Source organism: Ursus arctos, unplaced genomic scaffold, assembly GCF_023065955.2.
Source record: "Ursus arctos isolate Adak ecotype North America unplaced genomic scaffold, UrsArc2.0 scaffold_11, whole genome shotgun sequence".
In the NCBI taxonomy this organism is placed as follows: Eukaryota; Metazoa; Chordata; class Mammalia; order Carnivora; family Ursidae; genus Ursus; species Ursus arctos.
In genome coordinates, this window is record NW_026622775.1 from 19910220 (window position 1) to 20054398 (window position 144179).

The window sequence follows — 144179 nt, forward strand, 5'->3', positions numbered from 1 at the left end:
TCTTGAACATAACTAATTTTACCCATGAAAAAACATTTCTACATCCAGTGCACTAATCACCAGACCATCTGGTGTTGATCTGAGATGAAGAGAGCTTAAAACTTGGCTTAAACACCTCCAAAGTGTGGGAATTTGATTGGAGCCTCTCAAGTGTTTGCTAATACTCCCCTCAAAACATATATATTCCTTATTTGGTTCTTTTACATTTTAACCACATTTCACCCACACACACACATACATACAACACTGCTTATGCTTGTGTTTTAAATTACAGACAATAAAACATATTATTTTTTAATTCCCTAGAAATTTCTTCTTCTAAACTGACATCTTGAGAGTTTACCAGCCTGTTTCAGTTTGGTAGTTCCACTACTACATAGATCTTCAAATTCCTGACTTCTATTTAGACAGTATCCATGTGTCTATTTCAGTCAACATTCAAACAACTATTCTATCAGATATTAGTATTAGATACTATCAAAATGCATGGTCTGCTCTTCCTTCTGTCTCCTAATGCCAGTATATTTATTATTTAACATCATTGAGATCTGTAGTCTCTGGCCCCATTTTCTACCTTCTCTAAGACAGTAGGAAGTGATGGAGCCTGTAGAAGCTAGAAAGCAATAACCCAAACTGAACATACTCAAAATTAAAACTGTTGAAAACACTATCCATATTTTGTCCCCAGGCCCCTCTACCGTACTATGGATCTCTCATTCAAACTGCCCTAGCAAGCACAAATGATGTCAGTTCAATGGGCATATACTCTCTTAAACTTCCTCCTCTTTTTGAGTTCTCTGACTCTACTCTTTTATAGATATCTACTGTCTTCTATCATCATTCTTCTCAGTTTACTTTGGGAGTTCTAATTTCTCTATTTACCCTAAGCACTCACATTGCCTATGATTTGTCTTAAGTCCAAGTCTTGGTCTTCATTCTTTTGATAAACTCATCAATTACTATCTATCCCCTGAAAATTCCTGTATCTCTATCTCCAGGCTGACTTCCTCCCTTAGTTCTAAACCTATGCCACCTATCAATTGATTTGACTCTCCACTCAGATATCTTACTGACAACTCATACTTATGAACAAGGCTGAACACAACATCTGTCTCCGTCATAGTACTCCACCACTACAAACCCAGCATCTTCCCTTCTACTTCCTATTTCTGAAATTGAAATTACCATTCTCTAATTACCACCCAAATTACCACCCAAATCAGAACCACAGCTTTCATTCTAAGTACAATATATTTTCCTCATTCCTCATTTACAATTGATAAATAATTCTTCTCAAGTTACCTGCTAAATGTGTTTTAGTTCTGCCTTCTTCTATTCTTACCAAAGCTTTAAGATTTCCTCATTTCTTATCTGGATTACTACAATGTCTCCTAAGTAGTTTCCCTGTTTCTTTGGATGTCTTCCCCCTCCAGTCCTTCCTACATATACATGATAGTGACCTAAAATGTAAATTAAATGAAGTCAAAGCTCAGCTTACAGTGATTTAATGGATACTAGAGCTTTCCTGATAAAATTCCAAATTCCTTAGAATGTGTATGAAGTATTTCATGAACCAACCACATGACCCTTCAATCACATCTTTCCCCTAAGACACTGATTTCCTTGAATAAAGTAAAACATGTCATATTCTCTACACCCTATTCAGATGCTACTATACATACATCATTTCCATTTTTCCTACTTCTACTCTGCTTAATTCCATTACAATTTCACCATTTAGCTCAGATTTCACCTTCTTCAAGAGGTTTTCCCTCACTTTCCTAATGGATTCAGAGATCATCTAAAAAATGCAGTCCATGTTTCAGATCTTACTGAATTGTTGGTTTATTTGTCTACCTTTCCCATTAGACTCCTTAAGGAATGGCACTGATGTCTCACAGGGTTAAACACAGTGCTTGAAATTAGAGTGCAATACATAGTTGCCTGCTAAGTGATTGCCATACATCCAGAGAGATAAAGAGGACTTCTCAGTTCCTTACTGTTCAGCATCCTGACAATGGGCCCACAAAGAGGTCTGATCAGTCTCTTTATTTAATACATGTCCTTTAAGGATTTGGCTCCATAAAAGTGACATTTACTATAATTTTGCCTCTACTGATTATTTAATACATCTACATTTTGTAACTGACTGATTTAAAGTAGTATTGAATGGAGTGATTCATTGAGTTAACCCACAAGTATAAGCCAGTAACTTCATGAAAATATCCTTATTGGGTTCCCATCTCAAAGGTCCCTAAATTAAATGACTTGGCTAACTCTGTCAATTTCCAATGAGATCTTTAATGTCAAAGTTTGTGAGTGATTGCTCAGCTAAAAAGCAATAATAGTTATCATTACTTGAGTATTTACTGAGTTTTATGTAACGTGTATTACATAACATAGTTCTCAGCATTTGTCAATGTCTAGAGACACTTTTGGTTGTCACAATTGTGGGAGAGGTGCAACTGGAATCTAGTAGGTAGACACCAGGAATGTTGCTGAACATCCTACAATGAATATAGGATAGCCCCCACAACGATCTGCACAATGAAGAATTATTCAGCCCCAAATATTAATAGTGCTGAGGTTGAGAAATCCTATTTAGCTCATAGCAACCTTGTATGATAAGATGGTATTAATGCCAGGTTACAAATGAGAAAAATAAGACTCTGAGAATTAAGTATTCAAGACTACTTAGTTAATAAGTACTGTGACTAGAATTTGAACCCATGTCTGTGGAACCCTAAACACATACTTTCTTCAGTACAGTAAGATATCTCCACCAAAATATTAATAACTATGATTTTTAAAATATGGTAACTACCTCACATGTGATTTATGAGTATTGTACAATTATATCTTCCAAAATAAAATACAGAAAAGTTAAAAGTAGTTGCAGGTCAATTCTTTACAGATGACTGTGAGAAATATGTGGACTCACATCTTTTTTTTTAAATTATAATTGGAGATGATATGGTAGTTCTGTGTTTCTAGTTAGTTTTGTTTATTTCTCAATTACATAACTCAATAATAAAGTTGTTAATCTGTGCAGCCTAAGGTTATTTAAGTTGATATACGTTTACATGCATTACCACTAATTTTCAAAACAACCTTTCAAGGTAGGTGTTATTTTCTCCGTATTACAAATAAGAAAACAATATTAGGTTCCAGTAAACTCAATTACTCATTGGAAAGGCTTGGAGAACAAGATGTTAAAAACAGCTTCTATAAGTTTTAAGTGACCAGTAATTGACAAAGAACTTTCTAAAAAACTCAAATAATCCAGATCTATTTCTTAATGAGAACCTATTCATTCTTTGATAGTCATGCCAGCTTTCTCTACACAAGTATTTTTTTTTTTTTTTTAGTTTCAGAGGCAGTTTAGTGATTCATCAGTTGCATATAACAGCCAGTGCTCATTACATCAAGTGCCCTCCTTAATGTCCATCAACCAGTTTTACTCCATCACCCCACCCACCAACCCTCCAGCAACCCTGTTTGTTTCCGATAGTTAAGAGTGTCTTATGGTTTGTCTCCCTCTCTGATTTCATCTTATTTTATTTTTCCCTCTCTTCCCTTATGATCATCTGTTTTGTTTCTTAAATTCTACATATGAGTGAAATTATGTAGTATTTGTCTTTCTCTGATTGACTTATTTCGTTTATAGCCCAATACCCTCTAGTTCCATCTATATCATTGCAAATGGTAAGATTTCATTTTTTTTGATGGCTGAGTAATATTCTTTTTAGCATGACCAGTTATAAGCTTCCTTTTTATAGCTTTCCTCCACTATATTTGAGAAATTGTTCAATGGCAAATCATTGATTAGTCCATGGTTTAAACATGCATAATGTTCCCTATGAATTAGCAGAATTTCTATAACTAAGGTTAATAGTACTATTGTAATCAGTACTAGCTATGAATCCCAATATTCAGTATTTACTAAATATACTTTCCTGTTCATACTTTGTCATCGTTCCATTAAAGGAAATAATAAACTAACCTCATGTTTAATAAACACAATACATATGGAACTTCCTAGGATACATGTATTCACTACAAGCTGAGAGAAAATAGAAATTACATAACACTAATTTCTACAGTTAGATGTTTTTTCTTACAAACGCATTTCTCATAATTCGACTCTATTTAGTGAGTTACATAATTAAAACAATAAGTTGAGTCACATGCATGTTTATACACACCATGGTGTGCATTATCTCCACGTTTCCTGGAACAGCACATGTTTAATTCATCATAAAGATAACATACACATATATAAACACACATAAACAAACACATATATTATTATATATATAGCATGTATATGTGTTTTCTATGATAAATTAAAGAAAAGAAATAAAAGCAGTACTCAACCAGTAATTTTTTAAGTATTTGCTTTCAAGCTAGAAAGGAGAATTTTACCTTACATCACCCAGTTCTGAAAATCCAAGGATAAAGCTCAAAACAACAATAGAAAAGTTAATAACAAAGAACATACAAGAATATCTTAAAATGTTGCTCTTTTTAACCCTAAGAATTCTTTAAAAACATAAAGTTTGAGGGTTGGACTCTCTCCTTGATCCATTTATATCTCTCCTGTGCCATCTAGCGTTTTTAGGCAATTACTATGAATCCAGAGTCTAGAATAACCTGTTAACAGTTAGCTGACCACTCAGCTTATCTGCAAAATCAGCCACAGGCAAACAAAAAGTAACTTAAATTTGGGCTGCAAAAGAGTGGTTTTATTGGGTTATGAAAAAATTGCAAATGAATAGGACTTTAATAGCAAAGGAGAAAGCTTTAAAGTTAAGTTTAGGAACTGTGGCTAACAGATGTGTAGAAAATAATGCACAACAGAGCTATTGAGTCTCATTAGACTCACATACAGTATAATAGAAGTAGAATTTTAATCTGAGGCCACACATCTATATGGAAGAAAGTAATAGGAAAAGGACAGAATGAAACAGAACTATCCTTCCTTATTCATGGGCAAACATTTTTGCCTCTCTTGGTCTGGCTACTATACAGATTTGGTCATAATACCCACTATTAGAAGTGGCTGCCGTGGGTACTTCATCCTCTCAGAGTAAAATCCTACTTTACAACTTTTATCTAAATGTGCCATTAAAAACATAAGTTCTCTGCATGGAGCCAGGTAGAGATCTTTTCCTTCAAGTTCTTGGATTTTAATTCTTTCTTAGTAGGATAGTATACCATCAGACATAAATTGCTTAATATAGCAATATATAGAAATATTTCTAAATTTATGCCTAAAACTCCTGATTCAAGACACAAATCAAATAACTGAACTCTGTTTAGATAATGGGCTGGGGCGCCTGGGTGGCTCAGTCGTTAAGCGTCTGCCCTTGGCTCAGGGCATGATCCCAGAGTCCTGGGATCCAGCCCCACATCAGGCTCCTCTGCTGCGAGCCTGCTTCTTCCTCTCCCACTCCCCCTGCCTGTGTTCCCTCTCTCACTGGCTGTCTCTTTGTCAAATAAATAAACAAATAAATAATCTTTAAAAAAAAAAAAGGATAATGGGCTGAATAAAATAAAACCTAATGAATTCACTCCATCTTGAATCAATTTAGTATTGTAAACAAAAATAAGCCCTGTAATGTCCAGGTCTAATTAAAACATACTCAACCAAAATTAATTGATAGTTCCCCCAAAAGGTGAATGTATGCTGCTGTTTCTCATCTGAATTCCACTTTAGGTGTTTTTTTAATTTTACAGGAATCTTTATTGTAGAAAAAGATGGGGAAAATGTTCGTATCTACTTTTGTTCCCTGGCCTTTTGAGAAAGTAGAGTCGAGGATCATGACTAGCCATTAGTAGGAGGAAAGGGGAAGTTAGTTATTACAAGTCAGCAATACAGTTTGCAGAATAAAACCAGGCCTGACAGTGATTTTTAAACTCTTTCCAACCTTGACGGTCAATAATTACATTGATGAATTATCAGTGTGATAACAGGTATTATTTGTAAAGCTTAAATGTGCCAAGTGCTATACTCACCTCTTTCTTTACATTTTGTCACCAATCCTCACAAGCACTGTTAGGAAACCGAAGCTTAACTAAAAAAGTTCATGTAACTTGCCCAAGGTCACAATAGCTCATAATGACAGGGCCAAATTCATTCTTAACTGTCTGACACTGGGTTCGTACTCTGAACCACTCCCTCCCCAGTGTTGGAGACTTGGAAGAAAGTCTGCCAGCCAAAACCCTGGATTTGCATTTCTTAGGCTGGTGCCTTTTCAATCTTACAGAAAATATCTCCATAAAAGAAAATGCTAAAATCGTTATCATAATTTAATACCATTCTTCTAAGACGCAAAGGAACACCTTACTTTGGGTCATCCCAGTGTGCTTTCTAGTCTGCCACTGTCTTGAGATCTCTTTCTGTCAACAACTTTGTGATAACAAGCAAAAAGTCATCATGATGACTGCATCTCAAATCAAACTCAAACTTTTCAGCAGCATGAATTCTCCCTGCTATCCAGTAAGGTCTAAGACTCACAAAAGGGCAGTCTAAGCAAATTCATATATAAGGCTACCCAGGAGATAATTCCAAGGCACTAAGTATATAATGCTAGGATAAATTGTAAGCAAATTTCACCTTGGTAGATTGTTCTAAGTTTAAAATATTAAACCCTTTCAAGTATCACTTGTCTTCACCACTCTTTGTTAGTTCAGTAGCACTCAAGGCCAATGCTTAGAACTGCTCTCCTACCTTTCATCCTAAATCCAAAACTGAGCAACTTACTAAAATAACATTTTTCACCTCTAGAGGAACAGAGCCTTTCCCTAGTTGGGTCCCCAATCTGTCAGCTTTGGATTCCGATAAAGATTATTCTTCAAACAGATATGAGTGTTCAATAAAATTCTACCCCTAGAAATCCTGTTTTATTTCTTGGTTGTTCCCCACCCATCTGTGATTTTTACCTGCTCCTTTTCTTCCCTACATGCCTAAGCACATGAGCCATAGCTAGAGGACCAGTCTTCCTTGAACAGCTGGTCACTATATGCCTTTCACTATATTCCTCTCTCAGAGATGCTGCTATGGACTGTACTGTGTCCCCCTAAAATTCATATGTTGGAGCTCTAACCCCAGTGTGATAGTATTTGGAGTTGAGACCTTTGGGAGATAATCTGATTTAGATGAGGCAATGAGGGTGGGGTCCTCATATGATTAGGGCCCTTATAAGAAGAGACATCAGAGAACTTCCTGCCTCTCTCTTTCTGCCATGTGAGGACACAGCAAGAAGGCAGAGCTGCAAGCCTTTCGGCAAGCCAGAAACAGAATCCTCACCAGAATTCGACTATACTGGCACTCTGATCTTGGACTTCCAGCCTCCAGAACTGTGAGAAACTAAGTTTCTGTTGTATAAGCCACCTAATCTGTGGTATTTTGTTATGACAGCCCATGCTAATACAGATGCATAATAAGAGTCATATTATCCAACAATGTGCATTTTTAAATAATTAAGATCTGGTTTTATATACTATTAGATAAGCCACTGCCACTATTTGAGGTCAACTGTTAGCCCACAGTAATTTGGTAAGGAGGAAAGTTTTGCTGCAAATAGGAATGACTGGAAAGACCACAACAAAGAGGTCACATAAATATCAGTCCATCAATGCAAACAGAATAGGTATAGGAAAAAGTCAAAAGCTAAAACCAAAGATGCAAGAAAGAAAGGATGATCAAGTAAGTGAAGTCATTATTGATTATTAGTACTGAAAGTGAAGTTTACAGACTTTTGCTTCTTTTAATAGTCAACTGATCTGTCATCCAGCATTCTGAGTAAAGGCTTACTGTTAACATTATAAACCTAGGCAAGCCATCAAGAAAGACTCAATTATGACCTCCTAAGGACCTGAATTTTTCATCTGAAGATTAATGGAATAAACTGAGGAATTACTGACTTGAGTTTCACAGACTTCTGTGAGATTCATACATGGAATTCAAAGAACTATTTATGTTTTGAAATTTTAATAAAATCTATATATGTTTTTAATAAAAACTATATACATTTAGTAAAAACTATATATAGATATATGTACTCTTCTATTGCACACCATACACACACACACACACACACACACACACACACACACATATTCCATATATTCATTATTATTCCTAGAAGAGAATCTGGACTTTTCTTAAAAAAAAAAAAAAAAAAAAGATGTACACCTGAAACTAATATAACACTGTATGTTAACTATACTGGAATTAAAAACTTAATTTAAAAGGGGGGGGCAGTTTCTTTATACCAAAACATTTTAAAACAAAGATAGAGAACTAGACAGTGGTATTACTATAGATACTGGATTTAAGGGGGAAATTGCCAAAGCAACCCTCCCCCCTCCCCAATGATATGCAGAACAAGACTCCAATCCCAAATGAGAGGAACCAAAACAGGCAAAATAAGGACATGGAGCTCCTGAAACCTCTGAATGGAAAGTCTAAACAATATTCTCAGAAGCAGAGACCAAGAGGAAGACCAGTCCCTATAACTAGGCCAATGTGATTTAAAGGAAGGATGAATTATAGCTAAGGAGTAGCACAGAACGCAGGGTTCACCCCTCGGAACCAAGTTCTAGCCTGAGGAGATTCTTAGGAGCTCAACATCCACAAAGCTACTGCAGACTTAATGTCTATAATGATATAAAAACTCAATTCCCCTCCAGATTCTTAGAAGCTACTATTATCCTTGATAAACTACCTGCCTAGGACAGTGGGAATGAGTGAGCCTACAGGTAGAGGCTATAAGGACTTGTGGTAGAGGGGTGAGGCAAGCATAAGAAATGAGGTAGAGCTAACACAACAGACGTGAAACCTTCGAGGCCTGAACCTCAAGTGTCCGTGATTTGTTCTAGCATTTTCTAAGAAAAAAACATCCTACGTGGTATATTTCAAGCTCATCCATTTCCCTAGACCTTTACCATTTAGATCTAGCAGTAAATTCCAGGTCTTAAAAGGTAAATCTCAGTACAGCTGATCAATGAGGTAGTAACTCTAAAAGTAGTTTAATTAGTAGTATGTCAAACAGTCTTTTCCACCTATTGGTAGAAAAGAACAGAATTTAAATTATAACTAAACCACCATTCAATTCCAAACAAAAGGAATATCTTTAATTCCAAAGGGACAAAAGAAGGAAAAAATATCCAGTATGCAGTTTTATGATTGAATTCTCACAATTTTCTGCTATTAACAATTTCACTTTATAGATGGTCTTCATTACCCTAGATATAAAGGGTAGCAGCAAAGAACACAAAGCTTTATTTTGAGTATAACCCAAAGCCCATTAGTTTAAAAGTGTCAATGTTTTATGGCTTTAAGAAACTGTATAAATTGCACTTGTTTGTGTAAGTTCATTTTCAAATGTGTGAACACAAATGTCTATTGTCGATGAGGAGAGTTCATGCTGAGCTACAAGTGACTCGCACAATTGAGCTCTAAGCTAAGCAGCAGCCTCTGCCAAGCTAGCCATTTTAGTAAGTGGTCCTGAATTTGATACAGGGGCAAATAATTTTTTATTGTTTTCCCAGGGGGAGAAAGCTCTTTTCACAGAGTGCAGACCAGTAATGATATTTTTTATTCTTGCTGACTTTGCTTTTCTCCTTTTTTACACAAAAGAATCTTAGCCTGTAATTTTTAACTTCCTTTTGTTAACACTGTGCAAAAGACCTACTAACCTGTGTCCTTAAAGCCCTGCCTTATTTTTTGTTCCAGATACCATTAAGATCTTTCTCTACTCACTGCTCAGCAATTTCCCCTTTCTAAAGCAGCACAGTAATTCATTGTTTGTATTCCCAGAGAACTCCACAGCGAGACCAGCTCCCACAATTTCAGTTTATTCCTTGGAATTAGTGTGGTTAATTTCCTCTGTCTCCTTAGTCATTTAGTGTCTTTCAAAACTATGTGAGATACAATATAGCCTCAGAGAAGTTATTCATATTGGTGAATAAATCTTTTGAGTACATCTCCCATTAAAAATTAATAACTAGCACTAAGGATATTTATCATAGAATCATTCTTTATCTTGAGTGTGATGGTGATCACCCAAACCTGCACTTGTAATAAAACTAAATAAAATTAAATACACATACATAGACAAACATACAAATGAATCCATTTAAGACTGAGGAATCTAAATAAAGCTGATGGATTAGATCAATGTCAATTTCCTGGTTATGGTATTATATTATAGTTAAACAAGATGCTACCAGTGGGGGAAACTGGGTGAAGGGTATATGGATCTCTCTATGTTATTTCTCATAACTGCATGTGAATCTCAAAATAAAAAGTTATTAAAAAATGATTAATAAATTGTACATCTGGGGTATTTTTAATTTCATCACTCTAAAGAAAAGTTATTTCCAAAATATTTAAAAGACAATGAAAAAACATGCCATACAGCCAGTAACAATCACCTTTGCTCTGTCCCTCCCTGACGCATGATTATGAATCACCAGTAAGAGGGGGCCAAAGCTCCTCAGCAGAGCCAGTATATGTCATTTTAATTTTCTGATTTAAAAAAGGTAACCCGGTTTTGATTTAAAAAGGTAACCTGCCTGAGTTTGGCTGTAGCAGGATCTCCAGTTGGCTTCTGAGTTTTCCAAGGTACACTCACCAGTCATTCTAATTTCAGTTGTGTATTCAGACATGCCATATCACAGCCATGATGGAAGGAGATCCAATGTTAGTGTCACAGACTCTGCTCATAAACACAAACTGTCACAGAAAAACATCTTAGAAGTGGATATCTTCCTAAGATATTAATAGAGAGATCTCCTTTAAGGTTTCTCTTGCATTTTTCCAAAACTAACTCCTATGGCATGTATCATATGAACAGGAGAAATGGGTAAGTTGAACTAGAAAAATGAAGTTGTCATCTAAATTTTCTAGCACTGCTGTTAGACTGCAGTTTAATACTGTGAAATGAAATTGCTTTAAAAAAATTTATATCCTACTTTCTGCTATCTTGTCTCTATAGTATGTAAAGCTCTGCAAATTAACAGACACAATCTCATTTCATCTTCATATCTGAAACATAAGGAAGCTTAGTTTCCTTAAAAGTAATCTCCCCTCCCACAAATCTCAACACCTTTCAAAAGCAGGGTTGTGAAGGTTTGGCTTCAAACTTCTGAACTGATGTTAATCAGACCTACTCAATCAGAACTGTCTAAGAATTGAAAAAAAAAAATTGCAGGCTATGTCTAAATCTTTTACAAAATCATGCATGCCAGAAAACATCACAGAGCTACAAATCCAAGCAAAATAATCAGCACTTGCAGCTGCAAGAGAGCTAGCAATTTCATCAAAGGCAGTTCATAGATAATGTGATCCAAATAGACACCTACAGAGACTATCAATTCTGATATGGGAAGAAGAAGAATCAAGCTGCAATATGGCTATTCATTTTCTTCAATAGAGTCTATTTTCAAACACCATTTTCCTCCAATTGTTCAAAGTAGCCCTTATGATTCCAGAAATAATGATTAATAATAAACTGAGTCCTCAGAACCAGCCTCAGGCTTCTCCAGTGATAACCCACAAGTAATGACCCTCTTACCCACCTACCTTAGAGTTGTGTGTAAAAGTAACAGCCACAACACTACCTGAAACATTATAAATGTCCAGGATAAAAAGTATCAGCCTAATAAATCCTCTATAATATGAACTAAAGAGAGGGAAAGTTACAAATTATTGGAAAGCCTAAAATACAGGCTACCTGAAAATAAATTAAGTATTATTACTTTTATTCATATAAAATTTACATTTACATTTTAGTTTACACTTACATGTACATGTACATATGTTACGGAAAAGTATATATACAGGCAATATGAAAAATCCTTAGCCAATTCCTAGCAACCTTTTTGTCATGATTCTAAATTGCTTAGGCATTGTATCGAATGCCTGATTTAACACTGAGGAACATGCAAAAACCAAAAGCATAATCTGTTTAATAACTGTGTAGAGGTAATTTTACATTACCATAACTTCTTATTCTGTTCACTTCCCTTATGTCAATAGAAAGCCTGCGTGAATAAACAAGGGGACTATTTGCAAGGAAAAAATGAAAACATGTTGTTCCTTTAAATAGTTTTAATATTTCTGCAATTTTGTTTACACTAGTAGTTTGGGAAACTGTTTCTTTAACAGGGCTTCCTCCTCCAGAGGAAGACTATTTCCACTACCCATCCCTCAAAAATTTCAAATCATCATAAAATCTCAACAACTGGTTCTAATTATAGCCTAAGCAAGACAATAATGCTGATTTTCCCTTCATTTTCATCACCTGAGGCATTAAAAGAAATCACTTGATTTCCTACCCCCATTTCCTGAAGACGTTCAGCAGCTATGCATGCTTTTTTTTTAATATTTTTTTTATTATGTTAGTCACCATACAGTACATCCCTGGTTTTTGATGTAAAGTTCAATGATTCATTAGTTGCGTATAACACCCAGTGCACCATGCAATACGTGCCCTCCTTAGCACCCATCACCAGCCTATCCCATTCCCTTACCCCCCTCCCCTCTGAAGCCCTCAGTTTGTTTCTTGAAAGAAAGGGGGGGTAATCAGAAGGGGGAATGAAGCATGAGAGACTATGGACTAGCAGCTATGCATTCTAATACCAAGGTCCAAGTCAGTGAAAACTGGCTCATCTCCAGGCTCTTCTAGAAAGATGTGCAAAAAGGTGTGGTCAACATCTGCCCACAAGATGGCTTGTTTGGAAAGGGTTAAAGGCAGGCTATCACTCCTGCCACTGTTCCCAGCATTTGCATCAGTCATAGGAAGTGATGTCACACACCTGCAATGCACATGCAAACTGTAAACACTTCACCAACATTGAATTTGAGTCTCCCATCCAAAATCATGCCCAGCTGCCTCATGCTGAGTTCCTTGACTGCCAAATTTGCCAGACTGCATAGCATTGAGAAAATGGATAGTCTTATGCTAACAACAGTTAAGTAGGTTCAAGTTTTATATTACCAAGCTGTGTATACTTATGTTTTTTACTGATTACTTCTTGTTGATTGTACAATAACATAGGTGGAATTGGAAGAAATATTAAAGACTGTGCAACACAACACCCTCATTTTAAAAACAATTAAATCACACCTCTACTATAGCTTTTACTAATTGTCCCCATATCCTTATTTTCCATCAGACTCAAGGGCAGGGACCAAGATTTAAAGTACTTTTCCACCCCTAGAGCTTAATACCCAGCAAATATTGCTAGAGCTTAATACCTAGCAAATGGACAGACAAATGGAATGGACAAATGGGTAGCTTCTTTGAAAATCATTTCACAGAGATATCCTAGATGGCCTGAAACAGGACACTTGGGCAATTCACTCAATTTTTGTAAAACTGAGCTAGCTTATCCAGAAAATGGGAATAATAATAGTATCTTCCTCAAAGAATTGTCATCCTGAGACAATGCTTTTCAAAAGTTCCATACAAAGCCAAGCACATAATAAGGATTCCATAAATAATAGCTTGTTATTTCGATAATGTAGTAGTTTATCACCCTCCATTTATCATTGTTATTATCACTCACCAACCTCTTGGTTCATCCCATGTAGGTATCAAGGTATCAAAACTTTAACCTCTGTCTTCTGTTTCCCTTTCCCTAAATCCACCATCAGTCGGGAGTGACATCAACATCCACGTGAACACCTCATCATGCCCTATCTTCACACTTACTGATCTTTTCATCTTCAATGACTTGCACTTTTTTCTTTTAGCTTTATATGTCCCATGACCATACACAAACATTTTCTCTGGAACCAGTCTATTTGGATACAATGCTAGCTCCATCAGGAGTTTCAGCTTTGTAATGAGCTATTAACTTTTTTAGGTTCTCTAAAGACCTCATTTTCTAAATGGGATGATAAATGTACTTACCTTGCAGTGCTTAGTATATAGCAATCCTCAATTTTTCTTACCCAAACTATACCATCTTTGAAATATTAAACCCCAATACCAATATATAATGTCTGGATACTTAAGTTATTCCAACTCCTTTACTACTATAAATAACCACAACAGAAATCATAGGCTGAAAATGAATTAGAAATAAAAAGAAAAAAAAAGTAGGAAAATAGAGAAGTACTTAAAGATAATAAGCATTTCAAAATATAATCACTGGGCACCCAAAGAATAACTATGATGATAATAGTACACATTTATTGGTAATACATGTAATATACTTAGAGTAATATCTGGCTCAAAGTTCACTAAAATAGGTATATTATGTGAATTATGAGTGCTTACTATGTATAAGCACAATTCTAAGTACTTTCCATGATGTGTTTTGCACATACAGATGAGAAACTCAGTAACTTACCCAAGTTACAAGTTTAGTAATGTTACAGAGCTGGGATTCAAACCCACAAACTCAAGGCCATACTGACAGTTCGACCATACGTGGTGGAGCTGAGATGTCATCAGTCAGTCTGATAGCACAGCCTGTGCTCTTAATCACATTGCCTCTCCCTACATTACTAACACCCCAGAATATAGTGACAGTAGCTGAAAATATACATATATACACACATACATTTGTTCAATTAAATTTTCATATCAAACTATTTCACTACAACCAATTTGCTTTTTGGCTAAGGTTTATACCATTTTCAGCCCCAAGAGCCCTGTCCTTCAGGGCCAGTGTTAATCCCTCATATGTGGGGCCCTGCCAGGTTTTCCTTGGCTTGCACAGATGCAGACCTGGCCCTCAGTCTCAGCAGGTCTTTCCTGCCCTCCAGAATTCTTCACTTCACTGATGGATGAAGACTGTACCCAGACATAGTTGAGTGAATACAACAACAAGTGTTTTTCTGGGTGCCATTCTGCCTCGACTGAGTCAGCTCATTTTCAATACAGAGATTAGTCTGGTGACAACTATGCAAGAACAAATTTTCCCGCCCCCATGGGGGTAGAGACCTGGGCTATACACAGTCCAGCTTGTAGATGATCAACTTCAAAGGCATTCCTTCTACAGTTTCTATACAGCCGTGGACCCCAAGTACATCTTTTCTATGGCCATCTGGCACTCATTTTTTAGGTTTACCTCCTGAGTTCTCACCAGGGCCACAAAGTAAAGGAAGTCATAATTCTTCTCTGGCCACCACACTTCTTTAAGTGGAGTCACCTGATAGTTCTATACCTGCTCTCAGAACAAAGTAACAGTTTCCTGCCCAGGGTTAAAAGTCTATTAACTGAGGTGTATGTTAGGCTCTGGAGTGAGAGGTCAGGTAATATATGAGAGGAGAGGCAGAAATTCAGTAGTGCTATTTGTAGTCTTCTTATTGAACATATCACCATTCTTTATCAACTTTTTCTTCTATTTCAGCACAATGCCATTATACAGGGGAGATGACTACTTAAGCAAAACATTTCTTTTTGTTTAAACCCCTTTCTTGATGTTTTGCCTGACAATTATAATTATTGATCATAAAGAAAAAAAGATACTTCTCTCTATAACAGAATACTACCATCTACAGGTAAAAGAAAAGAAAAACAGATTCGGTTTTAAATTTCTAAGTGTGCTGTTGAAAATGGCATCAAAGAGATTTAAAATATTGGCATGAATTACTGAATGAAAATTGTCTTTAGATATGTAAGGATGTGCCCCAATTTCTTCACAAATAAAAAGGATTATCAGCACATAAGCTTTGTTAGCAACAAAATGTTATGAGAAACTAAATCACTTTATCACTGACACCCACACCTTATACTTCCTCACCTCACTTCATTCTTCTCCTAAATCTCTTACCCCTTGTATACATGTTTCTCCTCTGTGTTTGAGGCAGTTTAGGATGCTTACCTGAAGTAGGACTCCAATGACAATTACAAAAGCAATAAAAGTAAAGAAAACAAAGTAATAAATATATATATTTTCAAGGTAGCACAGACCCTGTAAGTATAGATACTCTTTCTTTCCCACAATAATGTATCGAATTTTTGTCATAGTGTATTTTTTCTTTATTAAAAGATGAATTTTTGTCATTAACTAGCTCAGTATTTTAGAGCAATTCTCTCAACCTTTTTGATTTTTGGTTCTCTCAGCTGCAAAATAAGACAACTGTTCTACCTGATCTCAAAAATCTCCCAACTCTCTGAGAGACCTTCAATAAATTTATCTTGATTTCACCTTAGTTCAACTTGATTCAAAATCTTTTTGCATTATTGAAAATCAAGTGGCAAATCAAACTGATCAAGACTTTCATCACATTGCACAAAAGGAGACCTAGAGGATACTAAAACATCAAATTCTTTTTTCAGAAAAATTTTCGCTTCACGGCAAATGATTGCTAATAGTTAAAATAACAACAACAACAAAACTGGAATCTGCCAGCTCCCATTTTTTCAGTGTTTGAGGAGATACCAAGTTATCACTACCAAACTTGAAACTCAGCTCCACCCACCAATATTACAAGCCTGCCCAGAGGCCTTTGAAATACACACACACACACACACACACACACACACACACTACACAGTCCTGCCCTGTCCCTAAACAAATAGAAACTTTTATTCTATTTTTACTTCTTTTATTCCATCCTGCTTAACAGAACATGGCACCAAAAATCATACATCAACATCGACTCCTGACAATGCTTGTTATATTCCAGCCGAAGGCACACATTCAGATAAAGAACATTTCACAAATTCCCTGAGCTAAATGTTCTCCTTTTGGCTCTTCTACCATAGTCATTATTACTAATTCTTCTCGGTCCACAGATCTGGTAGAGTGCAATACAAAACCACAGAAATGTCGAAAACAAGTGCTGGAAATAAGGACTGTAAAGTCCCAACTGCACATATGAAAGAAAAAACATGTGCATAAAATTGTTTCCAAGGACTTAAAATATATTTATCCTGAATTTATAATATTTGGATTCCAGAAGAATTAAAGACTGAGTTAAAATAATGCATCAATTAGAGAGTAAAAATGCATCATTTTTGGCTCAGTCTGTCATCTGTAGTGAATCACATTTTTTTTTAGTTTAACCCAATTTAAGCACAAAAATTAAATAGCTCAGAAAAGCAGAAGACAGTCTCCTGCTTAATCTCCTGAATAGTCTCCTGACTCCTTAACTATTATTAGGACACACAGCCTCCTTTAACTCCACACAATTTTCCTAAAAATTTTCAAAAAGTTAATAATCCTATTCAACTTTTACCTGTGAAAAGTTGTTTTAAATATCACAATTTCTAAAATAGTATCTTATAAACTGAAATTGATAAGAATTAACATTTATATTAATATGCAACCAATAGCCAGGTGCATGTGGTACTCTATATTTTGCTTATATTCTAGAGGTGTAAGAACCTTCACCTATTTAATATTTCATGATCTATGTACTTTTTTACTTTCTCTGCTTCACATCCTCTTTAATTTCATTCAATCTTCACAGCAAAAGGGCAAAGTAAGTACTGTTATTTTCAGTTTATAACTGGAGAAAAAAGCAACTGAGGATAAAGGAGGTTAAGTAACTTACTCAAAGTCTCGCTACTGCTATGTGATAGGATTAGTAACCAAATATAAGCCAATAGGACTACAGAAAACAATAGATAACACTGACAAAACAATAAGTCACCTAAGAATCCCCACTAAGTATGGAACGCATCCATTTAGACAGAATGCCCAGTGGCAAGGCTTCTTTCACAGGATAGGTTATTAAATGCCCCCTATGAAGTTTCAGACTGAAAACAAATCTAAGCAAAGAATATAAGCCATCAACAACAACCTTGCCTTCCAAAGGAATTTGTGGTGTACAGCAAATCTTAAAACTTTCATCCATAAATCTAACATTGGATGTCTCTCAAAACTTTATTCTCAATATTTAAAATTTTTTTCCAAAATCCTAAATTTCACTCAATCTGAAGTTTGGAGATAAGATGACATACCTTTCAGGACACCCAGGTGGCTCAGGTGGTTAAGCGTCTACTTTCGGCTCAGGTCCCGATCCCAGGGTGTTTGGATCGAGGTCCCCACTGGGTTCCTTGCTCAGTGGGGAGGCTGCTTCTCCCTTTGCCTGCTGATCCCCCTACACACTCTCATTCTCTGACAAAAAAAAAAAAAAAAATAAGATGACACACTTTTCTTAACATCCCACCCTTCGTTCTTTTTTTTCCTATCTTCATAATGCCTAGTTTTACATTGTTTTATATATACTAACCATTCAATATTAAGATTTTAAAAAACAGAAAATATTGCTGAGTTTAAAGATTTCATTATATGGTGTGGGCAGGGAAGAAAAAAAAAACAAAAAACAAAAAAACAAACACAACCTTCAAGAATAATTATATTTACAAGATCCTCTGTAAGCAGCAATATTAACTACTAATTATTGCCTATTATATGCCAGGCACATGGCAAGTACTTCATGTTTCTGATCTCATTTTATTCCAGCTGCAAGCTTTCAAGCTATTATCACAAACAAATTTAAAGAAAAAAGAACAGCTTCAGAAGAGTTAATAACTTGATCAAACTGATACAACTAGCTAGTGACAGGACAGAGTCTCTAACTCAAGTCTTTCTGACTTGTAGATTTTATTTATTTAGTCTGCCAAAGTCAGACAGGCTTAGGTTCAAATCCCAGTTCTCTTTTGCAGAGCTCAAATTGGAAAGGCAATAAATTAACTCAAAAAGGTTTGCTGTAGATGAGAATGAATGTGGCCTGTTGAGAGACACCCTGAAAATTCCCACCTGCTGGAGCAGAGGCTTTTATTGGAAGGCACTTGTCCATTCTAAGGCACAAAGAGGTTGAGAGAAGATGGCACCAAATTGGATGAGTTCCGACTTAGGAAAACATATTTCCTTCATTACCCTTCAACATAGCACTTACATAATTTTCAGAAAGAGACAGTTAATGCACTCTGTGCAAACTACACTAATAAAGAATTTCTGAAAAAACAGGTTACACATTTCATTCAGAGATTGGGCCTCTTCCTTTAATTCTCTCCACTGTTTCTCCATCTAGCAGCTACAGCATCCCCCATAGAGTAAAACTATCATCATCAAGTAAAAATGACTGGTGCCCTGCCCTGAAACCCTGACTAATCAGAACTGTATGTGCAGAGGATCTATGTTTGTCCTAGTGGGTGACCACAGTGACCTTTCACATCTGTGGATTTGGTAATACATCTTGGGTTGGGCCATACTGGAAAGTATGTTCAATGTCTCCAGCCAAGAACTAATTTATTTGATTCAGAATGTCAATACAGTCTCCTCTTCATTACATTTTTTTATATTCTCTTCCTAAGATGTTATTATTAAGTTACCTGCAATACATATGTACCTATGTGTCTTTTTCCAAAGACCTGACCCAGATCTTTGGCAGTATCTTCTCAAGAGTGGGCTGGGAGTAGAATAACAGGGCACTGCTGTCAGATTCCATGTTCATTGGCAGGGACAGGTAGAAAAGTTTCCATAACACCTACACAGATGATGATTCAAACTAGTTATTATTCCTTCACTTTCCAAAAAGTATTCTATTTTCCACTTTGAATTTACTGGGGGTTTTTGGTTTTTTTTATTTTACATATGAATAGTAGTTTCAAAGAGATAAATCTTTGTTAGTATAAACCACTGCACTCTCTACTTCTCATTCTCAAACCCAGCCCTATTCATCTTAAAATAGTTGTTGCCTGTACTGAGGAAAGTGCCATTGGATCTACCTAGACCTCCCTGCCCATATGGCAACTTATACCTAAGCTGACTTAAACAATTACTTAAAATAAGTTAGCTTTATTTTTTAGGGATCCAAACATTCCTCTCACCAAACAAATAAATCTCAGCTTTATCCCTGCATCAGAATAAATCCATAAATGGAAGAAAATATTAGTGTCATTATGAAAAAAGAAGAGGAACAAAACAGACTTCCTCATCTAGCCTAGCACAATACAGGCATGTTTCAGAGCTACCCTCTCAGGTTTTTGCGAGTAAAACTTTATATATATATATATATATATCAATTTCATGTGGCCACAAAAGATAAAGCCAAAGATGACTAAAAAGGATCAATTGGCCTAAAGTTGAAAAAAGGACCCCAAATAGCTCCAATCTATACCTGGGTGCCACAGAGCTTGTGTATTCATTTTCTTACTTAAAATGGAAGAGGAAAATGGATAGAAAGAATTTAGTTACATAAGACTATTATGAGAATAAATGCTCAAAGAATATTCCACCGCATGACTTGGAAGATGTGCCCGGAGCATTAATGCAAAGTTAAAATGGCAAAGATGACTGGCTGATTACCTAAGTCTGTATTACGTTTCTAGGAACTGTCACACCCCGTCAGAGGGTTTGCTAGTTACACTAAAATCAGGGCCCAAAAGCTGCTTGAACTATGGCATGACCTACTGTAATTTTGTGACTTAAGGAAGAAATATACCCTAATCAAAACAAAACAAACAAGCAAACAAAAAACAGCTACCCCAACATATTTCAAAAGATATCTTGCCCATCTTAGAATCGCTCACCAGAATTTGGAAAAAGGATTATCTATACAAAACTGTGAACAAGAATAGAATAAATAAGACTTATGTGTGTCTCTCATGAGAAACCTCAGATTCTGAAACAGCAGATTATTATTCATATTATTTTTTGTTTTAAGGGTCTCCCTTTAATAAGTTTAAGAAGGCTACATGAGATACATAAGACAATTTAATATTACCACTTACTTAGTCACTAATGACCAATGACTTTCTCTTTAACTTATGATCTTCAATATAGTACATTTTGTAATATCCCTTCCCATACTTGGTCAATGTTGGCTGTGACTACCTGTATATCTTATATATGATTATAATGATTATATCTCAATCTTTGATTAGGGTGGGTCATTCCACACTCTAGAATTCTCATTTAGCATCCTACATACTAACTATAAAATATTTTTCTAAAAATATTAAGTTCTTCCCTGTCTTATTATCTCCATCTTCTTTGCACACACAGGACAATCTCAAAAAAACTCAAACAGTTTCTTGTTGATATTTCTGGTGGAAAATGAACCTCAAGATAGAAAATCCAGTTTTAATACTACTAATAATAGTTTGTTTTTACAGAACAGCTTTTTTCCAAATTGTTTCACATGCTCCCTCTTTTATTATTTCTTTTACCATCAACATAAAGCATAATGTTTAAGATCTCAGGTTTTGGAGTTACTGGTTTTGAATCCCAGATTTCCCATGCATTAGCTGTTTGACCTTAGAAATTTCTTAACCTCTGTGAGCCTTAGTTTTTCATCTGAAAACTGAGCCTAACAATATAGTACCTAGGGGCGCCTGGGTGGCTCTGTCAGTTAATCGTCTGCCTTTGGGTCAGGTCATGATCCCAGGGTCCTGGGATGGAGGCCTGCATCAGGCTCCCTGCTCAGCAGAGAGCCTGCTTCTCCCTCTTCTCCCCGCTTGTGCTCTCTCTCTCTCACTATCTCTGTCTGCCTCTCTCTAATAAATAAATAAAATCTTTAAAAATATATATAGTACCTACATCACAGGTTGTTGGGAAGATTAAATAAGAAAATGGATATAAGCAAAGAGGCTGGTCATAGAAATGTTTAGTGTTAGCTAAGAGATATTTTCTAAGATGAATACATCATGTGTGTCATAACTAAAGAAATGTTTAATATGCAGTATGACAGGTCTCATCAAGAAAGTCAGACCCAAGATACCAAAAAATAAATAAATAAAAGGCCAGCATAACCACAAGCTCAAATGAGTAAGCAACAGATAGCAGTCCTAGCAGTGCAGTGGGTTAGGTAGCAAATGACAGACCGAGCTCCAAGACAGAAAAGGTGCAGAGTTTCACCTCAGAGAGGGACAGCTTCAAGCAGCAGGGACCTAGTTTCATTAACCAGAGTTCAGGTTTAGCATCGATTCTGACCATGCTCAAGAAAATTTATGGAATCTCAAGCAACTATTGTATTATAGGGCTTTGTTTGGGAAACAAAGCACAGCATCAGATTGTGTCTACCTAAATGAAGGACTTGATGCTACTTGACTAGTTAGCCGACTCATAAGAATCTCCTTGGCAAGGGCCACAATTGGCACAGAGATTGGAGATGAGATTGGACCTGCAGGAAAGGTGTGAAGTAGTCACAGTTGCCAAAGGTAGAAGGCAAGTAGATCATTATTCCATAAACACTTAAAATTGAATCCCCACTGCCAAAAAGTAACAGTAATAAAATACAACATTGCCTGAGGGATTTTTACTAGTCTCCCTTCTCAAAATACTATCACTATCCTACCTGATCTCCATTATTGAACATACATTTTAGAGTTGATTCTTGCACTCTATCTGCCCCTCTGAGACATGCTTTTGGACTGTTGCTTGCTAATCTGTATCAACGGACTTGGAAATTGAATCATGCTTCATCTCTGCACCAATCCCTCAGAGACTGCCCTCTTACTTTTTGTCTCTGACTCTCAGGACCTCGATTTGGCTGCAGGCACAGATTCTAACTCAACTGGGAGGAAAGGTAAAAAGGTATCAAGGAAAGGGCATTGGATTTGGAGGCAGAAAAACTGGACTGGAGTCCAAGCTGTGCCATTAATGAGCAGTGTAGCTTTGGATGATAACAACTAATAGCAGCTGAGCTCTTAATAATTAAATAACATTTAATTTTGACAAAACCCCGAATCAAATTATATTATTACCTCCACTTTATAGTTAAAGAGACTGAGGCACAGAGAGGTTAAATATGTTCCCCAAAGTAACAAGGCTAGGAGGTTATCAGAATTACTCAATCTCAGGCAGTTCTGCTGCATTGTTTTACCATCGCTTAACTCCTTTTGCAGATAGAAACACTTCCAAAGCCAACCTTCATGAGGTGAGGGATTATAAGCCTAAAACACTGCAAAGGAGTAGAAGCGAAAATACGATAGAGATTCTGTGCGTTATGCAAATACAAAGCATTCCTCTTTATTACCGTGTTCTCTGTATGGTTTTCTCAGTATTTTTGCTGCCCAGAAATCATAGCTCTGATTCTTTTTCTACCTTTAAAGAAATATATTCTTTGCAATTAAACTTTACCTATTTTCAGGACACCTGGGTGGCTCAGTCAGTTAAGGGTCTGCCTTTGGCTCAGGTCATAATCCCAGGGTCCTGGGATCTAGTCCCACAATGGGCTCCTTGATCAACGAGGAGCCTGCTTCTCCCTCTACCTTGTGTGCTGCGCTCCGCGCGCACTCTCTCTCTGTCTCTCTCTGACAAATAAATAAAATCTTTAAAAAAATTTTTTAACCTATTTTCCTCCCAAGTCACTGGCTGTGTCTGATTCTCCCTACACTTTCTGAGGAAGATTCCTAATTATATGGTCATTTGAAAACAGCAATTTGTTATAATGGAACAACCCATACAACATCTCTGCTTTATCCTATTCTTCAATTTTTCCAGACCCCTAAAGCTTTCCTTTGATGTATTAAGCCTTATGTTGATAATTGTTCTTATCATATAAGCCTTCAACCTCCTTTGGCATTTCTCCAGCTGTACATCCCTGCTTTCCAACACTAGGTCTTCAGACTGCAATCTTCACTGCTTTATCTTCCTCATTCCATTGTTCCCACTGGTTGATTTTTTTCTGTTTTTGAAACTTTTCACTCCAGTGAATCATTCCCTTCCCAGTAGTTTTTAAAAATAGAACAGGATTGAAAATTACTAGTGTAGAGAGATTCCCTACAGGTGCTATTCCTGTTGAGATGAGTTCTATGCAATTTGATGGTTCTCAAAATTACAAATTAGCCAGTGGTGACTAATGGGCCCCAAAATGGAGTGACTATACTCCTGGGAAGAGAAATATTAGAGAAGACAAGCCCAAACAGTTTACAGGGGAAATGGGATGTTCAGGGGCATAAACTGGGGCTAACAGTCATAAATTACACCACTGTCAGCAGAAGCCAAAAAAATACCCAAAGACAGAACCACTTACTCTGCTGGTTAGGCTCAGACATAACCTAGGCAAATCAATAAGAACTGGCACTAGGTCAATCTTCTTCACCTTCTCCTAAAGAGTTCTCCAAATACTTTTATTACCCTAACCTATACTTTATGTTTTTAATATGATTATGTTATTCTTTTTTTGATATATTTAGGAACTTGTTGACAATTGCTACAGGTTTATCTGGACGTTTTTTTATTTTAAACACTAACTCCTTTTCTCCCATTATTAGCATATGAAAATATCTGAACAACTAAATTCCACCTGTATTATGACCATTCTTTTCCTGCTTTATACTTCCTTTCATTTAAATTTTTCCTTTTCTGACAGGGAACTTCAGAGCATTCACAGAATGACAGGATGATATCAGCTCCGTCATTTTAATTCTTCCTCTCCCCTCCCCACCAGCATAGGAATGTTGTTACGATTTGTTAGGGTCCTTTTAAAAATTAAATAAAGTTTTTAATAAAATATAACTAACCTAGCACTATAAATGTACAAAAATCCTCGGTATAAATATGACTGGATTATCACAATGTTATTACTTCTAGCTCACTACCCAGGGAAAAAAATTTCCCAGCACCCTGGAAGTCTCACCTCTTCCCAATTACCACCCTGCCCTTCTCTTCAAGGAAATCTGTCCTGACTTCTAATATCATAAATTAGTAGTGAATGCTATTGAACTCTATGTGGCTTCTTTTATATAGTCTTTTCAGAATTGCTCCTTTCATCCACATTATGTTTTTGAGCTTTATCCATGTTGATACCTATAGCAGTAGTTTATCACTTTTAATGTTATATGCTACTCCACTCCATGAATATACTGCCATTTATTTATCCATTCTGGACATCTGGGTTGTTTCCAAGGTTTGCTATCATGAATATTTGCTATGGAAAATCTTGTCTTTTGATGTACATGTGTCCACAATTCCATTAAATATATACCTAGCAGGGGAATTGCTAGGTCATAGGAATGTGTCTTAAATTTTAATAGATACTTCCAGTTTCCTCCAAAATTACACTAACAACAACAAAAGTTCCAGTTGCTCTACAACCTCACTAAGTATTGACAGTTTTATGGATGTTTATTTCTTTGTTGTTTGCCATTCAGCTAGGTGTTAGAGGTATCTCATTAAGGTCTGAATTTGCATTTCTCTGTTTATTAAAAGAGTTGAACATCTTTTCATATGTTCTTTGACCAATTGGATACCTTATCTGTGAAGTCCTTGCTCATTATCTTGCCCGTTTTTCTACTCAATTGTCTGATTTTCTTCATGATTCATGAGAGTGCTTTATATATTCTTTGTCAACTATATGTATAGCAAATATCTATCCTTTTGTCAGTTATATGTATAACGACCTTTGTCAAACATATTTCAATTATCTTCTTCCACTCTGAGCTTGCTTTTTCACTTCTTACTGATATCTTTTAATGAACAGATGTTCTTAATTTAATGTAGCCCAATCTACCAATCTTTTTCCTTTATGACTAGATCTTTTGTTTCCTATTTAAGAAAATTTTGCCTAATCTAAAATGATAAATAAATGTCTTTGCTATCTTCTTGTAGCTTTATTATTTTACTTTTTGGATCAACCAGGCTGATTAGCCTGAAATTGATTTTTTATATAGTTTAAGAATCAAATTTGTTTTCTTTTCCATATGGGTATCCAACTGACCTGACATCGCTTAATGAAGAATTGCCTTTTCCCCACTCCTCTGCAGGGACAACTTTGTCGTGAATCAAGTACGGTCTGTTTCTGGTCTCTCAGTTTTATTCCATTGAATTATTAGTCTATCCTAGCACCAATATCACCAAGTCTTGTGGTATTATCTTTTTTTTTGAGATTTTATTTAATTAGTTAGTTAGTTGAAGAGAGAGAGTGTGCACGCAGGAGGAGGACCAGAGAGAGAGGGAGACTTTATGCTGAGCTCAGAGCCTAACCTGGTGCTCCATCTCACGACTTTGAGATCATGACATGAGTAGAAATCAACAGTTGGACCCTTAAGCAACTGAGACACCCAGGTGTCCCTTGTGGTATTATCTTATAGAGTAAGTGAAAAACATTTTTTTCCTTTTCTCTGAAATTTCTTAACTCTTCATAGCTCTTTTTGGAATCAAATTGTCAATGTTTACCCAATGTGGTAAAATTGATTACAATGACTTGTAAAGTTTTTTATGTTTTTTCAACAGGCACATAATTTCTTCAAAGCATGTCTCAAAAAAAGCTTTTTACTATATACAACCAAATATTCATCCAGCCCCTTTCTGTTAAGCATAGCTCACAGAGCACCCATTTGTAAATCTTTAGCTCAAAAACCCTTACTGGCTCTCTGCAGGTTCCCATGTTGCATTCTCTCTGCTTACCTCTAAAACCAGATCCCTAGAGAAATCAGGATTGGCATGTGATGATGCTGTTGTCCTTTAGTTTCTAATTCTTTCCCTTTTCCCTATTGTAAAATATATTTGGTTGAAATTCCTGACTTCATTTTGTTGATTATTTCACCTTTCTCCCATATGTCAGTGAAAACAGCAGCCAAGAAATTGTTTAGACAAACCTCAAAAGTCTTTCTGAACTCAGAAATGAGAACATCAGAACCAGAATCATTTCCCCTCTTCAACAACATGATTGTGCTACTACTCACTTCTTTAACTAAGATGCCTGCTGTTAGATCACTTTTATCTTTAGCCTTTGACTAAAACTTTAGCATAAGCCCTTATTCTTTCTCCAAGAGAAGGGGAGAGAAAGATTGGCTTTGGAGGAAGAACAACTTAGGTTCAAATCCAGGTTTGACATTTAGTAGTTGTGCTTAGAGCAAATAGTTTGATGAAAAAATGGCATGAAATAATATATTTTAAGTTTTTTTTATTATAATAATATTTTTTTATTATGTTAGTCACCATACAGTACATCCCTGGTTTTTGATATAAAGTTCGATGATTCATTAGTTGCATATAACACCCAGTGCACCATGCAATACTTGCCCTCCTTACTACCCATCACCAGTCTATCCCATTCCTCCACCCCCCTCCCCTCTGAAGTCCTCAGTTTGTTTCTCAGGGTCCATAGTCTCTCATGCTTCATTCCCCCTTCTGATTACCCCCCCTTTCTTTATCCCTTTCTTCTCCTACCGATCTTCCTAGTTCTTATGTTCCATAGATGAGAGAAATCATATGATAATTGTCTTTCTCTTATTGACTTATTTCACTTAGCATTATATTATTTTAAGTTTTTAAAACAATGCCTGGTGCTTAGGAGTTTCTTGTCAACTGCTGCCTTTTCATTCTTCCATTTCATCACAATTCTTTCCTAAAACATGTTTTATAGAAATTATTTTCTTTGTCTTTGGATGATATAATTAAAGTTCTGTCTTCATTCTTAATCCTAACATGCTGCTCACTTCTTTTCTACTGACAGCTATAAAATCTCAATACATAAAGCTTTTATTATTGCTTAATAATCTTGTTCTTCTCTAATATTCTTAGCTCTAATTATGCCTTTTATCATTTGTTTATAAATTTTCTATATCTTTATTTTAAACTTTGTTATTTCCATTAATAACCTCTGTTACTTTTCTTGCAGTTGGATATAATTGTTTTTTTGTTTTTTGGTTTTTTTAAAGATTTTATTTATTCATTCGACAGAGAGAGAGAGACAGGCAGCGAGAGAGAGAACACAAGCAGAGGGAGTGGGAAAGGAAGAAGCAGGCTCCCAGCGGAGGAGCCTGACGTGGGGCTCGATCCCAGAACGCCGGGATCACGCCCTGAGCCAAAGGCAGACGCTTAACGACTGAGCCACCCAGGCGCCCCGGGTATCATTGTTAATTCTTACGTTTGAGGCATTTTATACATCTGGTATCTGAGATCAGTCAACTCCCTCTGGCTCTGCAACCTTGTTTATTAGTTACCTCCATTACTGTCCCTTCTGGACTTCCCACTAGCCACCTCTGCATTGTCTTGTCACCTCTACAATGCTGTGGCATCTTCACCTCACCCACCTCACCTCACCCACTGAAGCTACAGATTGACAGGAGTTATTCTAATTGAAGATGATTTAGGGAGAATGTGTCTCTTCCTCTTCAGTGTAACATCTCATCAATGCAACCCACTTAATGCTGCACTGAACATTCGTATCATAAACAGATTTTAGTGAAAACAGCTCTTTTCATTTTTTTCTGCATCCAGAAATGTATCTCTGTAAAGGGTTACCAAAACACATAAAAGAACTACCCCCGTCCCCACTCCAATGACTGAGATATGGTTGGGTTAGCTTATCTGGCTGACTGCTTCCCTCAGGATGGGTTCTTTTCAAAAAGAATTCTAAATTCCCCTTATAAAGAAACACCTGGCAGGCAAATCCCACCAGGTTCTTCCCAAAGAAGCTCAGACATGTCTAAATTAGCTACCATCAAGAATGAACTCCAGCTAGGACCCCTACTGTACTGTCAAGTATACAAAAAAACTGCCCTTCTACACTGTATTTATACACATTAAGTCTAGGAATGTGGCTTCTTGTTTCTTATTCCTAAAATACAGTTGGATTCCCCTCCCAATACTACCTTTATTATAATATATGGGGAAGGTGACTCGACCTTTAATAATTTTTTCCTTTCACATTTCATCTGGAGTCATACACATGTACTTATCTGATCTTCTCTCTTCACCAGAATATAAATCTTCCAAACATGATTGCGTTTTTAAGACACCCATATTGTGGTCTGAATAAAGAAAATTCCTACCCTGTAAGAATTTCCTCCCTTACTGACCAGCAAAAATAGCCACAAATCCAGGTCTTTCATGCACAATATATTTTCCCTTTGGTACTCAGTCTTATTCCTTGCACCAAGTCACACCCCCATGTCTCTCGCCTCAAATCCCCAAGGTCTCTTAAGGTGTTCTGTGTTCTTAAAGAACAGAATCACAGCCTGCTCAGATCATGGAGTACCACAGAGATGAGGAAGTTCAAAAGCTTCAGAATACACATAAGAAAATTGAGACAAAAAGTTTAAGAAACTTGGCCCAAATCATACAGATAGAAACACCTTCACCAGTACCATTTTATCTTATTTATCTTTTGATGTGTAGGAACAATATCACATCCTTTAAAAAAAAAATTGTTGCTGTCACAGCAGAGTTAATTTTTTCTTTTTTTGGCAAAATTTTGCATCCTTGAGTACATTCATTCCTCTTATTATCATTTGGTTTTTGTTCAGGACATGGTTAAATCAAGCACTTTATAAGGCAAATCTCACACCCCCAATATAACGTAAGCCATTACAAAGCCAAATACCAAGGAGCCTTAAGGAACCGTGGGGTACACAAATATTTCTTCCACCTGGCCCCATTCTATCTGGCTAGGATTCTAAGGCAGTGATAAAGGAAGTGGGTCTTTCTTGTTCTTCTGTTAGGTTGGGACTAGGGATCCAAGCTGATGGATGAAGACCCAAAATGCTTCTCATCTCTCCCTATAACTTAAGAGGGAGCACTGAAATCTACAATCCCTATTAATTATCTTACTTTATGAACTGAGTAATAGTTCCACTAAAAACTATTTAGAATTAACCATTTTACTATTTTCCTCCTTTATTCACATGGCCATAGATTTTTTATAATAAGACCTGGCTGTCTTAATAACACCTTACACCTATTAAGACAATTTCTTAAATATATTTATTACAATGAGAGTAACACTCATTCTTCTCCTTTAATTTATAGTTAGGAACTTGATCAAAGCATTGTCATGGTGTTGCTTTGATGGTTAGTGATTGAACTGAGACTAGGAAAATTATCCCAGATTTTCATCCTAACATTTCATTTATTAAAATTATTTTAATTTATCCATTTATCTCAAGCTTATTTATTGCCAATAAACCTATGTTGTCAAGGATTACATGAAAATTCATGCTTATGAAAGGGATTTGTCTACTATTTTCAAACTAAGGCCTTTATTGAGTTTTTGAATCAAGAATCACTGCATGGCATTTTTGATTTGATATAGTTATTAAGTCATTGTTATATATTCTGCCAAGTATTACCTACCTCACTCTTTGTTACAAAGATATATTAAAAAAAATAATAATAATAATAATAAAGATTGGATCATTCTTCTCTACATTGAAGAAAAAACATCAAGGGTGAAGGAAAGAGCAGTACCATGCATTCCAATATTAAATGAGCAGTTTGTTCAAAGCCAAACCTCAGAGTTAAATTTTTTGGTTTATTCTAACAGTATGAAGGAAGTAAGTAAATATTTTTATGTATTTAGTGCCACCAAGATCTTATTTTACATCATACAGTTACAATTACTGCCATTGAATCATGAGTCTCCAGAACAACGTATGGGTTCATTTTAAAGGGCCGTTTTTATCATGCAAAAATTAAACACCTCAATTTCATGCAAGTGAACACAGTTCTCCAAATAGCTCTTCTCTGAGTTCAGTTTCTTTGGGAAATTGGTTACGTGAGATAATACACACAAAGCTAGGCTCACCTAGTAATGCGGGAGCAATTTCTAGTTCATAAAATGCAGATATAAAAAATTACTTATATCTCCTCAAAATCTAGAAATTATCCAATATAAGTGAAGAGGAACAAAGGCCTAACTCATATTAAGTAGCTCTTGGATCAGAAAGATGACATTTTCTACTGGAATGAACTCAAAGTCCAATGTTTAAAAACGATCTCCACTGTAGTTGTTTTGTCATTATGAGCAATTTGCTTAACTTCAGTAATTGGTAGAGAAGTACAGAATTAATCCAAATAAACTAAATAGCTGGCAGTAACCTCAACTGGTAGACGGAATTAATGAAAATACCTATAAGATAATTTGAGAAATAGTGACAATAATAGTAGCCCAGAGTCCAGGAGATGGAAGCACAGGAATACATACGCAAAAAATCTCTAGTAACAAGTTGAAAGTAATAAAAGATGAGTGGTTCTCTAAACTCCTTTGACTTTTGCTATTTTCCATGTGGTTCATAACTAATAGATACCATATTCTCTAGGCCCAGAAGGCTCCACTAGTGAATTCTATCAAATATCTAAGAAAGAAATAATATCAATTATGCACAGATTCTTCAAGGAAAAAAAAAGCAAGGCTTTCTAACTCATTTTAAAAGTCAATATCACCCTGACCAAAACGAGACAAAGATATTATAATAAAACTATTGGCCATTATCCATCATGGTCATAGATGCAAAAATCACAACAAAATACTAGCAAATTAAATCCAGCAACATATAAAACTAATCATATCATAACCAAGTGAAGTTTTTGCTGGTAATGCAAGGGTGGTTCAACATTAGAAATCCAATCAATGTTATTCATCCTATAAACAGACTAAATAAGAAAAGATGGTCTCAATAAAGGCAGAAAAAGTGTTTCTATAAAATACATCACCCACTCATGATAAAAACTCTAAGAAAACTAGGAATAAAGAGAAATTCCTCAACTTGATAAAGGTATCTACATAAAACCTAGAGTTAACATCATCCTTAATAGGAAAAACTGAATGTTTATCCTTAAGATCAAAACAAATAGCACTTGAACAAGTAAACAGCCCTATGTAAATTTTTTAAAATTATCTTCAACCCACCCCTTGCACCATTGTACAAAACAAACAAAAATCCTAGAAGAAAGTATTGAAGAAAATCTAAGCAAACTAGGAGTAAGCAAAACTTCTCAGAACATAAGAGGCATAAATTATAAAAGAAAAAAAACTCAATAAATTGGACTTCATCAAAATTAAAATTGTTTATTCTTCAAAAGATTGTCAAGGAAATGAAAAGACAATATACAAGCTATGAAGAAATATTTGCAAAATATATATCTGAGAAGACCAGTATCCAGAATTTTTTTCAAATCTCTCACAGTTCAATAATAAGAAAGACTACAATTCCAAATCAATACAGAATAGACAAAAGATTTTAACAGACACATCACCAAAGAACATATACAGATGGCAAAGAAACACATGAAAAGATGTTCTGTATCATTAATCATTAGAGAATGGAAAATTAAAACTACAATTTGATACCACTACATAATCCTAGGAGGTAGGTATTACCACTATCCCCGTCTTACATGGACACTGCAGCTCAGAGAATTTAGGTAACTTTGCCTACAGTGACTAAGCAATTTAAGTGGACAAGCCTGGAGCTGAACTCAACCATGTTCCGAACATGTGACCTTAAGCTGCACACTGCCGTGTTATAGGATGTTTACACGTAATCAAGTCCAAAGAATTAACTTGAATTCCGAGTACCAAAGGAGAATCTAAGTTGTTTAAGCAGCTCTCCTGAGGAAGGTCTCCAAGCTTTAGTATGTGGATTTCAAGTCTGTGCTCTGAAAACTGAGGTGGCCTGAGGGTGTCCACTGTATAGGGGAGTGTGGCTGCATCATCAGATGTCTGCTGCCTGATCAAGTATATGCATTTAAAATAAAAATAAAGAATGGCTACCTTTTTTAAATGACAGTATCAGATGCTGGCAAGGATAAAGAGAAACTGGAACTCTTATACTTTGCTGTTATAAATGTAAAATGACACAGCTTTTTAAAAGTTTGCCAGTTTCCCATAAAATTAATCACATACTTACTATATGACTAGAAATCCTGCTGCTAGATATTTAGCCAAGAGCAGTACAAACATATGTCCACCAAAAATCTGTATGCAAATGTTTATAGCCACTTTCTTCATAATTTCCCAAAACTGGAAACAACTCAAATGACCATTATCTGGTAAATAAACTGTGGTATTTCTACATAATGAAATAACATACTACTCATCAATCAAAACAATGAACTACTGATACATGCAACATAGATAAGTATCAAATGTAATATGTGCAGTGAAAGAAGACAAACTCAAAAGGCTACATACTGTATCATTCCATTTATATGATATAATACCATATATTATATGATATGAAAGCAAAAAACCATAGTAACAAAACACATCAGTGGTTGCCAAGGTGCATTGTGGAGTGAGAGGGCTGACTACAAATGGGCAAGAAACAACTTTTAAGAGTGATGGAAATGTTCTGTATGTTGATTGTCGTAGTGGTGACGTGACTAGAGTATTAAAATAAATAATAGGATCTTACCCTATTGCTTAAAATAGGAATGTAAAGTTCATTTTGATGAAAGAAAAGAAAGGAAAAAAAGAACGAGAGAGAAAGGAAGAAAGAGAGTGAGAAAGCAAGCTTTACTTTTCATTGAATTCCAGCTAATAATTATAGAAGAAATAATAGAACTAAAAAATCATGCATTGGCAACCATCTTATAATTGATTCAGACAAAAATCAGCAAAAGATACCAAACCTAATGAAACTTTAATAGATAGAATACTTACACAGACTCAAAATATCCCACAAAATGCTTGCTATATACTAATTATTAATAAGTAAAAAATATTGACAAATAAACTGTAGAGTACAGAAACCAGGTAGATACTAAATTAACATTGCTAGTAATGGCACAAATTGATATTATGTGTTTCCCAATATAAAGCACAGTGAAGAAAACAGCATAACTTCGGTAACTTTCCTGCCCAAAAATGTATATTCTGAATCTAATATGGGGAGACATTAGACAAATTCAAACTGAGAGATATACTACAAAATAATTGCCTTGTACATTTCTAAAATGTCTAGGTCAAAAATCAAAGAAAGGCTGAAGAGCTACTCCAGCCTAAAGGAAAATAAAGAGACATGAAAATGAAATGAAACTCTTAATCTTGAACTGATTCCTCTACCAGAAGTTTTGTTTTTATTACGTTTGTATTTTGGGGTTATAAAGTATTCTTGTATTGATATAAATTTTCTGATTTTGATATATAATATACACTGTGTTATGGAAGAGCGGGATGGAGACAGCTATTCCTGAGATACCTAGGAATAACAGCATCACATCTGCAACATACTCTCAAGTAAAAAAAAATAATACAGATGATAGATGCATACATACAAACATTCATAAATGGATACACAGAACCCACGGACAGATACATAGATAGAAGAGGCAATGTGCTAAAATGTTAACAACTGGGGAATTAGGATGAAGGCTAAACAAGATTTCTTTGTACTACCCTTGCAACTTTTCCCAGTGTTCAAAAGTTTCAAAATAAAAAGTTTAAAACCAAAAACAGCATATCTCCTCTCTACTTTTTTTTTTTTTAAGATTTTGTTTATTTATTTGACAGAGATAGAGACAGCCAGCGAGAAAGGGAACACAAGCAGGGGGAGTGGGAGAGGAAGAAGCAGGCTCATAGCAGAAGAGCCTGATGTGGGGCTCGATCCCATAACGCCGGGATCACGCCCTGAGCCGAAGGCAGATGCTTAACCGCTGCGCCACACAGGCGCCCCTCTCTACTCTTTTTTAATCTTAACTTCCACAAAGATAAAAATGACCAGTTAGAAAAACTCATTACTGTATTTTTCTTTACATTTTCCTATAGTTTTTCAAATTTAAAAAAAGGCACAAAAGCTGCAATATTAGGAAAAACAGTTTTATGAAGGCCATGAAGATTGTACAATAGTGTTTTTTCATTTATATGATGGTTACAGACTCCTTCCTTTAACTTGGTCACAGTTCAGACTTCTAAATACATCCAGCTTTGTGACTTTCTCATAAAATCTATTTATTAAGGTTTCTCTTAAATAAAATGCACCACTGAAGAAAGTCTTTTGACCTGACACAACACAGCATTGGAATAAAAAATACTTTTCTGGTGGAATATTTGAAAACCCACAGTCATTTAGTGATACAAATGTGCATGCTTGAACTAAAAGTATGAGCCTAGTTTGATGAGGTTTGTGGGTATATAATTACCAGTATTAAATTATGTTTTCAACACTGACTTATTGCCATATTTATTATTGCTATTAAAAATGCTGACTGCAACATGTGACATGTTCTTCTTACGATAATATGTGGCTCTTATCTAAAATAAAGCACTCTATTTCCTCTCTTCATGACCCTTTGAATGAGGTCTAATAAACTTCATAGACTTTTTAGTGGTGGAAGAATTTTAGAAGGAAAACTCCAGTACTGATTACCTCTAAAGCTAACATAAGAACACAAGGATGAAATGTTGTTATTTAAAATCCACAGAAGCTGATTAAAGACCAAAAAAAAAAAAAAAAATAGCTTTAGCTATAAAATCCAGAGTATGTTTTTTTGTTTGTTTGTTTGTTTGTTTTTAAAGATTTTATTTATTTATTTGACAGAGATAGAGACAGCCAGCGAGAGGGGGAACACAAGCAGGGGGAGTGGGAGAGGAAGAAGCAGGCTCACAGCGAAGGAGCCCGATGTGGGGCTCGATCCCATAACGCCGGGATCATGCCCTGAGCCGAAGGCAGACGCTTAACCGCTGTGCCACCCAGGCGCCCCCCAGAGTATGCTTTATTCTAAATAACTGGACATACCCATAACCCAACACGATAACACCAACCAAAAGAGAAGAAATTGGGAAAGTTGAGTTGTTTTGAATTTTGTTTCATTTTCCTGTTGTTGTTTAGTTTAAGAATGAAGTACCTATTTAAGAGTGAAATATCTCATACAATAGGCAACAAATACAATAAATAAATAATAACGATTTCTTATGTTCATCATGTCAGAAAGAAATGATCTGTGCTGCTGAAGGTCTTCCTTTAAATTCAGTCACAGTCTCCTGGACAAATGCTGGGTAGATCTTAGGGCTGGGAAGAGTTGTGGATCATATTGAGCATTTCCTAATGCCAGTCAGGGCTGCATCAGGCCCTCTCCCACTGCAATCATCACATTCCCACTGCAATCATCACATTACCATTGCTAAAAAGCCCTTGATAAAGGAAAAGACTGGGGCAGTTTGGGGGGGAGGGGGTTACATTTTAAAATATTCTAATTTTGTTTTAGCTTCCTAAGTAAACCTGTGAAAGAGCAAGTCTATGCCAATCATCTCTTCTCTGCTCTTCATTCCACTAGGGTAAAAAATGTTTAAAGACAAAAGAGGCAACAAGTACTTGAGAAGGCATCAACAACCAACAGGTAGAACAACACCTAGTAGTTTTGAGGAATGAGGAATTAAACATTTTCACAATAAGATCAAAAGATTTGAGTCAATAGAATGTTCCTTAATGGCCAAAACATAATCTTTTTTATTTCCAGTCTAGCCTAAAGCAGGCCTCTATAAGTCCCCAGGCTATACTTCTCCATAAAGGAGGCTTTGCCATCCCACTGCAAACTGAGTTTTCATTCTGGAAAATATGTCTACATTCTAACTGCAAATCAAAAGAAAAGTACAGTCATAACCAAGAGGAACAAAATGTGGCTTACACAAAATTTTTTTAAAATTTTAAACTAATGCCTCATCTCCCAGGATAGCTGTCAGACCATCACTCAATCAATGTTACTGGGCAGTAATTGGCCTCTATGCACAAGGTTTTAAATTAAATCTTGCCTTAAAGGCTGAGATTCAGGAGTACTGCCTAATCTATAAACTGATCCTTTCAAAAATTGTGTGCTCTATTTAAAAACACAATCCAAACCACTGTTTCTAGTTTAACTGTATACAAAGATACTGTGTTAAGGAATAAGATGAAAATTATAGCTTTTAGCAAAATAAGTAAAACAATTAATTTTTGTAATCTGATTTTACTTGGTTTTCTGATAGCATAAGAACACTCTAATAAAAGTTCAAATGCACCAAAATTACCAAAGTTTCTGTATCAGGAGTTTTATTTCTCCATGCTATGATGAGTGATGTGGCCCTTGAAACTTAGATGACACTGTTGTGCTGACCTCAGCCAATTTGGCCTGTACACTCTTAGTTTCTTTTGAGTAGAAAATAACATTTAGGAACGGGGAAAAGAGGTGACTATCTAACACAACTTCATTGGTTCTAACTGAAACAAATTTCAAACCAGATTCTGCCCACGTATAGATATTCATTACATAAGCAGACACAAGAGTTCCTCCAACATGTTGTGCAAACTTGGAGTCCCAGCTCTGTCCTTTCGGGTAACTTGCATGAAATGTTGATTCAGACAGGACTGGCTAAATGATTAACAAAGTCCACAGGAAAATAAAAATGAAGGATCCCTTCTTCAAAAATTATATTTCACAATGGAAACAAGAACATTAAACCAAATGTGAATCCTTTCAAGCACGGAGCCTTACATGAATACACAAGTCACATGGCCATGCAGCCAGTCATGCACTCATCACGGACACAAGAGTTCAGAGAAAAGATTCTCTTACTTTACAATCAAATCAGGAAATCAGAGATTTTCCTACATCAGTGGCTACACAAATATTCATTTGAAATCACACCTGAGGTGCCCTCCCTAACTGTAAAAGCCTCAAATCTCATGGATTTATTATATACTATTAAGATTAGGTATGGGGAGTGTCTTTAAAACATTTAAGCCAACCCACATATACTCAATACATTTTTTAAGACATTAAACATTTTTTTGATAGAGCAAACTAGCCATGTCTTCTGTGTCTTTTTTTTAGTTAACATACAGTGTTATATTAGTTTCAGATGTACAATATAGTGATTCATCAATTCCATACATAACCTGGTCCTCATCATGACAAGTGAGCTCACCTATTTAACCAACCCCCCCACATCCCCCCACATCCTCCTCCCCTCTGGTGACCATCAATTGTTCTCTATAATTAAGAGTCTGTTTCTCGATTTGTCTCTCTCCCTCTTTTTCCCTTTGCTCATTTGTTTTGGTTCCTAAATTCCACATATGAGTGAAATTATATGGTCTTTCTCGGGCTGACTTATCTCACTTAGCATTATACTCTATCTCAATCCATGTTATTGCAAATGGTAAGATTTCATTCTTTTTTGCAGCTGAATAACATTCATGGTGTGTATATGTATGTAAGTTTGTATGTGAATATATATATATATATTCATATATATTCATATATATTCATATATATTATTTATCCAGTCATCAATCAATGGACACTTTGGCTGCTTGCATATCTTGGTTATTGTAAATAATGCTGCTATAAACATAGGGGTACATGTATCCCTTTGAATTACTGTTTTGTATTCTTTGGATAAATACCCAGTAGTGTAATTGCTGGATCATAGTGTAGTTCTATTTTTAACTTCTTGAGGAACCTCCTTACTGTTTTCTACAGTGGCTGCACCAGTTGCATTCCCACCAAAAGTGCACAAGGGTTCCTTTTTCTCTACATCCTCATGGACACCTGTTGCTTCTTGTGTTGATTTTAGCCATTCTGACAGGTGTGATGTGACAGCTCATGGTAGTTTTGATTTGTACTTCACTGATGTTAACTGATGATGAGCATCTTTTCATGTGTTTTCATGACCATCTGGTTGTATTCTTTGAAGAAATCTCTTGTTCGTGTATTTTGCTTATTTTTTAATTGGATTATTTGTTTTGTGGGTGTTGAGTTGTATAAGTTCTTTATATATTTTGGTACTAACCCTTTATTGGATACATTATTTGCAAACATTTTCTCCCATTCCATAGGTTGCCTTTTAGTTTCATTGATTGTTTCCTTCACTGTGCAGATTTTTATTTTGATGTAGTCCCAATAGTTTATTTTTACTTTTGTTTCCCCTGTTTCAGGAGACATATCTTAAAAAGAAAAAAAAAAAAAACATTGCTTCAACTGATGTTGAAGCAGTTACTGCCTATGTTCTCTTCTAGAATTTTTATGGTTTCAGGTCTCACATGTAGGTCTTTAATCCATTTTGAATTTATTTTGCTTTATGATGTAAGAGTGGTCTGGTTTCATTCTTTTGCATGTTTCTGTCCAGGTTTCCCAACATCATTTGTTGAAGAGACTACCTTTTCCCACAGGAAATTCTTTTCTGCTTTGTCAAAAATTAATCGACCATATATTTGAGGGTTTATTTCTGGATTTTATTTTCTGTTCCATTGATCTCTATGTCTATTTTTGTGCCAGTACCATACTGTTTTGATTACTACTGCTTTCTATTATAACTTGAAGTCTGGAATTGTGTTGCCTCCAACTTTGCTTTTCGTTTTCAAGGTTGCTTTGGCTATTTGGGGTCTTTGGCGGTTCCACACAAATTTTACGACTGTTTGTTCTAGTTCTGTGAAAAATGCTGTTAGTATTTTCATAGGGATGGCATTAAATGTACAGATTGCTTTGGGTGATATCAACGTTTTAACAGTATTTGCTCTTCCAATCCATGAGCATGGAATGTCTTTCCATTTCTTTGTGTCCTCTTCAATTGCTTTCATCAGTGTTTTATACTTTTCAGGATAGAGGTCTTTCACCTCTTTGGTTAGGTTTATTCTTAGGTACCTTATTGTTTTGGCACAATTATAAATGGGATTTTCTTAATATCTCTTTCTGCTTCTTCAGTATTGGTACAGAAAAATGCAAGATTTCTGTATGTTGATTTTGTATCCTGAGACTTTATTGAATTTGTTTATCAGTTCTAGCAGTTTTTTTGGTGAAGTCTTTCAGATTTTCTATATATAGAGTATCATGTCATCAACAAATAGTGGAAGTTTTACTTCTACCTTACCAATTTGGATGCCTTTTATTTCTTTTTCTTGTCTGATTGCTGAGGCTATGACTTCCAGTACTATGTTAAATAAAAGTGGTAAGAGTGGACATCTTTATCTTGTTACTGACCTTACAGGGAAAAGCTCTCACTTTTTCTACATTGAAGATGAAATTAACTGTGAGTTTTTCGTATATGGCCCATATTATGTTGAGGTATGTTCACTCTAATACTACTTTGTTGAGGGTTTTTACCATGAATGGATGCTGTATTTTGTCAAATGTTTTTTCTGCATCTATTGAAATGATCATATGGTTCATATCCTTTCTATTATTGGTGTGATGTATCAAGATGATTGATTTCTGAATACTGAACCACCCTTGCAACCCACAAATAAATCCCACTTGATTGTGGCAAATAATTTTTTTTAATGTATTGTCAGATTAGGTTTGCTAGTATTTTGTTAGGATTTTTGTATCTAAGTTCATCAGAGATATTGCTCTATAATTCTCTTTTTTTTGTAGTATCTTTTTCTGGTTTTGTTATCAGGGTAATGTTAGCATCATAGAATGAATTTGATAGTTTTCCTTCTTTTTCTATTTTTTGAAATAATTTGAGAAGAATAGGTATTAACTCTTCTTTAAATATTTGTTAGAATTTGCCTATGAAGCTATCTGGTCCTGGACTTTGGTTTGTTGGGAGTTTTTTGAATACTGATGCAATTTCTTTGCAGGTTATGAATCTGTTCAAATTTTCTATTTCTTTCCATTTCAATTTTGGTAGTTTACATGTTTCTGGGAATTTATCTATTCCTTCCATGTTGTCCAATTTGTTAGTATATAGTTTTTCATAATATTCTCTTATAACTGTTTTTATTTCTGTGGTGTTGGTTGTTATTTCTCCTCTCTCATTTGTGACTTTATTTATTTGGGTCCTTTTTTTTTTTCTTGGTAAGTCTGGCTAGAAGTTTATCAATTTTATTGATTTTTTTTCAAAGAGCTGACTTCTGGTTTCATTGATCTGATCTACTGGATTTTTTTTTTTTTTTTTAGTTTCTATATAATTTCTTTCTGCTTTAATCTTTATTATTTCCTTCCTTCTGTCGGTTTTAGGTTTTGTTTGCTGTTCTTTTTCTAGCTCCTTTAGGTGTAAGGTTAGGTTTTTTATTCGAGATTTTTCTTGCTTCTTGAGGTAGGCCTATATTGCTATACACCTCCTTCTTATAACAATTTTTGGTACATCCCAAAGGTTTTGGACCATTGTGTTTTCATTTTCATTTGTTTCCATATACTTTTTTATTTCTTCTTTTATTTCCTGGCTGATCCATTCATTGTTTAGTAGCATGTTATTTAACCTCCATGTCTTTGTGGTCTTTCATATTTTTTTCTTGTGGTTGACTTCTGGTTTCTTGTGCTGTGGTCAAAAAAGATGCATGATAGGACTTCGATCTTCTCGAATTTGTTGAGGCTTGTATTGTGGGCTAATATGTGATCCCTTCTAGAGAATACTCTGTGTGAACTTGAAAAATATGTGTATTCTGCTGTTTTAGGATGGGATGTTCTGAATATATCTGTTAAGTCCATTTCATCCAGTGTGTCACTCAAAGCCATTGTTTTCTTGTTTATTTTCGGTTTAAACAATCTGTCCATTGATGTAAGTGGAGTGCTAAAGTCCCTTACTATTATCATATTATTATCAATTAGTTCCTTTTTGTTATTAACTGTTGTGTATATTTGGGTGCTCCTATGTTGGGTGCATAAATATTTATTAGACATTCTTGTTGGACTGTCTCCTTTATTATTATATAGTGTCCTTCTTTGTCTCTTGTTACAGTATTTGTTTTAAAGTCTATTTTGTCCAATATAAGTATTGCTACTATGGCTTTCTTTTGACATCCATTTGCAAGATAAATGTTTCTCCATCTTTCATTTTCAATCTGTAGGTCTCTTTAGGTCTAAAATGAGTCTGTTGTGGGCAGCATAGAGGTGGGTCTTGTTTTTTTAATCTATTCTTTCACCTTATGTCTTGACTGGAGCATTCAGTCCATTAACATTAAAAGTAATTATTGAGGGTGGGGGATGGATGAAATAGGTGATGGGAATTAAAGAGTACACTCATCATGATGAGCATAGGTAATGTATACAATTGTTGAATCACCATAATGTGCACCTGAAACTAATAGTATGTTAACTATACTAGAATTAAAATTAAAAGCTTAATAAAAAAGTAATTATTGATAGATATCTATTTATTGCCATTTAATTATTTGTTTTGTGCTTGTTTCTGAAGATTTTCTCTAATCTTATCTTTCTTTCATGGTTTGTTGATTTTCTTTAGTGATACATTTGGATTTCTTTCTCTTTATTCTTTGCATATTTATTAGTGGTTTTTTGATTTGTGGTTACCATTGGATTTGTATATAACCTCTTCTGCATATAGCCATCTATATTAAGTTGATGATCGCTTAAGTTTGAACCCATTCTTTACTTTCTCCTCCCCATATTAAGTATATGTTGTTATATTTTACATCCTTTTGTAAGTTCCTGGACTGATTTTTTACAGAAATGTTCATTTTCACTGCTCTTGTGTTTCTACCTTTCTCTCACTTCCAGTCTCTCCTTTCCACTCAGAAGAGTCCCCTCTAATATTTCTTGCAGGGCTGGTTTAGTGGTCATGAACTCTTTTACTTTTTTTTTTAATATTTTTATTTATTTATTTGAGGCGGGTGGGGGGGTCAGAGGGAGAAGGAGAGAGAATCTCAAGTAGACTCCATGCCAAGTCCAGAGACCAAAGTGGGGCTTGATCTCACAACTGAGATCATGACCTGAGCCAAAAGCAAGAGTCAGCCATTTAACCAACTGAGCCACCCAGGGGCCCTGGTCATGAAATCCTTTAATTTTTATTTGTCTAGGAAACTCTTTACCTCTCCTTCTATTCTGAACGATAGCCTTGCTGGATAGAGTATTCTTGACTGCAGGTTCTTCCCATTCAGCACTTTGAATATATCATGCCACTCTCTTCTGGCTTGCAAAGTTTCTGTTGAAAAAAAATCTCCTGCTAGTCTTATGGGTTTTACCTCATAAGTTACTGTCTTCTTTCATCTTGCTGCTTCTAAAAATTTTTTCTTTATTGCTATATTTTTCCCATTTAATTCCAATATGTCTTGGTGTGGGTCTGCTTTTGTTGATTTTGACAGTTCTCTGGGCAACCTGGATCTGAATATATTTCCTTTCCCAGATTAGGGAAGTTTTCAGCTATTATTTCTTGAAATAAATTTTTCTGCCGCCTTAAAGGGTCTGTAATATGAAGGTTATGACGTTTGATGGAATCACTGAGTTCCTTAAGTCTATTCTCATTTTGCATAATTCTTTTTTTTCTCTCCTTTGTTCAGCTTGATTACGTTCCATTACTCTGTCTTCTAAGTCACTAATTTGTTCCTCTGCTTCGTTCATCCTGCTGTTCATTCCATCAAGAGTGTTTCTCATTTCATTTAATATACCCTTTATTTCTGCTGTTATTCCTTATCTCTGTGTTAAGGGTCCCATTCATGTTGTCCACTCTTTTCTCAAGTCCAGTGAATGTCCTTATGACATTACTTTAATTCTCTATCAGGCATGTTACTTATATCTGTTTTGATTAGATCCCTCACTGTGGCTTTGTCCTGTTCTTTCATTTGGGATAAATTTTTCTTTCTTCTCATTTTGTCTAAGTCTCTATGCCTATTTCTTTGTTTTAGGAAATTCAGCTATGTCTCCTATTTTTGAGGGCCTTATGGTCTTATGAAGAAGAGGTCCTGTAGTGCCCTGCCATGTGGTATCCCCTATTCTGCAGATCCTGGCACTTCCGGAAGTGTCTTCAATGTGTACTGCATGTGCTGAGCTATTGTGTCCTGGCCACTTTATCCTTCAGGCCAGTTGTCTGCAGAGACTCTCTGCCTGTTCTGGGCAGTGTTTGGTCCCTGGCCTGAATGTAGTGTATTTTAACTAGGTGCGCTCTGGTCTATTTGTGTGAAATGAGACCTGTCACCACTTCCACAAGAAACTTAATTCTATTGCTACAGGCCTATTATAAACTTACAAAGTTATGTTCTTAATGTAATATTAAATCATTCTTCCTGAAAAGTCCATAAAATACTTCACAATTCTTTGGCATATGGATAAATCTTTCATAACTTTGAGAGAAACGAAGAAGAATATGTCACAGCACAAAGGAATTAGATTACAATAAAACTCAGTATCTCCCAGGTACCATTTTAAAAGAAACCATGATGCAAAGAAACTAAAAACTGTGGGAACTCTCTCTATGCTTTAATCACCCTTTTAAAATGTGTATTTGGTTAGAAATTCAAAATAGAACCATTTAAAATTAGTAGTATTAAATACGCAGTGAGAACAGGGAAATATCATAAACGTCTTTTAGAGAAATAAACAATTTACAAATGAGCAGAAGAAGCATGTAAAGTGATTATATAGATGATGTTTTCATTCTGAGCAAGTGGCTTAACTGAGGTAAAAAATGGTTGTCTGCAGATGAAAGAAAAACAGAAAAGGGAACTCTTTGTCTCTTGCTGTACATCGTGATCCAGAGTACACATGACTCTACAGAGAGGAATTACTTGATGTTGTTGCTTAACCAAATAATCCTTGCAGAGATGTCCAGAGGCTACACCACAGCTTCCCGTTTTCCTGTTACGAGATTTTCTGATCTGTAAATTCTCCCCAAACTAATTTTGCCTGAATTGACATTGCGTGAGCACTCGTGTTTTGTTTTGTTTTTTTCATTTTAAACTGTACATCTGTCTTTGGATTTTTTGAGGCTTCTTCTTAACCTGCTGGTCTCACATTAAATGCCCCACTATAGGACAGGAACAGAATGTTTCCACTGAGCAGTTTTTCCACTTACTTAATCAGAAGTCCTATGAGGCATAAATCTTAGCAGAATTCAGTGGATTTCATAAAACTCTAAAATTGTATCTCAAATAAAATAATATATATTACATATGTAATATATATTATATAATATATATATTCTACAGAAGCCAGATTATCCATCATGCGACAAAATACAATAACAGTTGACCTTAGAAATAAAAAGAGTCTGAAATGAAATGGTATAGCACTTGGAATGGAAATAATATTTATTGAGTACTACTATGCTAAGCACTCTGCTAGGCACATATCATATATTATCTTTTACTCTTCAAAATAATCCTATGAGATACATGCTAAAAATACTACTATTCCCAATTTACAAATGAGCAAACTGAGACACAGAGAACTTAAGAAAATTGTTGAAGTTACACACCTAGTTTGTGGTAGTTCAAGCTCTAACTTAAACTCAATAGTCTGTCATGCCCCTAACAACTCTGCATACTGTCTGTCTGGGTAGAAAGACCAAGAAATGCAGCTTAAATAGAAGGAGGGCACATATTGCATGGTGCACTGCGTGTTATACGCAAGTAATGAATCACGGAACTTTACATCAAAAACTAGGGTGTACTGTATGGTGACTAACATAATAAAAAATTATTATAAAAAAATAAAATAAATAAATAGAATACACCAAATGGCAACTAATTAAATAAGGGAAAATGGAGAAAGGTCAAATATGACTCAAAAGTTAGGTGATAATAAAAGTGCTATCAACAAATAAAGACACTTTGGGAAATGCTGAATTTAAGTTCCAGCAGAACTACTAAGTAGAGATTTCAAGCAAACATTTATGAATACAGATCCAGAGCTCAGAGGGAGAGACCTCAAATAGATATTTGGGAGTCATCTTCACATAGGTGATGTTTAGAAATGAAAGCAAATAAGACACTCAAAAAACATAAATAACAGAAAAAGAAGAGTGGTTAGAAGATGTACAACCTTAGTGAATGCTTCCATCTAAGTGGCAGAAATAACAGTAGAAACTAGGACAGGCTGACAAGCTGTGTTCAAGTGGAAAGAAAATTTTAGGAGACAGAGGTCAATGCTCCATAATATAGGAAAATGAGAACTGAGATTAATCTACCGTATTTGATATTTAGAAGGTTTATCAAGAACTTTAAGACAGTGGTTTGATTTTAATAGTAAATATTTTTATAAGCAATTTGGATAAAAAAATTGAAAATGTATTGATGAGATCTATAAATGTCATAAGGATAAAAGTTAATATCATCAACTAACTCACCATTGGAAAGAATATTTAATATGCTATAAGGATAAGCCAAAATTAGCATGATGCAATTTAGGTAGGACAAGTAAAATATTGTATATAGTCCAAAAAATAAAGGTGAATTAATTATCAGTAATTCATATAAAAATTACATGAGTGATGGATTTAGTTTAAAATTTCCTTTTATTACAAAGTGAATATAATCACATTATGAAAGATTTATTCAAATAGATTTTTTTCAAAACCTCATATAATCTCATTACACTAACAAGATCAGTATAAGCACTGGTGTGTTTATTCACAATCCTGCAGTCTCCCCTGTGTGTTTTATACAGAGAGGCAATGTAGTGTAGAAACAATTTTATACCCTGTTGTTTTTATTTAATATTGTATCATTAGCAATTTATATACTGTATGGTTATATTAATACCTATATTTTACTATGTAATAGTTTCCCAACTAACTAATGCAATAGAATTTACATTCCCAATCCTCTAATTTTAAACATTAAGTTGTTTTCAATTTTTCATTTTGGATACAGTATTATACTCACTTTATAAAACTGGGATAATTTTAATATTTGCTATTTACCAGCATACTTAATATTTATGTTTATATTTTATATATGTTACCTTTTTATGTTTTATGGTAGGAAGGTTATCTGATTCATTAAATGTTAAACGGAGTCACCTGTAAAACAATATCAATCCAGAGCCTTATTTAGAAAACACTTTTTTTTTTTAGATTTTATTTATTTATTCGACAGAGATAGAGACAGCCAGCAAGAGAGGGAACACAAGCAGGGGGAGTGGGAGAGGAAGAAGCAGGCTCATAGCGGAGGAGCCTGATGTGGGGCTCGCTTCCCCAACGCCGGGATCACGCTCTGAGCCGAAGGCAAACGCTTAACTGCTGTGCCACCCAGGCGCCCCAGAAAACACTTCTTGATAATATTTCTCAGTTTATTCTATATTTGTTTGTCTTGTATTTGAAGTTTCATACTTCCTATTTAAGTTTCAATTTTCATATTTGTCCAGAATTTTTCCCATTTCATTTTGTTTTCCCAGATTTATTAGACTATAATTTTATATTGCAGGAGGTAGTAAACTCTTTCTGTAAAAGGCCAAATAATAAATATTGTGTATATCATCTTATATCATCTCTGTCATAACCACTCACGTCTGCTGTTTTCATATAGAAGCAGCCATAGAGATTACAGAAACAATGGATGTGATTATGTTCCAGTAAAACTTTATTTATGGAAACAAGTTTCAATTTTATATAATTTTCATGTCACAAAATATTATTCTCTTTGTTTTTTTCTACCATTTAGAACTGTAAAGATCAGTTCTTAGCTTATATCCCTTCTGAGCGAGGTTCCAATTGCTGTATTTGACACTTTTCCTTTCACTCAGAAAGAAGCTCAGTGTCTAATGGGCATCTTTAGATTATGGAGAGAACATATATTTGGGATGCTGCTCTGATCCTTTTTCCAAATAAGCCAAGTTTTGAATGGCACGCAGAACAAGATAAAGTACTGCAACTTTTCCAGGATGACACAGAGCTGCTCTGACTTGGATCATATGGTCCAGTGGTCCTTAGAGAGTCTCTGGCAGACAGGAATGTGGTATAGAGCTTTTATCAGGCCCCTATACATACATCACAGTACAGAGCTACTGGATTTTAAGCAAAGCTTTACTATCCTCTGGATTTAGCTGTTCTTTTGGGGGAAAAAAAAAACAGTTTGGGCCATACTATTGGACTTTAATAAGACATTGACTGGCCACAGCCTGCAAAGTTACCATGTGACCTGAGATTCCCATCATGAACTGGATATTCTGTGAATAACCATACCTTAAATTTGGGCCTACACAGCAACATTCACCATCAAATGAAAGTAGAATATGCAAAATTATGCTTAAGCAGATCTTAAATGCACAATAAGTTGCATGAGTCCACAGACCCTATTCTCACTATATTATCTCTTAACTCCTTTCCCTAAAACTACATCGATGTTGACATGGAGAGTACCCCATGACCAACTGCCTAAGAAACAAACATTTGGGCCATATTTAGAGATCATTCTACACGATATGCTGGCCAATACGCCGGACAACTACATCTTAAAAGCCCCACTCTGGAGAGATCATGAAGGCAAACTATAAAGTTGTATCTTCTCAGTAGGCAGAACTTCAATCAGACATGATTATTTGCCTTGCCTGAAAGGAGAGTTTGCCAGACTGACCTCTTCAGGTTCATGGATGGAGGCTGATACTTTTGCTAGATACTTAGAGTTTTTCTGCAACTCCAAAAATACAGAGCACAAAAGGCTGCCTTTTCTATGATGCATTATATCTTCCAGATCACTGTACCCCTCCTGCCTGACATCTTCACCAGTGGCCATGTTTCATTAACTAGAAAGTCATAGAATGGATATAGATAAGGATGCATATTATAGACGTAGAAAGAAAAATTTGTAGGGATGAACAGGGAAGAAGTAAATTGACCTTGCTCATCTTATAGTTTTCATAGTATAGAGAATGTGTTACTGGCTTTCTAACTGAAAGAAGTTTATATCTCTGAAGAATAGGTAAGTTGTGGAAGAAGCACAAAATTACCCTTTTTACAGCTATTTTGTCTCAGGCCTCATTCACTATTTAGCTTATCAAAACTTCTACAGTCTAGAACAAAACTGATCGCTTGTTTTATATCTATGCATTTACAAAATTATTTTGATTTTAAATATGGGAGAAAACAAAGCAAGTAATTCTACACAAACTGCATTTTAGCCCAGAAGTCAAGGATAATTCTTCAATACCAGAGGCTTTACTTAAATAATTTAGCTAAAGAATTTTTTTTATAGATAATAACTTACCTAGTACATTCTAGAAGCTGACAGAACTGAAGGCCATGTGCCTGAGTAGCAGCAGAGGTAAAGGAACATTATACTCAATGAAGAGAAGACCCGACAGTGTGACACCATGATGCAATGGCTGTCTTCAAATATTTAAAAATAGTCAAAAGAGGTAGATCAAAGTATAAAAAGGCAGACCTGAGTAAAACTGGATAAAATTGGAATGTAGGTTGTGATTCAATATAAAAAATTCAGCTGTGCAAAAGAATTATATGAGCAGAAGCTGGATAATCAACTACCATAGGTTTTATGAAAGGGATCCGTACACCGAAGAGATGGTTGATCTTAACAATGTTTTCATTTTAGAAGAAGGACAGTTCCTCTGAACTATAAAAAGGACTATCTTCTCCAACCTGTTAACACCATTTTTTAAAATGACACTTATTGAAAGAAAAGATTTTGTGAACAAAAAAAAAAAATGTCAAATGAAAAATTACAGGGTTTTTTTTGTTAACTAATAGGTAAAAAGGCATTCCCAGAAACTCCTCTAGGTCAAATGATATCTAGAGAAATTTTTCTGTAATACCCACTAAGCCAACTAACATCTAACAAAGCTCAGACTCCTATGGTAGAAGTCAGTCTTACTTGGCAGAGAAAGTCAACACACAAGGTTTGACCATGTTACAGATTAAAGATTTCTCTTAAATCTTGCTTAAACCTGCCCTCTCTATTTCTCTAGTCTTTAAAACACTCCAGGTCTTTTAACCCACTTTTTAATCTTCATTTTCTGACTGGAATGTTTGAGAAGGTTCTGTTCATTCCTCATCCTTTTCAATGGGACTCAGAAGGCAGAAATATTTCTTTTGCCTTGCAGTAGGTTTCACAGAAGCAAGGCTCCATTTGTGATGGCCTACAACTATTGAGTGCTAATTGAGAATAGGTAAGTCTGCCTAATTCTATGCTCCAGTAACAGGAAGGCCCTATTGCCACACTTCCATGTCACTTTAATCTTTGTGAGTTTTATCAAAAAGTAGAAATTCAGTTCTGCTGATGCCATTGTGTCGTTCAACTGATTTATAACTCAAGCGGGGAACCCAAGGATGTCACTTAAACATCCACACAAATTTCAGGACACTTCTGTTTCTTATTCTGCCCCACTTTTTGGCATCATCCTACCACTCTTCATAAGCATTCTATATTAATGCCATTTGACTTCTAATTTCCCAGAAGTACCTTCTTGTTTTAACAAGGAGACCTGTTAATAGGCTATCCCCCCACCCTCAAATTCCTATCCTTTATTAAAAAGCTTGAAGACGGGGAACCTGGGTGGCTCAGTTAGTTAAGCATCTGTCTGCCTTTGGCTCAGGTCATGATCCTGGAGTCTCGGGGTGGAACCCTGCATCAGGCTCCCTGCTCAGCAGGAGTCTGCATCTACGGCTGCCCCTCACCCTGCTTGTGCATGCTTTCTCTCTCCCTCAAATAATTAAATAAAATTAAAAAAAAAAAAAGCTTGAAGACAATTCGAATTTTATTACCTCTTAAAAAACCGTTCTTGATCCAGGGAATAAATGCAATTTTGGTACAAGTGAGCCCTAATGAAAAGCCAACAAAGTCTTATAAAGTGTACATGTCATATCTTAATATGTCAAATCATATATGAGTGATTCAAATTCCACTGAAAAGCTATTATCTAAAAACACTTTACTGATATATTCCAGGACCAGAGTTAAGATGGTGGAGGAGTAGGGGACCCCTTTTTCAGCCGGTCCCCTGAGAAGAGTTGGATAGGGACCAGGCCACGCTGAACATCCATGGAATCAGCCTGAGACACAGGAAGATACATCTGGATCTCTACAAATGAACATCTCCAGCGGTGAGTATTGAGGTACGAAGCAGGGAGCCGTGAAACCATGCAGAGATATCGGAAGATAAATGGAAGGGGGAGGGAGCCCCCGAGTTTGGGCTCCAGGAAGCAGTAGCCACCTGCACGGGGGAGCGGGCGGACTCGCGGACAGCACCCGAGAGAGAGCAGACTGAAACCGTGAGGTGGGAACGCTCGCAACCAGACTTCTCACAGAGCTCTGGTGTGCTCACTGGAACCAGACTGAGACCGGTGACTCCAGGAGCGCGCGGGGGCGGCTGGCAGCTGGCGGTGTTAGAAACACAAAGGACAGAGATGTGCCGGACCTGGAAGTGAGGGCTGGGGCACCGGGTGTGGAGAGCACATCCGGGGATGCTGCAGGGTTGAGCAGCACCAACAGAAACAGAGTTAAAGTGGCGAGAACATCAGTGGAGAACGGTCCGCGATCCCTCTGTTCTGAGACAGAGGCTGAGATTCGGCCACTGCTGCTCTGACTCTCAGAAGAGGCACAGCAAACCACCAGGGAAAGCCGCCAGAGAACAAAAGCCTGGAAATACCTGCTCGCAGTGTGCCCATCCCCATCCCCCGTCACAGGGGACACGGAGCCTCTACCCAAACAGGGTTGCCTGAGTATCAGCGTGGCAGGCCCCTCCCCCAGAAGGCAGGCTGAAAAATCAAGAAGCCCACATCCCTAGATCCCTATAAAACAAGGGCATACGGCCTGGGTCCCGGTCAATAATTTGGGCTCTGGACAACCCCGCAACCTCTCCTCATCAGAATGAGAAGGACAAATCTCCCCCAGCAAAGAAAAGACAATGAGTCTGTGGCCTCTGCCACAGAACTAATGGATATGGATATAACCAAATTATCAGAAATGAAATTCAGAGTAACAATGGTCAAGATGATGTGCAGACTTGAAACAAGTATTAACAAAAATGTGAATGAGAATATAGAATCTCTAAGGGCAGAAATGAGAGTGAATCTCACAGAAATTAAAAATTCTATGAGCCAAATGCAGTCAAAACTAGAGGCTTTGACGGCCAGGGTGAATGAGGCAGAAGAACGTATCAGCAAATTGGAGGATGGGTTAGTAGAAGAGAAAACTAAAATAGAATCTGGACTTAAAAAAATCCACGCTCATGAATGTAGGTTATGGGAGATTACTGACTCAATGAAATGTTCCAATGTCAGAATCATCGGCATCCCTGAGGAGGTGGAGAAAAACAGAGGTCTAGAAGAGATATTTGAACAAATTGTAGCTGAAAACTTCCCTAATCTAGCAAGGGAAACAAACATTATGTCCAAGAGGCAGAGAGGACCCCTTCTGAGCTCAACGACGTCAAAACTACGCCACATCACGTCATAGTGCAATTCGCAAATATCAGATCTAAAGATACAGTATAGAAAGCGGCCAAGGCAAAGAAATTTCTCATGTACCAAGGCAAAGGTATCAGAATTAAGTCAGACCTGTCTACACAGACCTGGAATGAGAGAAACGGGTGGGGGAGCATTTTTAAAGCTTTCAGAGAAAAACATGCAGTCAAGGATCCTTTATCCAGCAAGGCTGTCATTCAGAATTGATGGAGAAATAAAGACCTTCCAGAATCGCCAGTCATTGACCAATTTCATAACCACAAAACCAGCCCTACAGGAGATATTAAGGGGGGTTCTATAAAAGTAAAAAGGGCCCAAGAGTGATACAGAACAGAAAGTCACAATCTATAGAAACAAAGACTTTACTGGCAACATGGCATCATTAAAATCATCTCTCTCAATAATCAGTCTCAATGTAAATGGCCTAAATGCTCCCATAAAGTGCCACAGGGTTGGAGATTGGATAAAAAGACATGACCCATCCATTTGCTGTCTACAAGAGACTCATTTTGAACCTAAAGATACATTCAGACTGAAAGTAAAGGAATGGAATACCATCTTTCACGCCAGTGGACCTCAAAAGAAAGCTGGGGTAGCAATTCTCATATCAGACAGATTGGATTTTTAACTAAAGACTATAGTTAGAGACACAGAAGGGCACTATATCATTCTTAAAGGATGTATCCAACAAGTGGATATGACAATTATAAATATATATGCCCCCAACAGGGGAGCAGCAAGTTACACAAGCCAACTCTTAACTAGAATAAAGAGACATATAGATAAAAATACATTAATAGTAGGGGACCTCAACACTCCACTGTCAGAAATAGACAGAGCACCCATGCAGACAATCGACAAACAAACAAGGGCTTTGAATGCCATACTCGACGAGTTGGACCTCATAGATATATATATAGAACATTACACCCCAGAACCAAAGAATACTCATTCGATTCCAAATCCCATGGAACATTCTCAAGAATAGACCATGTTCTGGGTCACAAAACAGGTCTCAACTGGTACTAAAAGACTGAGATTATTCCCTGCATATTCTCAGACCACAACGCTTTGAAATTGGAACTCAACCACAAGGAAAAATTTGGAAGAAACTCAAACACTTGGAGACTAAAAACCATCCTGCTCAGGAATGACTCAATAAGCCAGGAAATCAAAAATCAATTTAAACAATTTATGCAGACCAACGAGAATGAAAACACAACCGTCCACAACCTATGGGATACTGCAAAGGCAGTCCTAAGGGGAAATACATAGCCATCCAAGCCTCACTCAAAAGAATAGAAAAATCTAAAATGCAGTTTTTATATTCTCACCTCAAGAAGCTGGAACAGCAAGAGAGACAGGCCAAATCCATGCACGAGGAAGGAGCTGGCCAAGATTAGAGCAGAAATCAATGAATTAGAAACCAGGAGTACAGTAGAGCAGATCAACAGAACTAGAAGCTGGTTCTTTGACAGAATCAATAAAATTGACAGACCACTGGCATGACTTATCCAAAAGAATAGAGAAAGGACCCAAATTAATAACATTATGAATGAAAAAGGAGAGGTCACAACCAACACCAATGAAATTGGAAGGATTATTAGAAACTTTTATCAACAGCTTTATGCCAATAAATAAAGCAATCTGGAAGAGATGGAGGGCTTCCTGGAAACCTATAAACTACCAAGACTGAAACAGGAAGAAATTGATTTTTTAAACAGGCCAATTAATTATGAAGAGATTGAATCAGTGATAAACAACCTTCCAAAAAACTGAACTCCAGGCCCGGATGGTTTTCCTGGGGAATTCTGCCAAACATTCAAAGAAGAAATAATACCTATTCTCCTAAAGCTATTTCAAAAAATAGAAACAGAAGGAAAGCTACCAAACTCATTCTATGAGGCCAATATTACCTTCATCCCCAAACCAGGCAAAGACCCCATCAAAAAGGAGAATTACAGACTGACTTCCCTAATGAATACGGACGCCAAAATCCTCAACAAGATCCAGGCTAATAGAATCCAACAGTACATTAAAAGGATTATCCATCATGACCAAGTGGGATTCATCCCTGGGATGCAAGGGTGGTTCAACATTCGCAAATCTATCAGTGTCTTAGATTTTGTCCAGGAGGAAAAATTCAAAAATCATATGATTCTCTCAATAGATGCAGAAAAAGCATTTGACAAAATACAGCATCCTTTCCTGATTAAAACCCTTCAGAGTGTAGGGATAGAGGGTACATTCCTCAATCTCATAAAAACCATCTATGAAAAGCCTACAGCAAATATCATTCTCAATGGGGAAAAGCCGGAAGGCTTTCCCTTAAGATCAGGAACACGACAAGGATGCCCACTCTTGCCACTATTATTCAACATAGTACTAGAAGTCCTTGCAACAGCAATCAGACAACAAAAAGGGATCAAAGGTATCCAAATAGGCAAAGAAGAAGTCAAAATGTCTCTCTTCGTAGATGACATGATACTCTATATGGAAAACCCAAAAGAATCCACTCCCAAACTATTAGAAGTTATAGAACAATTCAGTAATGTGGCGGGATACAAAATCAATGCTCAGAAATCAGTTGCATTTCTATACACGAATAATGAGACTGAAGAAAGAGAAATTAGGGAATCCATCCCATTTACAATAGCACCAAAAACCATACATTACCTTGGAATTAACTTAACCAGAGACGTAAAGGACCTATATTCTAGAAACTATAAATCACTCTTGAAAGACATTGAAGAAGACACAAAAAGATGGAAAAATATTCCGTGCTCATGGATTGGAAGAATTAACATACCTAAAATGTCCTTGCTACCCAGAGCTATCTACACTTTCAATGCTATCCGAATCAAAATACCGATGACATTTTTCAAAGAACTGGAACAAATAGTCCTTAAATTTGTATGGAACCAGAAAAGGCCCCGAATCGCCAAGGAACTGTTGAAAAGGAAAAACAAAGCTGGGGGCATCACCATGCCGGATTTTGAGCTGTACTACAAAGCTGTGATAACAAAGACAGCATGGTACTGGCACAAAAACAGACACATAGACCAATGGAACAGAATAGAGAACCCAGAAATGAACCCTGGGCTCTTTAGGCAAGTAATCTTTGATAAAGCAGGAAAAAACATCCGGTGGAAAAAAAGACAGTCTCTTCAATAAATGGTGCTGGGAAAATTGGGACTGCTACATGCAAAAGAATGAAACTTGACTACTCTCTCACACCATACACAAAGATAAACTCCAAATGGATGAAAGACCTCGATGTGAGACAGGAATCTATCAAAATCCTGGAGGACAACATAGGCAGCAACCTCTACGACATCGGCCAAAGCAACTTTTTTCATGACACATCTCCAAAGGCAAAAGAAACAAAAGATAAAATGAACTTGTGGGACTTCATCAAGATAAAAAGCTTCTGCACAGCCAAGGAAACAGTCAGAAAAACTAAGAGGCAGCCCACGGAACGGGAGAAGATATATGCAAATGATGCTACAGATAAAAGACTGGTATCCAAGATCTACAAAGAACTTCTCAAACTCAATACACGAGAAACAAATAAACAAATCAAAAAATGGGCAGAATATATGAACAGACACTTTTCCAATGATGACATACAAATGGCTAACAGACACATGAAAAATGTTCAAAATCATTAGCCATCAAGGAAATTCAAATCAAAACCACACTAAGATACCACCTTACGCCAGTTAGAATGGCAAAAATAGACAAGGCAAGAAACAACAATTGCTGGAGAGGATGTGGAGAAAGGGGATCCCTCCTACATTGCTGGTGGGAATGCAAGTTGGTACAGCCACTCTGAAAAACAGTGTGGAGGTCCCTTAAAAAGTTAAAAATTGAGCTACCCTATGACCCAGCCATTGCACTACTGGGTATTTACCCCAGATACAGACGTAGTGAAGAGAAGGGCCATATGCACACCAATGTTCATGGCAGCATTGTCCACAATAGCTAAATCGTGGAAGGAGCCGAGATGCCCTTCAACAGATGACTGGATTAAGAAGTTGTGGTCCATATATACAATGGAATATTACTCAGCTATCAGAAAGAACGAGTTCTCAACATTTGCTGCAACATGGACGGCACTGGAGGAGATAATGCTAAGTGAAATAAGTCAAGCAGAGAAAGACAATTATCATATGATTTCTCTCATCTATGGAACATAAGAACGAAGAAGATCGGTGGGGGAAGAAAAGGATAAAGAAAGGGGGGTAATCAGAAGGGGGAATGAAGCATGAGAGACTATGGACTCTGAGAAACAAACTGAGGGCTTCAGATGGGATGGGGTGGGGGAATGGGATAGGCTGGTGATGGGTAGTAAGGAGGGCACGTATTGCATGGTGCACTGGGTGTTATATGCAACTAATGAATCATCGAACTTTACATCAGAAACCAGGGATGTACTGTATGGTGACTAACATAATATAATAAAAATACATAAAATTAAAAAAAGAGTATATTCCAAAAATCAAAAAATAAATAAATATAAATAAATAAAATAAAATAAAAACACTTTACTATACATTTTCTAGATTGAATATACCTATAATTGCCCTCAAAAAGTATATTAACAAGCAAGTCAAATAGTTAAATGTTGAAATATAATTTACAAGATTTAATAAGATGATTTTAGCCAAAATATCCAGAACTACCTGAATCCTGCTCCTGACCACAGCTGTCCTTTGCCATAACATTCCTAAGGAATGTTGGCAAAGGAGAAAGAAAGAGAGAAGAAAAAAAAAAAAAAAAAAGAACACTTTATTGTTAGCTGAGCATTGGTCCCTAAACTCAAGTAAATACTATACGAAGCTTGAATTTTCTGTGTATTATGCTAGAGACCTAAGGGGCCTCTGAGCCTAAGCTGAAACCTGAAGTCTTACCTCTCTCTGGCCAGCCACAAAGAGAAAGAGACCAAGAAAATAAAAAAAGAAAAAAAAAAAGTTACATCTGGAGGAGGCCCTGAGTCTGGTAAAGACCAAGCTGGAGATATACATGAGGAGCCATTTGTCTAGAGATAATACTGCAGATTTTGAAACTAGATGAAATTACCTTGTCAATGAGTGAAATAGGAAAGGAAAGATCAAGATTGAGGCCTAGGAAGATAAGAAAGCACTACCTGTGCTTGGAGCAGCGTCCAGAAGGAGGAAAGTATATGCTATCTTTGAAGCCGAGAGGGAAAGATAATATTTCAAGGAGTATATATGCTATTATTCAAATTCTACTCTTCGGTCAAATAAGATGAGGACCGAGAAAAGCCATTGGGTTTAGCAACATGGAAATCATTGATAACTTTGAATATCCAATGTAAAAAGAAGTCCCAGTTTCACCACTAACTAGCTATGTGACTGTGGGCAATCTCTGAAATAATTCCTAATTCAAAGTGTCATCATGCAGATTAAATGAAACAACATATATTAAACGCTCAACACAGGGCCTGTCATACTGCAAGCTTTAGCTGGTTATTAGTCCTAGAAGAATAAAGACAGGTCAAAGGCAAACCAATATCTCTTGCTCTGATTTCCCACATAGGCACTATGAGATATTCCATAGTTCTTTCTCCACATACGTCAAACTAATACAGTTTCTCAGTTCTTCTGTTCTCTTCTCCTCCCGATATTCCAAAAGTTATCCTCTCCAAAACAGTTATTTATTTGCAAAATTAAAGTTCACAGTATTCCCATGAGGCAAAGCAGCATAATGCTTTCTAAGTAACTCCAGTCACTTTTTAAGCAAATACATTTTGGTACAAGAAAAGAAGCTGCCAAACATCTTATTCACCTGAAACTCAAACCCCAAGGTACTACTGCCATCCTCAGCAGTTTCCAGTTAGTGCTGAATACATGTGCACACAGTAAATATGCATATGCAGCAACAGTGTAGTATGCAGCCTCCAAATTTATTGTACGTAATAAAATTGTGTGCTGAAATGGTCCTATCTGCCCACAATATGTCTATGGCAGAATGTTGGTGACCTAATAAACAACGTTAATTCCCACTTGACATTCTTCATAGTAGTAATCTCTGTGCTGACAGGTGGCTAGTAATTTCAAAAGTAATTACGGAGATACTATCTGCAGATGTTTGGGAATGTACTACAAATTCTTGTAAATGGGTGCCATAGGAATATGTGGAAAATGATGGCTAATATAACTTTTATTATAAAGAGACACATTCTCCTTAAGAACATCTGGAAGACCTTGTGTATGAAAGAATTAGAGGTGGGTAACAGGGACTGTGCAGAGAACCTTGGCATTTCGTAAGTATACATAGCTTCATAATGTCAACAAGACATTGATTTGGTGCAAGGATTCTAAGTTTTCACCCTACATCACCTCCCTCTTGGGCTCAACTTCAGGACAGGAGCCAGATGGATAATCCTCCCTTTTCTTTTTCCAACAAAAGGAACGAACTAGGACAGTATATCAAGTTTATAACTGCTAACAAAAGTCAATGGGTGTGCGTGGATATATTTTCTTCTTGCAAGTGTTCTTATATGAAATGTTCTGCATGTAGCTGGAATGTAACTGTTCATTATTTAGCTTTTCAATTGATGACAGTCTCAAAAAGTGCAAGTATTATTTGTCAGCAGCTGCATTTTGCTAAACAAATTAAAGTAATGCCTATTTATACAAGAAGTTCAGGGTGTGGCCAAAGGCAGCTTCCGACTAGTTCTAATTCTATTTCACATTATTTCCTAAATTATGGAATCTATCAGAATATATCCCTACCATGGTTAAATCTTTCATTATTATAACAACATGATCTGCGTAAGATAAATGGACCAATGCATTATGTGCATAATTTGTCCTCCAGTGATCTCTTGTTTCTTGAACTATCCCTCTTTAAGGCTCATACTTTACTTTTGTAGAGTAAAAAGAGCTTTGTCTATAAAATGCCCTGCAGTCTATTTCTAGGAATCATATATCTGAAATAAAATAAATACGTATTCCCTGCAGTATAGCACTAAAATCTATTTAAAATAGTCATGCTAACAACATTCTTTAGAATTTCAAGTTAAAAATTACTAACTCAAATAGTTTGATCACTCATAAACTGCCAGTTCTTTTTCAGATATCAAATATATAATTTATATTCATATGGAAATTTGTGAAGTACTTTTACAAACCTTTTATTTCAGTTTCACTACAATCCAGTTAAATAGGGAGGATTGATTATTCTGGTTTCATCATTCATGAAACTGAAGCTGCTTTTGCCCTCTTCAACTAGGAGATGATCTCTAGGAAGAAGGTCTTTGTTTACTTGTGTCCTTGGTCACCTAGTAGTTCTAACAACATGAAATATGACGGGTGCTTTGGGTCATATAGTAACCACACTACCTCCAAGAGGGATGGAAACTGAAGGTCAGACATATGGGGAGTCAACCATGGAGCCCCAATAGAACTTTGGAAACTCAAATGAGCATCCTTGGTTAGAAATACTGTGTATATTATCACACATCATTGTTAGGAAAATAATGCTATTCATAATTCCAAGGGGAGTTGAAAACTCTATATTTGGAGCCCTCCTGGGCTCTGTACCATGCCCTTCTTCCCTTGGCTGATTTTAATCTGTATCCTTTTACTATAATAAATCAAAACTGCTGAGTTCAACAACTTTCAGTGAATTCTGAGAATCCTAGCAAATCCTTAAATCTGAAGGAGGCCTTGGGAATCCCCAAACTTGCAACTGGTGTCAGAAGTAAGGGCCATCAAGGAAATACAAGTCAAAATCACAATGAGATACCACCTTACACCAGTTAGAATGGCAAAAATTAACAAAACAGAAAACAACAAATGTTGGCGAGGATGTGGAGAAAGGGGAACCCTCTTACACTGTGGGTGGGAATGCAAGTTGGTACAGCCACTCTGGAAAACAGTATGGAGGTTCCTCAAGATGTTAAAAATAGAACTACCCTATGACCCAGCAATTGCACTATAAGATATTTACCCAAAGACACACAGGTAATGAAAAGAAGGGGCACATGCATCCCAATGTTCATAGCAGCAATGTCCACAATAGTCAAACTGTGGGAAGAGCCGAGATGCCCTTCAACAGATGAATGGATAAAGAGGATGTGGCATATATATATATATATATATATACAATGGAATATTCAGCCATCAGAAAGGATGAATACCCACCATTTGCATCAACATGGATGGAACTGGAGAGGATTATGCGAAGTGAAGTCAAGCAGAGAAAGACAATTATCGTATGGTTTCACTCATATGTGGAACATAAGGAATAGCACGGAGGACCATAGGGGAAGGAAGGGAAAACTGAAGGGAGAGAAATCAGAGAGGGAGATGAACCATGACAGACTATGGAACACAGGAAACAAACTGAGGGTTTTAGAGGGGAGGGGGTGGGGGGAGGGGCTAACAGGGTGATGGGTATTGAGGGGGGCAGGTGTTGTGATGCGCACTGGGTGTTATACGTATCTAATGAGTCACTGAACACTACATCAAAAACTAATGATGTACTATATAGTGGCTAACTGTACATAATTAAAAATTAAAAAAACAAAAACAGGTAATTTCCTCCAAGACAGAGGCTGACAGACTTTTTCCTGCAAAGGGCCAGAAAGTATTTTAGACTTTTCAGGCCATATGGTCTCTCTCACAACCACTCAACTCTGCCATTGTAGTGTACAAGCATATAGACAATATGTATATGAATGGACATGGCTGTCTTCCAATATAACTTTATTTACTAAAAAAAAAAAAAAAGAGTGAGGGCAGTCTTGAGGACTATATTCTCTAACTTCACAGTTGGCTGACTTCTCACCATCATATGAATGTAATATTTCTTCATAGGATCAATTGGTTAGTTCTTACGTTGAAAAGTAATCCATTTTAATTTCATCAGGAAAATCTGGTTTATTATAAAAACAATTTTATGAGAATTAACAAGATTTTGACTCTACAAATATGAAATAGAATCATTCAGATATAGTATATAGTGTTTTCTCTCTCAGTAGCAATCTACTTTCTCTACTATAATAGGAGAAACACAGCTACAATATAATGCCCAATGTCATATGTATAAACAGTTCTTTTCTCTCTGTTACAATAAATAAACCCAACAAGACAATGTGTCATTTCTACTTACAAAGCACTAAATTGGGCATTAAATTCAGAAAATTTTGGGCAATACAAGTCAACCAAATTAAGTAAAAAAGTATCCCCTAAAGACACTGAGAAAACAAAGAAACTGATATCCATGTGTATAACAACTCCAACTTGGAAAGTGCATAAGCCAGTTCATAACGTTTTACATATTACTTGAGCACAAAACTCTGGGATCTATGTGACACACGCACCACTTGAGTCCTTCTTTTCCAATAAGAAGAGGGGAAATAAGATCTTTAATCCCTTAAGAACCTGGGTGCTCTAAACATCTTTGTAAATAGAGTTTCTTGTTACATTGAATATCCTTCTAAGCTTTAGAGTGTGCCAGAAATATAAGCTTTTCTATTGGAAGTAAATTCAAAATGAAAAAACTGGGAGAGATATTTAAATCTCCTGGAAGATACCACTGAGCTTCCTAAAATTTCCTCATGGAGATTTCAATTAAAGGAAAAAACCTTTAAAAAAAATCTCCTTTCCCTATGTCCCAAAATAATTATGATAACAGTAAAGTATCTAGTATTAGTCTCAAAAAAGATTAACTTGAGGCTTAAAATACATCCAACTTACTAGAGATGGTATACTCATCCAAACAAGACTTTTTCATTTAAGTTTCCCTTGTCACCAGAGAACATGTTGTACACATTCCTACAAAAGTTTTGATATTGAGTAAACAATAATATTTTTGAAACGGCATTATTATATCCTAACTGCCTTAAGTCATACAATTTTGATTTTTAAGAGACATAGAATTGATAATATTGTATAACAAGCTATAAAACAGTAGTACTTAAAGAGGAAACATCAAAGTTATATGAGAATCTAAAAGAACCCAAAGAGGCATCAGAAAAAAATAAACCAACACTTAAATGTTGTTTGTTCCCTTTTGAGTTTTAGCTTGTCAACTGATTTTTCTCTTATTCTGAAAATTAAACAGAAAAAAAGCTGCCAAACTGTCTTCAGTATTACCTGGAGCAAATACAAAAGGATGAAACAGGCAACACTCCTTCACTGAAAAAGGGGGGTCTACCTCAGTAGCATTTATACATCCTCGTTGTATAGAGGTTCAAGTCAACCTGCTATAATCACAGCAGAGTTGGGTACAAGATTTTACATTCATGAGCACAAATGTTTCTCTTTATAGGCCTTTTGCTTTACAGGCTCATGAATCTGTGAGAAACAGACTTTATGAGGATTTTCCATGGGAAAATGTTCATGAATCTTAGTAATGGCCCAGTTATCATTTCATCAGCACCACAATGGATTTCATTGTAAGGCCAAGGTTAGTGACTTCCTATTAGAAGTGCAGATAAAGACATTGGCACATAAGACCTTTATGTCTTTGATTAGAAAATCATTTCTCGGGGCGCCAGGGTGGCACAGCGGTTAAGCATCTGCCTTCGGCTCAGGGCGTGATCCCGGCGTTGTGGGATCGAGCCCCACATCAGGCTCCTCCACTATGAGCCTGCTTCTTCCTCTCTCATTCCCCCTGCTTGTGTTCCCTCTCTCGCTGGCTGTCTCTATCTCTGTCAAATAAATAAATAAAATCTTAAAAAAAAAAAAAAAACATTTCTCCCAAATTCTTTCCTCACAAGTTTTTCATCATCTACTCTCTTCTTTTCCCATTTTTTTCTCATGTAGCAAATCCCTGATCTTTGTTCAAGACTCACGTCAAATATCACAACCTCTCTGAAGCTTTCCCTGACAAAACCCTGCCTCTCTCCATGAGGTCATCACACCATCCTTACCATCCTTTAATACCTGGTACCTAGCTCCATTAGCATGTACATCTCTACACTGTAGTTATTTGTTGTTTACCTTTGTAATTTTTGTATCCTCAGCACTTAGTAGAGCCACATAGTAGGCATTCAGTCAATATTTATGGCGTTAATAGATGAACAGATGACAGAAAGAAAAAAGTGCCCTGAAATTATAATTAACTTTATTTATAATAATACCCAGAAAACACTGGTAGACATAAACATTACTATGAATTTCAGATAGAGGAAATTAGGAGTTGGTTCTTTAAAAGAATTAATAAGATTGATAAACCCCTGGCCAGACATACCAAAAAGAAAAGAGAAAGGACCCAAATAAATAAAATCATGAATGAAACAGGAGAGATCACAACCAACACCAAAGAAATACAATTATAAGAACATATTATGAGCAACTATATGCCAACAAATTAGGCAATCTGGAAGAAATGAATACATCACTAGAGATGTATGAACTACCAAAACTGAACCAGGAAGAAATAGAAAACTTGAACAGACCCATAACCAGCAATGGAATTGAAGTAGTAATCAAAAATCTCCCAACAAACAAGAGTCCAGGCCTGGACGGCTTCCCAGGGGAGTTCTTCCAAGCAGTTAAGGAAGAATTAATATCTATTCTTCTGAAGCTGTTTCAAAAAATATAAATGGAAGGAAAACTTCCAAACTCTTTCTATGATGCCAGCATTACCTTGATCCCAAAACCAGACAAAGACCCCACAAAAAAGGAGAATTACAGACCAATATCCCTGATGAACATAGATGCAAAAATTCTCACCAAGACCTTAACCAACAGGATCCAAGAGTACATTATAAGGATTATTCACCACGACCAAGTGGAATTTATTCCTGGGCTGCAAGGGTGATTCAACATTCACAAATCAATCAATGTGATACACTACATTAATAAAAGAAAGGACAAGAACCATATGATCCTCTCAACAGATGCAGAAAAAGCATTTGACAAAGTACAGCATCCTTTCTTGATTAAAACTCTTCACATTGTAGGGATACAGGGAATATACCTCAATATCATAAAAGCCATATACAAAAAGCCCACAGTGAATATCATTCTCAATGGCCAATAGATACATGAAAAAATGCTCACTATCACTTGGCATCAGGGAAATACAAATCAAAACCACAATGAGATACCACCTTATGCCTGTTAGAATGGCTAAAATTAACAAGTCAGGAAATGACAGATGTTGGCAAGGATGCTAAGAAAGGTGAACCCTCTTACACTGTTGGTGAGAATGCAAGTTGGTGCAGCCACTCTGGAAAACAGTATGGAAGTTCCTCAAAAAACTGAAAACAGAGCTACCCTACGACCCACCAATTGCAGTGCTGGGTATTACCCCAAAGATACAGATGTAGTGATCCAAAGGGGCACCTGCACCCCAACATTTATAGCAGCAGTGACCACAACAGCCAGACTATGGAAAGAGCCCAGATGTCTATTGACAGATGAATGGATAAATAGAGGTGGTATGTGTGTGTGTGTGTATATATATATATATATATATATATATATATATATATATACACACACACAATGGAATAGTACTCAGCCATCAAAAAAAATGAAATCTTGCCATTTGCAATGACATGGATGGAACTAGAGGGTATTATGCTAAGGGATATAAGTCAGTCAGAGAAAGACAACTATCATATGATCTCACTTATATGGGGAATTTAAGAAACAAAACAGAAGATCATAGGGGAAGAGAGGAAAAAAACAAGACAAATCAGAGAGGAAGACAAACCATAAGAGACTCTTAATCATAGGAAACAAACTGAGGGTTGCTGGAGGGGAGGGAGGTGGGAGGAATGGGGAAACTGGTTGATACACATTAAGGAGGGCACATGACGTAATGAGCACTGGGTATTATACAAGACTGATGAGTCACTGACTTCTTCTTCTGAAACCAATAATACATTTCATGTTAATTAATTGAATTTAAATTTAAAAAATATGAATTACAAAAATCTTCACGAATCTAAATAAAAAGTAAATAGAATTTCAAGTAGTTTCTGCAGTAGCAAAACCAACAGCAGTATTAAAATTCCTATTTACAATGGAACAAAACTGTCCACATAACAAAGATGTGTTTTTCTTCTACCCTCATGTAGTTCAATATCCATCATCATTTTAATACTTCTGATTGTAATCCAAATGGTACATCTGACTTAATCACTGGAAAACAATATGGCCTGTATATGAAGAGGAAAAAGTAGGTAAATACTCAGTGAGAGTGATCATCTCACACAATAATTCTTACTGAATTCAAGTTTTTGGATCCTTAGATTATGTGAATATTGAAACCACCTCAAAAAAGCAGTCTGGTTTCACAACTCATAGAGTCATTGAACTGTTGACATTTACTGAGAAAGGAGACTAGAAAACAAGGAGTCAAAATGCATACAAATATTTACAAAGCAATTTAAGCTTCCTTTATTTTTCAGATAAAGAAACTGAAGCCCAGAAACACTGAATGGCCTATAGAAGAACACCCTCTCTGTTCACTATAGTTCACATTAATGAAAGACAACCAACATAGCTTGAAAGATCCCCTTAATATTTTTATTCTGTCATCTCCCATCAAAACTCTGAGCATGCAGCATTACAGCTATCACTGTACATCCATATGAGAAGGGCTGAAATCCTTTATACTGGATATAGCAGCTCTCATAACAGAAATCTAACAGGTCCTAATAGGAGTAACTTTCCTCAGGAAGATTTGGAGAGTAATTGAGCTTACAGGATAGTAAGACAAAGTTTGGGTGCTGATAATTATTGTAGTTTTTTTTTTTTTCCAAGCCAGTTCTACTCTTACACTAATACTCGTATGTTTATTCAGCATGATTCTGAATCATTACTACAAACTACACTGTTTGCGCTAACCAGTCATCTCACAAATCAGGCATCTATCATCAGGCTTACTAAACAAGAGTTTTCACTTAGTCAAACCCTCCCATTGAAAAAGCCATTTCTGATAGTGGGTCAGAAACAGGAATGAGTTCTTGGGGCGAGGGGGAGGGTTGTTTGTTAATGACTGCTTAATTTCCTAAAGATTACTTTTCAGTGTCTAGCAATGTGTTTCTTGTATTTGAATATTAATGGAAATTATCTACGGAACTGTCAAAGAAAAATTGCACCATAATAGTTAACCAACTAAGGAAGACTTGTATTCAAGCCTACTGCGAAGGGGAGAGAGATGAAACTCAATTCTGCTGAAACAAAAGGTGGAAGAATATTTAAACCCGGTGGTGAGTTAATGGATAAGCAGTGAAGGACAATAGTGCAAAGGCTAGTCAATATGATTAGACAATTTTTGTTACTAATTGGTATTAATGGAAGTAACATTCCTACCCTCCCACACAGTCTATGAAGTAGGGGTGCTCTGTTCTTGATGATTACATTTAAAGGGATGGTTCCCAGGTCCTTAAGAAAGACATTCCTAAGCTATAAAACTGACAAGAGGCTGGGAGATTTACATCTTAAAAGGGCAGAGAAAGAATTCACAATCACAAATTTTCTAAAGTAAATACTCCAGGGGCACCTGGGTGGCTCAGCTGGTTAAGCATCTGCCTTCAGCTCAGGTGATGATCCCAGAGTCCTGGGATTGAGCCCCGTGTCGGTCCCCCTGCTCAGAGGGGAGCCTGCTTCTCCTTCTGCCATTCCCCCCACTTGTACCTCTGGTTCTATCTTTCTGCCATATAAATAAACAAAATCTTTAAAAAATCTAAAAAATAAAGTAAATGCCCTAAGAAAAGGGAGATCAGGGACCTTTATCCGAAAGAAGCAAGTTTGTTTATGGAGATTCCTCAAGACGTTAAAAATAGAGCTACCCTACGATCCAGCAATTGCACGATAAGGTATTTACCCCAAAGATAGAGAGGTAGTGAAAAGAAGGGGCACATGCATCCCAATGTTCATAGAAGCAATGTCCACAACAGCCAAACTGTGGAAGGAGCCGAAATGTCCTTCAACAGATGAATGGATAAAGAAGATGTGGTTCATATATATACAATGGAATATTACTCAGCCATCAGAAAGGATGAATACCCACCATTTGCATTGACATGGATGGAACTGGAGGGGATTATGCTAAGTGAAGTAAGTCAAGCAGAGAAAGACAATTATCGTATGGTTTCACTCATGTGTGGAACATAAGGAATAGCATGGAGGACCACAGGGGAAGGGAGGGAAAACTGAATGGGAAGAAATCTGACAGGAAGACAAACCATGAGAGACTCTGGACTCCAGGAAACAAACTGAGTGTTACAGAAGGGAGGGGTTGGGGAGATGAGTTAACTGGGTGATGGGTATTAAGGAGGGCACATGTTGTGATGAGCACTGGGTGTTATATGCAACTAATGAATCACTGAACAATACATCAAAAACTAAATGATATACATATGTTGGCTAACTGAACATGAAAGAAAGAAAGAAAGAAAGAAAGAAAGAAAGAAAGAAAGAAAGAAAGAAAGAAAGAGAGTTAGTTAGGCTGGAGTTTAAGCAAGTTGAAGACCATTATGGTGGTCTTGGTCAATACCAGCTAAACTACAAATTCCTGACCCCAGTCATTCTTACTCAAGAGGCCCCAGTGTGAGTGTAGGAGATACCAATTTTTAAAACATTCCAATGATTTTCATGCAAGCTAACAGGTTTTAATTCTTATCAGTTGGTTGGCTTGTTTAGACCATGTCAATACAGAGAAAATATTCAAGCTCAGAAAGATGGTCATGATCAATTGGTGACAACTGCAATAAGCAAAAACGGAAATAAAGAGAGTCTATAGGCATGTTGTGCAATTGCTATCAGCAGTGGGTACTTCCCTGATGGTACAACTCCCATCACTGGCCACTTAACTGTATCATCCAAAAAAAGAAAAAAAAGAAAAAAAGTCAAACCCTGTGAAGTCTATTTCCTGAGTGACTATGTACTCTCAATCGCCCTTGAAACTCCAACTCTGAAGAAGCTACGTGGCTTAAAACAATTTGGATGGCACAGAAAATTTTCCATTTATAAATGAAAATTCAAGAACCTATTACCTAATTGCCATTTGGGGAAGTACAGCGCTCTAGAACATATTAGTACATTCCCTCCAAATGCAAGACAAATCACTGAACCTTGAGCTCACCTACCATTTAAAAAAAGTATAATGCTTGGTGGGTCTCTTTGGATTTTAGAGGTAATATATACCATATTTGAATATACTGCTCAGACCCATTTATCAAGTAACCCCAAAGGCTGTCAGTTGTAAATGGAGCCTAAAGCAATAAAAGGCTTTGCAGCAGGACCAAGCTGCAATACAGCTGGTCACATGGACTTTATGATCCAACAGATCCAATGATATTCCGTGTCTATGCCAAATAGGGATATTGAATAAAGCCTCTAGGCAAGACCCCAAATGAGAATTAAAGCACAGAACCCCCAGATTTTAGAACAAAACCATGCCTTTTTTTTTTAAGTAGGTTCCACACTGGGCGTGGAGCCCAACATGAGGCCTGAACCCACAACCCTGAGAACAAGACCTGAGCTGAGATCAAGAATCAGAAGTTTAGGGGCGCCTGGGTGGCACAGCGGTTGAGCGTCTGCCTTCGGCTCAGGGCATGATCCCGGCATTATGGGATTGAGCCCCAAATCGGGCTCCTCCGCTATGAGCCTGCTTCTTCCTCTCCCACTCCCCCTGCTTGTGTTCCCTCTCTCACTGGCTGTCTCTGTCTCTGTCAAATAAATAAAATCTTTAAAAAAAAAAAAAAAGAATCAGAAGTTTAACCAACTAAGCCACCCAGGTGCCCCCATACCTTCTTCTGTATATAATTATTTTCCCTTTCAAAAATAGCTCCTGGTATATTTCTAACTATGGACCATGTGACCTGAGATGCCAATTGTGAACTGGTTATATGATCCCCCTAAAGCCACAATTTTGGGTGATGGAGCAAACCATCATTAAGTGAAAGTGGCATATAAATGGCAGGGCTTACCTGGAAAGCAGAAATTAGTTGCATGAGCAGGTGACTCAGACTCCTATATAATCTGTTCTTGCTTCACTGTATCCTCTCCCCTAATCCACACTCAACACTTCAAAGGGAATTACTTTTGATCATTTGAGTAAGGAGGAAAAAACCTGGTTTACAAACGGTTCTGCATAACATGCAGTCACAAACTGAAAGTGGAATGCTGAAATTACATACCCATCCAGCAAGGCTCTAAAACACAGTGGTGAGTAATCCTCCCCATGGGTAGCACTTTAAGCAATTCACCTGGTTGTTCACTTCGTATAGAATGAGAAACACAGAAAAACAGACCTAAAGTGATCAGTAGCTAGCTGTTTAGCTGAATGGTCAGGGGATTTGAAGAAGCATCACTAGAAGATTAATGACAAGAAGGTACAGAGAAAGAATAGCTGGAAGGATCTCTCAGAATGGGCCAGAGTGGGGATATCTGTGTCGCGTTTGTGTGCTCACCAGAAAGTATCACAGGCAGAGGGAGCTCTAAAAATCAGGTAGATAGAGGGCTTGTTTTATGGATGGTATTCACCCTCTTCATCCAACCACTGAAGGCTTGCTCAAAAGACCCAAGTAGATTGAGCCTCACTGGCAAGAATGGAGGCTATCAGTGGGCTCAACACCATGAAATTTCACTCTCTAAGGCTTATCTATCTACTAACTGAGAGTACCTAAACTTGCCAATAGCAAAGATAAATGCTGAGTCCCCAACCTGTCACTATTCCCTAAAGGACTCAGTCAGCCTCTGGAGGTGAGTTTAAATATTAGACCCTTTGTATTAGTAGTAGTATGTGATTTGTTCTGACTAGCATAGACACATACTTTAAATATGAACTTAACATCACTAGCACCAACATCATTAGACATATTGAATGCCTTATTTACCATCATGGTACTCATCACAACATTGCTACTGACATGGACTCCTTTCACCACAAGGATGTATGACAATGGGCTTGTGTCCATGAATTCACTGGTTTTAATACCTCATTACCCAGAAGCACCTAGCATGGTAAATTGTGGGAAAACCCACTGAAGTCTGTACTATGGTACCAACCTTAGAAGACAACCCTCTCAAAGGAATGGATTCTGTCCTACAGGATTCATTATATTATTTGAGTTAGCCATTTCTCCCATAGTAAGAATATATGGGTCTGAGAATCAAGGGGAAGAAGTGAGAGTAACTCCTTTACTAATAAATAATTTACCAGCATAATTTTTACTTCTGGACTAGGAAATTTTGAGCTCTACTAGTCTAAGTCTTAGTTTCCAAAATAGAAATGATTCTACTAGGAGAAGCAACATTGATTCTGTTGAATTCAAGCTGAGACTTCTATTGGTTAACTTGGGCTCCTCATGACAGTGAACCAATAGGCAGTGAGATGATAGTTTCTGACCTTTGAGAAAAAATTAGGTTTACAATGGGAACAGGGAAGACTAAACTCAGAAAACTAGAGAATGCTCTCGGACACCTATTAGAAGTTCCATGTCCAGTAGTAAAAGTTTATGGAAAACTACAACAAATCAAAGTAAAACTAGGTCACTGAGAATTCAGACACTTGATCGAATAAAGATTTAGTTCACTCTGCAAGGTAAAGAACACTGACCAGTAGAGGTATTGGTTAAAGTCAAAGAAAGGATGTAAGGGTAGTGGAAGAAGGACATAATAAACACAAATTATGGCCCGGTTATCACTTACAAAAGTTAAAACTGTAGTAGTTGTTTCTTTCTTCTTTCCCATTATGATTTTATATAAGGATTATTTTTGCTGGTTAACTTTCCAGGTAGTTTTTGATCACAGATTATCCAAAGAAGACTAAATTGACTAAATGACTAAATTGAGGAGTAACTAACATCATCCAGTGATGGATACCATGCCTCTGCTCTGAGATGAATGCTGTAATTTTAGGAATACTGATCTCTCTTTGGAGAAAAAGAGAACATCTTCTTTTATATGTAGGTTATTTGCATCTTGTTATACTAGGACATTAAAATTATTGTTGTTGTGTATGGAAGTTCAAATATGGGTAGAAGGTTGTGCATGGATGCTAAGTAGCCAAAGGAGTAGACTACTGCTAGTTATTAAACTACACCTTTACATACTCTGCTCTGTAATGCTGGGATGGGACTTAGCAAACTATATTTCTCCTTTGCCAGCTACTTCTCTATTAATAAAGTTTTACTATTAGATACACTAAATTGGAAGGTAGGAAGAAAAGAAAATGGACTTGCTCTTCTTGCTTTGCTTATTATTCTTCCTGACAGTACCATTCCAGAAAACGCACTGCACCCCTTGCAGCAGAAGTTGGTTCCAACCACAGTTCTTGAATCAGTCTAATCATACCATCTTAAATGTACCAGTATCATGCAGGCAGCAACTTCCCTAAGCATTCTGCATCTTAATTCCACAAGATCCTTCCTTTGAGCTCCTGAGATGACAGCAACAGCTACATACAACTCTCTTCTCAGATGTATGGTTTCTAGGGTTTCGAAGTTCTTGCCTTCTGTGATTAAAAGTTCAGATAACTCCAACTTCTTTCCTTGGTTTCCCCATCCCCAAGGATTATGGCTGCTTCCTATAGTCATTACTTCTGTGTTCTCTCAGTGCCTCCTTTTTGCCTTGTGAGTTAGCCTGTCTTTTGATGAACCAATTTCTGTATTACAGTCTCTCTGTTAAAATAACTAGTGCAGTGTTGTGATGAGCACTGGGTGTTATACACGACTAATAAATCATTGAACACTACATCAAAAACTAATGATGTACTTACTATATGTTGGCTAACTGAACATAATAAAAAACATAAAATAACTAGTTCAGTTTCTGTTTTCTAATCTTGACACACTGGGATATTACATAAAAGATAAAATATATTTTTCTTCCCAAATGTATATGAAAGCATATTTTACAGAAAATGATTCTATCCATTAACATTTTGAGTAAATTTAACAAGTATCTAAAAACAAGTGATTTGGGTTAGATTTAAGAAAAAGTTTTCTCATTTAACTATTTTCCAGTTGCCCAGGTCAAAAATTTTGGAATCACCCCCTCGCTTTTTCATGCCCCACATCTAACACACAAAAAAAATCTTACTGGGGTGCCTAGGTGGCTCAGTTGGTTAAGTGTCTGTTTACCTTCAGCTCAGGTCATGATCTAGGGTTCCTGGGATTGAGCCCTGCATCAGGCTCCTTGCTCAGTGAGGAGTCTGCTTCTCCCACTCCCTCTCCCTCTGCTACTCTCTCTGGTTGTGCTCCCTCTCTCTCTCTCTCTCTCTCTGTGTCAAATAAATAAATAAAATATTTTAGAAGAGAAGAAAAATGAAAAGAAAAGAAGAAAAGAAAAAAAGAAAATCTTATTACTCCTAATGTTTAAATATACTTAAAAGTCTAATCACTTTTACCATTTTCATGGTTACTACCTTGGACAGTCGTTCTCAATCTTGGCTGCACACTGAAATCACTTGGGGAGATTTAAAATTACCAATTCTTGGTCCAACCCCAGATATTTGCATTAGTCAGTCTGGGTTTGATATTTTTTAGAAGCTCCTTAAGAGGAGCCAATGTTGAAAAACACTGACCCTCAATCAAGCTACCATCTCTCTAAATTGTATTACAATAGTCCCTATATTTTCACAGCTTCTATTTTTTCTTTCCTTAACTCTAGAATCCACTCTGCACACTACAGAGAGATTAATGTTTATTAATTTACGTGATGGTTCTCACCACAGAGTAAAATATAATTCTTGACCGTAGCCTACAAACTTTATATGATCTGCCCTCAGTGACCACTTACCACTTTCTACCTCTCTCACCAACCTCCAGCACTAGACTCTTCCAAGTTCCTTGAGCACACCAGTCATGCTCCAGCCTAAGGAACTTTGCACTGTATTTTCCAGGTATCCAAATGATTCTCTCCTCACTTCTTTCAGGTCTCGATTTTAATGTTACCTTTTTTCAGAGAGGCCTTCCTTGAAGACCCTATATAAAGAGCGTCCTATCATTCACTATCTTCTTTATCTTCCTGTACTTTTCTTCTCAGAACTAATCACTGACATTATGTTATACCTTCTGCAATAAAATATAAGTTCCATAAGGTTAGTAACTTTGTTGTATTCACATCTATATTCTCACTGCCTGGCAGTATGCAACACAAAACAGGCACTCAAGAGACTCAATCATGATGGTGACACAGGAGGCTCAAGAGCTCCCTCTTCCACAAATGTACAGAGCAATTTCCTCTGAAAAAGATCCAGAAACTAGGGGGACCTGCCTGGCTCAGTTGGTAGAGCATGACCCTTGATCTCAGGTTTGTGAGGTCAAGCCCCACGCTCAGTGTAGAGATTATATTTAAAATAAAATAATTTTTTAGAAATAAAAACCGAAACTGGCTGAGCAACTCCCACACATCAGACAAATACCCTTATCAAAATACTCATATCAAAATGGGTAGGAAAGGCTAAGACACGTTCTAGCCATAAACCCCACTCCCAACACAGCACTATATAATCAGAAGGAATCCACAATTCCTAGCTTCTCCATGAGAAGCAAAGGGTTCAAACCTTCTATCTAGTGCCCTATATTTTAAGACTACCACTGGAGGGATGGGACCTCAAAACACCTAGGTCTGAAAAACAACAAGGTTTGTGTCCACAAAACCCACAAGACTCTAGAACCTGCACATGAACACTCACTGAGGCTACACCCTAGAGCTCAGAAGAAAGGAAACAGGCAAAATCATCTATCTCCCAGTCTTCCATTGAAAAAGCTTAATTTGGATACTTTAGAAGGGGCTACTTTGGGGCCAGGCTTCTAATTTAGCAGACATATGAGACTAGTTGTGATACTCCCTGAACACTTGGGAAAAGCACCTCTCCCTCCCACTCCCTCCGACCTGCTCCAAGTTACTAGTATCTCCCTGAAAGCAACCTGTTCACATGTCTATGCCCTAGCTTTCAGGGCTGCCACCAAGGGACAGGTCCCTTATCTCCTGGCTCTGGTAGCCAAAGAAGCTTTCATTCATGAGTTCCCCAGCACTGTAGCAAACTAAGAAGCAATTCTGAACCATCTTTCTCCCTTGGGCTCAGCACACAGAAAGGAGGCAAAATCACCTGTCTCCTAGTCTTTCCCTGAAAAAGCCTTATCTGCATACTTTAAAAGCTGCTGCCTAGGGGCCAGGCTTTTAATAAGTAATCATTGGACTTAAACTATATATTAGACTATATGGACTTAACATATATATTCCATCCAACAGCAGCAAAATGCTTTTCAAGTATATATGCGACATTCTCCAGGATAGATCATGTTAGAATACAAAACAACTCATAATAAATTTAAGAAGACTGAAAACCTATCAAGCATCTTTTCTAATCACAATGGTAAGAAACTAGAAATCAATTACAAAAAAACTGGAAAAATCAAATAGTGGAGAGTAAACAACATGTTCTTGAACAACCAGTGGGACAAAGAAGAAATCAAAAGAAAAATTTAAAAATACCTTGAGACAAATGGAAATGGAAATTATAATACCGAAACTTCTGGGATGCAGCAAAGCAATTTTCTAAAAGGAAAGTTCATAGTGATAAATATCTACACGAAGAGAAAAAATCTCAAATAAACAACTTAAATTTACACCTCAAAGAACTAGAAAACAAAGAAGAACAAAATATGCCCAAAGTTAAGAGAAAGAAAGAAATAACAAAGATCAGTGTGGAAATAAATGAATTAGAACTCAAAATGGCAATAGAAAAAAATGAGTAAAACTAAAAGATGGTTTTTTTGAAAAGAGAAATATAATTGACAAACTTTTAGCTAGACTCCCAAGAGAAAAAGAGAAAATATAAATAAAATTCTAAATGAAAGAGGAGACATTAAAACTGATACCACAGAAATAAAAAAGATCATAACAGACTACCATGAACAACTACACACCAACAAACTGGATAACCTAGAAGAAATAGATAAATTCCCAGAAATATATAATCTTCCAAGACTGAATACAGAAGAAATAAAAAATCTGAATAGGTTGATTACTAGTACGCAGGCTGAATCAGTAATCAAAAACCTCCCAACAAAAGTCCAGGACCAAAAAGCTTCACTGGTGATTTCTACTAAACACTGGAAGAACTAATAACAATCCTTTTCACAATCTTACAAAAAATAGAAGAGGAAGGAGTACTTCTAAAATCATTTTTCAAAGACAGTATTACTCAGATACCAAAGCCAGACAAGGAAGCTATAAGCAAAGAAAACTAAAGGCCAATATCTATGATGGACATAAATGCAAAAATCCTCAACAAAATATTAGCAAACCAAATTCAACAATACATTAAAAGGATCATACACCATGATCAAGTGTGACTTATTCCTGGGATGCAAGGATGGTTCAATATATGCAAATAGATTGCATACCACATTAACAGAAAGATAAAAATCACATAACTATGGAAATAGATGCAAAAATAAAATCATTTGACAAAATTCAACATCCTTTCATAGTAAAAACTCAACAAACAGGAAACAGAGAAAAAGCACTTCAACAGAATAAAAGCCATATATGACAAATCCACAATTAACATCATACTCAATGGTGAAAAGCTGACGGGCTTTCCTCTAAGATCACGAATAGGACAAGGACACCCATACTAGGCACTTTTATTCAAATTGGACTAGAAGTCCTAGCCAGAGCAATTAGGCAAGAAAAAGAAATCCAAATCAGAAAGGAAGAAGTAAAATTGTCTCTATCTGCAGATGACATGATATTATATATAGAAAAACCTAAAGACTCCACCAAAAGGTTGTTAGTAAAGTTGAAATTGCAGGATACAAAACCTATGCACAAAAGTTAGTTGCATTCAATACACCGACAATTAACTATTGGAAAGAGGAATTAAGAAACAATCTCATTTACAATAGTATCAAAAAAATACTTAGGAATAACCTCAATGAAGAAGGGAAAAGATGTATACACTGAAAACTATAAGATACTGATGAAAGAAATTGAAGAAGACACAAATAAATGAAGATATCTGTGTTCATGGACTGGAGGAATTGATATTGTTGAAATGTCCACACTATCTGAAGCAATCTATAGATTCAATGCAGAGTATCAAAATTCCAACAGCATTTTTCACAGAAACAGTAAAATGGATTTTAAAAAAAGAAAAGATCCAAATAGCCAAAGCAATACTGAGAAAGAACAAAATTGGAGGCATTACACTTCTTGATTTCAAACTATATTACAAAGCTATTGTAATTGAAACACGATGGTAATGGCATAAGAAAATAGACCTATAGATCAATAGATCAGAATAAACAATCCAGAAATAAACCCACACAAATATGATCAATTCATTTATGACAAAGAAGCCAAGATTATACAATGGGCACTGGACAGTCTCTTCAAGAAATGGTGTTAGCAAAACTGGATAACCACTTGCAAAAAATGAAAACCAAATCTCTACCTCACACCATACATAAAAATCACATCAAGACAGATTAAAGATTTGAATATAAAGCCAGAAACTGCTAAAACCCTTAGAAGAGAACATTCAAGGAAAGCTCCTTGACATCAGTCTTGGCAATGACTTTTTGACACCAAAAGCAAAGGCAACAAAAACAAAAATAAGCAAGTTGAGACTCCATCAAACTAAAAATCTGCACAGCAAAGGAAACAAAAAATGAAGTGAAAAAGCCAAACTACAGAATGGGAGAAAATACTTGCAAAGCTATATCCAATAACAGGTTAATATCTGCAGTATACAAGGAACTCAATAGAAAAAAATAAAAATAAAAACCCATACCAAATAACCCAATGGGCAAAGGACCTAAACAGACATTTCACCAAGGAAGAAAACAGCCAACAGGTACATGAAAAAATGCTCAGCCACAATGAAATATCACCTCACATCATTAGGATGGCTATTATCAGATAGACAAAAGACAATAAATGCTGACAAGGATGTGGAGAAAAGAAATCCTCATACACTTTTGGTAGGAATGTAAACTGGTATGGCCACTGTGGAAAACAATATGGCAGTTCTTCAATAAATTAAAAATAGAACTATCATATGATCTAGCAATTCCACTTCTGAGTATATATCCAAAGGAAGCAAAATGATTATCTCAAAGAGATATCTATACTCTAATGTTTATAGCATCATTCTTCACATTAGCCAAGGTATGGAAACAGATGAATGGATAAAGAAAATGCCATATATATATACCTTTAAAAAAAGGAAATCCTATCATCTGCAATGACATGAATGAACCTGGAGGACATTATGCTTAGTGAAATAAGCCAGAGAGAGAACATACATTCATTCAATCCCAATAGCCCCAAAAGTCTTAACTTATTCCAACATCAACTCTAAAATCCAAAGTCTCATCTACATATGATCTAAATCACATTATGGGTGAAACTCAAGGTATGATTCATCCCAAGGTAAAATTCCACCACAGACATGAGCCTATGAAACCAGGTAAGTTATTCACTTCCAAAATACAATGGTGCAATAAGCAAAGGATAGATATTCCCTTTCCAAAAGGGAAAAATTGGAAAGAAGAAAGGGGTGATGGGTCCCAAGCAAGTTCAAAACCCAGCAAGGCAAATACCATTAGACTTTAAGGCTTGAGAATAATCGTCTTTGGTTCAAAACTCTACCCTCCAGGCCCATGGGAATAACAACATCGAATTCAGGGCTCCACAGGGAAGCTCCACCCCTTTAGCTCTCTGCAAGGCACTTGGTAGAATATCCTGGTCTGCCAAAACTGTAAAGGAAACAGAAGGGAATTCAGCCCTATCCAACGGACATGTAGTAGGAGTGGCAGCTTTGATGATCTCTGAATCACCTTCTGGTCATTCTTTCTTTTTCTTGATTGATAAAGTAGCCGGATAGCTCTATCATCCAGTCATGTAGAATCTAGGAGTCCCCCATCCTTTATTTTGTCCCTTCTCTGTCCCCTTTCAGTTCAAACTGGCAGGGTTTCTGCTTCTATAATTTTGTAATCTCTTTATCAAATGATATTCTAGCTAAGCCCTTGGTGTTCTCTTCAAAACTCTTTCCAAATTTTTTATAATACAGACAAGCTAAGAATTTTCCAAAACTTTAAGTTCTGGTTCCTTTTTACCTAACAATTCCTTCATCGATTCATCCCTCTCCTCTCACATTTTACTATATGCATTCAGGAAAAACCAGACCATAGCTTCAACATTTTGTTTTGGAATACCCTCAGCTAAATACCCAATTTCATGGCTCAAAAGTTCTATTTTCCTTGAAATACTAGAACACAGTTCAGCCAAGTTGTTTGCCACTTTACAACAAGGATTGTCTTTCCCCCAGATTCCAATAATCTGTTCATTTCTATCTGAACCCTCACCAGAATGGCCTTTAATAACCATACATCTACCAACATTCTGTTGACAACAACCTAGACTTTCTCCAGTATGCACCTCAAAACTCTTCGAGCCTCTACCCATCACCAAAGCCATGTCCACATATTTAGGTATTTGTTAACAGCAGCACCCCACTTCACAGTACCAAATTCTTTCTTAGTCAGCTCAGGATGCCATAAATATATACCATAAATATATACCAACTGACTTAAACAACAGAATTTTTTTCATAGTTCTGGAGGCTACAAGTCTAAAATCAAGGTTCCAGTTTCAGTGAGAGTTCTCTTCCTGGCTTGCAGGTGGCTGCCTTCTCTCCATGTACTTACACAGTCTGGCTTTGGTATGCACAGAGAGAGAGAGCTCTGGTGCTTCTTCCTCCACTTATAAAGGCACAAGCCCTATTGGATTAGAGTCTACCTTTATGACTTCATTAAACCTTTATCACCTCCTCACAGGTGATTCTAAACGCTGCCACACTGGGGGTCAGGTCTTCAACATATGAATTTTACAGGGACACACTACAGTCCATAGCAGAACTGAGTATCCATACCCAGGAATCTGCTTTAATTATTGCTTTTTACTCCTAAATTATACTTGTGAAACACTTTGTAGTTTACAAACCGTTTTTACAGGCCTTATCATACTTTATACAATGTGTACTAAGACTTGGACCATAAAAAAGAGAAAATTATTTAGAACACTATAACAAAGAAATCTCTCCCTACTCCATTCCCCTCATGGACTTAGCTTTCTAATATAAGCATGAATAGGATAAAGAAGTGATTTATCTGATGGATTACTTTATCTGTCTGTCCCATGCAACTGCTTCATTATGGTGTCTTAAACTTGTCAAAGAAAAGCCTAATACATTGCAGCAAGCACATTCTTTGCTGACAGTGAGGTAAAGTTTAGCTCCACAGGTCTTGCTATTAATAATTGTGGTATTGCTGCTATTAGATGCAGGTCCAAGAGATATCTAAACCTTTCTTCATCAGCATAAAACTTGGCTGGGCTGATTTTTTATTTCTGTTTTTGTTTTTTGTGGGTGTGTGAGGGAGACTTAACAATTTCATTGCTTTATCAAACAGATCATTAGAAAGGTTTCTGAATTGGGATTTTCTTTTTTTGAACTATTGAGGTACAGATAGCCAGCTGGAATCTATTGATGGTTTCTGTGTATGTAAGTTAGACAGGAAAGAAGGGGGGCTTGAAAGGGGAGATGGAGCATCACAGCCTCAACTTCCATATGTGTTCCACCAAATATAATTGTTTTATTCTGGAGTAACATTTGCAAATGAATGTAAAATTCCCTACAAGACAGAATAGGTCACAGAAACCAATTTCATTGTTCTTATTTTCATTGGCATCTTTATAAAAGGTTAAAATTTTCTTATGATTGCATCCCAAATTTATTCTCATAACAAGGTATTTTTTCACTACTTTAAAAGATAGACCTTAAGACAATTAATGTTGCAGTATTCCATCCATCGCAAAATTCATACTATATATCAAGCAATACCTGTCTCAACCTACACTTCAGATAAAACTAATTATATCTAAGAGTTTTGAAATGTAAGACAAAAAAATATTGTGACCTCAATTATTACCTCCCTCTAAAGGAAATTGATCCATGTTGTTTTCCTCCTTTTTTAAAAACTATTTCAATCATTTTCTCGTGCTATAGCCATGTAGGATCACAAAACTCTGAAACCTCCACATCAGATCAGCTGGAAAAATGAGGAAATCTGGAGAGAGTGAGACCAGAGTTTTGAACACACTAGGCCGTGTGGTTGACACCTCAAGGAAGATGATCAAAAAAAGAAAGTCCAAACAAAATGACCAATGATGTACCATAATCATAGCAAATCGGTCTTAATCCAAGCTAATATCTTTATACATTGGGATCTAGTGTAGCAACTGGGCTATGAAAACAAGAATTTCCAGGCAGTGGCAATACTCTGGGTCAAGTGAATGGGTGGTAGGGTTTTGACTCCAGGTGATCCCTTAAGTGTCTAACAAGCCTTTAGCCATCATTTGATGGTCATGGGGCTTGGAAATCAGGGATCAGGCAAAGGACTTCCCAGGCAGAGTTTCAGACTCTGATAATAATTAAATTCCAATAATTAAGATCCGTATTTTAATTTGTTAAAAGATTTCCTAACTGTCCCAGCTCACAGTAAAGTCACTGTTATGTTTAAAAATTGGTTCCTTAACATGCTCAACATGTACATAGTGCTTTGCAACTTTCAAAAAACTTGTACATAAATTTATTCTACACAACACACCTGAAACAGGAGTGTAACATATTTTCACACCCACTTTATCAAAGAGGAGACTAAGAATTGTGTAGCAGCAGAGCCAGGACCCATGTGAGTCTCTCTAGTGCTTTTCTGGTGTGTTGTACCATGATGCCTTTAAGGAAGCAGATGATGTAAAGCTCCTCCTTCTTGATCTTTTCCATATGTATATAAGAGAATGTGGATAGAAGTAACCCACTGTCTTGGCTGTACACTGGCCCTTGTCATCACCCAGTTCCTCCCTGAAAACCTTAAATATCAGTATTTTACTCAGAAGAAAATCTTCCATCTTATGTTGTTTCACTCCCACTAAACTCACTTGAAATTCACGGGGATCTCAGTCCCTTGAATCATCTCTTTTGTCTTCCCAATTTAACTCTCTCCAAATCTTACACCCTTTATTATTAGCATCCTCACTTTTTTTCATCTCTTTGCCCTCTTGCCACAACTACTCAAGGCCTCTGTCTTGAATCAATCCAATTCTCTACCTCTAAGCCAAGTTTTAGAGAAGCCTGTAGTTGGCAATACGAAAGGTGGTTTTTTTTTTCCTGCTACTTTCCTGTTTTTTGTACTAAGTGTTCTAAACTTTCACTACCATCCTAATGCCCTTACCCCACTTCAGCCGTTTATTTTCTTACGTGATGTTTTTTCTACCTCATCAAGGTCTTCAAACGCAAATTTCCCTTCTCCCAAACTTTTATTATCTTTATAGCATCATTTGTTCATCTTTGCTTTTCTCTCCCTCCTTTGCCTTGAATCTCATTCCCTACTATACTCCTTTAGTTAGCCCCCCTTCACAGTCTCCTTCATTTCCACTATCCTCAATCTAACCCTTAGTGTCAGGTACTTCCCTAAATTGAAAAAAAAAAAAAAAGAGCAATTTTCCCCCCAACTAAAAACAAACTCCGGGTATTTAATCCCCAAAACACTTCACAAACAAATTTCTTGAAAAAGCATTCCACACTTTCCATCTCTACTTCATCTCTTTCCATCTTATATTGTCCATCCACTTCACATAAATTTCTGAACTATCTGTAATGCAACAGATCGCAAGATTAGTCACAAAAGTAAAATGTGTCCATTCGAATACTATTTTTGCTTTACTCTCTCAAGAATCATCTATAATGTAAAACATGCCGTTTTTCAAAGTTTTGCTATATATATGATCATGGGAGGGGAGAGGCTTTGAAAAAATGTATTACTTCCATATTTAATTTGGTCATTTGTAAACTTATTCTCCATTATTCCAATTATACATGAAGTTATTATATTTTCAAAGAACAGTCAATGAAATAAAACCATATGGATTAATCAGGCATTTTTATTAAAGATAGTTTGCATTCTATTAAAATTTCACAAAAAGAAAACATCTTTCATAACCAGAGTATCTTTCTCATGGTTCATTTTTTACCAAGACAGTCAGCTTTTAATGGGAATTTACAGGGTTTTTTTTTTTTTTTTAATGTGTGTGAATGAGTTTTTTCTTACAAACCTAAAAAAAAATTTGTCCTTTATTCAAGCTTTTGGTAATCCTTCCACTCAAGTTTCCAATGTATTGGTTTTACATTGAATGACTGTGAGCAGTTTCAATATTCAGATTTTACTCTTCCATGTCCTAAGTGCCTCTGTCTCTTACTTGCTTGGAGTCTGAGTTTATTTAGACATGGTCTAGCTTCTATCAGGATGTAGGCCAAAAACCTGAGATAATTGCATGACTGCTTCAGGAATATTTTTATAGTTCCACATCCAGTTTAAGACAGAAAAAAGGAGAGTATGTCAGAAGGTTCCATGGGGATATTATTGGTGTGTTCGGGCATGGATATATTATGTGGGAATGGAGGATTTACATTTAATTACAGAGCAATTGTTCGAATGGGGAAAAAATGTTTATTTGAATGTACATAGATTATGCAGTACTGCCCTTATCCTTAAATGCAAAACATGGCTTTCTCTCTCTGTGGTATTTTGGAATTTCACCCTGTCTTGAGGCAAAAAAAAAAAAAAAAAAAAAAAAAAAAAAACAATGCTTAACTGCTTTTATACATGCACAGGAAAGGCTTTCAGGCGCCAGCTGTTTTCCCAATAAGGAATCCCTTCACAGTAAATTGGATCACTTATTGTCATTGTGGTGATGGTGGGGTATCAAAACCAAACAAAACCAGCCATGATGTGGGCTGTTAACACAGGAAGGTGCAGAACCCAAGTGCAGCAAACTCCAGAAAATGAGCTGCTATTCAAATTAACCATGATACTACATAAGAACTATTCCTAGTTTCCAACCTACTGGGATAGACAGAATACATGTTTCTACAATGAAAAGATTCTGAGGAGAGGGAAGATATTTTTTAACAATCAAGAATCACAAAAGAGCTTATTCCTCTCTTCCTAAGGGACACACAGTTAAAACTCTCTATTATTCTGAGGCTGATTATCCAATTGTGGACTCTACTAGCCACTGATTTCTCACTGATTTTCCCTCTGGTTCCTGGTCTTTTGGACAATACCTTGCTCATTAGCAACCTCACCCAAACCTGGGCAGAAAAAAATAAAATCTGCTGAAACACAAACAGTCTATTCTGCTTCTTGTTAGTTCTCATAGAAGAGAATATGGAAACTGTTTATTAAACCAAGGCTTTTGGATTATAAATAGATAATTATCCATATATCTGCAGCTCTCAGTACTATGGATAATTGAGAGTTGGTCACACTACAAGACACTTAGACCACAACATTCTATTTCCTGCTTAGGTTTATCTCTGCTTTCTCCACTCCCTTACACAATAACGCTATTTCCTAAATGTCAGGTTTTGTGTTCATCAAGTCTGAAAACTTCCTTAAAATTATTTCAAAGGCGGTAGTCATCTTCCTCAGCAACTGAAGTAGCAACAAAATACTAGACATCTGCCCAATCATACTACACTTGCCATGCAAGTGAGAAAATAAATAAAATCCTTGAGTTCTGCATTTAAAGTAGACTCCATGTGTCACTTATTTTCTTCACCCAAAACACAGTGAGTGATAGAGTCTGAAAGACAGAAAAAAAATTTAAGCCTGTCAGATCTTTAGAATTTAATAGGCTTTAAGCACTCTGAATTTGATGTGCATGTTTTGAGACTATTAAATTTGATTATTTTCTTATTTGTTACATAGGAGATATATTGGGTTTTAATTTTAATTTTAAACATAAGGAATTCAAAGTAAGTGAAATAAAACTGAAATCTTATCTGTGGACCAGGCTGGAGTTTATATCACATATATTAGACCATTATGCTTCACCATGATGTCTCAATTAAGTAGAATAAAAGAGATCTGAGAGGAATCTAGAATGGTATATAAAGAGAGCAAAAGTTCAATTAAGAAAAAGAAAGAAAAAAATGTTTATGTGAACATGAAAAGCATGGATCTAGAAACTTACTGTATTACTAAAAGTCAGTAGTACTGAACTGACATTATAAGATTACCATGACTCAGACTTAGATGCAACCTCTACTGCCATCCTAGATAACACTGAAGGAAAAAGGACATAAGGATTAGACCAAAATAAAGTGCAAAATGATTATTTGTTCATTCATTCAACAACCATCAATTTAAAACCTAAACACTAGGACTAACGAAGAGGGCTTTCCTCTGCTTGCAAAAAGCTCCAGAAAAATAGTAACAAAATGAAATACAGGTGATACTGAGATGCAAAATGTACACCAGCAATCTCTGAGCTAGAAGGTGGTAACCAGAGGTCTTCAAAACCACTTAATTTACCCAAGAGATTTCAAATATTCCTTCTAAGACTAATAATGGCAAATCTTTATACAATAAAATTTACTTTCTATTTGTTTTATGCCCATTGTAACTTAATCAGTAAAGAGACAATATCATTAGAAAACAGAATTTGTTTAATCTCCAAGACTTTACTGCAACAAGGACAGAGAGCTAAAACTCAGGATGATTAATCTTAAATCCATTTGATTCCTTTCAATAACATTTTATTGTGGGGCGCCTCGGTGGCGCAGTCATTAAGCATCGGCCTTCGGCTCAGGGCGTGATTCCAGCGTTCTGGGATCGAGCCCCACACCAGGCTCCCCCGCTGGGAGCCTGCTTCTTCCTCTCCCACTCCCCCTGCTTGTGTTCCCTCTCTCACTGGCTGTCTCCCTCTGTGTCAAATAAATAAATAAGTAAAATCTTTAAAAAAAATAAATAACATTTTATTGAGCAGCTACTCAAAAAATAACTTATACCAGTTAAATCCCTTAACTAAAGTACTCCTCCTCAAACTACAGTGGTTATGCTCCCAAAAACCTTAGTTGAAGAATTTATAGGATAGGAACCTAAGACCTTATGGGAAGGAACACCTACTCACAACAGAACCTATGAAAATGTTGTTTGGTCTTCTTCTAAAGCTATCATGGTTCTTCCACTCTTGGAAAGATTTGGAGCATCATCATCCCCTACTCAGTCACTTACAGCCTCAAAAATAAAATATTTTTTAATTTAAGGACTTCAGAATATTTATTTAAGATATATTTCACTGAATGGCACATAGTATTACTATTTGACATAAAATACCAAGTGGCAATGCTCTTGGTGCTAAGTAATAAATTTTCATGATTTCTGGGGTAAATGCGAGTGACAATAGAAAGAACTAAATGTTGGCTGATCAATATATTAGCCACTAGCCACGTCACATGAAATGAGGCTAATCCGAATTGACATATGCTTTAAGTATAAAATACACACCACATTTCAAATACTTAGAATGGAAAAAGAATGCAAAAAATAACATTAATAATTTTTATGTTTATTCATGTTGAAGTGTTATTTCTGATATATTGAGTTAAATAAAACATTAATTTAATTAATTTCACTTATTTCCTTTTAGTATTGTTAATATGAGTACTAGGAAACTTAAAATATATATGTGACTTGCATTATTTTTCTACTGAATAGCCCTTGTACAGAGAGGAAGAGGCAAAAGAATGTGGATTCATCCTTTAAGAGACACCCAAGCATTACCCAAGTGACTGTTAACAATTTTGATTTTGAAACTTAGAGTTATTGCCATCCATATCCTCAATCCAAAATTCTTCAATTTATGGAAAATGTTATAAAAATGTAAACCTTTTTTGGAATATGCCCTAATTCACAGCAGGAGAGAAGAATCTCTTAATCCCCAGAACCCCTACAAGAAAGTTAAAATTAGAGAAAAAGAATGAAGAACCTACTCTGATTTAACCCCTTGGATTTTGGCAGCTGGTCATTAGTAATTGTTTTAACACCTAATTTTATACATATTATACAGTATAATAATAGCTCATATTGGTAGAAGAGGTCTAAATCAACTCTTTCTTAAACCATATTCCAAGGGGAGATAGGTAGCAATGATTCAATCTGTTCCCTCAGATGTATATTACATAGACTAACAATGCACAGTCAGCTCTTACATAGGTTTCTAAGAGGTTCTAAATGTATCTTCCCCACTTTGACAATCTGAATTAAACAACATAAGATGATGATTGTCTTTTCTCCATTAAATTGGATTATAACTTCTAAATTAAGTTACAATTTCAAAATAAAACTACAGAAAAGCTGGATCTATCCAAAATACATTGTCAGAGTATCTGCCCAATATCTGAAGACGAGATGAGACCAGAGGTTGCAAACGGCTAATTTCCTGAGCTAAGTCCCACAAAAGACCTGTACAGATATTTTTATAATTTAGAAATAGTTGCCAACATTTAAAAATAACAAAATTTTACCCAAAAAAGTGTTTCCTCATTTTTCCAGTAAAACAAAATCAGAAGGACTGCAAACAACTCTCACACGCATCAGAGTCCCTACTACTTCCCATTGACTCACACTTCATTTTCCTTACCTGCCTGTTCTCTGTGTGCACTTGAGTTTTCAACTCCTGAACTAAGTAGTAAAATTTTGGTAAGTGTACAATAACTATTTATTTCAGTTATTATAGGACACCCAGCACTACTCAGGGGACATAGATACGTGGACTCTCACCAGCCCCTGCACACAAATAATCACACAGAGAAAAAAAATTGAAGGCACATTTTGTTAGGGTGGCTGCTTATATATGAAACAGGATTTGAGTACAAATAATGTATTTGGTAGGTGTGCATTTGGTAGGTGTTGTCTGGTGGCAAACAACAGTAGTAAGTAAGGCAATAAGACAGAGAAAGATGCTAATAACAAAGTGTGTTCACGAGCAGGTTAATACAATGGGTGGCTATGGCCCAGTTGTGCTGAAGACCTCTGCACTTTCCCACATCAGAGTTCTTCCACCCGAGGGACAATGAAGCAGGATATATACCAACTCTTGTCCATAATAAGTTAAGTGTTTGTCTTGGGGATGAGAGGTCCCCAGCACTTCTTGTCCCATTCCCACTGGCATGACCCAATCACATACCCATGGCCAAAGAGAGATTCAGGTAGACAGTTGGACGTGCTTACATCAGGAAATCACCTGGATGTACAAAAACAGAAAATCAGGCAGAGCACTGTATCCTATCACTATTCTTTGATGTGGGATAAGCCACAGTTTCTAAAAATAAAAAAATGTGTAACTATTTTATGTTTGTTTTAGCTTGGCTAGAACTTTTGCTCATCTATTTTCCCCTCTCAATGGAGTTACCTAGATCTTCACTCCTGAGGGATATGAATTCACCAGTTACCAGGCCCCAGTCAGACCATGACTGTGCAATTCCGTGGAAATCACGAAAGCACCAAGAGTAGTGCAGTGAACCTTCTATGTTCCAGGCATACTTCTCTCTTCTATTATATAGTAGTAACCCTATCTCCTCATGATAATCAGTCATTACCCCTGCTAGTATAATATCTCCCTTCTTTGTTTGATGGTCTCCAGCATGAGAAGCCCATAATTACCAGTCAACATTGCAGCTTTAGGTTTATGGAATCTTTACTGTGTCCCCTAGTTGAAGCATACCTAATCAGGTACCAGACCTTCTAATTCAGCAGAGTTTAAAGTTATAGGGACAGAAGCACATACTGCAAATATTGAGAGTTCAGCATTCATTGTTGACAGGTCAGGCATTCAACAGCTGCAGCAGCAGAAAGAATCCTGGTGAGAGGGAGTGGAATGCTACTGGACTCTTGCATATCTTTCATTACTGGTCCTATAAGTACTCCATTGCACAAACAGCATTGGAGTGACAGAACAATCTGGCTGACCTCCACTGCATATAGTCATTCTACACTGGTGAGCGCTGATGTAAAACACAAAGAGCCACACATTTTGTGCCTTGTCCTATAGGTCCACTTGAATGCCTGTACCCTATAATTTTTGGTATTCACAATTCCATCTTGCTCCAGCTAGCCCTCTTAGCAATGAGATAAGCCACTGCCCAGAAGTCAGTTCATATCCTTACTTTATGCTGTTTCTCCCTCCTCAAAAAGTTAATGACCAGGAGTACAGCCCAAATATATACACTCTTAGAAGACTTCCCCTCAGTCCTGTCTTTCAGGACCATCCTTGAAGAGGCTGTCAGGTAACTCTAGTCCCCTTTCAGGTTATTATCAACATGTCAAAGAAATCTAACCATGAGGTAATCCCAGGGATAGGTGTTGGTACAAGAGTAAGTGACATGAAATGTGGCTACCTGCTTGTGTAACCTACTTGTGCCCTCCAGATACTTGTAAATCTGTCCAACCTTATGATTTTGTGGGTCTGATAATACCCAGTTCATGATGTATAACTCACAACAGTAACTTGGTGTCCCAAATTCAGGCATTTTAGTTTCTTTTTAAAAAGTGATAATTATCTGCTAGGCATCATAGCTCTTTCAAGAACCCTAGGAGTCTGTACTACAGCTCTCCTATCCAAATTTTCCAGAGAATCTAAATAACATTTTAATACATGTAACATTTATGTAACATTTTACCCTTTAAACATGATACCTATAGCACCACTAAATCCACTAAGTCATAGTCCAAACTGCAAGGCTGCTTACACCACACTCTGAACTTGCTTCAGAGTCCTCTGTCTCTGAATACCAATTAAACATGATAGCTTTCCAAGACAGTCAGTAATTAGGTTGAGGGAGTATTTCTTATTATGATATACCATGCACTGGTCTTCTTTTTTAGTGGCACAAGTAAACTTTTTAGGAGGTACAAGGTATAATAACTTGCCTTTAACTTGGAAGGAATGTCCTAGTATGCCCAAGAACAATAAATGCATAAAAATTTCATTGATGTTCTGAAAGCCCCTGAATATTTGTAGTGTTGATCATCTACCACCTAGCACACATATGTCTTACCAGACCTTTCAGAGTATTTGCCACTTTGGTTCCGTCCAAATCCAGGTCAGGGAACCAATAGGAAGATTTTACCAACTAGTAAGCAGATCCATCTCAATTATGTTGTCAGGGAATGGATAAATAACCACAGATTGTTCTTTGGATCCATTTGGATAGTCAGATGAACTTGGGCCAGGATTCTATCACCTGTCCTCCATATGTCCCCATTCTAACAAGGGATATAATAATACTTTGGGCCCTTGGGTATTAGTGTCAGCTTGGCCCTATTTCCAACAGTCCTTAAAAAAATCTGATACTTTCTGTGCAGTGAAGTATTTAACCTTGCCTAAAGAGGAATCTCAACTTTGCCCTCATTTTCAGAGAAATAATCTCTAAGCCTTTGAAATGTCGTGCCTGATAAGATGTCTTTGTTTTCTGGGGGCCTTAGATTGTAAGAGTCTAACAAAGTGATTTACATTGAGTGGGGTCTTTGAGTCATGCTGTATTGGCTCAATCTCCAGAGGGCCTGGAGACTGAGATCAGCCATGTGGGTGGTTACGCATGAAACCCCAACAAAGACTGTACATCAGGCTCTCATAAGCTTCCCTGGTTGGCAATATTCCATGTTTATTGTTATACAGCTTTGCCAGGAAGAGTTAACACTGTTCGGAACTGTGGACACAAAGACAGGACACCTGGAACCTCCATGTTTGGAATGCTCCTGGATTCTGCCCTATGATTGTCTTCCCTTGGCTAATTTTAATCTGTGTTTTTTCCTTGTAATAAACCTAACTCTATATTAAAACTCTGTATTTATTTCCCTGTAATAAAACCAGAATTGTGAGTATAAGAGCTTTCATTGGCTCTGTGAGTTCTTCTAGCAAATCACTGAAACTGAAGGTGGTTTATGGAACCCCTGAACTGGCAATTACGGTCAAAAGTAAGGGCCATCTTGTGGACTGTGTTCTAACTCTGTACTCCCTTTTCCCTGGTGTACAATTAATCTACTTAATGGCCACATCTCTTTGAGGAAAAATGTGGGAACACCTACTTTATATTCTGACTCTGACATTATAGGACATTTCCTCAATGGGGCTTAGCGTCCCCTTCAACCAAAAGGCTCTGGGTCTGAAAACTGGGTCAAGTCTGGAACCTGGGTGAGAAAATCTACTTTTCCCACTGAAGTAATTAACATTATTCTTGTGCTAACCTGCAGTTTGCTTGTCTGTTTATTTAATTACACTAGTAAAGCAATCCCCTGTTCGTTGCCCATGTATTTCACTCCTAGGAATAATATGGCATATTTGCCATGTCCAAAGATCCCTGAGGGTCAAGGTCCCCTAACTGTCATCCTAGCCTGTGGCCAGCCCATCATGGTATTTATGCCTACCTTGTCTCTGACAGTTAAATGCCAATACCTGGCCTTTGCCATTCTGGAATCCATTCATCCTCACTAACATTAGAGCTCAGTTCCATAGCAGTATCCCTTATCATCAACCCTGGACTACAGAGAACAGCTCCACTGAGCTTCTTGATGATGCTGGTGGCCCACCTCACTCTCTACTAACATAACCCTCATCACTTCAGTGAAGGAAGTAATCACTAATCCTCACAGAGATCAGTCAGCTGTGGGTCTCCAGTCTTGCATATTAAACCTATTCTAACATGTTGAACTCTCTGGGCCTTTTGTCTCATCCTTAATTCTCTGTCAAGATATCAGACATCTTCTCCATCTTACTGGCTATATGTCATCATTGTTTTCAAGCTTCAAGGAACCATCCTAGAAAAGAATTAGAACCAGTTCCTGGTATCCATGCCAGTATATTAAATCCTGAGTTATAGAAGAGCTCCCCTGTATCAATAAACTCCCCCCATTCAGAATTATACTCTGTTCTTCTTATTCTAGCACCTTGAAGGTTCATTTCCCATGTATGTTCTCCTAGCTCCTGCAGATGCATCTAAGTTAGATCCAGCAGGGGTTTTTTGTTTGTTTGGTTGGTTGGGTTTTGTTTTGTTTTGGGGGTTTTTTTTGTGTTTTTTTTTTTTTTTTTTTTTTTTTTTGCAAATAATCCCTTTTATCTCATAGCACAGTAATGCCTCCCTAGTCAGGCCATGCTAAGATTCTTTTTTTTTTAAAGATTTTATTCATTTATTTGACAGAGATAGAGACAGCCAGCGAGAGAGGGAACACAAGCAGGGAGAGTGGGAGAGGAAGAAGCAGGCTCATAGTGGAAGAGCCTGATGTGGGGCTCGATCCCATAACGCCGGGATCACGCCCTGAGCCGAAGGCAGGCGCTTAAGCACTGTGCCACCCAGGCGCCCCCATGCTAAGATTTTATTCTTATTATTGATCCATGAAATGAGAAGCCATGGGAATAGACAAAAGCATAGCTTGTAAATGACAGCCATCATCTTGCAAAATACCTACCTTACGTTCTCTGTAAATAGTTTATAGGCAACAAAAGATTATTCTTTTCTAACAAGGGAAAGAGAGTAACTTATTCTGGCCCAAGACATAAGGAGAATGTAAGTCATGTAATTTCTCAAGCCCAGCCATCTAGATGTACTAATCCCAGATCTCAGGGTTCTATTCCTTCCCTATCAGGGTCCTTTTCTCAAGTATAGGAGAGTTGCCAGAACTATAAATTCAGCTTCCTTTATAGCTTGTCTATCCTTACAATCAAATCTTGTGCCTGGTTTTTAGCACAATCTGTTTTCTGGCTGCTGGAAATGTGGGTCTCTTAATTTAAAAATTATCATAGAGGGGCACCCGGGTGGCTCAGTCTGTTAAGCACCCAACTCTTGGTTTCAGCCCAGGTCATGATCTCAGGGTCATGGGATTGAGCCCCATCTCAGGCTCTGTGCTCAGTCTGTTTGAGATTCTCTCTCTTGCTCTCTCTCTCTGCCCCTCCCCCAATTCATGCTTCCAAAATAAATAAATAAATCTTCAAAATATTTAAAAAATAGGTAAAAAATAAAAGTTATTATGGAGAATTCTGGCTTTCACATCATATCTGAAGATAATAGTTGGTTGACCAAAGCCTGCTCTATTCTTCCTTTGGGACTTCAATGACCATTAACAATAGCCATCCAACTTAGAATTATCACTGCCCCTATATATTTCAAGTATAGAGTTATTGCATGAGCAGTGCATCCCCACTCCACCTATACTTCATCCCAATCCACCACAACTAACACTATTAAAACTCTGACATTACAGATCATCAAGAGTTCTTGCTAGTACTCTCATCCTCAGTAATGGATCCCTTGCCTCAAACTGGCAGGTTAGTGATCTAATCCCAGTTATGCTTCCTAATACCCCATTTCCATCTAATGCTGGGTTCTTCCAGAAGCAGACCCTGAGAAAAAGGTCTGAATGCAACTAATTTATGTGGGAGATGATTCCTAGAAATATCAATTTGGTGAACACAAACTAAGATAGCCACCTCTGTATGATGACTATTCTTGAGTCTAGGTGGCCTGGGCCTGACTGTCTCTGTTAAGACAATTTTGACTTGAGGACTAGGAGTAGTGCTGTATTATTATCCAATAAAAGCAGACTACACACAAGCTCAGGACACCAGCAAGGTAGGAACACACAAAAATGTTTATCTTCAATAATTCCATCCAGAAAAGAAAAAAGTCTAAAGAAAAAAATCATTTCACTTCCAGTGACCATGTAAGCTTTATGTTTTATTATTTGCTGGTGATTTTTAATTTTAAATAACGAGTATAGGAAGCACAAATCTTCTCAGTGCTTTTCAATGCTAAGATCTAAATACATCTTAAGAGCCACCCTCTGATGGCACACTCTGCCTACTCACTGAAGACAATACATCAGATTCTACCCTACTGGGCTCCTGAATAATCTTCTTCTTAACAATTTTAACACTAACAGTGAGTCAGTTCTTCAGCTGAACTTCAATAAGCTCTCCTCTGAACATCATGACAGCTCCTCCTAGCCTGCTTCTGAGTGCCCACCTGAGGTTCTGGCCTAAAATCCATGCCCTTTTCCTTCCAGAGACACCTTCCTCTTGCCTGACTTTATTTATTCCCCCAAAATGGAAATTCCTGTTTCCTATCTTGCTTTTGGTGAGGGAAACTCATTATCAGAAAAAGAGAAAGAGAGAAGGTATACATATTCCCCAGAGAAAATGTCAGTCAAAAGAATTGTCACATAACTTATTACCTTTCCTCTTCCTGCTCCCAATTTAGAAATCACTTCTAGGGGAAACCACACTTAAGACTAATAATAATAATTTCAGTAAATTATGCAATTTATTGCTAACTATCTATATTTCATCAATGAAAAAATAAATAGGTGACATAATTACCAAGCATTTTCTATCTACCAGGCACCATACTGAGTGCTAGAAATATCACTGCTAGAAATACTATTTTTATCCCCATTTTAGTGTTGAAGAAACTGAGGCTTAAGAGATGGGAAATTGGATCTGTCCAATGGGAATATTTGATTTTACCTACTATGCTGAATTCTATAGATTAAATAAATACTTGTTGAATGAAGGTACAGAAAGAACAAGATAAAATGAGAAGGAAAAAAAAAAGCTGGAGGGGTTCTCTAGAGTGGCTTGCACACATTCCATTCTCCACTTTGGAAAACTCTACTGTAACTTACAAAAGAACTGCTAAATTATTCTCTCTTGCCACCTCGACCTCAAGTACTGCTTGTGAACCTAGGGCTAGAAACAAATGTGTATAAAGAAGAACATACACACATTTCACACTTGTAACAAATTCTAGTTGAGTAAGTAAAACTCAGATTGACTCTATAAAATAGACCTGAAGCCATCATTGCATTGTTCCACCAGTTTCTCTGCTCTCTCAGTTTGAAGACAATGCACCTTCAGCAGGCCTTACCTATGAGCCCAAAATCCCTGCCTCATAGACTAAACATGGTGATTGCCAACCAAAACAAACATCTCTACTGACTACCAATTTCTGCCTGGATAATTTTCATTAAAAACAAAAACAAAAACACTACAAAGCATGCTCTGTCCCCAAAGGAATTCTTTCCTACTCTGCTGTTTCTTCATGTCGAGGAAAGAATCTGATATGTGAAAATAGCTAGTTGTACTCTGACTCAAGTATTTCACAGGGATATCTGCATGACTAAATTTAAGAAGAAAAATACTGAAATTATACAAAAATAAAAAGTTAAAATCCTGCTTCAACTCTATGCTTGAGCCGGTCTTTCAGAAACTTCTAGAGAACAGGCATGCTGTCGCTCTCCAGTCAAGTGAATTTGACAATATTAACAGATACATAATTCCACACCTGATCTCATTTCTCGCCTGGCTTTGATTTTAACTCCACATCCATACTGAAGATTTAAGCTGCTTCCCCAGCTCATAACCAGCTCTTTTCAAGGATAGGTCTCCTCTCTTTCTGTTGCCTGTATTAATGAGGAGCATGAGTTTCAAATCAAACTTCAAAAGAACAATTTTCTTGGAATATTACCTGTGTGGGTTTCTAATGCAACCTTCCTCACAGATTTAGTATCTCTATAGAAAGCAGTTAATCTAGTGGGGAGAAAATCTAGAGTCCTGGAAAAAAAGAGGCCAAGGGAGCCTAAATTGGGGCTACATTTGGTATTTCCCTTGTGCTGGATAGTGGGGGAAGGGAAAACTGAATTCCGGTTATGTTAATACACATATGGGTCTGATTCCAAAGGCAGAAGTATAATCTCACTCACCTTTGGAAAACTACACTAGCGTCTTCAGACTTAGGTTCCCTGATATATAAGGATATGACCCTGTTCAGTATGATCCCACATAACTCATGCAACATGAACCCCTTGTAAATACTCCAAAACCACAACTGATTGGAATTCTCAGGGAAGGAGATGTTCTAGGTCACTGGATTTTTTGGTCAAGTCAGAATTGAATAGAAAAATCCTTCCTATTTCAACCCTCAGGATCAAAAATGTTTATAAATGCATTAGTCTATTTTCATGATTTATTAAATACAGAAGGGGAATGTAATTCAATCTCTATTTCATTATTCAGATATTTACAGTCCCTAAGGTCATACTTCTGGGGATCAGTTACCTTGGTACTCTATGAAGTCACAGGTTAAGAAATAGAGGCAGAACTGCTCTGACATTAGGTTATAGTCTATAAAAGGTTAGTATAAAGTCATCACTGATAAACAATTATCGTCCTTCTATATATTTCTTATAAAATTACAGTTAAAAACTTTTGATTAATGGGTGATTCTGAATAGTTAACAATTTGAATGTTTACACTAGCTTCTGTGTAGCTTTACCTAGGGGGAAAATCGTCCATCTTGATCAGAGAAAGAGCCCATTTCTGACTGGCGACATAGTTCACATAGACTCATGAAACTTACTGAAAAATAAAGTGATACAATATATATTAAATTGAGGGGCACTTGGGTGGCTCAGTCCATTAGGCAGCTGCCTTTGGCTCAGGTCATGATCCCAGGGTCCTGGGATGGAGCCCCACATTGGGCTCCCCCGCTCAGCGGAGAGCCTGCTTCTCCTCTGCCTGCCACTCCCCCTGCTTGTGCTTGCTCTCCACCCCCCCCCATCTCTCTCTGTGTCAAATAAATAAAATCTTTAAAAAAACAATTGAAAGCAACTGAAACATATGCGCAGACCTAAGTTGCTCTTGTTATGTTGCAGTGATTGTTTTGCTGGTTGTTTTGGTAAAGCAAGGCCGCTTTTATTCAGTGAGAGTGCCCTTTAAATTCAAATGCCATCAAAAGTTATTTCTGCTTTAGTTCAAGAGGAACAGTCCTTTCAGTAATCTCAGGAGAAAGTTTTTGTACTCAAATCCTCCTGAGCTGTGCAGCCCTGGAGTAATGAAAGATAAATCCGGCCAAGGTCGCGCGCACCAAGACCAAGAATGAGCAGTAAGACTAACCACAGCAATGGTTACTTTGAGTGCCAGCAGGCACAGAAAGGCCTTACACCAGCAGTTTCTTATGCCCCTGTTCTCCAAAGGTTGTGTTTTTCCTGACAAGAGAGGAGAAGAGGTGAATTTCCTAATTTGTCAATGGCCTTAAGCTTTTTGGGTAAGAAGAGCACTAGTGAACACACAGGATCTCTCTCCTTTCCATAAGCTCCCTATTTGCCAGCAAGCCATGTGTATGACTTCTCATATTTGTATTCTCACCATCAGCAATTATAACTTCACCGATCCTTCGCTGATCCATAGTGCCATGCAGAAGGGCGGGAGGGAAAGGTAGGGGCATAAAAAACTGTAGGAGAAGGAAGGGAAGGAGAAAAAGGGCACTAGGCAAAGAGAAGCCTGTCATACACAAACAACTGATTCATGTCAACAATACTAAACTTAAGCTCATTTTTCTGCATTTCCTACCTATTTTCAGCAGCACTTTGCCAAGTATCAGACCAAAAAGAAACTGTGTTTCCATTTGATTCTTCCCATATGCTACCCACGAAGTCTTTAAAGTAATACCTGCCTTATTGTCTGTATGATACTAACATACGCATGTAACAATCTTCCATTTAGGAGTAAGATGAACAGTAAGTAAATTTTAGTTTCGACCTAAGACTCTAATCTATTTCAATGTGGACCTACCAAGACTAAACTTTCAGCAGGTCAACAAAATGATTCTTCTGTCTAAAAGCTCAAAGTCTTTTTGATTTCCATATCTCATCCAAGTAGTCAACTACTTAAGACTTTATAGACAGAACCTTGGAAAGAGAGGGAACAGAGATGAAGCCAGGAGAGGACTACAGAGTTTTCGACATGTTGTGTATACTAAGAGTGATACCTAAACCACTAAGATTTCCATTCCACTGATACAAACGTATTTCAGATTGTTCCATGGTGCTACTAATCAAAGCCAGCAAATATACCACAAGACAAGCCAAAGGGGGAAATGACCTCCACATCAGTTGTCGAGGGTGGTAAATAGTCAGAATAAACACACAGTTGCTGATGTGTTAATTTCATAATAAGAAAAATATTCAGTTAAATATCAGACACCAGACATAAATTTGTAAAGTATTTGTTAATTACTGTCCTAAAATCAGTTTCAGATATCAACAATCAGATCCCTGAATTCAGTGTACCACTGCTTGTGATCTTTTTTAAACATTTGCTTAGTCAGAAAGGGTTAAATGAAGGGTCTTAAACAGGAGATTTCTTAGGAATAAGAACAACTACTCTTCAGTGATAGGCTTGAAATAAAAAGATGAGCACAGAATCAGCACAACTGAAAAATGTAAACTTTTGTCCTTTGTGAAAAAAAGTAGAGCAGTTGTGGCTAACCGAAAAGAAACTTTTTTAAACTACTTTAAAAATAAAGTTGAAGGGACACCTGGGTGGCTCAGTCAGTTAAGCATCTGCCTTCAGCTCAGATCATGATCCCAGGGTTCTGGGATCAAGTCCCAATCTGGCTCCTTGCTCAGCAGGGAGCCTACTTCTCCCTCTGCCTGCAGCTACCCCTGCTTCTACTCTTGCTCTCTCTCTCTCTGACAAATAAATAAAATCTTTAAAAAAAGAAACAAAAGTAAGATCTATAGAATACCATTTATATAAATATAAAATACACATATACAAATCAATAATAAGCATTTAAAAAGAGTATACATCAAAATAAAAAAAATACACAATGAATGCATTAGAATAGCTACCTGTAGGAATGAAGGAGGCAAAGTAAGAGTGGAGAATGAAGCTAGAATAAATTTTTAAAAAATAAACCTTGTATGGATCAATAATGGCACGTTACTATGAGCCAAGAAATATCAACCTTATGTATCACAGTTCAAAAAATTACAGTCACAATCAATAAAGCTTATATGTAAATGTAACAAGGTAAAACAACTTCAGGGATAATAAGACACAAAATGGTTAATTAGTTCAATATAAAATGCAATCATTCAGGGGGATGATTACTATGCCTGTGGTTTAGGACCCTTAGAAATTTGTTGGGAAAAATCAATAAGAAATGCTACCTATAATCTGCTCCATTTTTCTTCATTTCTTTCATTGATTTTAGTCCCACAATAAGAGACTAAAAGCAAATCTGGGCTTTGATTTCCTCTAGTGCAAGACCATTTCCAGGTATATGTGGAAAGAAGGGTAACAGTATGAGAAAGGTAAACAGTATTTAAACAGTATGAACAAGAAACTAGAAAATGATATTTACTTACTGTTCATCTTACTCCTGAATAGAAGATTGCTACATGCATATGTTGGTGATGAACTGGATGCTAAGGGTGAGGTTGAGGAAGACACACAGATTCTTAATTTTGCAAAGTGGTAGATAAGGACTGAAAAGAGATGGGGCGCCTGGGTGGCACAGCGGTTAAGCGTCTGCCTTCGGCTCAGGGCGTGATCCCGGCGATCTGGGATCGAGCCCCACATCAGGCCCTTCTGCTATGAGCCTGCTTCTTCCTCTCCCACTCCCCCTGCTTGTGTTCCCTCTCTCGCTGGCTGTCTCTATCTCTGTCGAATAAATAAATAAAATCTTTAAAAAAAAAAAAAAAAAAAAAGAAAAGAAAAGAGAAACACTGGTGGAAGAGAGGGTGGTGAGGATTAAACATCTCTGTGTTCAATACTGTAGAGATTTTTATATGGCCATTTCTCACAGCCTTCTCCAACACATACCGGTGTTCTAAAATCAAAGGTCAAGTGAGGTATAGCATTTCTATAAAGACTCAAAGATTCTTCTGATGATCTCGTTTAATCCACGGAAAAAAGAAAGATTTTTTTTTTTAATATCCTTCCTGAATATTTTTCCTCACACTGAGGTTCTGATGAACACAGAGCAGCAGAGAATTTGAGTCCATATTATTTAACCTAATTCTGAAAAGCCAGTCATCCATATTAGACAACCATCTAAGTACTAGGAAGCTTGGCAATTGTGGCATGTTATATTTTCCAAAAATATACCAATATGCATCCTACCCAACATTCTCTCTTATAGTGTCATACTTATAATTCTATACCAAGAAGTGGGATCTATGCTCCCTCACTTTGAACCTGGCAGACCTCTAACTGCTTCAACCAATTGATTATTTTGAAAGGGATACTGAATTCCCAGGCTTAGTCAGGCAAGATATTAGGATCTCATCTCTCTCCATCTCCCTCCTTCCCCTAACCATACCCCCCCCCCCCAATACCTACCTTAGGAGCTCATAGCCAACATTAAAGAAGTCTGGCCATCCTGAAGACAGCATAATCTAAAAATCACATGGAGAGACTATGTAGACAGATGTCTGAGGAGAGAGACCCCACTATTCCAGCTCCACGCTGTTAGAGTTCTTAGTCCTCATAACCTGACATGAGTGAAGAAGCCTTCAAGAGATCCTTGGCCCTAGTCATAATCTTACCACAATGGCATGTGAGACTCAAGCCAAAATTATCTGGCTCTACCACTCCCAAATTATCACAGACACCATCTGAGATTTTTAAAAAATAAATTTTGTCATTTTAAACCACCAAAGTTTGAGGTGATGTGTTATGTAGAAATAGATAAGTGATACTGCAATCTTTCATAAAAGCTGAAGACCTCAACCAGGATGTACCCTTGAATGGATGGGTGCCTCATCAACCTGCAGTGAGAAAATCTATGATTAAGCGTCAGAGCTGGATGATTAAGATTCTCACTTACTTGTTTTTGTTGTTGTTATTTACTATTTTCTCTGTACCAGGCACTATTATTCCAAAAACCCATTGAAAAATGTACTATTTTATTGCCATTTTACATTTAAGGAAACTAAATTAAGTAACTGCTAAGATTCAAAAAACTGTCCACTGGGGGAGCATCTTCCAGTGGTTCAGTCTATTTCCAGACCCATGCTTCTAACCATCATGTTCTACTGCCTTTGGTACTTTTCATAATTGAGCTCAATTATAAACTTTTGGAGGTTATGACAAAGCTGAAGTAGCACCATAAAAATACAAACTTGGCTAAGACTACTGAAAACTATTACCCTAAAAACATTGCTTTGTGCTTTGTGTACACAAGGAAAGCCACCTCTAATGCTCGAATCTTATACACACTCTAATTAGTGAGTGTAAAATGTTAATATACAATGAATCTAAGCAGATTAATATATCATCAGAACAATTACTTGATTCAGAGCTATGGTCATTAAGGCCATTAGGAAGCATATGTGCAAATTGGGATTAGAAGCCATATGACAACTGTGTTAGATTTCATTCTAAAACAAGGTAACAAATACTGAGTGCTGAAGAAATGCTACCATTAACATAAACAATATTATTCTACCTAAAACAAAGGGAATGGAAGAAGAATCAACAAAAAAATTTTTAATTTTTGTCTCAATCCCCAGAAAGCACTATATTTAAATCAACCACTTTAGAACAAAAGTGTTGGCAGGAATTCAACATAGCTCACTTTGTCTCCTGAGACATCATTACAGTGTTTTCTTGAAAAAAAAATCACACTTAAACACATTCTCTCTTACAAACTGTTAAGAAGTATCACTGTATTACTCTTTCATGATGATGATTACTATTTCATGGTCTCAGCATGTGTGTGACTAGTTGTGGGTGGGACTAGAGTGAGAAGTCCTATATGCACCATCATGACCATCCAAAGCATTTTTTACAGGATCTTGTTCTATGGCAACATGGTAGGCACCATATTTTGACTCCCCCACTTCCACACACATAATCTGCCCTAAGTCCATAGAGCATTATTCTAATTCGTAAAATCTGAGAGACTTTTTCTTCTATTTGGCATGAGTCTTTTAAATATGAATTCTAAATGCAGTAAGAAATGTTTGAAGCATAATGTCCTTGAAAATTTTAAATTACATTTCCCCAAAACTCAGTAATATTGTATGCAACACTACTGGTTGAGTCCTGGAATCATCTTTTAAAGATACAACAGTGGAATTAAATTCCTGGCTATATAACCCTAGGCAATGCCAATAGGGAAAAATGGACAGGGTCATTCCCAGCAATGGTGGGATTTGAGAAAAACCAAACAACAAGAAAGAACTAGACAGATAACTACAGTTCATGCCTGCCCCCTTAGAGAAATGATGAAAATTACAAACAGAACAGGATTCTCAACAGTGTTATCCCCGAAATGGCTCTTTGAAATACCATGACCCCTGGGGTGTGGTCACACATCTGTCCCAATTAAAACTAACAGTTCTGTGGGGAAAGCTTCCCAAATATATGCTTCCACAGCTCCTTTGCAGCCTTCCTTAAAGCCCCCACCCCACTTCTACATCTCACTCTTCTCCTTCGTCCCCACCTCACTGGTAGTTTCTGCCTGTAACTTATTTCCAAAGTTCCTCTTCTGTATGTTTACAATGGTCAACTAAAATTCATGTGGAATTGAAGCATGGTGTAAACATTAACATAAAAAATGCCTGGAACATAGGTGAATGCACGTCAAATTCAACATATCTAAAATAAATTCCACGTATTCTCTTTCTCATTCTCTATCCCCAAAATAAACCTCTTGACTGTTCTGTTACTATTAATGACACCACTCTTCTCCTACTCTCTCAAACTAGTAAAATGCAAATAAATTTTTCCTTCCATTCCTATGAGGGACAAAAACAAAGTAAAACCTGTGTCATTAACTTTTCCTTCAAACTTCCTCTTGCATCTGCCCTTTCCTTTCCATTATCACCCCATCCCACTGGTTCAGACATTTATTTTCTCATACCTGAACTATCTCAGGCATCACCTAAGTTGCTACCTAAGGTGGTCTCCCAACCATCAGCCTTTCCGCATCCTAATCAACTCTGCACACACTATAAGAGACTTACCCTCCTCAGTCACGTCATATACTTTGTCTCTCCCCTATTCTAAAACTTTTAATCAGTCTGTATTACCTCCAAATTGAAGTCCAAATTCCTTAACTTGGCATATGAGTCTCCATCTGCCTTCCACTGATCCTTTCATTCACCAAGTACTGGTGAGTAATGGGGAAGGTTGGGCAAACTGGAATTCTCACACACTGCTGGTAGGTATTATGAATTCCTATATGTATAATTGTAAAATTACACAATCATTTAGGAAAATAGTTTGGTTGTTTCTTTAAAAATTGAACATTCTCATACTATCATGATCCAGCCATTCCATTCCTAATTACTTATCCCCCTAAAAATAAGCACAGGTCCACACAAAGATTTATAAGTCAACATTCATAAGTAGCTTTATTTGTAATGGCCAAAAACTGAAAGCAATCTAAAAGCACAACAAAAGGTCAGTGCAAAAACAAATGGCAACATATCCAACCGAAGAAATACAGCTCAGCAATAAAAATAATGAACTACAGATATATACAACATAGAAAAAGCTCAGAATAATTATCCTGATTGATTGAAGCCAGACAAAAACACTTCTATAAAGTTCTTAAAAATGCATAGTAATGTGTAATAACAAACAGCATAACAGTGGTTGCCTAAGAATCAAGAGGTAGGAAGTTAGGAGGACCGGAAGGAAGGAATTACAAAGGTGCTCTAAGAAACTGTGACAGTGATGGGTATATTCATTATCTTGATTGTGGTGATGGTTTCACAGTTGTGTGCATATGCTTAAAACTCATCAAACTGTATATGTTAAGTATTCACTGTATATTATGTATCAATCATACCACAAAAAAAGCTGTTTAAAAAAATTTATCTCTGATCACTCACCCTCTGAAACACATCAATTGAGTCAAACTGGTCAACTAATTAAGAATGCATGGTAAAGCTTCACATATCTGTATTTTACCTGCTACCATCCTTCCAACTAAAATACCCTACTATTTGTCTTTCAGAACACAGCTGAAGTGGGATCTCCTCCATTGAGACTTCCCAGACCACTCCAGCTTGTAGATTTCTTCTTTCCCTGAATTGGCAACTTTCTAATACACTGCAGCCACCATTTGTCAAGCCTAAATACAGCACAGAGTCAAACCTAACTTTGAGTCCTAATTCTCCTGTTTATATCTCTGTGATCCTGGTAATTTACTTAATCTCTCTAAGCCTGTTTCTTCATCTCTTAAACATTTATAATAGTAGCACCCATTTGATAAAATAACAGAATGTAAACTGGTTGGCCTAATACCTAGCACATAGTAAGTAACCAAGCTTTGTTGTCTTAGATTTACTATATATTTCTTTATAATGTTTCTTATATGAAATGTTTTTAGAAGGGGTGGTAGAGTCCTCTGATCTTCCTGATGATGTCTACCAGAAATAATTCCATCTAAGTCCTTTATGCAATAGACAATGATTACTTGGTTTTAATTCCTTTTCCCGATCATACCCTTTTCTCCAATATGGAGGGGAAAAAAGGGAGGAGAGGGGAGATCAGGAAGTTTGGAATTTAAAATACTACCTTGATTATTCCAAATATTATGGTTTTTCTGCTAGACTAAGCTTAAACTGAGTCCAGAATATCCTTAAAAAATAAAATGTACTTTTCATACTCTTAGAACTTGACTTAACTTCAGATAAAAAATAATCACTATCAGGCATTTAATATCTATATGATAAGGTACAAGGAACTCTGTACGAAGCTCAGGGTCACAATTCTAAAAACTGGCTAAGGTACAATTTGAAGCAATGCCTGTCTGATAATGCCATGATACTTCTAACAATTTCATCATTGTTTGTACTTACATCAGTTCTGTTTTAAATAAAATAAAATTCAGATTATAGCCTTTTAATAGCCAATTGTTCATTTATATTAATTGACTTAGATAATGCTACATCTTCACATACAGGGTACTTTCTTCTAGGAAGTAAATCTCAAGATGCTTTGGATTCTTAAAATATTTATTGTTCAGTAGATTTGGTAAAATTTTCCCTTCGATGGAAATTTTTCTTTGGAGAAAGTGAGAGAATACTGAGAGCTGCCATTTTATGATTTCCCTTTGAAACTTAGAGTAACTAGTTTAGTAGCACTGACAATGTCCCTCATTGTCACCTATTTCAGTATCAGAACTATCTGACTTTTGGGGCACCTGGGTAGCTCAGCTGGTTAAGTGTCTGCCTTTGGCTCTGGTCATGATGTTTACTTGGACAGATTCTCTAGTTTTCAACATGATCTCAGGGTCCTGGGATCAAGCCCCATATCAGGCTCCCTGCTGAATGGGGAGTCTGCTTCTCCCTCTCCCTCTGCCCTGCTTGTGCTCTGTCTCTCTCTCTCACCCTCTCTCCCTCTCTCTCAAATAAGTAAAATCCTAAGAAAACAAAACTATCTGACTTTTCTTCCAATGGAGCCATATATATTTAATTAAGCGAGATGACTACCTCCTTTTAAGCATTAGGAAGGTAGATAAAGTAGACAATATCACCGATAGATACCTAATTAATGTTTTAAAAGGTTAGGTCTCAGGCAAAGCTTCACCTCTAGAAAATACAGTACTGGGTGAAATCCGGAACACCAAGGCCACTTTAACTACAAACTACAGTTACAAGTGGAAATGCCATTATGCATAAATTATATATTGGAAATCTCATCATACAGTTGGACCAATAACAGATGATCTTTCCTTTTTTTTATAATAATTTTATTATGTTAGTCACCATACAGTACGTCCCTAGTTTTTGATGTAAGGTTCCATGATTCATTACTTGCATATAACACCCAATGCACCATGCAATACTGCCCTCCTTAATACCCATCACCAGCCTATCCCATTCCCAACCCCCAAGCCCTCAGTTTGTTTCCCAGAGTCCATAGTGTCTCATGGTTCATTCCCCTTCTGTTTACCCCCCCCTTGCTTCTTCCCTTTCTTCTCCTACCGATCTTCCTACTTTTTATGTTCCATAAATGAATGAAACCATATAATAATTGTCTTTCTCTGCTTGACTTATTTCGCTTAGCATATTCTCCTCCAGTCCCATCCATGTTGCAGCAAATGTTGAGAAATCATTCTTTTTGATGGCTGAGTAATATTCCATTGTATATATGTACCATATCTTCTTAATCCAGTCATCTGTTGAAGGGCATCTCAGCTCCTTCCACGATTTATCTATTGTGGACAATGCTGCTATGAACACTGGGGTGCATATGGCTCTTCTCTTCACTACGTCTGTATCTTTGGGGTAAATACCCAGTAGTGCAATGGCTGGGTCATAGGGTAGCTCAATTTTTAACTTTTTAAGGGACCTCCACACTGTTTTCCAGAGTGGCTGTATCAACTTGCATTCCCACCAACAATGTAGGAGGGATCCCCTTTCTCCACATCCTCTCCAACATTTGTTGTTTCCTGCCTTGTCAATTTTTGCCATTCTAACTGGCATAGGGTGGTATCTCAGTGTGGTTTTGATTTGAATTTCCTGATGGCTAATGATTTTGAACATTATTTCATGTGTCTGTTAGCCATTTGTATGTCTTCATTAGAAAAGTGTCAGTCCATATCTTCTGCCCATTTTATGATTTCATTATTTGTTTCTTGCATATTGAGTTTGAGAAGTTCTTTGTAGATCTTGGATACCAGTCTTTTATCTGTAGTGTCATTCGCAAATATCTTCTCCCATTCTGTGGGCTGCCTCTTAGTTTTTTTGACTGTTTCCTTGGCTGTGCAGCAGCTTTTTATCTTGATGAAGTCCCACAAGTTCATTTTTTCTTTTGTTTCTCTTGCCTTTGGGGATGTGTCATGAAAAAAGTTGCTTTGGCCGATGTCGTAGAGGTTGCTGCCTATGTTCTCCTCTAGGATTTTGATGGATTCCTGTCTCACATCGAGGTCTTTCATCCATTTGGAGTTTATCTTTGTGTATGGTGTGAGAGAGTGGTCAAGTTTCATTCTTTTGCATGTAGCTGTCCAATTTTCCCAGCACCATTTATTGAAGAGACTGTCTTTTTTCCACCGGATGTTTTTTTCCTGCTTTATCAAAGATTAGTTGCCCAAAGAGCCGAGGGTCCATTTCTGGGCTCTCTATTCTGTTCCATTGGTCTATGTGTCTGTTTTTGTGCCAGTACCAGGCTGTCTTGGTGATCACAGCTTTGTAGTACAGCTCGAAATCCAGCATTGTGATGCCCCAGCTTTGTTTTTCCTTTTCAACAGTTCCTTGGTGATTCGGGGCCTTTTTTGATTCCATACAAATTTAAGGACTATTTGTTCCAGTTCTTTGAAAAATGTCATCGGTATTTTGATCGGGATAGCATTGAAAGTGTCGATTGCTCTGGGTAGCATGGACATTTTAACTATGTTAATTCTTCGGATCCATGAGCATGGAATATTTTTCCATCTTTTTGTGTCTTCTTCAATGTCTTTCAAGAGTGATTTATAGTTTCTAGAATATAGGTCCTTTACATCTCTGGTTAATTCCAAGATAATGTATGGTTTTTGGTGCTATTGTAAATGGGATGGATTCCCTAATTTCTCTTTCTTCAGTCTCATTATTCGTGTATAGAAATGCAACTGATTTCTGAGCATTGATTTTGTATCTCACCACATTACTGAATTGCTCTATAACTTCTAATAGTTTGGGAGTGGATTCTTTTGGGTTTTCCATATAGAGTATCATGTCATCTGCAAAGAGACACAGTTTGACTACTTCTTTGCTGATTTGGATACCTTTTATCCCTTTTTGTTGTCTGATTGCTGTGCAAGGACTTCTAGTACTATGCTGAATAATAATGGCGAGAGTGGGCATCCTTGTCATGTTCCTGATCTTAAGGGAAAGGCTTACAGCAAATATCATTCTCAATGGGGAAAAGCTGGAAGCCTTTCCCTTAAGATTAGATGATCTTTTCTAAACACTGTTTAAATAATAAGTGTGTAATCCTCTGAAGAGCAATCATTGATGTTTCTAGCTAAGCTGCACTTTAGCAATTAATTCAGAGGCTTATCACATACTTGACCAATGGCATGTGTAACATTAGCCCCATATTGTTATGATTTGTAATAATAATAGCACTGATCAAGTATTAATTATGTAACAAGCACTATTCTAAACACTTTGCTTGGGTTAGCTCATTTTATATTTACAACTCTATGAAAATAAGCACCAATCATGGAAGATAAGGCAAAAAAGTTAAAATAAGTAAGGATACCAATATCATTATTAGTATTGTTAATAATATGCTCAAATATGGACTTAGATCTCACAATACGTTTTAAAAAGTGAATTTCAAATAACTGCCTCATTTGCCACTCAATCTATCCAAGTAAAAGTTCCCACCATGTCTTTAAGACGTAGAAGCTTAGTGTTTTGGGAAAAATAGGAAAAGACTTTCATGAATTCAAAACATAGCTTCCTTCTTAAGAAAGCACATAATTCAAACTTTGTAGCAGTCAAGATACATATATCCTTTGTACTATGTAAATATGAGTACAGTTTTACTATTAGAAAATATAGGGCACCTAACCCTATAAAGCATTAGAACAACCCACAAAGAAGAAAAAGTTTGGACTACTATGACTTTTTGTATGTTCTAAAGAATATTTGTACTTCAAATACTTTTAAAATCATATTAGCTTTATAAAACTCTATTTTCTCCACCCCCAAAACTTCCTTTCCCCCCTCTAAACCAATCAACTCAAGGTCTTTGGGGACTGCCAATTTGGAACATCCTCTAGCCTTGACAATTGGCAGCTGGGATCAATCAGTTCATAAAATCCAACTTGTCAGCTAAAACCAGTCATATTTTTTAAGCAAGACAATCTGTTAAACAGCTTAGGTCATAAATCCATGAAAAACATTTGCAAAAACACATTTTGTGCTTGCTCTTCCTAAGTTCTGAGGCTACAGATGTTACAAAAACCACCATTCTGGAAACTCTCCCAATCATCTATTATCCTTCCCTGAAAATTTGAAGGTATCTTCTGTGCTCCTCAGCTAGCAGTAGATCAGCTTCTGATAGCCATGGGCGGGAATAGATATCCTCAACATGGAAGGAATCCTTGCTTCACCTTGGGCCATTACATAGTAGTTTCTATCTGATGTGCAATTGATCCAGTTTATCATAAGCCAATGTCATCACTGTGCAGTTAGGCTAGCTTCCAGTATTAGCTCTGTCCTAAGAGGAAAAATTTATTATATAGATTTCAAAGCAATTGCAGAGCTTATAATGCTAAGTGATCTTAGGCAAGGCACATCTCAAGCTTCAATCTCTCTCTCAGTAAAATAAGAGTGCTGGAATAACCAAACTCCAAATTTCTTTCCAATTCTATAAACCCATGACTTTACTTCTTACCATCACTTTTATTAAGCAGGAAGCCAAAGATACTCCCTCACCACTGCCAGCTCTTTCGGGTCCAGGATCATAGTGGGTCGGTCCCCACAGAACATCATGCCACAAATAATGATGGCTTAAATGAATACTTCTTCAGGCTTTATTTTACTCAACAAAGTGTAGGCAGGTTTCAAAAGAGATAAAGATTATCAGCACTTCTCAGGGCCGTAATATCTTGACATTTCCTACCATTACTATCTAAATGGCCAAATACACATCAGACAAATGATAGCTCTCCTTGGCCTTACTCCAGGTATACATCAATCACTGATGATGCCTCTTCCCCCAGTCAAGCCAAGACCACTCTCAGAATCCTCAACTCAGTCTTGCAGACAGCCACCACCAATTATTCAAAATTGGCATGAATGAAGAGTACATTTAAAATTGTGACCTAATTAGTACCAATCTAAACCCAAATGCTGTCTATATATCTCTAAATGGATATGTCCCGAGACATACACTCATTCTCTTCCAACAAAGCATCTCCTTTTCTCTCTACATTCTTATTTTTATAAATGGCAAAACCAGTAACCCAACCTTCCAAATGAGGTAATATTTGCCTAATCCTTACATCTAAACAACCAAGTCCTGCAAATTTTTCTTCCTAGGTAACGGTTTCCAAATAACACTTACCTGGCCCAAAACCTTATCATTTTTCTTCAAACATGTGATCAGCTATTTAACTAATTACCTTGTCAATGGTCTTGCAAATATCATATTTCCCTGTCTTAAACATTTAATAAATCCCAGTGTATATGAGCACAACAGCCTCAGGTTATTCAGTCTACTTACATGGCAGCTCAGGGTTTCATAAGCATGAAAAAGCTGCATGGCCTTTTATGACCCACCCAGATAGTATCACCTCTACTATACTCTATTGGACAAAGCAGTCACAAGCCCACCCAGACTTAAGGGACACTTAGTGGAAGGAATGTCAAAGAATTTATAACCACGTTTTAAAACCATGGTACCCACCTCTTTTTTTCACATATTATGATCTAGAAAAACTGAACTAGTAGTTCCCCAATTATGCCATTGCACATGTTGTTTTCCCAGCATGGGATACTGGGATGGTTAATTTTATGTGTCAGCTTGATTGGGCCATAAGATGCCCAGGCAGCTGGTTAAACATTATTTGTGGATGTGTCTATGAAGGTGTTCCCACAAAAGATTAACATTTGAATTAGTAGACTGAGTAAAGCAGATGGCCCTTCCCACTGTAAGTGAGCATCATTCAATCCACTAAGAGCCTAAATAGAACAAAAAGGTAAAGGAAGGTTGAATTAATTCTGCCTGACAACTGGGCTAGGACGCTGATCTTCTCCTGCCCTTGGCACTCTTGGTTCTCAGGCTTTCAGATCCAGAATGGAACCTTTACTATCAGCTCTTCAACTCTCAGCCTTCTAACTACACCACTGGCATTCCTGGGTCTCCAGTTTGCAGATGGCAGATTGTGGGACTTCCCAGACTCCAAAATCATATAAACCAATATAATAAATCTCTTCATATACATCTCCTACTGATTCTGTCTCTGTGGAGAACCACATAATTCTTCACTGGAGAATCACAACCCCTCCCCTCACTGGAAAGCCCCTATTCATTCCCCTGGTATCACCAAAATACTACTTCCACTACGAGAGCTTCACTGACAGCAAGCACCAAGTGATGGGAGAACTCCCTCCGTGCTCCAGTAAGACCTCACCTCCTAGACCAGTGTTTGAGCTCAAGGAAAGAGATGACCCAGGATCTTAATAAGACTCAGACTGACTCAGTAGGTGTAGGATGGAGCCAAAGATTCTGTATTTCTTACAAGCTCCCACGTGATATCCATGTTGTTATACCAACCACACTTTGAGTAGCCAGGGGCCCCTCAAAGAGCCTACTCAAATTGCCAGCTCAGGATAGAGTGCTCCATCCTAGGAGAGGACTGTGGCACAGGGGCAGACTATAAAAAGCATGCATCCAGGAGAAACACCTGAGTGGAATGGGAAAAGTTGTCGCAGGCACATAAGAGCAGGCAGATTGTTAAAAGGCAGGCAAGAGGAAAATTTGGGGTACAAGTCAAAGGAAGGAAATCATAGAAACTAAGTCAAAAGCTAGCAAAGTTTTTAAGTGAAGGATGGGAAGCAGAAAGGGGTAACCCCAGAGCTAATGAAAAGGGAATATGTAAATGTTTTTATTGATGAGAGATGGGTGGGGGATCTATTAGAGCACAAGGCTAAAATTAACATTTTCCAACATATTTGTCTACCCCTCCATTGAGGCAACTGTCTATACACTGGGTTTTTTAAATTTATATATCTATATCTAAACTATACTTACCATTAGCTTCCTGTATTTTTTTTTTGCTTTAGTTTCCTTAAGTATAAAATAAGGGATAATAATAAAATAGTAATGATATCTACCCATAGGAATGTTGAGAAGATTAAAAGAGAATATATGTCAAAGTGTTTCGCCTGGAACACAATCAACTTAGGTCAGTATTATTTGATATTATTACAGAGAGAAAGTATGATGTCTCAAGAGTGTGGGATGAGAATCACACAAAAAGATCAAAAATCCCTACCTCTCCTATTTACTAGCTGTGTGACCTTGAACATGGTTCTTAACTACTCTAAGCTTCAGTTATTTCAACTACAAACTGAAATGCTAACAGTGCCTACTTAATAAGATTATTAAGAGAGTTAGGATTATCATCCCTGATATCGGCAACACACTTTCAGTGAACACTAGTTATGATTGTTAGCAGCAACGGCAGCATGAGACACACAATCTGGTGCAAAGTGAACTTTCCATAAATATTTGTTAATGACTGTATAAATTAACTAATGTAGAAATATTGATCTCAGCAGTTTCACTTTCCTTCAAGAGTTTAAAATATTGTCTTGTACTTAAGGAAAAACTTTTCTTAGGATTTATAAAAAGGGAAGGGGAAATAGAGACCCTGGGTCCCCTCTAACTTCACTTTCGTTTTTTTGTTATATACTAAACTTCCATGTTGTTTCACTTGCAAAATTCTTTCCACCACTAAAGAATAAAACTTATACCATATTTTCCATAACTATGTCTTCTCCTACAAACCATAAAAGAATAGCACAGCATACAATGTCTGGTTGCATACATGCTAATGAGTGTAAATATCCAAACAATAACAAAAATTAAATGACGGCGCTATATCATCACACCTTTCCTCATTCATCTACCACCTGAGAATCTAAGAATGGTGTTGGCTGGGAAAAAACATGACACTGACCAGCCTTGTCAGAATTAGCACAGTGCTACTGTAATGGCAAAAGAATTAATAAGGATAACAGGCCTAGTTCCAATACACATGGTGAAAAACTTCTTGCTGACAGAAAGATACAGGATAGAATTCATCTCAGCATTCCACTGAACATTTAAAGTAAAAACCACAGCTCAGCTGCACCCCAAAGAATCTGAGAATTTGGAAGACTTTTGATTACCCCATTGCACAGTAAGTGTCTGGACTAGAACCCGAGCAGGGCCACATTTTCTCCCAACTAGGGTTTGTTAAAGAAATGTGTTCTGGGTGGTGTGAGGATGTCTTCCTTTATCTCATACTTAAAAACTTCTTGCTGACAGAAAGATACAGGACAGAATTCATCTCAGCATTCCACTGAACATTAAAAGTAAAAACCACAGCTCGGCTGCACCCCAAAGAATCTGAGAATTTGGAAGACATTTGATTACCCCATTGTACAATAAGTGTCTGGACTAGAACCCGAGAAGGGCCACATCTCCCAACTAGGGTTTGTTAAAGAAATGTGTTCTGGGTGTTGTGAGGATGTCTTCCTTTATCTCATATTTACGTTGTTAGACATGGGATAAATTCAAATACATTCTTTTTCATAAGTTCATATGATCTTTCTTCTGTCTTCTATTGAATTTGGGAGTGTTACAAAATTTCAAACTCCAAGAGGAAAATTTTCTACAATTTCTTTCACATGCAATTCAGTTCTCTTCCTTCATATAATTAGCACCAGGCAGACTCTAGACACTCACTCAAGAGAAGTTACGCACGTTCCCATGGCTATGTATTGCAAACATTTCCATCTTAACAAAGATCCTCCCCACTGATTTTTTCCCCCTATGGGTTCAGATACACAGTGTTCTTCATACAGTAATGAACTCTATGGCCTATGCAGATGGAGATAACAGAAATCAAATGATGGAACCAGCCATATTCTGCAGATTACTGAGCAAGAGAAAATAATAATCACCAATAAATTTCAGTCTTATTTTCCCAAGTGATGACCCTGAAAAAATAAAAAACCATCTACCCCACTCGGTAGTAGTTGAGGTTCACTATTTATACACACAAATAGATGAGGATATGTGGGTTATATTAAGAGTTGGTAGTTGACAAGCAGCTGTGGAATATCTCACTTCTGCCTTTCATCAGCCACCCCTTACCAAAAAGCCCTCAAAGACTATGATGAAGGTCAAGAAATCTTTATTACTAACAAGCCCTTTGGTCCCCAAATCCCATTATAAAATTCCAGTGAGATGGCCCACACCTCATTGGAGAACCCAACCTCATTGGAGGATTTAAGTAACGAACCTTCAACACAAAGCCCAGACCCAAATCTCAAATCTACCCATCCAGGGGAAGTAAAGGCCTTTCTTTGTGAAGAATAAAAAGCCAAGAAGAAGAAGTGTCTGAGAATTTTTTCCTAAAATCTAGGGTAGGCTTTTCTATACAGTACACTCTAGACCTTTCTCTGGACTGAAGGAAGAGAAAAAATGCCAAGGAAATTGCTTCCAGGCCTATGTTACTTAGACTCGGGGAAAAGAGAAAGCACCCATTTCCTACAGAAGCTGTAGTTTTGGTCAATACAGAGCCACACTCCCACCACTTCAGTGTGGTCTGTTTGCAACTGAGGTAATCCTTGAAATGAGGACAGAAAGGGCTCTGAGCTCCCTTGGTGGTCAACAGGGCTGACAACATCTATCTGATCAATTATATCCAACTTAATATGGGGAAGAAGGAACAGTTATCTTTATATCCCAATAAAAACCTAATACAAGATGCTGAAAATTATAGAGTCTGAATGAGAGATGTTACTGATACAATTACACTGTGCATTTGATATGAAAGCAAGAAAAAAATAGAACTACTGCCAAATTAATAAAACGATGTGGGTAAAAAGTGGAAATTTATTTAGTATTCATATAATTATTTATAAATGCTTATTCAGTGAATAGCCACTAAAGATCAATTTTCTCTTTTTATTTATTTTTTTAATGTTTTTTTATTATATTATTTTAGTCACCAAACAGTACATCCCTGGTTTCTGATGTAAAGTTCGATGATTCATTAGTTGTGTATAACACCCAGTGCACCATGCAATACTTGCCCTCCTTACTACCCATCACCAGCCTATCCCATTCCCCATCCCCCGTCCCTCTGAAGCCCTCAGTTTGTTTCTGAGTCCATAGTCTCTCATGCTTCATTCCCCCATCTGAATACCCGCCCTTTCTTTATCCCTTTCTTCCCCTACTGATCTTCCTAGTTCTTATGTTCCATAGATGAGAGAAATCATATAATTGTCTTTCTCTGCTTGACTTATTTCACTTAGCATTATCTCCTCCAGTGCCATCCATGTTGCAGCAAATGTTGAGAACTCGTCCTTTCTGATAGCTGAGTAATATTCCATTGTATATATGGACCACAACTTCTTAATCCAGTCACCTGTTGAAGGACATCTCGGCTCCTTCCACGATTGAGCTATTGTGGACAATGCTGCTATGAACATTGGTATGCATATGGCCCTTCTCTTCACTACATCTGTATCTTTGGGGTAAATACCCAGTAGTGCAATGGCTGGGTCATAGGGTAGCTCAATTTTTAACTTTTTAAGGGACCTCCACACTGTTTTCCAGAGTGACTGTACCAACTTGCATTCCCACCAACAATGTAGGAGGGATCCCCTTTCTCCACATCCTCTCCAGCAATTGTTGTTTCTTGCCTTGTCAATTTTTGCCATTCTAACTGGCATAAGGTGGTATCTTAGTGTGGTTTCGATTTGAATTTCCCTGATGGCTAATGATTTTGAACATTTTTTCATGTGTCTGTTAGCCATTTGTATGTCTTCATTGGAAAAGTGTCTGTTCATACCTTCTGCCCATTTTATGGTTTATTTGTTTCTCACGTACTGAATTTGAGAAGTTCTTTGTAGATCTTGGATACCAGTCTTTTATCTGTAGTGTCATTTGCAAATATCTTCTCCCATTCCATGGGCTGCCTCTTAGTTTTTTTGACTGTTTCCTTGGCTGTACAGAAGCTTTTTAACTCGATGAAGTCCCACAAGTTCATCTTTCCTTTTGTTTCTCTTGCCTTTGGAGATGTGTCATGAAAAAAGTTGCTTTGGCCGATGTCGTAGAGGTTGCTGCCTATGTTCTCCTCTAGGATTTTGATGGATTCCTGTCTCACATCGAGGTCTTTCATCCATTTGGAGTTTATTTTTGTGTATGGTGTGAGAGAGTGGTCAAGTTTCATTCTTTTGCATGTAGCTGTCCAATTTTCCCAGCACCATTTATTGAAGAGACTGTCTTTTTTCCACCGGATGTTTTTTTCCTGCTTTATCAAAGATTAGTTGCCCAAAGAGCCGAGGGTCCATTTCTGGGCTCTCTATTCTGTTCCATTGGTCTACGTGTCTGTTTTTGTGCCAGTACCAGGCTGTCTTGGTGATCACAGCTTTGTAGTACAGCTCGAAATCCAGCATTGTGATGCCCCAGCTTTGTTTTTCCTTTTCAACATTTCCTTGGTGATTCGGGGCCTTTTTTGATTCCATACAAATTTAAGGACTATTTGTTCCAGTTCTTTGAAAAATGTCATCGGTATTTTGATCGGGATAGCACTGAAAGTGTCGATTGCTCTGGGTAGCATGGACATTTTAACTATGTTAATTCTTCCAATCCATGAGCATGGAATATTTTTCCATCTTTTTGTGTCTTCTTCAATGTCTTTCAAGAGTGATTTATAGTTTCTAGAATATAGGTCCTTTACGTCTCTGGTTAAGTTAATTCCAAGGTAATGTATGGTTTTTGGTGCTATTGTAAATGGGATGGATTCCCTAATTTCTCTTTCTTCAGTCTCATTATTCGTGTATAGAAATGCAACTGATTTCTGAGCATTGATTTTGTATCCCGCCACATTACTGAATTGCTCTATAACTTCTAATACTTTGGGAGTGGATTCTTTTGGGTTTTCCATATAGAGTATCATGTCATCTACGAAGAGAGACATTTTGACTTCTTCTTTGCCAACGTGGATACCTTTTATCCCTTTTTGTTGTCTGATTGCTGTTGCAAGGACTTCTAGTACTATGTTGAATAATAGTGGCGAGAGTGGGCATCCTTGTCATGTTCCTAATCTTAAGGGAAAGGCTTCCGGCTTTTCCCCATTGAGAATGATATTTGCTGTAGGCTTTTCATAGATGGTTTTTATGAGATTGAGGAATGTACCTGCTATCCCTACACTCTGAAGGGTTTTAATCAGGAAAGGATGCTGTATTTTGTCAAATGCTTTTTCTGCATCTATTGAGAGAATCATATGATTTTTGAATTTTTCTTTCTGGATAAAATCTAAGACACCGATCGATTTGCGAATGTTGAACCACCCTTGCATCCCAGGGATGAATCCCACTTGGTCATGATGGATAATCCTTTTAAGGTAGTGTTGGATTCTATTAGCCTGGATCTTGTTGAGGATTTTGGCGTCCGTATTCATTAGGGAAGTCAGTCTGTAATTCTCCTTTTTGATGGGGTCTTTTCCTGGTTTGGGGATGAAGGTAATATTGGCCTCATAGAATGAGTTTGGTAGCTTTCCTTCTGTTTCTATTTTTTGAAATAGCTTTAGGAGAATAGGTATTATTTCTTCTTTGAATGTTTGGCAGAATTCCCCAGGAAAACCGTCCGGGCGTGGAGTTTTGTTTTTTGGAAGGTTGTTTATCACTGACCCAATCTCATAATTAATTGGCCTGTTTAAAAAATCAATTTCTTCCTGTTTCAGTCTTGGTAGTTTATAGGTTTCCAGGAAGGCCTCCATCTCTTCCAAATTGCTTTATTTATTGGCATAAAGCTGTTGATAAAAGTTTCTAATAATCCTTCCAATTTCATTGGTGTTGGTCGTGACCTCTCCTTTTTCATTCATATTTTTCTTAATTTGGGTCCTTTCTCTATTCTTTTGGATAAGTCTTGCCAGCGGTCTGTCAATTTTATTGATTCTGTCAAAGAACCAGCTTCTAGTTCTGACGATCTGCTCTACTGTACTCCTGATTTCTAATTCATTGATTTCTGCTCTAATCTTAGTCAACTGCTTCCTCGTGCGTGGATTAGGTCTGTCCCTCTGTTGCTGTTCCAGCTTCTTGAGGTGAGAATATAAAAACTGCATTTTAGATTTTTCTATTCTTTTGAGTGAGGCTTGGATGCCTATGTATTTCCCCCTTAGGACTGCCTTTGCAGTATCCCATAGGTTTTGGACAGTTGTGTTTTCATTCTCGTTGGTCTCCATAAATTGTTTAAATTGATTTTTGATTTCCTGGTTTAATGAGTCATTCCTGAGCAGGATGGTTCTTAGTCTTCAAGTGTTTGAGTTTCATCCACATTTATCCTTGTAGTTGATTTCCAATTTCAAAGCGTTGTGGTCTGAGAATATGCAGGGAATAATCTCAGTCTTTTAGTATCGATTGAGACCTGTTTTGTGACCCAGAACATGGTCTATTCTTGAGAATGGTCCATGGGATTTGGAATAGAATGAGTATTCTTTGGTTCTGGGGTGTAGTGTTCTATATATATCTATGAGGTCCAACTCGTCAAGTATGGCATTCAAAGCCCTTATTTCTTTGTCGATTTTCTGCATGGGTGCTCTATTTCTGAGAGTGGAGTGTTGAGGTCCCCTACTATTAACGTATTTTTATCTATATGTCTCTTTATGCTTGTTAAGAGTTGGCTTGTGTAACTTGCTGCTCCCCTGTTGGGGGCATATATATTTATAATTGTCATATCCACTTGTTGGATACATCCTTTAAGAATCATATAGTGCCCTTCTGTGTCTCTAACTATAGTCTTTAGTTAAAAATCCAATCTGTCTGATATGAGAATTGCTACCCTAGCTTTCTTTTGAGGTCCACTGGCATGAAAGATGGTATTCTATCCCTTTACTTTCAGTCTGAATGTATCTTTAGGTTCAAAATGAGTCTCTTGTAGACAGCAAATGGATGGGTCATGTCTTTTTATCCAATCTGCAACCCTGTGGCACTTTATGGGAGCATTTAGGCCATTTACATTGAGACTGATTATTGAGAGAGATGATTTTAATGATGCCATGTTGCCAGTAAAGTCTTTGTTTCTATAGATTGTGACTTTCTGTTCTGTATCACTCTTGGGGCCTTTTTACTTTTATAGAACCCCCCTTAATATCTCCTGTAGGGCTGGTTTCGTGGTTATGAAATTGGTCAATGACTGGCGATTCTGGAAGGTCTTTATTTCTCCATCAATTCTGAATGACAGCCTTGCTGGATAAAGGATCCTTGACTGCATGTTTTTCTCTGAAAGAGCTTTAAAAATGCTCCCCTAACCGTTTCTCTCATTCCAGGTCTGTGTAGACAGGTCTGACTTAATTCTGATACCTTTGCCTTGGTACATGAGAAATTTCTTTGCCTTGGCCACTTTCTATACGGTATCTTTAGATCTGATATTTGCGAAATGCACTATGACATGACGTGGCGTAGTTTTGACGTCGTTGAGCTCAGAAGGGGTCCTCTCTGCCTCTTGGACATAATGTTTGTTTCCCTTGCTAGATTAGGGAAGTTTTCAGCTACAATTTGTTCAAATATCTCTTCTAGACCTCTGTTTTTCTCCACCTCCTCAGGGATGCCGATGATTCTGACATTGGAACATTTCATTGAGTCAGTAATCTCCCATAACCTACATTCATGAGCGTGGATTTTTTTAAGTCCAGATTCTATTTTAGTTTTCTCTTCTACTAACCCATCCTCCAATTTGCTGATACGTTCTTCTGCCTCATTCACCCTGGCCGTCAGAGCCTCTAGTTTTGACTGCATTTGGCTCATAGAATTTTTAATTTCTGCCAGATTCGCTCTCATTTCCGCCCTTAGAGATTCTATATTCTCATTCACATTTTCGTTAATACTTGTTTCAAGTCTACACATCATCTTGACTATTGTTACTCCGAATTCCATTTCTGATAATTTGTTTATATCCATATCCATTAGTTCTGTGGCAGAGGCCACAGACTCATTGTCTTTTCTTTGCTGGGGGAGATTTGTCCCTCTTGTCATTCTGATGAGGAGAGGTTGCGGGGTTGTCCAGAGCCCAAATTATTGACCGGGACCCAGGCCATGCGCCCTTGTTTTACAGGGATCTTAGAGATGTGGGCTTCTTGATTTTTCAGCCTGCCTTCTGGGGGAGGGGCCTGTGGCGCCGATACTCAGGCAACCCTGTTTGGGTAGAGGCTCCGTGTCCCTTGTGAGGGGGGATGGGGATGGGCACACTGTGAGCCGGTATTTCCAGGCTTTTGTTCTCTGGCGGCTTTCCCTGGCGGTTTGCTGTGCCTCTTCTGAGAGTCAAAGCAGCAGTGGCCGAATCTCAGCCTCTGTCTCAGAACAGAGGGATCGCGGACCGTTCTCCACTGATGTTCTGGCCACTTTAACTCTGTTACTGTTGGTGCTGCTCAACCCTGCAGCATCCCCAGATGTGCGCCCCACACCCGGTGTCCCAGCCCTCACTTCCAGGGCCGGCACATCTCTGTCGTTTGTGTTTGTAACACCGCCAGCTGCCAGCAGCCCCTACACGCTCCCGGAGCTCCCGGTCTCAGTCTGGTTCCAATGAGCACACCGGAGCTTCGTTTCAGTCTGGTGCCGCAGGTTCCCCAGCTCACAGTCTCACTCTGCTCTCTCAAGGGTGCCAGGTCCGCAAGTCTGCCCGCTCCCCCGTGCAGGTGGCTGCTGCTTCCCGGCGCCCGAATGCGGCGGCTCCCTCCCCCTTCCATTTATCTTCCGATATCTGTGCGCGGTTTCACAGCTCCCCGCTTTTACCTCAATACTCAGCGCTGGAGATGTTCATTTGTAGAGATCCAGATGTATCTTCCTGCATCTCATGCTGATTCCCTGGATGTTCAGGCTGGTCTGGTACCTATTCAACTCGACTCAGGGGACCGGCTGAAAAAGGGGTCCCCTACTCCTTCCCCATCTTAACTCCTCCTAAAAATTTAAAAGTTAGGGAATCCACACGGGCATAAAATTCCAAAGATTATCAGACAACATGAGGCTTGTGTTACATCCTAAGCTAAAAAGCAATTTTCTATTTTTAACTAAATTATTTTGGAGTTAAGGAATCAAAACCACGATTATTCGATTAATTTTTTCCTTCTAGACAAATAATGCTGAAATAGGATCTAATAACTGGTCTAAATGAACCAAAAGATAAGTAACAAGGTCATAAATGCTGTAGTGAACACCTCCTTCCTGCCCCAATATTCCCACGGGTACTACTAGTTCAACCACAGACTGGGTCTGAGGATAGGCTCATTTTCCACAAATTCCTGTAGAGCTGAGAGGGCTCTTTTGAATCAGATGTGTATCCCTGCAGACACAAAATGGAGCTAGATAGGAAATGTTGGGAATAGAAGAGAATATGTATCCTACGTCCTCACCCAGTGGTGTCTGCCTCAGAAAAAAATAAAATTTCATAGGACAAAATATCCTCCAAAGTTTTTCTTATTACTATATTCTCCAAAACCCCCAAATTATCTTTTTATGAAACTCATTCCTATTGTGAGCAATTAATGGAATACTTCTCCATATATACAATGTCTCTCTCTTATTGGGTAAATGGAAATGTTGCAAATTGCTCATGAGGGTGATCAGTATTACTCACCCATACAGTGTGGTGGAGAGATTTTAGGTTCATGTTTTGTCAACACCACTTCAAACACTGCATTAAAATCCTCGTAAGAACCAGCTCAGTGTACATGTAGTACCACAATGAGTTTCTCCAGAAACTTTCATTAATATTCATCAATCTGGGAAAACATTTTAATGATGGAAGCATGAGTTGTAGAGTCCAAAAACTGGTCACTTAGGCCTCCTCCGTGGCAGAGAACTCTCTAATTATAAATTCCATGAAAAACTACAACTAATTTTTATGGAGCTCTTTCTATGTGCCATTCCTGTTAGAGAGACTTTGTACACATTCTCTCACTGAATCCACACAATAATCCAGTGAATTAGACGCCATTATATCCTCATTTTACAGATGAAAAACCTTAGAAAGATCTGAATTTAAGCCAAAGCACAATGGCTCCAGCTTCAGCATTTAACCATTATTTTACCCTGCATGCATGATAACTTGAAATCTGGAAAAAAAAAAAAAAAAAAGCAAAATCCATTGACTATGTAGGCTGCTCATGCCCCCTGCAATCTAATATTATAAAATTATCAAGTATTATAAAAAAAAGAAAATTTTTTTGCTCTCCTAGCTCTTTTTCAGGGGGATGAGGGACATCATAACCTTAGCTGTGTGGGTCAATTAGCACATCCTTGGAGATTCTATCCACCTGACCAGCAAGAGAAAGATATTTTGTACAGAGTCATTTCCTTCTTGGTATAACAACAATTTGAATCTCTCCTTTAAAGCCCAGTTGCATGGTTCATCTGTTCCAACTGGCTCTTCTCCTGATTCATGGTGGCTATAGGAGGGAGGTGAGGAAATCCACTTGCTGGGGAAAAACCAAGCAATGTTGTATTAATTAAATTTGCATCACTGTTGTAAATATGCCCACGGGCCTGGGTGATGAGTACATTTTATAAATCAAATAAATGAATTATAACTTCTAGAGGTTGCTAAATGTAAAATGTTTGAAGAACAGAAACCGAACAAATCCAAACTTGATATTTAAAACATATACTGAAAACATTAACCTGATTCATAATCTAAATTAAACTCCATTTCTAGATGGCTTTCCATCTTTATGAAATTTTTTATTACAACAGAAGGTAACCACATGAAAGTCATCCTTAATGAACTCAACATTTTTTAACTTTCTGAAATAAAAAGACAAAAAAAAAAAGAGAGAGAAACATAAAAACTGCCATATCTACCATGATTCCCCTGCATGTACCACATTTCAAATGCTAGGCCTTTGCTCTTGTCTTCAGGGACTGGCTTTAAAATTCAGAAATTCTTTCTGTGAAAAAGAAAGAGAAAAAAGGGAGGAAAGAAAGAAGATCAGAAGAGACTGAGGAAAGTAATGGAGTAAAGAAAGAAAGAAAGAAATGAAAGGGAGGATTTCAGATATCTGTAAGAACTGACACACTGGAATTAATACATTATGTGCAAGGTTAAAGGTCACCTAGCCAAGAATGAACTGCTTATGTTTATTATTCAATATACCAAGAAATACAGCATCAATTAAAATTGGGGCAAGTGAAACTGAAATTTACTGCAAACCTTTCAGCACATTATTTTCATTTCCAACTTTTAGTTTAACTTGTTTTTAACATCAATTTCTATAATATAAATATTAATCAGCCCAATGGTATTCTATTAGACACTGTGCACTCACCAGAGCATAGTTAGATTTGTTTTAAAGAAATAAACTCCATTTGTTTTCAAAGTAACAGAAAGCCTTTTAATTGAAACAGAAAGTCTAAAATTGAGAATAATTTGCCCTGAATTTATATTCCTTGAAATCCCTGGGAAATCCAAGAATAAAAAGTGTGTCTCCTTTTCTCCTTGTTTCCCTTGATCTGAAACAAATTACAATAAGTAAAGAAAAGGGAAGGGAAAGGAAAGAAAGAAATGTACGATCTAAAGACGCACACAGCTATCAATCCCCTCATCTTTTAGGGCAAACAAACAGCATTCCACCCCCATCTTTGATCTTAGTAGCTTTGTCTTTTTACTCTAGTGTGGCATAGAGTTAGTATCATTTTATGTGGGTGCCATTACATGAAAAATTTAAGGAAACATTGATGCAAGGACTTATGAGTTTTGCTGGGTGTATTAGTGCCTCAAATTTAATCATCTTGTGAGTCCCCCTAAATTTCTTAAAAATTTACTTAGATTTTTAAAATATTTTTCTCTATTATAACTAAATTATGTGTGCATTATCCTTTTTAGCCACAATGTGATTATATCCTCAAAAACATTTGTCACTCATCCCAATTTCATATTAGTAAAAATACATTATTAGGCATTTGGGAAAATATGGTATGTTAGTTGATGAATGTCAATCATTCTGAAGTCATTTTCCAAATTAAAAATGCCTTCCTCTTGGTTAAAAGAGACCTTTCTTAAATCATACGTGCTGGGGTAAGAGCTGGGGAATAAGGTCTCAGCCTCTTTTGCGTAACATAATATGGCCAGCTGACACAAATGTGTCCCATGAACAAAGGCTCATGACATCTGCTATTCTGGCACCAATCATGAAGGCATCACACCCACCTTCTTCCACATAATTGTCAGCATGCCATTAAACTCTAACTTCTACATTGCTGTTAGAAAGGTTCCCAGAGAACCTCTCTACAGCACAGAGCACTAATATTAGAGACAGGACTTCCATAGAATATTGCAGATTTACTGGAATTCTACAAGAATGTTCCAAACAAAATAAATAAAACTCCAAAAACAGAAGATTTTTAGTTTTCATGATTCGAACGATAAAATTCAGAAAAAAAATATTTCTTAAAATTCTTGAATTGTTTTGGCACAGCCACATTATCTAATATAAAAATTTATAACATGAAACAGAGAAAACAGAATCACTGATTTTTACATAATTGTGAAATATATATTTCAGTTTTACTATTCACTATTACTAGATTTTTTTTCTCTTAAGAAAATAATTTAGTAGGGTGTTGTTTAGGAGTACATTTGTACATGAAAGAAGACTGTAACAATATCCAGAGTGATCAATCATCAATAAACTTTTAAAACTCATGCAGAGCCAAGTGACCACTAGAGAATTTGGTGTGTGTTTACTTCTAACTAGCTTTTATTGAACATACCAAGGCCACAGATTCACAAATGAAAGTAAATACAGAGACCAGAAAAACTTTCTCACTGAAAATTCACAAATTTGTTCAGACAGATCTGGGAAATTATACTGTAAATAAACTAAATGCATGTGACTGATAATAGACCCTGGCTTATGTGTATGAGATTTGTGGTTTTGCCATGCAGATGACTACAATGAAATCTTTTTACTCTGTAATTTTTTATCTCATCTATTTAGTACTCAGGTTGCTCCCCTAAAACCTTTCAGCCTTAGCCTAAGGTTTGGTTTTCAAATCTAGCAGTAAGTTACTATGAGCCTAGCCCAAATATATCTCAAATAATAGACCAACATTTCATTGGGTTTCCTTTGATGTTGCATTGCACTGTGCACGTCTTCTGGCAGAATGGATGAAGGCTATTGATATAAGGTATTCAGTCAAAGACATGTGTTTACAATTATGGCCTTCAAAATAAAGAGAGGATACATAACCATATCCCTGGGGGTATGGAAATTACACCATTAGAGAAGCATGGCCAGAGGCCAATGGTTTGTACTGGTATACCTAATGAACAGTGTATTTCCATCTCCAAATGTGCATTCTATTTATACTAAGATAAAGCTATTTTTTAGATGAACAGAAAAATTAGACATACCTGGCACAGCCACATAACTAAAGCCTTGAGAATATTAAATTGATAGAGCATAATAGTGTCTGGCACAAGGAAAAGCATGCTTAGATGAGAGCATGCTGGAAAAAGGTGCTTGCATATACCACAAGCAAAATTACGCCCTGCTGTGTAGGAGAGAGCACACAGCACAGGATTTGGAAGATGAGGTCTCTACACCACACATTGAATTGTTACCAAATAGCAGCTTCAAAATCAATAAGCAAACTCTTCCAATGACCTGGATAATAGGCAATTTCCAAGTTTCAAGGGCAGAGTGGTAGTGTAAATTCTATGATGTCAAGGCCATGAGAGGAGGGTGGACTCCACATTAGACTCCGAGCTTATAAAATTTGGAAGAAACTTAAGGGCTGCCACATGTCCTGGCTCTTGCTCAAATTCCCTTGCCTGCACTGATTCAGGAGAGAGGGATATGAAAACTCCTCACCACGGGGGTTACCAGCCCAACACCTGATCTATAGGTGCCAATGTTGGTATCCATTGGTGTGTCTTTTCTACTTGTGAAACAGGATGAAGAATGTAAAAGTAACCATACAGGAGACAGACAAACACGAAAATCTGGCAAGTCACCTCAGCTGCACTGAAACACTGATATTTGCCATATGTTACTCATTATACCAGAAAGGGAATGAGAAAATGGTATGAGGAGCAACTCTATAGTTCAGGAAGAAAAGAGGAAGAAGTAAGGGGCAGTGTATTGGAAACAGGTATTTCACAGTGAAAACTGCCTGTTGTAGCTCAGCGCCATGTTTACAACTTTTCAAGGTATCACCTAACAAGCCCATCAAAAGTATACTGTCCTGAATTTCATCATAAAATCGTTATTTATAATTCTTGTCAATGTAAAGCAGGCTCATATGAATCAACAGAAGAATGCCATAGGCCTTCAGTCATAATTACTAATGAATCTCTTCTCATCTTTATTAATCTATCCATTCCTAAAAAGCTGCGTTGGTTCTGAACCAACATCTAACTTCACATTTTGTCAGGGACATAGGAGTTCAAAAAGAGATCAAAAAAGAAAACTAAAGTTTTAAGAAACAAAATAGAAGGTAAATATAGCTTGTAGTCACTTAGTAAATTAGTATAAAATGTTAAGATTCAGAGGCTTAACACTATATTTTAATTCTATGAAGCAAACTGGTATCTTAATATAGCATATACAAGAATAACAACAACAAAAAAATGATTTTCTATACTTTCTCAAAAGGGCTTTGGGACTTCCAAAAAGTACAGGTAACAGCAATACATTCAAAGGCACTTAACCTTGGTAATAAAGATGACTTCCTTACCTTAAGATTTATAAGGCACTGGGATGTTGCCAGTAAGAGCTGTGAAGCCTCCACTGATACACAATTTTATCAATAGGACATAACTCATGAGTTCAAGATTGTCTAGATAACAACATACACTGGGCCAAAAGGAGATACTAGGTATAAAAATGACTTCAAGCTCTAAAATTCCACTAGTGTAAAGTGATAATAGTGTAATTTGCATCACAGTTGTTTTACTTCTCTTAGTCCCTCAAAGGTTAAGTAATTACGGGATTATAGTGCCTTAAACCCGAATCTTCAAAGATCCTTCTAGTCTCCCTCGTTTCAAAGATATGTAATGCTACCTTACTCAATATGTAACTGAAATAAGAAGCTGTGAGCAGAGAAGTCTAAATTTACTCCCACCTCTTACATTCCAAGTTAAATTGATGGGCAGATCTTAAACCATCTTATATTTAAATTTAGTTTGACTCTGTCCCCAGTACTTTCAGATTTGATCTGTTCAGACATTACTGCTGCACAAGACAGGGGCACAGCATCACATAGTTGTATTCCTTGCCTGAATAGGTTTATTAATGTGCTTATTAATGGAATTTTTTTTAAAAGGGGGGGTGCCTGGGTGGCTCAGTTGGTTAAGCATCTGACTCTTGATTTCGGCTCAGGTCATGACCTCAGGGTTGTGAGATCAAGTCTCAAGTCCAGCTCTGCCTTGGGTGTGGAGCCTGCTTAAGATTCTCTCTCCCTCTCCCTCTGACCCTCCCCCTTCGTAAAAAAAATAGAAATCCATGCTTCCTACCAAAACAAAAACGCAGAAGTTAATCTTTTCTCCTCTTAATTGAGCTATTACAGTTATCAAAATAGATTTTGAGATCATTTTTTCTTTGTGGTAATCATCCTAAAAATCCTCAATGTAAGTGCCTTGAAAAAAAAAAAAAAAAAGAATTTGAGGGAAAGAAAAAAAACGTTTTTTGCTTGTTCACCATTAAAAGAAACATACTGATTCAAATTGTTGAAAATGGAATGAAGCAGCTTATTTTTGCTCTGTCATGGAAATAGGTGTTTCTACTTGAAAAGAGGGTCTTAGTGAGTATCTGACCCATTGTTTAGAAGGTAGGTGGGTGAGACTCACCCTCTGGTGATTAGTAGTTGACCAACCTGAGATAATAAACAGATCTATATTGCTGCCTTTTCTAACAGCAGAAGTCATCTGTTTTATAAAGGTCTGAAAAAAAGAGTAGGATCCAATGCAAGGACTCTGATAAAGCCTGGCAGTGAAAAAAGCAGGATCTTCCTGGTCACTAGTCAGTGTGAATCCATTTTATTTACATAAGCCCTCACCAACAGCAGAGGTGTTGGACACAAATGAAATGAATGCCTATTCTTGGATCTCAAAGAATGAACCCCAACTCTCCCTGGGACAGCATCAGGAAGAGCCAGATGTTCATCTTTGCATAGTGAAGGTTTTGGAAATTATGTTCCTAAATCCCACTCTTTTTAAAAATAAAAAAGCAAGAGTCAATTAAACTAAAATATGTGAGGCATTTTATTAACAGATATCAAAAGTTTCCCTTATGTTAAAGACTATTCCAAGATTTCTTCAGTATCCTGACCCTTGAAACTTTGCAGATTCTCAGGATTTGGGTGAAGTGTTGAAAAATGAAACAGAAAAGGGATGAGAGTAGAATCTCCAAGTTAGTGGACAAGAATGGAGCTTCTTTACAGTCACTTCAATCCATCAAGTTTTAGGAAATTTGGGAACTTCAGCAAAGTTAGAAACTTTAGAGAAACTGTGGAAAATTTTATTCCAAAACTGAAAAAAGAAAGGAATATACAGAAAACACAGATAATAGATAACCACATTCACGCACATTTCACTACCCTACATGAACATGGCACCTTATTATAAAACTTACAATGCTACACTGACCTGTATTTAAACAGATGAGCTTCTCAGGCAAGAGACATTTTTTTTCCTTTTTGATATATCCAGAGCCCACATCAGAGTTTACCATAATGCCTGACAAACCACCTTAGTGACACTGGTTAAAAAGAATAATCTCCCTACATGTCTTTTCATTTAGTAAAAACACAATAGGTTTAGGATAAGAAACAACAGCGCTGAAACAACCTAAGTGTCCTCAATAGATGAATGGATAAGAAAGGTATGGCATGGATTATATAGTGGAATTATGCAGCCACAGAAAAGGATGAGATCTTGCCATTTGCAACAATATGGATAGATCTAGAGGGTATTATGTTAAGTGAAATAAGTCAGAGTGAGAAAGAAAAACACCATATTATTTCACTCATATGTAGAATTTTTTTAAAAAATGGCAGATGGGCAAAATGGGAGAAGGGGAGTGGGAAATACAGGCTTCCAGTTATGGAATGATTAAGTCATGGGGGGAAAAAGGCACAGCGTAAGTAATATAGTCAATGATATTGTAACATTGTATAGTGACAGATGGTAGCTACACTTGTGGTGAGCACAGTATAAGGAGCATAGCATAACCTATAGAGAAGCTGAACCACTACGTTGTACACTGGAAAATAATGTAACATTGTACTAAAATTAAAATAGCATTGAATGTCACAGTGCACGAGAGGAATAAAACCACATAATCAAATGCATGATTAACATACATCTTCTAAGGGGAGTTAATGGTAAAACTTTTACAGGAAATTCTATTGATTTTTTTATTTCTAATTCAGTGTCTAGATTTTATTTCCTACAGAAGCATAATCAACAAGAGAAAATTAACTAGAAATTTTGTCAGTTGCATTCGCAGTTAACCTATGACGTATTTACTTTTCATAGGAAGAGCAATGACCTCAGGAAAGAGTACTTAGCCCTTGGAAGAATGGAAATTGGCCTAGCCAAACTTCATAGGAATAATAAAATCTTGATTCACAAAACTTATCCCAACTAAAACCTTCCACCTTCACTTTACAGTTTTCCTGTATGTCTTTGGAGTAACCCGACACTAAGTGCTTACCATGCAGCAGGCATTGTTCTGAGCACTTTACAACATTCATGTATCAGTCCTCACAAGTGAGAAAACTAAGGCACAGAGAAACGGTCTTGTGCAAAGTTACATCATTAGTAAGGGGCAAATCTGGGACTTGGTCCCAGTCAAGTTGGCTCCAGAACCAAGATCTTAATCATCATACTATACAAGCTAGTCCCTTCACTTTTGGTTTGCTGTGCCAGTTAATTTAGGTCGTAAACTCAGCCAGGTCAAAGTTCAAACTCCCCCTCAAGGCTATGCTTCTTTGTTGTGGGTTCTTTCCTCACTTCTCCTCAGCCCTGGAATGATATCTGGGTATTAAGGGAACATTATATAGCATCCTTGCAGTAAAAGAGTGGATTTTCATTTTCTAGATCTGTGTTGGCCTCAACTCTATCACCTCACCCTGCTTGGTCTTTGAGTATTGGCTTCTTATCCCTCTGTTTTCTTCCTGATATAACTAGGTTACCCATTTCCTTAGGATGCGTGCTAGCATCATAATGTCATTCTTGCCATGGCCTCCAGTTGTGATGTCTACCATACTCTGTGTCCTCCAAACTTGAATCTAGGTCTCTTCCAGTCCATCAGAACTCAAACTTTTTTGACTTCCACTAGAACATATGTGAACTTCTGAATCTCCTATTTGCTATTTTGGCTACAGAAAATTGTATTTCAGTTCCTTCAGCTGCTCAAGCCCATCATACTGCCATTCCTGTTATACTATGCCAATCCATGTGACATGAAGCCCTCTAGAGACTTCTTCTCCCCAGCGTTCCATGCAAGAAGTGTTTATTTCCTTTGCTTTAGGATTCAAATATATGTTTGCTGATCCCTGTCCAGTCTCTTAGGTTGTAACACCAAGAGGGGAGAGGGCAGACTACCAGGATGAGGGGAGTCCCTGTGCCTACAAGTCCTTACAACCCACCTGTCTTGTTCTCCTCCCCTTTCCAGAATTACTTTCCCCAGTTCAAGAAGGTCTTTCCTTATTCCTGGATAGAAAACTGCCCTTGTATCATTTCCTATGTCTTCCTCACCATGAGTTTACAGTATTCCAATTATTGTTTTTCAGCTTTGGCTTCTTTTCTCTCAACACATTTTGGCCTTTTCAAATGAAATATTTGGGTTTCTCAATGTTTTTTCACTGGAATTGGCCTCAAAAACCTATTTCAGATGCCAAAAGCTGAAAATTGACTCCTTTGTCCTTGTAGAGGTGTTTCCTTCCCTCTAAAGCCCTGGATGTCTAGGTCTCAAAAGGTAGAAGATACATTAAGAAATACCAGGAATGAAAAATAGCTCATGTAATCATCTTAGTCAGTGAAGGACACTTTTGTTGGGCAGAGATCTTACACCAAGCCATTTAATATGCTTTGACCAACATAAAAATGAAAAAAATTTTAAATCAGAATGAACTGCTATAAACGTGAACTTGTTAGACTTTCTCACCATCTTCCCTTTCTGGAGTTGTCTGAAAATCATTAGGAATTATGGGAAGTCTTTTTCTCTTTCTTTCTTTCTATTTATTTTTATTAAGTTTTTAATTAAGTTTATTATTAAGTTTATTTTTATAAAGTTTTTTAAAGTTTTTTAGTTTAATTCCAGTATAGTCAATATAGTGTTATATTCATTTCAGGATATAGTCAATATAGTGTTATATTCGTTTCAGGGGTACAATATAGTGATTCAACAATCTATATATCACTCACTGCTCACCACAATTAAGTGTAGTCTTTAATCCCCATCACCTATTTCATCCATCCCAGACCCATTTCCTCTCTGACAATTATCAGTTTGCTCTCCTTAGTTATGAGTCTGTTTCTTACTTTGCCTCTTTCTCTCCCTCTCTCTCTTTCTCCCTTTGTTCATTTGTTTTGGTTCTCAAATTCCACATATGAGTTAAATCATATGATATTTGTCTTTCTTTAACTGGGGAAGTCTTTATCCTGATACAAAATCACTGAATAGAGAGGATTTAGTGAACTCGGATTTAAACAGGAATCATATGTTGAGAATCAGGAATGTGAATATTTAACATTAATTCATTTATCCGTTCAACAGATATTTATCACACAGCTGCTGTGTACCAAGGGCTGTGCTAGTGCTGAGTATAGATAAAATAGATAAGGACATGCTATCATGGAGGGTGCAGTATGTCAAAGGAATGACACTGAATAAAAAGCATTATTAGGATTTGTCCCTGAGGATGAGCGCTACCCTGCTGGAAGCAAGGAGCAGTGGGCAGTGAACTTTCCAAGTAGGAAATAACACAGGTAAAAGTCCAGGAATGGGAAGGCAGTTCATTGAGTATAACCCCTCAAGGCCCCATAAGAAACCATGTGGCTCTGTCATAGACAGGGAAGAGGAACACTGCAGAAGACCAAAGTGGAGAGATAACTAGTGTCTAAACTCTTCCTGTCCTTATGGGTCATGTTAAGGATTATACACATTCTAGGAGTAATGGGAAGCTCCTGGCTAATGTTAGTCCATAGAATGAGGTTATAAGGACTGACTCTGAGGAATTTTACCATAATTGCAGTGAAAAAAATGAACAGAAGTGGGGTTAAGAATGGGTACAACAAGGGACGCCTGGCTGGCTCAGTCAGTAGAGCACACAACTCTTGTTCCTTGGGGTCATGAGTTCAATCCTCACATTGAGTGTAGAGCTTAAAAAAAAAGAAGAAGAAGAAGAGGAAGAAGAAAAAGAAGAAAAAGGAGGAGGAGGAGAGGAGGAATGGGTACAACAAAAAGAACTTTATGGGGATGACGTGGAAATTACTAGATAATGGTGACTTGGACTTGGGTAGTAGTAGTAGAGATGGAGAGAAGTAGGGTTATGTGAATATGTCTTCTACAGAATGATATAATGTGGTAATAGATTAGGTATGAGGGGTAAAAGATAAGGAAAAGACTTGAAAAATCAGTGAGGGAAGCAACCATGATCTCAATATTCATTACTGCATTCCTTTTATCTACCACAGTTCCTGACACATTGAAGACACACAGTAGAGACTTGTTGAATTAATAGGTGTGCAAATGGATTGAAGTGCTGTACTTTTAACTGACCTGCAGAACACTGGAGAAGAAGCAGATTTAGAGGTTAATACCATGAATTCAGCTTTCACAATTTGAGATGCTGTCTCATTTGGGAGAAAGGACTATAGGCACGGAATATAAGGGTCTGCAACTCAAAAGAGAGATCTGGCCTGGAGATACTCATTTGGGCATTGGTGGCATATGAAAGGTAATGAAAGCAAAGGAATAGAGATCAGTTGGGAAAAATGTATTAGAATGAGAAGGGAAGAGAACCTAGAAACCCAGCCCTGAGTGTCACTAACATTTAAAACTCAAGTAGAAAAATCTATCTCCTGTTGCCAGCAAATTTTTCTGATAGTGATTTAGTATGTCATACTGAGCACATCAAAAACTTAAAATTGAAGAATACTTTCGCATGAATAAACATTTACTGAAAATCTTACTTTTCTCAGATAATCTCCTAGGTGCTAGAGATACAGACCTAAGGCATATTCACTGCCCTTGAAGAGCTCAGTGACCCAACTGGCCATGTAACTGTGTTCTGAATTGCTCTACGTTCTGTGATACCTAAGAGGAAGTGGCCAAGATTAAGCATTTTCTGCATTCATCATAAAGAGTGCTCTTGGCACAGCTACAGAAAAATAAAGTTATATTTCTGTACATCTGAGTCACAGTTTATACATTTTAAATCTGCCTTTCAGGTAATGACTAATTAAATCATTATATGCTCTTTTAGAGATACAGAGAAGGAGACATACTAGAGAGATACAAGAGGATTGGACAAAAATGAGAGACCAGATCTGCAAAAGCAATTTCCTGAATGAGTCGCTCAAACAATGAATTGCTTTGTGTGAAATGCCTCACAAATCTCTCCCCCTGTGAGAGAAGTTAGCATGAGCCAGACATGATGTACTCAGAGCAGGTCTCTGGGAATCATACAACTACTCCCTATTTGAGAAGAAACTAACTGAGGCTTCTGGGTCCACAAACCTGATTCCTAAAAAAGTATAGTGTTTAGGCTTAGGAAGAGAACTTTCCCCCAAGCTCTTAAGTGACTTGCCCTTCTAGACTATGATTTCCAAAAAAGTAATTATAAAATGTGTGTGTGTGTATGCCTACATATATATGCCCTTTCCCATTATATCTCATGTGATCCTGGACACAGCACTGTTTGTGAGTTATCCAAAATTCTGCATGCTGGGCTAGGTCCTGATAGTGGCTGTGCCCAGGGGTCATTTAGGAGAGATTAAGCATCCCCCATAATCTCTATCAGTCCATCCCAAACAAACATACAACCTAAGTAAAAACAAATGTGCTTTCTCTGTCAGTGCAGTCCCAAGATAACCTCCAGAGGCCCCTCCTCCAACCAAATTTTGATCATGGTCTCTTCGCATTTAGAAATTCTAGGCTGCCATTAGGCACTAAGATAACAAGGTGTAGTCATGGAAAGATTAAGTAATTTGCTCTTATCAGGAAGATAATAAATGATATAGCTAGTCCTCAAACCCATTTCTGCTGATTCCACAGTCATTTCTCTTTGTAACTATTTCCTGTTGCTATCCAAACCACTATGTTAAACAAGTCTAAACAGAAGGAAGGAAGGAAGGAAGGAAGGAAGGAAGGAAGGAAGGAAGGAAGGAAAAGAAAAAGGAAAGAAAAAGGAAAGAAAAAGGAAAGAAAAAGGAAAGAAAAAGAAAAGAAAAGAAAAGAAAAGGAAATAAAAGAAAAAAATTTGGGAGAATAAAGGTGGAGAGAACATTTTTATCTGAAACTCTTCTAATGATATTATGCTTTGTTTACCACTATATACTTAGTTCCTAGCACAGTACTAAATGATCAATACACAGTATGTAGTTGTTGAACGAAAATCAGTTAAACAACTTATCGATGAGGTGCTAATTAATCATTCTCAGTGATAGGATCTACATTGCTAGTGAGTACATTTTAAAGTTGGTTCTATGAAATACCTGATATTTTTGGTTAAGTTTTAAAACTATATTACAACAATTGTTTAAGCTACACAGATTTTGGCAGAATGTGTTCTACTTGAAACACTCTTAACTGCAGTGCTCCATGGCGATGGAGAGATAATACATGTCACCTTCCTAAAGCACTATAACATTTGTTCCAGCTTATTTGTAAAGGTGGTATCTTCTTTAAAAAAAAAAAAAAAAAAAAAAAAAAAAAAAAGATGAGGGAAAAACAATCCCCCCAGGAAAGTATAGTTATCCACTTCAAAAAAAAAAAAAAAAAAAGGTAGCACAAAGCCACAGATAAATATCAAATAATGCTATATGTTTTTGAAACTCCATAGTCATTAAAAGTTATATAAGTCTAGTCATGTGAAGTTACCATGTATTTTATAAAAAACAAGATGTCTTACAACATCTTTACCCTTAGAAGTTACCTACAAAAAATTATGCTTGATGAGGCCCAATCTCCTAGAAAGCTCTAAATCCTAAAATAAAGTTCTTTTTGGTATGGTGTACAAAAGAGCAAGAGAAAAAAAAAGTATTTTTGATTGCTTTAAAAATGAAAAATCTGTACCCTTCCACACTCACATAACTCAAAACCAAGTAAATATTTTTTTCAAACATTTCCTCAAAAAATTGCTAAAATGAGACAATGCATCAATCATGAGTCCAATCATTTTTCAATTATAACTAAATAAATATCCAGATAACAGCTTCTATAACCTTATCTTCATAATACCGTTTTCTTCCACGGAATGCAAGCAGATATCACAACATCATTCATTCATCAATTTATTTTCACTAAATCATATCAAAGTCCATTACATAAAACTTAAAAGTAACAAAAGCAAATATTTATTTTAAAATAAGTGTCCCAAACTCAGTTTCCATTTGTCAAATTCAAAGGAACAGTTGACTGACGTCAAAGCAATAAAAACCACCCATAAAGCATAACTAACCACTATTATAATATTATTTTTTAAATCTGGATTCATGTCTCTTTTTTTCTACTATTATCCAAACCAGAAAAGAACGCTGTTTAGGTTTTCATTTTTTCCTCATTTGCTGGCCATAACCTTTCTTTACCCTAATTTTTTTTTTTTCCTTTTTGGATGTCTTGCACTTCCCAATTGTCACTTAAACTATCCATTGCATTATCCACTAGACAATAACACCAACAATTAGAAAATTCTTCTAAGACACTAATTTATAACATTACATTTTAAATATTTTTGCATACTTTTGATTCCCCCTATAAGGCAAATCCTTTCCTGCATGCTGATTTCTTTTAGGAAAAAAGAAAAAGAAAAATTATTAGCTCACACAAATTAAAGATTTCTGTGTTTCCAGAGGAAATGTTGCATATATACTCTTAAGCTCTTCTCAGCATACTAGGACTTTCAACAATAATTTGCCATGCTATACCATTCATGACGAATCATCATGTATTACATAGTAGTCACTTTGGAGGAAGAGCTGTAAAGTGGTTGCTCCCACAAAAAAAGAACAGATCGCTATTTCAGACAGACAACATATTAAAGTTCCAAGAGCTTTGCCAGATGGAGGGTAAGCTGCCCTCTGGGTGTGACTGCCCACTCAATACCAACTACAGACAGCCCTTTCAATTCAACAATCAGAGACATGAAGACAGTAAACTCAAAAACCTCTTTGAAGTTTCCAATCTCAAAGCCTACATGCTATATAGTAGTATCCTTGATATTTTGAGGTAGGAAACTATAAAGTAAAATAACAACTTACTCTTTTCCTAGGCAAATTGCTCATGCCCTCATGGTACCACAAAACAGTACAACTTAGGCCCTATAATTGACATTTTTAAGTAATAAGAATGCAAAATGGGTAACGATTATTCTATTATTTTCTAACTCAAAATATTCAAAATCTTTTTTTGGGTACTCATAATTCAAAACCACTAGAGCTATAAAGCACATTCTTGAAATTATCAACCTCTATCAACCCAAATTTAAATAATTTTTTTCAAGTAAAGTAGTTTAAAATTATGTGTCTGTGTAAGAGTAGTAGGAAATGTTTCTATTTTGTTATTTTTTTAAAATTTATTTTAAATTTGCTTGCAGATGTTGCCACGAATGTTACCAAACATTTTATCCTCTGTGTTCTCATGCCCCTAACCACTTCTTTGGAAAATTTGTTCTAACTTCCTAACATCAGAATTTTTTATATTTCACTCAAAAGTCAAGAAAGTCAACACTAATATAGAGAATGCACTCAACAAATCTATTATTTTCATTGAGATGTTTCTTTTGGCCATGATTTTCTCTCACTCCACCCTAATACTCTTCTGTTCAATGTCTGTCAAATAAGAACCAACCCTACGATTCTGTCAACTCTGGCTGCTCCATATCGCTTTATCCATTCCTCCAGGACTCATAAGAGGGATGATATGCCTGGTGCTCTTCTGGCCCAGCCACTAAATAATAATCTCACACTTACGGAATTTCCAAGAAAAGTATGGTATTTAGCACATAAATGGATAATGTGAAATGTTAAAAATTTGTGTATAATCACAGCTCTTGCCCTAGGGATTCTCCCCAACTTGTGAGATAGACACAGAGTATGAAAGAAATAAAAGATGACTCACCCAAATACATGACTTCTGGTATGCTTAGTTCTCCCATCATGTTCCCCCAAGTTGTGACCTTGGAGCCATTTGCTTGCCACCTGAAGAGAGAGAGAGGCAATGCTTGTATCTTAAAAGCACCATTAACCAACATCCAATGGAGGGACCATGGACACTGGGCTTTCCCCAGAAAGATAAATGAACAGAGTGGAAGCTGGAAAATTTATACCAAAACTATTCCCTGCTTGGGAATGGAATGAAAGTCCTTGTAGAGAAATACAGGGAGAGAGATATGTTCTCTGCCCCTTACCTAGGAGTCGAATAAACAGTAAGAAAATATTTTAATTTTCTCTGGTAACCTGAAGAGTTTGAAACTAACATCAATTTCATACTAAATTTTCTTCGTACGTTTTGTTACCCAAAAATCCAGTCTGTTCTACATATAAATTTTCACCCAATGTAGCTTTTACACAGTGTGAAACATAACTAGACACTGACATCTATTATGTCTTAGTATCTCCAACACCAAGGGAAAAAAATACATTTTCTATCATAGTTATGTAGTTATTTTTCAAAAGGGAAAAGTGACCTGGTTGCTGACATATCTAAGAAATAATAAAGAACAACAAAATGAGATTGGTTAGAAATCCAGTAAAAGGACCTCATTATAGATATTAATTCTGGACCTTATTTCTAGATGACTAACCCAACCCTTAAAGACTGGCTCCCATACAACACTGACTTGAAAGATTTAAACATCATGTCTGCTTTCAAACTCTTTTTATCTCTGTTCCATCCACATCACATATAACCTTAAATGTTAAAATCTCCAAGGGGGATTAAAATCATAAAGATGAAATCATACTGTTGTGCAAAGTGTTCTACACTATGACCTTGAGGAAAATGATTTGCCTGAGTTTTAACTTCTTGATTATAAAAAAAAATTATCTCCAAGGTCACTCCAATTTAAAATTCTGTAATTCTAAAATTGCTTCATATAGCTAAATTTTATGAGAGTACCTGTCTTGAATATAGAAAATAGCAGGAATATTAATTAACTTTTGAGAGGGAGTCAATGTGGACCATTGTGTTTCATTTTATTACAGTATATAATTGTTTAGTTGATAAAGGTACACACAACACACAGAGTTCTTGAACTTCTGATTCCTTACGTGATCTCATTTAGTCCCATGCCTTTAAATGTTGGCTATATGTGAACAATCTCCAAATCAGACCTCTCCCCTGAACCCAAGACTCATCCCATTTTCTACTTGACATCTCCTGTGATATCTAATAAGCATCTAAAGTGTAATATGCATGTCCAAAAACAAATTTTTACTTTCTTTCCCCAGCACCACAAATATCCTAATATGGACATTTTCTTCATTCCAATAAATCACAAGTCTATTTTTGAATTAATTAGCATCTTCCCTTAAACTGTGAAATTATTCCTAACACTCCTCTTACTCTGACACACCACATCCAAACCAAGTCTTTCAGCTCTGCCTTTGAGATATACACAAAATCTGACCACTTCTTAGCACCTTCACAGCTACTACCTTGGGCCAGTGTAGTTTCTCTTCTCCTACATTATTAAAAAACCTCCTACTAATTTATCTACTTCTACCCTTGATTCCCCTGAAGACTTTTCTCCACATAGCAGCCATAGGAATCCTTTTATTCTGCAAGATGGATCACATGACTTCTGCTCAGAACTTTCCAATGGCTTCCTCTCTCAGTTAATAACCAATTCTTGCCTAAAAGTCTCTAATTCATTTAGTTTGGCCTCCTGCTCTTCTTTGATTTTATCATCTTCCATTCTTCCCTTACTCACTGTACTCCAGCCAGACGGCCCCATACCCAGATTAATTTTTCTTTATAACAATTATCATAATATGACATATTATATATTTAATTTTAGCTTTTGCAATCCCAGTCAACTGGAATGTAAACTCTTCGGAGTCAGATATTCTGCTCATTTTATGTATGGCTTTATTCTCATAGATAAGAATATTGTCCAGAAATAGTAAATTATCAATCTATCTTATAAAAGAAATTTTAAAAATTACTTCTATTTCACAAAGTACTTTGTCATACACATCTTTTGAGAAATTTAAAAGGACAAAAAATAGGGAAAATTGTGCAGCAGCTAAGATATAAATGCTTAACATATCTGTTATATAAAGAGTTCCTAAAAATCAATAAAATAAACACAAAGACCAAAATAATACTTAATATATTGTATTCGCAAACACTTGCACCCCATATTTTACACACTTCTGTGGACTTTTCAACTTTCTGTTGAACTTTTTGTCAGGAATATCCTTTCTCCCTTATCTTGCAAAATCTCACCCATCCTTCTAAATCTAGATTAAATAATATTGCTTTTGTGATATTCTGAACAAAAGAAACTATACAAGTGATAAGTGTATATGAACATGCTTGATCTTCCTAGTAACAAAAATGTAGAATAAAATGACAAATAATATTCACTCACTAAATTAAAATTCAATTAAAATATGATGCTGATACAGGTTATATTGAAACTGATAGTCTCATATCTTATTTGCTACTGGGACTGAAAATTGTAAAACACTTTTGGTAAGCAACTAACACTATGTTTGAATATACTCAACAGGTTTTTTTAAAAGAACAAATTATTAGAAATAGTTAAATATGAAAATGGTATGCATTATTAAGTATTATGGTATGTACAAAAATAGATTATTCTGATATCTAAAATATGCTTATGCAGATAATATGAAATGAAAACAAAATGTTAATAATGTATTAAGCAGGAAAAAATCTCCTCCTGGACCCAGATTCTATCTGGAATTTGTAAATTATGTTGTCACTATCTTTGAAACCATGGCCTTGTAAGCCCCACCCATTGTCATTCCTACACAAAGTCTTGCTCTTCCTGCAATAGGCCCCAATAGGATTATAGCTTAACAGAGCTAGGGCAGCACAGCTGTGTCCTTCTCTAAAGGTAGATGACCTCCGCAGACACATCATGATGATCATCAGTGTATGATGGTAGACATCCATCCTGAAGAAAGATGTATCCATATTTAATACCCTGGAATCTCAAGCCATAAAAACCATCATTATCAGAGGTAGCACAGCATGTAGCAGAAAACACATCCCAAAAGATTACTGTAGATGATACCTAAAGTTTGGTTAGAAGCCAGAAAATTTTAGACTCAGTACACCAATCAAAATTCCTATTGGTCTTAAGACCTGTCAGTGGAGAATGATGAAAAAGGAATAATGAAAACCAATTTGCAGTTATTGACTCTGAAGCTCCCACACTCAGAAGATGATCAGGAAATTCTGAGTAGATATGAAACATCTTTTAGTTTCACATACTTTACAAAATATTTCTGAATCTTGTGGTAGAAGATGTAGGAAATCAAGCTGTTCTACAGCTCTGCTCTTTATTAAACCCTTCTGCCCTTTGCTTTGGAAAACACACTTTGAGTTACAGTTCCTGGGATGCTGAGGGGCCAAGGGGCCAGAGGATACCACATTAATTACAGTGTATTATTATTAAACGCATTATTTCAGAACCACATCTGTAGACAGATCTGTTTACACTGGGAAGACATGCCCAAACCTGTTCTGCCTGATTCCTTTATAGCCTGCGGAGTCTCTTTCTCTTAATGTAAGTAAGCTGAAAAAAATCAATCATACCTTTTCTCAAAAGGAAAGTGTTAGCAGTTCTCTACTGAGGAACAAAATCATGGAGCAAGATACTTTTTCAAGATGTAGAAAGATCAGTTGGAAGAATAAATGTGAAGTGATAGCCAGGAAATTTATGAAAAAGAAGAATATTTTTTAAAAATTTGCTCTACCATAAATCAGAACTACAGTAATGTACATTAAAACAGCATGATATTGGGTACAGAAACAGAAAACTAGAGCAATAAAACAAAACTGACACCCTAAAAACAGAAATCCATGTACTTAGTGTGTGTGCATATAAGTATGATTGAGATAGCTAGCTTAGCTAGCTAGCTAGCTAGCTAGCTAGATAGATAGATACAGATATAAATGTTCAGATAGGGTGATATTTGAAATCAGAGGCAAAATTAGTCAGTAAATAACAGGTGTTAACCGCATATACATTTAGAAGAAATAAAATTTAGGAGTCTCACATCACAATATGGACAACTATGAATTCAAGAAAGATTAAAGAGAAACATTTTTTAAAACTGTGTAAGGCCCTGAATCGCCAAGAAATTGTTGAAAAGGAAAAACAAAGCTGGAGGCATCACGTTGCCAGATTTCAAGCTATACTACAAAGCTGTGATCACAAAGACAGCATGGTACTGGCACAAAAACAGACACACAGACCAATGGAACAGAATAGAGAACCCAGAAATGGACCCTTGACTTTATGGGCAACTAATTTTGACAAAGCAGGAAAAAACATCCAGTGGAAAAAAGACAGTCTCTTCAATAAATGGTGCTGGGAAAATTGGACAGCTATATGCAAAAGAATGAAACTTGACCACTGTCTCACACCATACACAAAGATAAACTCCAAATGCATGAAAGACCTTGATGTGAGACAGGAATCCATCAAAATCATAGAGGAGAAGATAGGCTGCAACCTCTTTGACATAGGCCACAGCAACTTTTTTCATGACACATCCCCAAAGGCAAGAGAAACAAAAGAAAAAATGAACTTGTGGGACTTCATCAAGATAAAAAGTTTCTGCACAGCGAAGGAAACAGTCAAAAAAACTAAGAGGCAGCCCACGGAATGGGAGAAGATATTTGCAAATGACACTACAGATAAAAGACTGGTATCCAAGTTCTACAAAGAATTGCTCAAACTCAGTACACGAGAAACAATCAAATCAAAAAATAGGCATAAGATATGAACACTTTTCTAATGAAGACATACAAATGGCTAACAGACACATGAAAAAATGTTCAAAATCATTAGCCATCAGGGAAATTCAAATCAAAACCACACTAAGATACCACCTTACGCCACTTAGAATGGCAAAAATTGACAAGGCAGGAAACAACAATTGTTGGAGAGGATGTGGAGAAAGGGGATCCCTCCTACATTGTTGGTGGGAATGCAAGTTGGTACAGCCACTCTGGAAAACAGTGTGGAGGTCCCTTAAAAAGTTAAAAATTGAGCTACCCTATGACCCAGCCATTGCACTACTGGGTATGTGCCCCAAAGATACAGACGTAGTGAAGAGAAGGGCCTTATGCACCCCAATGTTCATAGCAGCATTGTCCACAATAGCTAAATTGTGGAAGGAGCTGAGATGCCCTTCAACAGATGACTGGATTAAGAAGATGTGGTCCATATATACAATGGAATATTACTCAGCCATCAGAAAGAATGATTACCCAACATTTGCAGCAACATGGACAGGACCAGAGGAGATTATGCTAAGTGAAATAAGTCAAGCAGAGAAAGACAATTATCATATGGTTTCACTCATTTATGGAACATAAGAAATAGCAGGAAGATCGGTAGGAGAAGCAAGAGAAGAATGAAGGGGGGGTAAACAGAAGGGAGAATTAATCATGAGAGACTATGGACTCTGGGAAAGAAACTGAGGGCTTCAGAGGGGAGGGGGGTGGGGGACTGGGATAGGCCGGTGATGGGCATTAAGGAGGGCATATATTGCATGGTGCACTAGGTGTTATATGCAAATAATGAATCATGGAATACTACATCAAAAACTAAGGATATACTGTATGGTGACTAACATAATAAAAAATTATTATAAAAAATAAATAAATAAATAAAACTGTGTAAGCAAAAACTTAACGAGACCTCTCTGATTTTCTTCTTATACTTTTGACAGTTTAAAAATACATATTTATCTCCTATCAGTGAAGCAGAATTGGGAGTCCTGAAATGCACCCACGTCTCTATCTACGATCAATTTATTTTTGAGCAGCGCCAAGGCAATTCAAAGGAGAAATAAGTCTTTTCAACAAATGGTACTGGCACACCTATCTGTATACAAAAAAAAAAAAAAAAATGCACTCAATCACAGCACACACCAATTACAAAAATTAACTTGAAGTAGAATATAATCTAAGTGTAACTAAAATTATAAAACTTAAAGAAGAAGATAAATCTTAGTGACTTTGGGTTAAGCAATGATTTCTCATATAGGACCAAAAAGCACAAATTGTGATAAATTGAGCTATACCAAAATTAAATTTTATAGACACTAATAAGATACTGTAAAGAAAATAAAAAAGCAAGCCATATTCTGGGAGAAAGTATGTACAAAGCATACATTTGACAAAAGACTTGTAAATATAAAATATAAAAATCTTTTATAATGCAATAATATGAATACCAACAACACCATTTTTTAATGAGCAGTAGATTTAAATAGCTAATGTACCAAAGAAAATATACACATGACAAATAAACCATGAAAAGACACTCAACATCATTAGTCATTAGGGAAATGTAAATAAAACCACAATGAAATACCACTACATACACATTAGAATGGTTAAAATTCAAACTCTCCATATTTTGGCAAGGGCATGGAACACCTGGAACTCAGACTGCTGGTGGAGATTCAGAACATACAACCATTTTGGAAAGCCATTTAGTAGTGTCTTGTAAAGTTAAATATACACTTACCATTTGATGCACAAATCCTTTTATATATTTATTCATGAAATAGGAGAATATATATCCACATGAAGATTTGAATTTGAATCATCTTCGGTGATTTGTTCATAACCACCAACTGGGAACAATTCAAACATCAATCTTCTTTGGATAAACAAACTGTAGTATGCCCATATCATGGAATATTAATCAGCAATAAAAAGGAAAGATCTACTGATAATACTCATTGACGTGGGAATCTCAAAACACTATATTAAGTGAAATAAGCCAGACACAAAGACCACATAGTGTATGTTCATTTATATGAAACTTCAGAAAAGTTAAAACTATAGTGTTAAAAAGAAGATCAGTGGTTGCCAAGAACTAAGGGCAGAGGGAGGCAATTAATTGCAAAGAGGGATGAAAGACCTTTTAGGGGTTATATAAATGTCCTATGTCATGATCAGAGTGCTGATTACATAATGTACACATGTCAAAACTCATTAAAACTTTAAAACTGATTAATTTAATGTAAACAATATCTTAATAAAGGTGATTTTTAAAATACAGCAGAATGAAAAAATTTGAAATAATCATTATGTGCTTATTACATGTTTTTTACATAGAAACCCCAAGAGAATCAAGAAAATATTTATAAATGTTAACTGTTGACAATTCCACAAGATTATCTGACAAAAAATATAAAACCTTATTATACTGTAACCCATATGAAAGTAAAATATAACAAAGGAATTCATGTGACAAGGCTTTCAAAGAAAACACAGACAAGTATCTTCATAAATTTAAGGCTAGAATTTATCTGACAAAAAAATTCATAAATTAAATATTGATTTCTTTCATCACACCAAAATTTAAAATTCCTATGACAAAAGATACTAGTTATCTACTGCTGAACAAATTATCCCCAAAACTTTGCAGTTAATGTTAAGCCATAAACATTTATCTCACATAATTTCTCAGAATTAGGAATCTAGGATAGCTTAGCTTTGCAATGCTGGCTCAGGATTTCTCTTAAGTTTGCAGGCTAGGTGTCAGCCAGGCTGCAGTCTCTGAAGACTACTTGGACTACTTCCAAGTTCATTTACTTGGATATTTGGCAAAAGGCTTCAGTTCCTCAAAATACAGGTCCCTGCATTGGACTACTCATAACATGATTTCCACCAGAACAAGTAAAACATGCATGCATGAGATACAGTGGAAGAACCTAAGATGGAAGTCACAGTTGTCTTTTGACCTACTCTCAGAAGTGATCATTTTTCCCATGGTCTGTTTTTAAGAAGTGAACCGGTAAATCCAACCCACACCCAAGGATAAGAGATTACACAAGGTCTGGAATACCAGGAGGTAGTGATCATTGAGAGTTACCTCAGAGGCTGCCTACAAAAGACACCATTAAAAAATTAAAATAGAAGACATCGACGAGAAAATATTTGCAATATACATAGCAAAGTAACTACAGCCAGGACATGTAAAGAAATCTAAGAAAGCAAAAAGAAAAGGAAAAACAACAACAAGAACAAAATCCCAAAGGAGCAAATTTAACTAGAAGAGCCCAAATATATACTGGCAAATATTTATCTGGAAAAGTGCTTCACCTTACAATAATCAGAAATAATGTGAAATGAAACATATGTTACTTCATATACATTATATTAGCAAAAACTTAAAACAATACTTGGCAAGGATTGGGGCCATAGAGTGTCTCATATATTGAGATAGGAGTATAAAATTACTTTGGAGAGCAATCTTGCAATTTCTAGTAGAGTTGACAACAGAAATATCCTATGGCCTTTGCAATTCTAATCAGATACATACCCTAGAGAAACTCCTACACATATGTCCCGGTAACAGTCTTTTCCAGACAAGTATAGAAGGTTCACTGCAGCTTTATTTGCTTTTACAAAATTCTAGGAACATCCTAAATATTCATCAAGAGGGGAATGGATAAATAAATTATAGAAATGAATACTATATAACCAATAAAATGAATGAATGAAATCTAAGTATATTCACAAACACAGATCACAAAAACAACACTGAATCAAAAACTGTGGAATATGGGGTGCCTGGGTGGCTCAGTCATTAAGTGTCTGCCTTCAGCTCAGGTCATGATCTCAGCGTTCCGGGATGA